Here is a 144,179-nt window from a genome sequence, read left to right as displayed (position 1 = left end):
GAGAGAGAAGGTGCAGGTGTCAGGATGGGCCCGAGACACCCAGCCGAGCAGACGGGGCACGGAAGAGCCTTGCTGATGGGCCACCTGCACTTAAAAAAAAAAGGGTCGCCGTTTTGTACCCAGGGAACCTACCAGAGAGAGGACAGACGGGTGCACGGGTGGGGGGAGCGAAGGTTCTCCTTGGGGTTTTGCTGATATTAATCATTTTAAGTCGGATACAATCTAGAGCCCTTCAAAACAGAAGTGGGCGCGTGGATAATAGATCCAGGACACAAACAGCTTTGCCACGACCAAAGACGATCCTGTAGAGAAAAGTGTCTAAGCTTGGAAGACGTTGACATAATAGATGAGATAAACAGGTTATAAACCAGTATGTAAAGTCTCCGTTTGGAGAATAAGTCTGCTACGTCCTACTGCAGTAGTTACCGCATCACCCGCAAGCGGCGCCAGAGCCGCGCCGTGGGAGTGCCATCGGCGGTCGGCTCTTCACTCGGGCTGTCGGGCTCTTACCTTTCCTCCGCCTTACCTGTCGTTCTCATTTCTTTAAACAGTAACAGTTTAGCCTGATATGAGAGGGAAGCCATTTGGAATAAAAAGTAAACTGGAAAGGAAAGCTGGACACTGAAAAAAAAATTAAATTTTTAAAAAAGAAAACTGGGGGCACCTGGGTGGCTCAGTGGATTAAGCCGCTGCCTTCGGCTCAGGTCGTGATCTCAGGGTCCTGGGATCGAGTCCCGCATCGGGCTCTCTGCTCAGCAGGGAGCCTGCTTCCCCCCTCTCTCTCTCTGCCGGCCTCTCTGCCTACTTGTGATCTCTGTCTGTCAAATAAATAAATAAAATCTTTAAAAAAAAATAAAAAGAAAAAGAAAAAGAAAAAAGAAAACTGGTTGCTAGTAGTGAAAGCTGAAAAACTAAGCAGCAGCAGCAGAAAAAGCCAAACCAGCCCCCCCGCCCCACGCAGCGGAGGAGGGAAGAGGCAGGCCCGGCGGGGCTCACTTGAGCGGGCTGTCCTCGTCAGCCTGTGACGGCCCCAGTCCACCCGTTTCCAGAGCCTCACAGCGAGCTCCATTCCTGAACCAAGCAGAAGAAAAGCCTGTCTGTCTGTCTGTCCATCAGCCGCTGGGGGACGGGAGAACGTGCCTGGCCTTGGGAAGCACATCACAAGGCTTTCAGAGTTCGTCGTCGGCTGGGGACAGAGCACACGTGATGCTCCACCCACGGGTTATCTTTTTCCTACCAGCTCGTCTAGGAGAATACTGTTACTCCGTCTACACTGGGAGGCGACACCCCCCGGACTGGAGTTACTCACTGGCCCAGCGGGCACTGGCTGCGGTGACGTGTCCTGAAATAACGGGGTGTGGGGGAGGGGTGTGAAGGCGGCCACACGTCTACAAGACGGCTGCTGGCCGACCGGGGGATGTCCTGGTACCGGAGGCCGGACAGCTCAGTGTCAGAGGGACACCGAGTCACTTCGGTGGCACAGGGCGACGGGGAGGCGCTCGTGATGGTGGCCTCTCCAAAGATGCAGGGTGCCCGTCTCCCGGGGAACCTGGTGGCATCTTGGGAGGAACAGCAGAGGCTCAGAGCCCGCCGGCCCAGGGACAGCAGCCACCCCAGGGACACCTTGTCTGCCGGCCAAGCTTCCTCTGGTCACTGTTGGACCTCATCAGTGTGAGGGCCATTTATTTCCATGACATTTCTCCCCACGAAAAGGGTTTCTTTCCTTGACCTCATTTCTCCATGAAGTCAAGTCCCCTGAGAGCCGGCAGGTGTGGCAGTGCTTTGGCTCACCGGATTCCTGCAAATGTCCACTTCTTTTTTTTTTTTTTTTCCAAATCACTTGCATGGTTTTGGTGTTGTTGCCAAGACAAACCTATAAAAGGGTCAATTTTCAAAAGAGAAAGGACTTGAATGGATGTAGCAGGGACTCAGCTGTGCTCCTGGGTGAGGTCCCCAGGAGCAGGCACCAGCTCTAACCACTGGGCTGGGTGTTGGCTCTTGCCTTATACACTGGTTGTGCCGATACACGTCCCTGTGTCACTCCGTACAACCTGCCTGTGTTCTCAGGCACGTTAGCCAACACCCTCAGCACCGCTGGAAGAATTAGCCTGGCTTCCTCCCGACCCTCACGCTAGGCAGTGTTCGGGCCACAAACATGGCACCAAAGCTTTTTCATGCAGAGAAACAAACACCAAGCAACTTAGAACATCATGTAACGGGCACATACCGTCCAATACAGAGAGCAGAAGGGTTGTATCCATTGCTTTACCTAAACTGCTTTACCCCTGACTTTTTTTTTTTTTAATTTATTTTCAGCGTAACAGTATTCATTGTTTTTGCACCACACCCAGTGCTCCATGCAATCTGTGGTGGGTATTGGAGAGGACCCTTGACTTTTTATTTATCTAGAGTGTGTATCGGTGAATGCCTCACAAGGAAGGACACACTATCTCAAAGGAATCGCAGACGTCATCCAACGGTTTCCGGACAACATCGCTTTCTATGGCGTGCCATCTTCCTCCCTGTGGAGGCACAGGGGAGAGCATATCTGTGGGTAGAGGGGGACCTGAGCGCTAACCGCAGGTGAACACGTGTCCGCTTCCGGGTGGGGGGTGCAGACAATGGGGCACTCCTCCCTCCTCCCTGAGTCTCACTGCCCTGGCTTCTGTAAGGCCCCGGACGCGGGCAGAGCCTCCCAGCCCATCCTGGAATCCCAGGGAAAATGGCATATGGGCATAGTGACATGCGTGGGCTGGAACCTGCAGGCAGGAGTGAACCAGCCTGGGCCAGGAGCAAGGTGCTTGTCCTCAAGGTGTTTGCCGTTGGGATCTTTTGCATTTCTCTTAACATTTGTTGCCTAAAAATCTGACTTCCATGTCTTTACAAAAGAACACAGAGCCCACGAGAGCCCAGTGTCACTGTGCACCACCCCCTGCACACCCCGGCTAAAGGACACCCTGCAGCTTCCTCCTTCGGGGACTCCCCTGCTCAGAAAGTGGCCCTTTGAGGAGTCAGCCTCGCGCGTCCCTCAGCCAGGTCCCCATCTCGTCCCATCCGTTACAGAATCTTGCCATATTTGCCTCCCGAACGCATGGCCACAGTGGCCGCCTCCCGCTCCTTCACGGTCTCCTCTTACGCTAACGTGTCTTGCCCCTCCCCCGTACTCAGGGCTCTGCTCCTTCCGACCCTCTCTCCACCCAGCAAGCAGCATGATGAGCTTTTGAAAAATGTCATGCAGATTATGTCATAATCTGCTGTTAAAAAAAGAAAAAACAGCATCAGTGTCTCGTGTTTTCACTTAGCGTGAAGACCAGCAGTCCTGGCCTTAACGACCACCAGCGCGTCCCACATTTCTGGCGTCTCCATGTCTGACTCTACCTCCCCGTTCTCTCCCTGCACACGCAGCCTTTCATTTCCCTCGCTCTGGAGTGCTCTTCCCGGGCCCGATGTACGCTTCCGGGCTCAGCTTCGACACGCCTTCAGGGAAGGGCTCCTCCTCCGCTGAATCAGGGGCCCCGTTTCGAAAGTGTGTTTGCAGAGGTGTTCCTGAAATACGTTTTGGGGGCGCCTGGCTGGCTCAGTGAGTAGAGCATGAGACTCTTGACCCTGGGGTGGTGGGTTCAACCCCCACGTTGGGTAGAGAGATTGCTTTAAAAAAATAAAATCGTTAAAAACAAACAAAAACATATTCTGTATGAACAAATATGTAACACGTGAAAAGGTCTCAGTCCTCCTAACGTCCAGCTCATACGGGCCAGATGCCTTCCTGCCGTCCCGATACATAATTCCTCGCCATTTTCCCTTGATTAACTTTTTTAAGTTTTCAAAGGGGGAAAAGCAGTTAGACTCACGATGCTTGTTTCAACAGTTTTATTTACTCATCAGCCATGTCCAGAATCCCGATCATACGGCAGCTCCGGCGGTGCGGTGGAGATACGGAAGGGCTGTGATGTCGTTCCTTGCGAACTGCCTCCTATCCCAGGGGCTCGCAGGCCATTTCTTTAATTACGTCTTCCAGAAGGCTACTCAAGTGTGTGCTCTGTGTGGATCTCCTTCCTCATTATTTTTGAAAACCTGGAGCAACATTAATCCATTTCCTGGTACTTCCTCAATTTTCCCAACCCCAATGTGATCACCGACAGTGCTCTGGTCAGCAAGGTGTTTCTGCATCTCCGGATGGAATCGATCTGGTGTAGGGCATGTAAGCACATTTCAAGTATCTTTGAGACACTACAATTTCATTTTCCCTCCTTCCCTTCCACCCCTCCCTACTCCTCCCATCCTTCACCAGAGAGCCCATCTGCTGTGGTATATCAGACACACACAGCCCTGCCCTCCAGAAGCTTTTCCCGACATACCAGCCCATGGTCCTATAACCTATAATTTATCCACAAATAATAAACAAGCTTATCGATGCCAGCCATTTTATATTACAATCACTTACCTATTTGCCTTGCAATTATTTCAGTAAAATCTTTCAGTGACAATATAAAATCATTGCAGTACAACAAGATACATTGTCCTTTGCTTTATTGCGCTTGACAGATAGTGTATTTTTCAACAAATTGAAGGTTTGCGGCCACCATGCACTGAGCAAGTCTACTGGCCCTCATCTTCTAAGAGCGCTTGCTCACTTCGTGTCTCTGTGTCAGTTTGGTAATTCTTGCAATATTTTGAATGTTTTCTTATTTATTTATTTATTTATTTATTTGACAGAGAGCGATCAGAAGTAGGCAGAGAGGCAGGCAGAGAGAGAGAGGAGGAAGCAGGCTCCCCGCAGAGCAGAGAGCCCGATGCGGGGCTCGATCCCAGGACCCTAAGATCATGACCTGAGCCGAAGGCAGAGGCTCAACCCACTGAGCCACCCAGGTGCCCCATTCATACCATTATATGTGTAATCAGTGGTATGACCCATGGAAAGCGAGGATGACGGTTAGTATTTTTTAGTAATAAAGTATTTTTAATTAAGGTATACATACTATTTTTTAGACATGATGCTATTGGACACTTCATAGACTAGTATACTGTAACAGTAACTTTTATAAGTACTGGGAAACCAGAAAGTTAATGGGACTCATTTTACTGCAATATTCACTTGTCTACAGCAGTCTGCAACAGTATCTCCCAGGTTCGCCTCTGGTTCCTGCAATGAGGTCATATGCCCCCTGCAATCTTACACTGTAACAGATGCTTCTGGGTCATTTCCTAAAGTAGTACATACTCTGAGAAAAGAATCTGGAAATCTCCAATGGCAACACACTGCCAAGAGACCATTTACAAATCACAGAACTGATTTAAGTGGCTTCTAAATGCATCCCTTTAACAGCACAGGTTTAAATGCTAAGTTTCCAGCAAACATTGCAGAAGGGGCTACTTACTTTGGTTCATTACAAGCTCACAGACATCCCGCCAAGGGCCTGACGTCCAGGCACTGCACGGAGGCGCAAAGGCAGTTGCGTGGAGGACAGTTCTACCACATCTGGGCTGCAGTAGGTGCACTCCACCTAAGGGCTTGGTCCCCACTGGCCAGCAGAATCTCACCTCACATCAATGCAGATGGGTCTCCTTGAAAGCACCAGGGCATCGTGGGAGTTAATGTTTGCCCGGGTCTCACTTCGGCAGGTAATGCTCCCCTCCCTGGCAGCTCTGTCAGAACCTGTTGCTGGCTGCATTCCTTCACTCCTGTAGGAGAATCGACACCTACTGATACTTTGACCACTTTTTTAATTTTTGTCTTTTTCCTTAGGGAAATTTTTCTTTTCACACATTTTCACACATTTTCCTGGCTTCAGCCACGAGTAGTCACACACAAATCTTTATTTTCAATATTACCTCCTCCCTAAATCTGAGTTCTAATGTTCCAGCTATTTTATTTTCTTTTAGGACACTCTTTTACATAGGAGGATGATGGCAGTGATGAGAATGATGGTGGTCATGGTGAGGATGGTGACAGTGGTGATGATGGCGATATGGTGATGGTGTTGTTGGTGATGATGGCAATGTTGGTGATGGTGGTGATGGTGGTGGTGGTATGGTGATGGTGGTAGATGTGATGATGATAATGGTGGTGGTGGTGATGATGGTGACGATAGTGATGATAATAGGGCAATGGTGATGATAGTGGTGATGGTAATGGTGATGATGATGATGATGGTGGTGATAGCAGTGATGGCAATGATGACAGTGATGTGACAGTGACAGTGATGGAGGTGGTGGTGATGGTGATGATGGTGGTGATGTTGGTGATGATGATGATGATGATGGGGCAATGGTCATGATGGTGATGACAGTGTGACAGTGACAGTGATAATGGTGATGGTGGTGATGGTGATAGTGGTGGTAATAGTGGTGTTGATGGTAGGGTCAGTGGTGATGGTGGTGATGATGATGGTGATGGCAGTGATGGCAATGATGATGGTGGTGGTGTTGATGATGAGGATGGTGGTGATGGCAGTAGTGGATATTGATGGTGGTAGGGGTGATAGTGGTGATAATGATGGTGAAGATAATGAGGACGGTGTTGACGGTGATGACGAGGATGGAGATGATGATGAGGGAGGTGCTGATGGTGGTGATGGTGGTGATGGTGGTGATGGTGATGATGGGGGTACCACCAGGACCTCTCTCTTGTGGGAGTGCTTCTGAAAGGGGCATCAGGCCAGGAGCTGACTGAAGTGAGGACACATGCTGAGAAAGATCTAAGGAAAGAAGTTTCTAGAAGCACAAATGTTTTGTCAAGGATAATGTTTTATCCACCACAAACAGGTAACGTACATCCCAGGGTATAGATGATGTTGCATGTTTACTGACTAGGATACGGAAAATAGAGGATTTGTGTTGGGTTACAGCAGGCTGCCCCGGCCAGGATCCTGGGTGTCGGCAAAGCCGAGTGCACAGAGCTGGTGGAGGGAGTGTCACGACCCTTGCCTGGTAAGAAGAGCCAACAGCGTGAGGCCCCAGCCCCCAGCCCCGAGCCCCCAGCCCCCAGCCCCCAGCCCCCAGCCCCGAGCCCCGAGCCCCCAGCCCCCAGCCCCCAGCCCCCAGCCCCCAGCCCCGAGCCCCCAGCCCCCAGCCCCCAGCCCCCAGCCCCCAGCCCCAGCCCCCAGCCCCCAGCCCCCAGCCCCAGCCCCCAGCCCCCAGGCCCCAGCCCCCAGCCTGGTGCCTGCTCCTCTTTGCGATCACTTGTCCTCCACGGTTGCTTCTCACCTTCCACCTTGAAGACAACTCATGAAGACAGGCGCGGCCCCTGCCACCTGTGTCAACTCTGCATTCGGTCAAAGGTGCCCTCATCTGGCCGCGCAGGTCCTCACATCCCCCTTCGTAAGGCACCGAGAGACTTTGGCAAAGCTGGTCCTCAGGAGGCCGCTCCAGGGAAGTGAGGGCCGCTGCTTCCGCCTCCCGCCATTTCCCCCGCACCGCCCCTGGGTCAAAAGGCCTCACCCTAACTGTGACTGTACTTGGGGCCTTTGCCTGCTTCCCCCACCAGTGGGACTGAGCTTCTCCACCCTCCTAAGCTCCGCACCCCAAGTGGCTGCCCCTCCAGCCCTTAGTCCTTCTCTCCCTCAGCCTTGACCCCCTTCACGGGGCCGTCTGATGTCTTCTCATGGATGTCATCCTCCCAGACTAGGGGAAACTGAGGCCCTGACAGCCCTCCTCTGTTCTCTTCCTCCCGACTCCTGGCCTTTCTCTGCTCGTTGCTGTCCTCTCCTTCTGGGGTATGCATGCCTTTGGCGACCGTGTATCCCCAGAAGAACGTAAAAGCCCTTAAGGGACGGGAGCTCAGCCTCTGATGTGCCCCGGCATCCCAGGAGCCTAGACCCAAGCGAGACACGCAGCAGGCGCTCATGTCAGACGAAGGCAGGAAGGAACACCATCCCTGCTCCCGGCCAAGGACCGTGCAGCCCGAGCCCCTTCACCCGCCTTTACATCGGAGCTGCCCGGCCGGCAGCCCGCCCGCGCTCCAGCACAGGGCGCTCAGTACACGTTTGCTGCAAACAACCATAAAGAAGGGATGACTCTGAAATCTGGATTATTTTACATTCATGCCTGACCACCATCCACCATCTAGTGGTGGGAGAGGGCAACTTCAGGGCGACTTGCTTCTGCAGAAGCACCAAGGAGAGGATGGAGACAGGGCTGTGGCCGCTGGGGAAGGGCTGGGGCGTTTCCAGCACTTGCTCTGTGACCACATCAATTCAGACTCCAGGGTTCGGCCCCAGAGCTGCATCCTGCCCGCAACTGGGGGAGAGCAAAGGATGGCCGAGCGGGATAAGAAACCCCCGCGAGCCACGTGGATGAGAGCTTCCGGGGCGGTCCGTGGGGAGGCTGCATGTTCGCGGGGACGTCTGGTACTTCAGAGTGACAGTCCGGGGACTTGCATGGGGCTTTGGACGTCATCAGAGATCAGATCCGCCCAGAAGCTTTAACTGGAGAACACAGGAACGCTGTGTTGCCAATGGCCTCAGGACACCCCGAGATCACTTGGGGGAAGTTAAAATAAACCGAGAAGAGTGAGGAATGCAAATCTGAGGGGAGAGGCAGGGTAAAAGGCAGTAGAAATGACAAAGACCCCCGAAGCACAAAGCCAGAAAGACCAACACAGCACTTACTGCCTAAGATCACAAAACCCAATAAAACGGCAGACCCCCACGGCTGGCGGTCTGCAACCCCTCCAGACCGATCTCCAGCAGGATAAACAAGAACTCTGGACAGCACAGGAACTAAGAGGTTTTTCAACCTTCAAGTTCTTTAAGAGTCTGATTTTAAATTAACTTAAGGCAACTCCCTAAGCCAAACCTTAATGTAGCCTCCTAACAGGGACTCAGCTTTTCACAACGTCCTTGAATAAATGTTTGCTTTCTTCCTATAGGGATCGTCCCCAATTGGAGGGTGGTGACGCGGATGAGGTGTGACATGGTTCAGGAACGTGCCAGCCTACACCGAGCTTCCATGAGGACCTAACAGAGCTTCAGCAAAGCTGAAAACACATGGGGATCTGGGGGGTGGGGGTCTGTGAGCAGGGCTGGCAGGCGATGGGCGCGAGCCTTCCTACGCAAAGGCGGGCCGGGCTGCGCAAGGTGGCCGCCACATTGCATCAGACAGACGCGGAGAAGCGCTTTCCGTGATGATCCACCCGCCTGGGCGTTCGTAAATCCCAGGAATCTACTGGACTTCAGGCTACAAAGACCACCGTGGGACAGGCACCAATTTTATTCTTTGGGAACTTAGCAGGAAGCACTGGGGGTTCTGAGCTGCCTGCCCTTCCCCCCGCATGCCCATGCCCACCCTCTCAAAGCTGGGTGATTGCTCACCTATGTCCTGGTGCTGGAGCCACGGAGCAGGGCCATCTCCTACAGGATCCCTGGACGGCCGGCACTCAAAGCCTCCGAGGGCATGAACACAGCCCCCAAGGTCGCTGGGGCACCCTTGGCCCCTCTGACAGCCCGTGTCAGCTTGTACGGCCCATCTCGCCCCACAGCCGCTGCTCTCTCCACAACCCACCCCCAAGCAGAAGCACATCCAGAAAACAGCCACACCTGACGCTCCACAACCATGTGCACAGAACCCCCCAGGAACTGCACCCAGTCTCCCCTGGGACGGCCCAGCCTTTCCTGTCCTTGATAACGAACAAAAAAGCCTTTTTCCAGAGTCTGCCACTGTTGCTGAATAACCAGGAACCATCCGAAGTGGTCTGGTTAACGTACAAGCCCTTGCAAGAGCTAGCTCACTTCCATATTAGTTAACCTTCTCCTTGAGCAGCCCTGTGAAGGGCCTGATGACGGACTGCCCCGCAGCAGCGGACCGGACGGCGGCCGGCGGCCCTAAAACACAGAAAAGCCCCGAGACGGTTCCCTGGGTGTTCGTGGAGTGGTTTCTGTCTACAGAGAGCATAATCAGCTCTTCCTTAATTATCGTTTACAAATACTACTAATACAATACATTGTTTCATTAAGAGTGTGATCAGCTCGCTTTTATTGGTGTTAACCTTTGTGGCTCCAAGGAATCCAGCTATCTTTCGCTGGTCAAAAAACTTTGTGAGCGCAGGAAAACGACCCACTTTTTTTTCTTTTTTTTTAAGTTTTATTTTTTAGAAACATAGATTTTTATCCCCAGGGGTACAGGTCTGAGAATCGCCAGGTTTACACACTTCACAGCACTCACCATAGCACATACCCTCCCCAATATCCATAACCCCACCCCCCCTCTCCCAACCCCCCTCCCCCCATCAACCCTCAGTTTGTTTTGTGAGATTAAGAGTCACTTATGGTTTGTCTCCCTCCCAATCCCATCTTGTTTCATTTACTCTTCTCCTACCCCCTTAAACCCCCATGTTGCATCTCCTCTCCCTCATATCAGGGAGATCATATGATAGTTGTCTTTCTCCGATTGACTTATTTCGCTAAGCATGATACCCTCTAGTTCCATCCACATCGTCGCAAATGGCAAGATTTCATTTCTTTTGATGGCTGCATAGTATTCCATTGTGTATATATACCACCTCTTCTTTATCCATTCGTCTGTAGATGGACATCTAGGTTCTTTCCATAGTTTGGCTATTGTAGACATTGCTGCTATAAACATTCGGGTGCACGTGCCCCTTTGGATCACTATGTTTGTATCTTTAGGGTAAACCCCAGCAGTGCAATTGCTGGGCCATAGGGTAGTTCTATTTTCAACATTTTGAGGAACCTCCATGCTGTTTTCCAGAGTGGTTGCACCAGCTTGCATTCCCACCAACAGTGTAGGAGGGTTCCCCTTTCTCCACATCCTCGCCAGCATCTGTCATTTCCTGACTTGTTAATTTTAGCCATTCTGACTGGTGTGAGGTGATATCTCATTGTGGTTTTGATTTGTATTTCCCTGATGCCGAGTGATATGGAGCACTTTTTCATGTGTCTGTTGGCCATCTGGATGTCTTCTTTGCAGAAATGTCTGTTCATGTCCTCTGCCCATTTCTTGATTGGACTATTTGTTCTTTGGGTGTTGAGTTTGCTAAGTTCTTTATAGATTTTGGACACTAGCCCTTTATCTGATATGTCGTTTGCAAATATCGTCTCCCATTCTGTCAGTTGTCCTTTGGTTTTGTTCACTGTTTCCTTTGCTGTGCAAAAGCTTTTGATCTTGATAAAATCCCAATAGTTCATTTTTGCCCTTGCTTCCCTTGCTTTTGGTGATGTTCCTAGGAAGATGTTGCTGTGGCTGAGGTCGAAGAGGTTGCTGCCTCTGTTCTCCTCAAGGATTTTGATGGATTCCTTTCTCACATTGAGGTCCTTCATCCATTTTGAGTCTATTTTCGTGTGTGGTATAAGGAAATGATCCAATTTCATTTTTCTGCATGTGGCTGTCCAATTTTCCCAACACCATTTATTGAAGAGGCTGTCTTTTTTCCATTGGACATTCTTTCCTGCTTTGTCAAAGATGAGTTGACCATAGAGTTGAGGGTCCATTTCTGGGCTCTCTATTCTGTTCCATTGATCTATGTGTCTGTTTTTCTGCCAGTACCATGCTGTCTTGATGATGACAGCTTTGTAATAGACCTTGAAGTCCAGAATTGTGATGCCACCAACTTTGGCTTTCTTTTTCAATATTCCTTTGGCTATTCGAGGTCTTTTCTGGTTCCATATAAATTTTAGGATTATTTGTTCCATTTATTTGAAAAAAGTGGATGGTACTTTGATAGGAATTGCATTAAATGTGTAGATTGCTTTAGGTAGCATAGACATTTTCACAATATTTATTCTTCCAATCCAGGAGCATGGAACATTTTTCCATTTCTTTGTGTTTTCCTCAATTTCTTTCATGAGTACTTTATAGTTTTCTGAGTATAGATGCTTAGTCTCTTTGGTTAGGTTTATTCCTAGGTATCTTATAGTTTTGGGTGCAATTGTAAATGGGATGGACTCCTTAATTTCTCTTTCTTCTGTCTTGTTGTTGGTGTAGAGAAATGCAACTGATTTCTGTGCATTGATTTTATATCCTGACACTTTACTGAATTCCTGTACAAGTTCTAGTTACAGTTTTGGAGTGGAGTTTTGGGTTTTCCACATATAGTATCATATCATCTGCAAAGAGTGATAGTTTGACTTCTTCTTTGCCCATTTGGATGCCTTTAATTTCCTTTTGTTGTCTGATTGCTGAGGCTAGGACTTCTAGTACTATGTTGAATAGCAGTGGTGATAACAGACATCCCTGCCGTGTTCCTGACCTTAGCGGAAAAGCTTTCAGTTTTTCTCCATTGAGAATGATATTTGCGGTGGGTTTTTCATAGATGGCTTTGATAATAATGAGGTATGTGCCCTCTATCCCTACACTTTGAAGAGTTTTGATCAGGAAGGGATGCTGTACTTTGTCAAATGCTTTTTCAGCATCTATGAGGAGTATCATATGGTTCTTGTTCTTTCTTTTATTAATGTGTTGTATCACATTGATTGATTTGCGGATGTTGAACCAACCTTGCAGCCCTGGAATAAATCCCACTTGGTCGTGTGAATAATCCTTTTAATGTACTGTTGAATCCTATTGGCTAGTATTTTGGTGAGAATTTTCACATCTGTGTTCATCAAGGATATTGGTCTGTAGTTCTCTTTTTTGATGGGATCCTTGTCTGGTTTTGGGATCAAGGTGATGCTGGCCTCATAAAATGAGTTTGGAAGTTTTCCTTCCATTTCTATTTTTTGGAACAGTTTCAGGAGAATAGGAATTAGTTCTTCTTTAAATGTTTGGTAGAATTCCCCCGGGAAGCCGTCTGGCCCTGGGCTTTTGTTTGTTTGGAGATTCTTGATGACTGTTTCAATCTCCTTACTGGTTATGGGTCTGTTCAGGCTTTCTATTTCTTCCTGGTTCAGTTGTGGTAGTTTATATGTCTCTAGGAATGCATCCATTTCTTCCAGATTGTCAAATTTGTTGGCATAGAGTTGCTCATAGTATGTTCTTATAATTGTCTGTATTTCTTTGGTGTTCGTTGTGATCTCTCCTCTTTCATTCATGATTTTATTTATTTGGGTCCTTTCTCTTCTCTTTTTGATAAGTCTGGCCAGGGGTTTATCAATCTTATTAATTCTTTCAAAGAACCAGCTCCTAGTTTCGTTGATTTGTTCTATTGTTTTTTTTGGTTTCTATTTCATTGATTTCTGCTCTGATCTTTATGATTTCTCTTCTCCTGCTGGGTTTAGGGTTTCTTTCTTGTTCTTTCTCCAGCTCCTTTAGGTGTAGGGTTAGGTTGTGTACCTGAGACCTTTCTTGTTTCTTGAGAAAGGCTTGTACCGCTATATATTTTCCTCTCAGGACTTCCTTTGTTGTGTCCCACAGATTCTGAACCGTTGTATTTTCATTATCATTTGTTTCCATAAATTTTTTCAATTCTTCTTTAATTTCCTGGTTGACCCATTCATTCTTTAGAAGGATGCTGTTTAGTCTCCATGTATTTGGGTTCTTCCCAAATTTCCTCTTATGATTGAGTTCTAGCTTCAGAGCATTGTGGTCTGAAAATATGCAGGGAATGATCCCAATCTTTTGATACTGGTTGAGACCTGATTTAGGACCCAGGATGTGATCTATTCTGGAGAATGTTCCATGTGCACTAGAGAAGAATGTGTATTCTGTTGCTTTGGGATGAAATGTTCTGAATATATCTGTGATGTCCATCTGGTCCAGTGTGTCATTTAAGGCCTTGATTTCCTTGTTGATCTTTTGCTTGGATGATCTGTCCATTTCAGTGAGGGGAGTGTTAAAGTCCCCTACTATTATTGTATTCTTGTCGATGTGTTTCTTTGATTTTGTTATTAATTGGTTTATATAGTTGGCTGCTCCCACGTTAGGGGCATAGATATTTAAAATTGTTAGATCTTCTTGTTGGACAGTTCCTTTGAATATGATATAGTGTCCTTCCTCATCTCTTATTATAGTCTTTGGCTTAAAATCTAATTGATCTGCTATAAGGATTGCCACTCCTGCTTTCTTCTGATGTCCATTAGCATGGTAAATTCTTTTCCACCCCCTCACTTTAAACCTGGAGGTGTCTTCGGGTTTAAGATGAGTTTCTTATAGGCAACATATAGTTGGGTTTTGTTTTTTTATCCATTCTGATACCCTGTGTCTTTTGATTGGGGCATTTAGCCCATTAACATTCAGGGTAACTATTGAGAGATATCAATTTAGTGCCATTGTATTGCCTGTAAGGAGACTGTTATTGTATATTGTCTCTGTTTCTTTCTGATCTACTACTTTTAGGGTCTCTCTTTGCTTAGAGGACTCCTTTCAATATTTCCTGTAGAGCTGGTTTGGTATTAGCAAATTCTTTCAGTTTTTGTTTGTCCTGGAAGCTTTTAATCTCTCCTTCTATTTTCAATGATAGCCTAGCTGGATATAATATTCTTGGCTGCATGTTTTTCTCATTTAGTGCTCTGAATATATCATGCCAGCTCTTTCTGGCCTGCCAGGTCTCTGTGGATAAGTCTGCTGCCAATCTAATATTTTTACCATTGTACGTTACAGACTTCTTTTCCCGGGCTGCTTTCAGGATTTTGTCTTTGTCACTAAGACTTGTAAATTTTACTATTAGGTGACAGGGTGTGGACCTATTCTTGTTGATTTTGAGGGGGAGTTCCCTGAACCTCCTGGATTTTGATGCTTGTTCCCTTTGCCATATTTGGGAAATTCTCTCCAATAATTCTCTCCAATATACCTTCTGCTCCCCTCTCCGTTTCCTCTTCTTCTGGAATCCCTATTATTCTAATGTTGTTTCGTCTTATGGTGTCACTTATCTCTCGAATTCTCCCCTCGTGGTCCAGTAGCTGTTTGTCCCTCTTTTGCTCAGCTTTATTCTCTGTCATTTGGTCTTCTATATCACTAATTCTTTCTTCTGCCTCATTTATCCTAGCAGTGAGAACCTCCATTTTTTATTGCACCTCATTAATAGCTTTTTTTATTTCAACTTGGTTAGATTTTAGTTCTTTTATTTCTCCAGAAAGGGCTTTTATATCTCCTGAGAGGGTTTCTCTAATATCTTCCATGCCTTTTTCGAGCCCGGCTAGAACCTTGAGCATCATCATTCTGAACTCTAGATCTGACATGTTAGCAATGTCTGTATTGATTAGGTCCCTAGCCTTTGTTACTGCCTCTTGTTCTTTGTTTTGTGGTGAATTTTTCTGCCTTGTCATTTTGTCCAGATAAGAGTATATTCAGGAGCAAGTAAAATACTAAAAGGGTGGCAACAACCCCAGGAAAATATGCTTTAACCAAATCAGAAGAGATCCCAAATTCCCAAATCGTGAGGGGGGAGAAAGGGGATAAAAAGAGGTCCAGAAAGAAAAAAAAGAAACAATTAAAAAAAGAAAACGGATAAAGAAAAAATATAAAACAGAAATGTGTGTGTATATATATATATATATATATATATATATATATATATTAGATAAACTAGTTAAAAAACGTTAAAAAAGAAAAGGGTAAAAGTTAAAAAAAATAGCAGAAGAAGAGAAAAAAATTGAAAAAGAAAAAAAAATTAAATTAACTGCAAGGCTAAAGAATCATGGGGAGAAAGCCATGAGTTCCGTGCTTTGCTTTCTCCTCCTCTGGAATTCCGCTGCTCTCCTTGGTATTGAACCTGCACTCCTTGGTAGGTGAACTTGGTCCTGGCTGGGTTTCTCGCTGATCTTCTGGGGGAGGGGCCTGTTGTAGTGATTCTCAAGCCTCTTTGCCCCAGGCGGAGTTGTACCGCCCTTACCCGGCCGGGCTGAGTAATCCGCTTGGGTTTGCTTTTGGGAGCTTTTGTTCCCTGAGCGCTTTCCGTAGAGTTCCGGAGGACGGGAGTGAAGATGGTGGCCTCCTGGTGTCCGGCCCGGAGGAGCCGAGAGCCGGGGCCCCACTCCTCAGTGCGCCCCCAGAGAACAGCGCCCAATGACTCCCGTCACCCTGGCCTCCGGCCGCGCTCCGAGCTGACCGAGCCTGCGTCCGGTTCAAGGCAACCCTGAGCTGAGAGTCACTCCTCGGCTCTGTCTCTGCAGCCGGCTTCCCCGTTCTAATACCGGCAAGCTCTGCGACACTCAGACACCCCCGATCCTTCTGCGACCCTGTGGGACCTGAGGCCGCGCTGACCCCGCCTGGGCTTCACCCCTGTTAAGCCTCTGGAGTGATGTCCCTCAGCGGAACAGACTTTTAAAAGTCCTGATTTTGTGCTCCGTTGCTCAGCAGCTCCCTGGGAGCCGGCCCCTCCCCCCGCGGTCTATCTTCCCATCGCTTTGGATTCACTTCTCTGCCAGTCCTACCTTTCAGAAAGTGGTTGATTTTCTGTTTCTAGAGTTGCTGTTCTTCTTCTCTTCAATCTCCCGTTGGATTTGTAGGTGTTTGCAATCTTTAGATAAGCTATCGAGCTGATCTCCCGCTACCCGAAGTCGTCTCAGCTGCTACTTCTCCGCCATCTGGACTCCTCCCCCCACGACCCACTTTTAAGTGTGTCAAATAAGCAGTGGAGATTTCCTGATTCACAAGGGCAATACCCGTTTTTTTAAAAAAGCTGGTACATAGAGACCATGTTACTTAATGATGATTTTATAGAACTGGAAAAACACTGCTATGTAAATTGCTTGGAAGTAATTCTAGTTCATGTTTATGAATCACATGAAAGGCTAGAGAATGCAGCCATCACGCCATTTGGCACGGTAAGAGTAGAAGGGAGACCGGGTCAATCTGCACAGCTGTGGGAACTGAGGCACGCCCTGTTGGTTACAGGCTGAAGAACCAAATACTGGGGCTCCACCAGGGGACCTGGCTTTAAGGCAGCCCTACCTCTCTGCCTGCCAGCAATTCAGCTCATGGGGAGAGGCGGAGGGGACCTACTGACTCCCAAACGTCACACTACCTGCGATGAGGGGATCCCAGCATGCTGCAGGGGACCTGGAGGAGAAGCAGGTGCCCCCCGGGGGATGGGACGGGAGGTACAGGAAGAGAGGGTGGGCCCAGCACAGGCTTCCTTGGGGTGGGAGGAGGTCTTGGAGGAAAGACCGCAAAGAATGTACCCAAGAGCTGGGCACCTTCAGGAAATGCTAGTCACTTGGTATTATAGGAGGCTTTGCATGATGGCACACAAAGGAATTCAGCCTCTTTCTCAAGGATATAGAAAATTACTGGTGGATTCAATCAGGAGAGTAGAAAGATCTAACACGCATTCCAGAAGATTCCTATGGTGGCCACAAAGGGAGTGTAAATTGGAGGGGAGGTGATCCAAGGCAGAAAGACCAAGGTCATTGTCCCCAGGGCTCAGAGAATAGTGCGGGGGAGACGGTTTCTGGATTCAACAGGTGTGTGACAGAGAGAGAGAAAAGTCAGGACAACCCACTTATTTTTGGCACGGTGACCAGCGGGCAGGTGGGTATGCCATTTACTGAGACGGATTTGTAGGAGGAAGGCCTGAGAGGAGAAAGGGAGCCTGTGAAGTCCCGGTATACCCAATTTCTGGCTGAGCCCAGGGTGACTGAGGCTCCCAGGGCACGACGCTCACCTTCACTGCCCAGGCAGGAGGCCTGTGTCCCAACCCTCGATGGGTCCAGGGTAAGAGATGCACGCAGGAGCAGGATGCTGGCCAGGAAGACCAGGGTCGCCAGGGCGGGAAACCAAGTGCGTGGGTGGAGGGGATCGATTGAAGAAGAAATCCCACGGAAGCATCACGGAGTGCAAGGAACACAACATTCCTGTTTTCGTTTTTTGAAAACACATCACTCAGAGATCAAGTATTTACAGCGCAAGTATCAGGATGCCTGGGAATGTCTTGAAATATTCCAAGAGAAAACAACCATAATAACAAAGTGAGCTATAGCAACAAACTTGGCAAAATGTTGTACGTTTTATGAAAAATGTACATGTGTGTTTTCCAAAGGACATTTGAATAACACGTAGAATAAAAGGGAAAAAAATCATGATTCTCAACCAGAAAGGTCCTTCATAATCCTAACAGGAGACAATGTAATGAAGTAGGTGATGGTCTTCAAAGCTAGAATGGGGAACGGTAGAGGGACCGTGAAGCACCTTTTTTGGAATACCGGCCTTAAAAGGCAGGACAGGACATATGGGAGGGAAAGGAAGCAGAGGACCAGAGGACCAAAGGTGGTGGGGTTTTTGGTAGCAGTGGTGGGGAATAGGATGTCTCGAGCATGAAGGAAAGAGCCAATAGAGAAGGAAAGACCAAATCTGGGAGAAACTGGCCAATGGATGCCTGTGTTCCACCTAGGACATACTGCAAGGCCTACCCAGGTTCTCAGAAATCCCAATCCATGTTTTCCTCCCTCCGCGTTAGTTCGTAACTTCCGGGAAGTCCACTGAGAGACTCTTCAACCTGGAAAGGAAGAGCTCAGGAGCCCAGAGCATCTGGTCACCTGCCCACCTGTTGAAAACGGGGGCTACTGTCTGCACCCCTTAGTTGCAGGATCGCCCCCATGGTCCACAGGGTAATGGGGGTCTCAGAGCTCCGGAAAGCAGGAACAGGTCTCACAGAGATCATCACTGCCACTCACCTGCAGGCGCCACGCCGAGGCAGAACAACAGTAGCGGGCAAGCCCACGGGCCCAGACCCCAGCGGTGTGTCCGCAAGCTACTGCTTGTGTCACTTGGAGCACGGTGCCCTTCCGGAACATTCTGTGTTTTTGCCCTTAAACTAGATTTAATGATGCCGGCTTTGAAGAGTGCAGGGAGACTTGCCATAAGGAATGGCCGTTCCCAGCCCAGAGCCTGTCCTTTCGAACGTCCGCTGTTCCTTGGTTCTGAATCTGCCTCTCCAGACCGAACCAGATCCCACTGAGACCAGTCACTGTGCCAAAGTGCTGACCCAGGTCCTTCTCAACCCTGTTCTGTCTTGGGCTAAGGCCTCCCTCAGTCAACCGCTGGCTTCTCCGGTTCCCCGCACCCACGCGGTGGCCCATCAGTGACTCGGCGCACACACGCACTGTTGCTGGCCTTTGTCACAGCATCTTGCCCACGGAGACCCCTGCTGCTCTGTCTGCCTGATGGCTCACTTGGAGTTAATGTCCCCCAGCAATACCTGGCAATGACATCGGTCCCTGTCCTCTATCCAATCTGACAATTCAAAGTATGCTCTGAAGGTACGATGGGTATTTCCCAGAATACTCCTCTTTGGATTGTCGCCCCTGAAGTTCCCATGTCACCCTTCTCTCCTGTACCGAATCTGCTTGGAGGCTACCCAAGTCCACTAAGGTTTGAGATCAGATGCCAATTTCAATTCTAAGTCATCACCCCCACCGTTTTATAAAATTGTTTCTAAAGTTTCAGGTCGGTGCCCCTGGGTCGTGATGACACAGAAGTGTTTGGCTGGTTTAGAAGATCCTTGTCCTCCCTCCCTCGCCCAGTGGGCTCCTGCCTCCTCCACCCACGCCTCCCAGCCCTGACGTGCCAAGCATCAGGTCAGCTCCAGATGTCCCCCCGTCCCCCTGTGGGACACAGCCAAGGGCAGGCTCGCGTCGCCCGGCACTCCCACCCAGCACCTGGGGCTGCGCTTTGCTGTGGCAGGAGCCCCGGACTTGGTGGATGGATTTATAAAGTCAGAAATGTCCCGTACCATTTCTACAATTTTAAAGCAGTCTGAAATCTTTGGATGAGACGGGCACGCTCTTCTGATTCCAATTTGCTTCGCTGTCACTCCCGCCGCTGAGAACGGCTCCGAGGTGCAAAGTACCCATAAGTCTTCACTTGCTCCTTCTCCTGGTACATCTCCAAGACCTCACAACCACTCACCTGAGCTGCATGAAGGTTTTCTTCTTTAAAAGACGCCCCCTCTGCTTTCGATTCCTTGTCCCCTGTCCTGCACATGTTCTAGTTCACTGCGCTTTAAAAAGTCATTTCCCGAGCCGAAATGAGCATATCAGGAGACACAGTGAAGCCCCAGGTCAGGTGGGGACAATGTTTCTCCCGCCCTGAACATGGATCCTCCCCTGACAAATCCGGGTCCAGAGAAAGGCGAGATTCCTCGTCCCCTCTGAAACTCAGGATGTTGGCCACGCACTCAGGGGTCAGTCTGAGACCCCCCCTGCAGAGACCCGGCCTCCCGTCAGGAGGTCTTGAGAAGAGACTCCCCATACTAGCTTCTTCTGTTGTTAAAAGGGAAAAAAGACAGCATTCTCATTACGATCTTCATTTCACTCTTTCCTCTTCCCTCAGAGGAACCCAGAGAGTGTGCCACCTAATGTCCCCTGTTGCCAGGTCCCCGTGGCCCTTCCCCAGCCACAAAGCCCTGCCATAGCCTCGTGTGTCCACGGGCAGGGACTCTCCAAGAACTTGTCACACGGGCCAAGACCCAAGCACATCCCATTTTCCTTCAGTTATTCTGCTAATCTCTTGAATGAGAACTCACCTTTTCAAAGTTCAGACCGGGAACACGAACAGCCCAGATGAGAGATGTTGTTTTCAAACAGCAAGAAATCAGATGTAGGGCAAGAAGGTGCTGTCACAGACGGCGGGATTTGTTTCTCAAGCATGTGTGTTCCATGTGGTGGTGGGGGGGTGTGCGTGCACGTGTGTGTTCCGTGTGGTGGGGGTGTGCGTGCACGCGTGTGTGTTCCGTGTGGTGGGGGTGTGCGTGCACGCGTGTGTGTTCCGTGTGGTGGGGGTGTGCGTGCACGCGCGTGTGTTCCGTGTGGTGGGGGTGTGCGTGCACGCGCGTGTGTTCCGTGTGGTGGGGGTGTGCGTGCACGCGCGTGTTCCGTGTGGTGGGGGTGTGCGTGCACGCGTGTGTTCCGTGTGGTGGGGGTGTGCGTGCACGCGCGTGTGTTCCGTGTGGTGGGGGGTGTGCGTGCACGCACGTGTGTTCCGTGTGGTGGGGGTGTGCGTGCACGCGTGTGTGTTCCGTGTGGTGGGGGGTGTGCGTGCACGCGTGTGTGCGAAGCATGGCCACGCCCAGTCCCTGCCTCCAAGGTGCTACGTGGCAGATTAGAGCACAGGAAACAGTCAGTGGCCATCTTCCGCCATCTTCTCCCAGTGGCCAAGGAGCCCCCAGCCCATGGCTGTCTGCTATCTGGTGACCAGCAGGGAGACAAAGGAAAGCACCTTCCTGGAGAAAGGACTGTGGCCACCTGGAGAAAGCCCAGGGCCGGGGGAGGTGTCTGTCCGGACATGAAGTTGGGAGCTCCCACGCCCGTGTCCTGTGGAAGGAAGTCCCTGCATCAGGGGGCACAAGGAGGTCTGGACCAGGATTTCTGCCGGGTACCAGCACGGACTGTCAGTTCCCACCTCTCTTTACTGCCAGTGGAGACACAGTTATACCTTCTCACTTCAGAACACTTCTCAGCTTTTTAAATTGAAGTTCCCTGAGTGCCTTGGAACCCCACGTTCTTGATCCCGTCATTTCATCTGACTCGGGCTCGCTCTGTGTCCGTCCCGTGCACGCTGCGTGGCTCAGGCGGTGAGAGTAGGAATGGTGTGTGCATTTGGTGTGGGAACAAAAAGATGCGCTGTGGGAGAAAACGAGAACTGTATGGTCACCTTCCAAAACAAAGAAACAGTATGTATGCCCTGGAGTCTGCAAAAAATTTAAAAAAACAAAAAAACAAAACACTCTGGCCATCCTGACATGGTTTTAGATGCGTTATCTTGTGAGTCACGCTAAAACCCTTCTGCTTATAGAAAGAACTCTATCTACACTTGGCTTTGTGTTCTGCCAACGAAAACAGAAAACCGCAGATCAAGACGAAGGTTAGGCACCTCCTGGGACCGGCGAAGAAGGTCTGAACGAGTCTCAGCAACTCCAAGATCTTTTTATTGATTTCAAAGTCCAATAGAATGAGTATGTTTTATCTAAATATTTTTTCACATAACTGAAACATTGAATTATTTTTTCAGAAATAGAGTTAAATACATCCATCTAGTTACAAATTCTAATATAAAGAGTACAAAATATAATGTTATAAACTGTATTTAAAAAAAAAAAAAGAAATACAAACTCTATGGTCTTTTGCATTTTACTGCCTCAGAGTGTAATTAGCGCAGTGGATGAAGAATGAACCCCCCTCGGTCCCGTCCCATGGGCGTGCGAGGGCCTGGCCTGCACTGAAACCACCTCTGGGAGCCCTGGCCATGGTTCCCTTTCACTTGTGGACAGAAGGCTCCGCACCCGGAACTCAGCGACAAGACAGACACAGCGCCCGCTCGGCGCCACTGACACCCCTCGGGGCTTGGGGGTGAGCATGTTGGCTTTAAAGCAGGGGCTGGTAAAGGGAATCTGGGCGCAAGAATCCTGGAGGCGCAGTGTCTTTGGGGCACAGACTGACACGCGTCGTCGCTTCGGGATCCAGGCGACACCCGTCCCGCGGGCTCCGAGCGCTCTGGCTGTCGCGCTCTCAGCCAGCGAGCGGCTCCCATCCGTGCCGCGCTCGAGGCCACACCCGTCCAAAAGCAGGGCTCGCTTACCAACTGTTGTGCGCGGGCCCCTGTTCCGGATGTTTCCGGAACATTACGTGACCTGAGACAGAGCAGCAATGTCTGAACGTGGCTCCAGACACAGAGGGCAAGAGCCACATCCCTCACCCGGCACCACAGCCGCGCATCAGGACTACCACGAATAGCTCCCTGGGTGCACTTCTCGGGAAACCAGTATCTTTCTTGATTTCGAAAAAAAATGAGTATCAGAGGAACCGCTCCGAGTATTTCATACTCTTCGAAACTAGAAAGGCAAAATCCCCGAGCCCTGCAGGTCTGTGCTGCATTCGGACCGGCGGGAGACGGAGCCGTCAGAGAGGCTGAGGGACCCTCCCGGAGCAGGCGGCGGAGTGGCCGAGGTGGGCTGCGTCCTGGAAGGGGCCAGCGGCGGACACTGTGGAGAACGGATGCTGCGTTCTTCGAGTTAAGGAGTATGAGTGAGTGACCTCGGCTCATCGTCATTCTGTGTGACTGGACTGGGACAATGAGGAAAGACGTGAGTGGGGAGGAAGGGGGTGAGGACAGCCAGACCGACAGCCGCCCCGGAGCAGCGAGGGCACCGGCAGGGTGGGGAGACACACGGAGAAGCTGCGGTGTAGACAACCAAACCCTTTATTGTCTAAGTTACATCAGACGCCAACACTGTAAAAATCCTGTTAGGAAACAAGGAAACAGCAGGTCGGTAGAGGTAGTAGAAAGAGTCTGTAACAGTCAGAAGACGACGTACAGGAGAGATCACGTGGAAATTATCGTTCGAAAAAAAGCAAATCAAAACATATTGGCTAAATAAATAAGAAAACACAAATCATATTAAATACTATGGTCAAACAGACAACAACGTATGAACAGACCCAACCATACTGATGACCAGTGGGAGAAGGAAACCACAGTCCGGCCCCAGATGGTGTGGCTTGGAGGGCGGCGTCCTCCCCTGCTCCGTTCCGCAGACGCCGCCTTCTGCGCTGGGCCGGGCACGCACTCCCACAAGCGGACTCGGGCTGCGCGCTCAGCCTGCGAGACCTGGTGCGCACCCCTCTCGCCAGCAGGCCATTCCGGCCGCCAGCAGGGCTCCGGGGTCGGGGGTGCTTCCGAAACAGGAAGAATGGACAGTACAGTTCCGTGTCACTTTGGGGACAGAACTGCTTTTAATCGCTAGAACACAGAGAAAGACAGGACCGGGTCAGGAGCCCCTGTGCGCCCTGACCTGTCACTGTTCACTTTCAGCAGAGAAAATGAAAGCCGGAACTTATCACTGTGGGGAAACTATTGAAATGATCAGACAGAAGTCAACAGAAAGGCATTCTGATTTCTAACAGAGGAATGTGTCTCTGCAACTTTGCTCAAAATACAGAAACAGTCGATCACAGCTGCTCGATACAATCGGCGTGAACGTTCCTAATTACACCAACACAACAGATCGTTCTGGTACAAACCTGGTGTAAGAGGATCAGGAAAAAGTGAGTGAAAACATCGCGTGCACACGCATACGCATGTGTACATCCACACGTAAAGAGGAGCTACCCAGTTACATCCCACTGTTTCCAAGTGTTGCAAAGTAACCGGAACCTCAAGTAATTTAAATTCAGTAACAAGTCGAATCCAGAACAAACATTAGCTAATAACAACATCAACAATAATAATAATATAATAATAATTCAACAAATCATTAGAACAGGAAAACCACACTGCAGGGTTTGTGTCTGTGCGTGCGCACGAGTTTAAACAGATCTTGTATCAGAAGCCCATTTTCTACAGAAAACCGCGCTGACCCATTACTGGACTAAGTAAACTGTTGCTCTCACCAGTATTCAAGGTTAGGATAATTTCTGTACATGTAAAATTATTGCTTTTTTGAAAAATATATTTAGCATGCTCGTTTTTAATCCATTTCCTGCCTTTACAAAATGTCACGATTAAAAAAAACCTAGTAAAGCTTTTGCAAAAAATTTCACAGAACATTGTCATTCAAGGCAGCAGTAACTTTTGATAATGCATAAAATCATATGTGCAAAAATCTGAAACTCTCAGAAATATTACCATCGCACACAGTGCCACGGTAACAGGAAAAGAAAATATTTATATCTGTGGAATACAATTTTAGCTGCGTACACTGCACGGTTTAAGATCCTTTGTTACGGGCCTTAACCCCCCACCACAAAACTTGCATTTGTGGGACTGAGGAAGAGGTATATGAAGCTGTCCCCACCCAGGGGCCAGGGGACCTCCACGCTCCGGGAATGAAGGGACTCATCCCATGGAGGTCCCCGGGCCCGAGAAGAAAAGACACCTACTAGCTGGGCTGGTGGGAGGGACAGATGCCGGGGGCGGGGAGCACAAGTTTCCAGAGCACCAGGGCCCCCGGATCTGCTCAGGGGTGCTCCCGCCATCACTGAAACAGGTCTAGACCAGGGCAGGGAGTTTCAGTGGCTAGAGAATTTACGGGCAGTCTTCCTTGGGGAGCAGTCCGCAGAGTGTAGCCCTGTTAAAAAAGGTCCTGAGAATAAACAAAGAAGCCTGCTTGTCTTAGTGTTCAACTAGCTCTTTTCCGAAGCAAATATACGCACTCCCATGGGTGTGTGTCCCCTGCAGGCTCGCTGAGCACAAAGGACGGAAAGAGCAAACGGGAAACACACATGGCCTCCAAAGGCCACCAGCTAGGACCACGCCGTGGCCCTGCCCCACCAAGCCTGCTTTCCGCAGTGCCCAGCGCTCCCTCCTTCCTCTCTCTTGTGGACGACTTTAAACACCCCCTACGACACAGATGGGCTGTGGCACTAACACTCCGCCAGCCGCCACCACCCCACCACGTGTCCTGACATTACCCGACCGTCCTCTGAGCATGGGCAGCTCCCGCCGGCGCCCGGCTCTTCAGTCTCTCCGACGCACATAAGAATCTCTCTCCAGTGTCTCAAACGTGTCTCCAGCAACACAGAGGCCTGTGCTCTGAGCATACCTGCCAACAGCACTGTTTATGGTAAGAAAATAGGGGACGGCGGTCGGTGAGCCCAGAGCTGCACAGAGTATGTACACGCGATCCCGGAGGAGACCATCTTCGTGTGCTCCGAACCGTTTCCCAAGGCGCAGAAGTGTCTCCCTCCGGCCTGCGCTCCAGCACGGCTGCGCCAGGGTCGGGCCGTCCGGTCGAGGCTCCTGCAGCTTCTCCTCCACAGGGGTCAGGGTCAGTGCCGGGCCGTCCAAGGGGGGCTGCGAACAGCTGTCACGGGGCACCAGGGTACGCCGGCAATGAGTCTCTAGGTTCCCTTTCTGAGAGGCACTGTCTGGACGGGATTGGGGTTAGAACGGTCTCTCCCCTAGATGAGAAAAAGCAGACAACAGAGAAGCTCATTTCTGCCTTTTGGTGTCTAAGTGCGTCTCCCTATTAACTTCCGTATCAACACCCACGAGCACACGACCTTCGCAACCCCGTCAGGTGGGCAGAGAACCCTGACTGCTGTGGGAACTCACTCTGCTCGAGCAGGAGAGATTTTAAATGGGCCTTCCTGGTCTACAGGGGCAGCTTTAGACAATCATTTGCAAGGATTCAGAGAGGATGGTTTGCCTTCTCTGTTTCACATACAAGAAGGCAAACAAGTGTCCAGACCAGCCCTGGAGGTTAAAAGGTGGCAAGATGGAACTGGGGGAGGATTCCCCAAAAAAGGAGAATTTTGTAGCACAATGCGGATTTACAGGTGAGTGATGGCTCCACAGGAAGGCTGAATTTGGGGGCCATACAGACAGTCAAAAAAGGACGGCTCTCACATCGGTCCGTCGGAACCAAGTGCTTCCACTGATTTCCATAAATAATCACCACGTCGGGAAAACAGAAGGGGTTCGCTAGTCAAGTGCACTGCGAGATAAAAATGGGAATACATGTGAGGCTGCAGCTTGCAGAGAAGGCTCTCCAGTGACACTCGAAGCGTCGCTGTTTCAACAATGGAGTGTACCATCTGAGGACAGAAACAACGGGGCGAGATTAATCTTACTTAACTGCATTAACCTTCAGCTCAAGTCCCGACGAGGAGAGACCCATCACTGGAAATTAAGCCGCACACGTACGCCACAGCACGCGCACAATTCTCACCCGTTTCCAGCTGTGCCTCCGGGAACCCCAGAAACCGGCGGGGAGGGGCTGGCTGACACCATGCATTAAGTGCTACTCTTTCGTCAAGTTTCTGAAAGCTCCTACTTAAAACCAGCCCCACATTCATGACGTCCATCAGTCAACACTGAAGGAGGCCCAGGAAGATACTGGACAAAAGTTCTGTGGGGGCTGGGGCGGGCACAGTGGCACGGGCAGGAGTTTATCCGACGCGTAACAGTAACTCCACATCCTCGGCTAGACAGCGCATTCCCCGCAGCGAGCAGAGAGCGAGGTTTTACATTTTTGCAGAGCGACCTCAAGCCACGGAGATTCATCAACAGGGCACTTTCCAAACTGCTTCTAGATATATTCAAGAAAGGAAAATGGCCTTTGTGTTTGCCAAGAGAAAAATGAGTTATTGTCAGTGGTTAGGTGAATGGCCTGGAAGTCTCCCCAGAGTGACTCTATGTAGCAGGCGAACTCGCTGGCGATTCTGAGCAGTGTCCACTCTGTACACGCGACAGCGACGGCGCCCCTGACCCTGCCCGCACCTCGCTTCCTTGGGGCCAGAATACACAAACTTGCACAGGGCAGATTAGAGAGATAACAGGAGGATGCACCTCCCTCCATGAAGGACAGAAGTTTTGAATTGCAAAGCTCAGGAAGTTTCAAAAATGATTCAGAAGGACTGCAAAATCTGGTGACCCTAACCACCAGGTTAAGTTTAGTCCATAAATCTAGACACAGAAATGCCTATTTTTGCTTTGAAATTGAAGCAATATGTTCAAACAGCATCTCATTCTTTAAGGGAGTCATCAACATTTTATTCCTCAATACAGCGACCTACAGGCTTTTTAGGAAATGAAAGAAATTCATCTGAGAAATCGGCACATGGGAAATGCAGCCTCGGAAGAAAGGAGTCACAGAAATACGCACGTGCACACCTAGGACTTTGAGTGCACACAGGCTGCTTTCTCCCCACTATGAGACAGAATATTCAGACGATGAGAAACATGTTTTTAGAAAATTTGTGGGTTTTCTGCTGCTCTGTGAATTGTGGGTTTCTCAGTAACAGTAACGCCAAAGAAAATAATTATCTTCCTTAATGCACTTCAATGTTCTAGGGATGGATACTGACTTCTGGAACTTGATGAGGTCTACTTTTTCTCCCTTTTGTCTTTATAAGGTAAGGGGATGTACGTGTACTCCTGTGGGGGAGGGGGGTGATGACATAAACACCCTCCCAGGACACACGCGAACCTGTCGGCCTTCAGAGGGAGGGGGACGCGACCAGTGTCTGACACACGTGGTGTGGTGCTCTAGGCCTAATGAGGTCAGACGCAGCACCTTCCTGACCCCGACCTCCATTCACCACGCTGCGGGGGAGGGGCGGCTCTCAGGACCGCGTGTCACTTTAGACAAACCATGCGTCGTGTTCACAACTTTTCATAGTACGTTCGACTTAAGAGAAAGGTGGATAACGTGTTTTGAGATGTCTGTTTGGTTTTACCAATATGGAAGCTGCTTCAAGACCTGAGCAGGACTTTGAAATCCGACGTGTGATGCTGAGACTGTAACAGTGACCGGAAACCGGACGGGGCCGGCTCTGCGAGTCTCCATTACCTGCATCATAATACCACAGCTAATACCGGAGATAGATTAGGCCCCCATTTATTTTTTTCATTTCCCCTTATTTTGATTAATGGAATTATTTCTCTGGCTTAACTACTTTAAAATAACATTTAGAATAATAAGAAATAAACTATTAATCATAGTCTTTAAATTTTGGCAAGGAATCCAAACACACTGGGAACACCAGATTTCCTATTTCAGCAAAAGTCAGTCTGGTCTTTTAAATCCAAAAACCAGGGGGCTGCAGGGAGAGAGGGTCCATTTTTCTTGGTTCTAAATATCATTTCAATTTCTAAAATTTAACCACATAACAGAAAAAACAATTTCTTCACAACACACACACAAAGCCACCTAGAATTTCCCCCCTAAGACCCCTAGGACAACGATACCCATACTTCAGCCTATTATTTTTAAAAATCTTCTTCCTGATGATGAATACTGGTGATTACTAGAAACTAAACATTTACTCAGTCATGCTAAATCTATGACAAAGCATTTTGGAAATGACAACATGCATGAAGCTCTCCTTTCATTTAGAATTTCGCTTCGAGCATCAGGTACCCTCACGACTGGACTTGGGTGCGCATACGAGAAGGACAAACAGCGGGGCCTTCATTCCTGAGGGTGGGGACAATTTGCCCAGAGCCGTGGCCATGCCTCACACGTGACGACACTCCTCCCCTCCAGCACCCATGTCCTGCGAGAGTAGACACTGCAGAACAGACACCGTGACCACAAGTCTCCTTCTAGAAGCTCGACCACTGAATCCACGCCTGTGACTCGTAAGGGTTCAGCAACCCTGTCCGCTCCAGCTGTGGGAGGAATGCCTGCTGACCAGCGCACGCACGGAGGAGAGAGTGCTGCCACAACTCATAACCGAAGAGAATCACTTCACTTCTTGAAGTTTCTTTCATTCCGACCTAACAGAAGCAGATCCATTTTGGCTCTGGGCCTGGACCCCTGATGGACTGTCTCACTCGGAGACCCGGGACATCATGATCTGTCCGAATTAGCTAACGCACAGACTCTGGATGCTAATCCAGCAAGTCAGGGGGCTGCTGTGTGGTCGCCTGTGTGACACGGCAGAGGACCGGGGCCCCGGGTCTCGGTGACAAAAGGCACAGCGCCGGGCTCTGGCACAGCCAGGGGATGCCCAGGAAAGAGAACGGCCATTGGGGCTGGTTGGCTCATTCAGTCTGCAAGCAGCGTCCTGCCTCCACGTGTGCGCACGCCTGGACCCCCAGTGGCTATGGCAGACAGTGGCAGCTTCATCCCAGAACGCAGATGCGGCCCATGGTGTCTTCACGGCGAGGGTACCACACAGATGCGGGCACTGGCACAAAGTGCCACGTCCCGGGCGGGGGAGGGCAGCTTCCTACTCAGGACCCCAAGGTCTCAACAGTTCAAAAGCGGACCTTGCTCGCTCTCTCAAATAAATAAAACTTAAAAAAAAAAAAAAAAAAGGCTACTTTAAATGTAACAAAGGACAAGAAGTTGGACCAGGGGCCATGACCTCCACCTAGGAATTAAGCAAACCAGCAGCTCCAGTGGGAGGGGCAGGTAATCCAGCACAACGTCAGGATCGGAAGCCTGAGCGAGTGTGTCCCACGGCTGGACCAAAGGACAGCTGACCCACGGAGGGCCCGGCTCTGAGAGGGAACGGCAGCTTAGAGCACGTAACGTGCATCCCTGCGGACAGGAAGCCCACAGGTCAGTCGGTTAAGTACAAAACTGCAGAACTTGAGTCCACAGGCCCAGAGAAACATAAACGCATCCTTTCTCGGTCATAGTCCAGCATGGGTACCAACTGTTACGAAACCCCAACGTAAGTACCGTAACAAAGACATAGCGGAAGACACAGCCTGTGACGAGGCTCGCTGACCTGCTTGTCCCTGCGACAGGGACACCCTGTGACAGGAGGTGGAGCGGAAGGAGCGCGGCACCAACACCGGACGCGCGACCCCAAAGAACCTCGCCGAGCTCCTGGTGGGTCCGCCGGGCGTCGCGCATCACCCAACACTCTCGGCGGAAAGCCACGCCCTAGGGAGATGCAACGGGTCGCCTGTGGGCCACGGACACTCTGCCCTGACGCCAGCTGTAACCTCCAGCGCACTCTCCAGCCCCAGCGCAACCGCGTTACCACGTCCCGCAAACCCGCTGCGGCGAGTCCGCCACAAGGGCGTCTAAGCCCGTAGGACCCGCGAACCCCAGCTGAGGCCACGTCTGGGCAGAGATCTGTTAACTCCGCATCTGGAGAGACATTACTTACGTCCGAAAAGGTCACAGCACCACCAAGTAACTTCTTTCTACGCTAAAACAGCCGGTTTCATGGACAGACAGAAACCACTGACTGGAAAACGCTACCACACAACCGACAACCGGGCGTTCAGTCGGTGACATGAAGAACAGGCTTTTTAGCAACCGGCAGACGTTCTAAAATCGCAGTAAGACACAAGCAGCTAGTGCAGGACAGGCCGCTCCGGGCGAAGTCCGCCCTGTGTGGCAGTGGCCGCTCCCCTGACAGCTTCGCAGCGAAGCTTCCCTTCTCGAGAGACACAGCGGGAGGCCGCCGTCACCGTCCCCACCCTCGGCAGCCAAGAATCCCGCGGACGGTTACGCTGGTTGGATGGGACCCATGAGCGTGCGCTGACCCGCGATGGGGCCTGGACAGTTGCCCTGGCCGCAGAGACACCGCTCCCTTTACAAAGGGCACAGCGAGCAGCTACAGAATCCCGTCAGGAAGCGAGAATGTCAGCGGAAAGTGCCCGTGGGAGGAGAGGGCACAGGGATGTTCTGTGAGGGGACAGGAGCGGGGAGAGCCCTTAGCCCAGGACGACCTGCTAGGCCACTGAGGACGGTGCGTGTCCCGCGACAGGAGCTCGCACTGAACCCCTCCAATGGCGCGGCACACCACGGGGACACCGAGCGGTGAACACACGCAGGCCACACGCACCAGGCCACACACATCAGGCGTGCGTGCCCACGGTGCCCGTGCACGGTGGCTGTGCCAGCGAGTGTGTCAGGCAGGGAACCAGATCCTGGCGCAGACACAGCCGTTTGCGCCACAGCCCGCCTGGTGCGTCTCACGGAGGAGGACCAACGCGCCAGGACAAAGAAGAGGGCAGAACTCGTCCCGAACAAACCTGTGCGAAAACAGCCCGGGTGGGGGGGCAGGAGCGTCTGGCAGGGGAGGCACGGCCATGCGCGGACCTCCAGCAGGACCAAGAGCGCTGCGCACACCTGCCCGCCACATCCTTGTCGCTCAGGGCCACGACGGCCATGGGCTTTGTCGACTGCCCCAGACTGACCTGAGGGGCCAGCTCCCCACCAAAGCAATGCAGTTCTGTACGCTTCTGGGGAAAGGAAAACCGCCAGGGGCTGTCGTGCTGAGCGCCACGGCACGCCTCTTCCCAGCAGCCACATTAAAGCCCGACGTCCGGTTAACCGGAAGACCTGCTTGTTCAGGGGCGTGGGTTCGTTCAGCACCTGGGGGTCATGACTCCAGCACCACTGTGGGAACACGGGGTGCGCCAGTGCAGGCGCAAGCCAGCCCCAACACAACACCGTGCCAAGCAAGGCCATTACAGACAAAGCACTTGCACAAAAAAGATGCCAGCACCTAGCCCGTGGCCGGAAAATACCAATTTCCACCCACACTTACTGTAAGGGATGGGGTGGGGGGAGCTGCCCAGGACCACGGCTCTTTCTACTTCAGACCCCGCTGCTGAAGAAAACCGTCGCTGGCGGCATTAATTACCGCGTCTGTATGCTGGGACCCTCCTCCTGCGTTACTCACCGTGTGGCCTCTGTCGCTCTGCCCGTGCCACCCAGCTCCCCATGCAGGACTCTCGGCCTGCACCATCGCGGGCAAGCTCGGCACACACAGGCCAAGAGCTTCTGCCACTGGCACAGACCAGTGTGGGGGGCCCTGGGGACACCGTGCCACGGCCAGTCAGCGTCCACGAGAACAGCCCCCGCAGCACATGTCACGCAGATGGAGCATGGTGACTGGGGCACGCTCTGGGGGCTGCAGGGCTCATTAGCATATCTGCTGCTGAGGACTTGACCCTAATTAAAATGGGGCATTTGCAAACAGGCTTATCTCAAATTGAAGCACACGCCCCTCGGATGCGCAGGGAAGACCACTCTGGGGGCTGGAGGAGTCTGGGGTGCAGTGCCTCTTGGGGACTCACAAGCCCGTGGCTGGGGATGCAGCCCAGGCAGAGGCGGCTCAGCTCCCCAGCACCCCCCTGGTCCGCGGCTGGCCCAGGCTCAGCGGTGGGCGGGGTACCTGTGTGGGCACGCGTGCACATGTGGGCTGGTGCAAGTGCTTCCCACGCACCACACACAAGGTGTCTCCTAGGCGGGCCTGCGTCCAGGGCGGCCCTGGGCGGTAGTGGCCGTGGGTGGTGTGCAGGTGGGGAGCGTCAGGGGCGAAAGGAAAACGTCACGACTCTGTCTAGTGGGGTGATGGGAGCACCTGCAGGCCTGGGGGGCGACCAGGACCCTTCCCCCAGGCTCTGCCAACAGCCGGCACACATGAGACGGCGAGGGAGTGTCAATCATAGTGACCTGAAACCCATGCCATGGCCCGGGGTGGGGGGACAACAGGAAGCCCCCCCGTCATCCATCACTGGGCAGTCGGGGTGGCTCTGTGGGGATGGCCAGGTGCAGGGGCAGGGAGGCTACGGCCTGGCCACCAGTCCCCAACACACCCCCAACACCGCCCAGGCACCTGGCTCCTTACCTGTGTGCCCGCGCACCCTCTGGGGCACAGACGGGAGACCAGGGAGTCGGGCCAGGTTGAAGGCCCTGGCCCCGTGTTCCCTTTGGTGAGAATGGTGGAGCAGATGGCCCTCACCTACCTGCACCTGGCCTGCTCTGGGGCGTCCTTCTGAAGAAAGGCTAAGGCTCACGTAAGGGGAGCAGCTCCAGAGGCCTCCCCCGAGCTGCACTCTCACTGCTGGGCGCAACCGTAACTCAGCGGAAACACAGCCCAGAAACGACAACCAGAGCAAGTTCTGCCTGGAGCCACGCACTTAAGTGAGGCTCACGGAGCTGAGTGTGTCCCTAACATTGGATCCTGGACCATAAACGGCAAATAGGATGACAAAGTCTCTGTCAAAGTAGCTAAAACCGAATTCTTGTCCGAATTCAGCGTACGTCCACAGACCGAAAGAATGTAAAGAATGTAAAACTGCTTCTACGCTGCAGACAGTGTATGGACACAATCACCCAGAACACGCACGTGATGTGCGGCAGAACGTGTGCGAATCCTCACGGGGTAAGCCTCGAACGTGCGTCTTAGAGAAACGGCAGAACTTGCCCACAAGACCCTCCATTTCCCACTGCCTCATTCAGGAGCACCAAGGACTAGTAAGACCTGTTCTAACCCACACCTGTGCCACTGTCCCTGATGAGACCGCGGGACTGAGGCGGGCAGGGTGCCCAGGCACTGAACGGGGAAAGCACACTCAGCCAGTGTCCTTGGGCGTGGGCCTCTCACCGCCGCCATGTGTGTCCCTGAGCACTGTGGGGACAGGAGGCCTAGCAGCCTGCCCACGACAGCTGTGCACATCTGGGCCCCACACCACCTGGCTCTGAGCACACATTCCCAGTGTGGCAGCTTCTGCCGACAGCTACCTAATCACGTCTTTAAGGAATATCTTTCCTTCCTCTGAGTCTGACCCCAGAAGATCTCAGCTTCTAAAGCGTTTCTGTTGCCTGTTGAAGCGCGACCCAGGCTCATCCTACGAGAACCTCCCTGGCAATCACCTGGGCCATGCGGGTTCTCCCGGGGGTACGGGACGGCTCACCCATGTGGATTCTAGAGGTGCCCATGCGGGATTCCTGCTAAGAACCCTGAGAAAACACGGCACGTGCGTCTTCACAGACCACGTCGTTTTGGTAGTTCCGCAGGGAACTCCTCAGGCTGCCTGTTTCCCATCCAAAGCGGCAGCAGAAAAATGCAGCACTTCCGTCCAGCCGACCGCACTGCCTTGAATTAAGTATGTGCCAGCACGTGCACGCACACGCACGGACACACAGACACACGCTGTTCTCCTGTGCATTTTGCCGCATCGTTTTCTCTTTACTCTTCGAGAAAAGACAGTTGCCCTTCATGCTCAATAATATCGCGCCCAAGCTACCCCGGAATTCCGAGCTCATCATGAAGGTTATAAACTTCATTTGAGCCGAAGACAGCCTGTGGAGCAAAGCGCTCCAACACTCTGACCTGAACACTAGAGTTGTGCGGCAAGGAGGCCTGGTGAAGGGCGGGGGCCTCCCCGAGGCAGGCGCAGATGCTCCCCAGCCCCGCACGCTAACGCGACCCGATCACGCCGCAACACACGTGCCCGTCCGCAAGGGGAAGAGGAGCCTGGACACCTGCAGGGACGCCACACGGAGCCCAGCAAAGGAAGCACACACCTCGCATCACCGTCACATCAAGTGTCTGTGTGGCAGCAGCGTGGCTAGACGGGACGCTCCCCTGCACGGCCCGGGACAAGTCTTGGACTTGTTCTCAGACAAGGGACTCTGTCAAGTCCCAACAACAGAGACCTTATATCTCATTCTATCTAAAATCATCTCGTCCTGTTACCTTCAAGTTTTATTCTAAAGTCCATATTCTCACCTAACATAGGCTGACCACGAAGCATGAAAACCCAGGTAATGTATTATTTTTCTATTCCATCAACTCTATGGATGGAAGTTTCCAGACTCGCCAGCCACACAGAGCAGACCGTGTGTTTCAGGCTTCAAGGGTGATGGTCGGAGTCCCTCCAGGAAGTGACAGTCGTCATGCCACGGAACATCCTTCCTCCCTTGGCAGGGCGTCCCCACAAACATCATTCCGTCGCAATACGTGGGGAGACGGCCTCGGAGAACTCTCTGCCCCGAAGTCTGGAAGGACCCGATGTCTCCGAGGCACCGCCAGATGGCAGGGCCTCTGTGAGCAGAACACGAGCCCTGACAGAGTCACACTGGCCCCCACAAACATCGCATGTGGCACAGACGGCTGCTCTTCTCAGAAGGTTCCCTTCGGCAGCCTCTGCCTCCCCCGCAACAGCGCGAGGCCGGGAGGCACGTTCCCGCGGCCCGTGTGGAGGAGTTGAGACCTTTACAGGGACAGCCCCGAAAGGAGGCTCGCATCCGATCCGAGAGCAGGTGCATCCGACCACGGAATGGGAGCCCATCAGCACGGGCAGTCCCATCCAGCGGCGCAGGCCAGAAAGATGACTTGGAACCGAAAGGAACTTAATTTTCTAGATTCATGATGTGAAATTCAACTGCGTATCACACCAAAGCCACGGACGCCTGGCCAGCAGAAGACAAAAACTTCAGGAATCTGCATCAGTGGCACCTTCAGAAATGCGTCAGGGCTGTGATCTGGAGGCCACTCGCACCTGCTGGCGGCACAATGGCAGAGGGCCTCCCTACAGGAACCATCAGCCCCCCACTCACCTCTCAGCCAGGCCACGCCTGCCACGTCTCCTTCCTATGCAACCCCTCAAGGGCCATCCAGAAACATCCCAAGAAGGAGAAAGGAAGCAGCAAAGGCCCTGGAGGGGCGGCCACAGACAGGACACGTGGGCAGGGCACAGACAAGCCGAGGCGTTGGAGGAGTCCACAGGCGTTCCCATGGTACAGCCCAGGCCCAGCCCCAAAGTCGAGCCCAGAGCCCAAGGTGGACCACGGAGGGGAGGGCCATGCAGGGGGCATCCCGTCTAAGCACAGAGCCACCACACGGACACCAGCCAAGTGTCTGAGAGAAACCGATCTCTGCTCTTCCCTAAACCTGGGAAACCATGGTTCTAGAAATACACTTAGTGTATTACAGCCGAAAAGTTTAAGATCTGCCCTTAAGGAACCCAAGTCAGCGTGAATTTAAATGCCCTGAACGCCTTTAATCCACGGAGCTGTATGTCCGTGTGTACACGGGCAGAGGACCCAAGAAAAGTACACGCATGTGAGGCACAATTCAGCGTTTCTCACATGTAAAAGGTAAGTGTGGAACCTCTCTTAAAACACACACACACGCACACACGCACACTAAACCCTGAGAACCATTTACAGATTTTAAGGAAAAGGAGAACATTTCCGGCCACTGCATACTTACAAATGTCATCTGAAATTCTCAAAACCTGAACTTGAAACTGACTTCTACTTTTTGGGGGGAAAAGCAACGACAGCACCGTCAGATGGGCAGCGCGACGGGCCGTCACAGAGGAGGGTCGCTCTGTGACGTTCCAGGTCGGGGCGCTAAGCAGAAGCCACTGACACAGTGACAGGCGTCCCGGGTCTGGGCGCCCGAGGCCACGGTCACCGGAAGGAGTGGACAGCAGGTCACGGCTGCTGGGCACGCAGGTACCCATGGAAACTTGCCCACCGTTGGCTGCCTATGACGTCTCGGCTTTGAGACCCACGGAAACCAAACCTAGAGCGACATGGCTGCCCCCAGGTCTAAAGGGCACCCACACACTGTGACTCGTCTCCCAGCAAATAATCTGCCTGCCTGGAAACATCCCTGGGACGTGCAAAACTCCCTGAACTAACTGAAACCTGAACATGTGAACACACCAGGCCACGTGCCGGCTGCCTTCTACCACCCGCCACAGCCTGGCCCTGCGCCCCCCACCCGAGGGGAGGCGTCGCAGACACGGGGCCTTCCAGCCTTGCCTCCCAGCACCTTGGCGATGGCGTGTCTCAGCGGCCTCTGGGCTTCCGTGCCTTTAGCTTCATTCTAGAAAGTTCCCAGGAAGCGCGGGCTCTGAGCAAAAAGGAACAGACACCATCAAAGACCCCGCTGGCAAAACCTCCGAGACTGAGGCACCCCGAGTGTTTCCCACCGTAGTGTTTCCCAGGAGCCAAAGGCACCGCTCGCCATGCCAGGACGGCTCCGGCGTGCCCAAGGAGCCAGCAGCTTCCAAAGTCCCTGCGAACATAGGGAGAGACCCGCCTTCTCGGCGAGGCACCCGCGGCCACACCATGGGTGTGGGGCGCCTCACTGTTCACCCAACTGCCTCCAAACTGTGAACCACGTTCCCCAAAAGTGCCTCCAACTTGCTGGAATTTGAGGGGGCCCATCTCAAAGGTCACTTTTGACGGTGACCTGCTGTAACAACAGGCGCATGAACACTTCAGTTCAGAGAAGGGCAATGAACAGAGAGAGAGCACCGCAGGGTCTCCACCTGCTTGATCTTTGGTTTTTAACAGCAAATCCTTCGCTCTCCCGTGCTCTGTTAAGGGAGAGCCCCCCACAATTCACGCCCAAGGAGGAGGGCGTCCTATCCGGCGTGTGCCTTCCCTCGCGGGTCCTCGCAACAAGGTGTCAATACCCAGACACCCGCAGAAAAGGCAAATGGCCACTAAAGGTGTGTCTTTTCTCAAATTGCGGCACAAGCCAGTCCCCCAGACTTCCTATGGTACATCCATACTCCGCAGGGTTTGCTCACAAACACCACTGAACTATGCGCTTTTAAATTACAAACATACAGAAACAAAACAGTTGCTTCTTCAAATGAACGTTCCTGCCTATTGAGAGAAAAGGGACCACGAACATCACTGATTCTATGTTTAAAATGACAAAGGAAAGACACCCAGCTGGGTCCGTCAGGAGAGCCTGTGACTCCTGATCTTGAGGCATGAGTTCGACTCCTATGCTGGGCAAAGAGCTTACCTAAAAAATAAAAAATAAAAATAAAAAACAAAGGACGTGAGGGGCGTCAAGGCTGCCCGCTTCTATGAAATGTCAGCATTCCTGAATTAATAGCCCCAGGAGGGAAGGCCTGGAACCCGAGGGAAGGCTCCCGCCCCAGCCCTGGGCACCTGAACCCTGGCGGGCAGAGCTGGGGGACAGGAGGGGTACACGGGCCCCGCGCTCTCTGCTTGGTGCTCAGATGCACAGGCAGCCGGCAGGCAGGTGCCCGACCTCCTGGGGAGAGGCTGCTCGTGGGGCCTGCAGAGGACCGTCGTGCCAGCACTCGCGGGGCAGGGTGGTGGGGCCGCCCGTCTTACCTCTGTGCTCAAGTGCAGGGCCACTGGCACCCCAGCTCTGGTAGAGAGAAGCGAAGTCCTTTGGAATGTACGTCTTAAAGACACTGAGGATGTCCAGGCGTTTCTCGCGGCCGTCCGATGCAGGCTCCGGCTTGCCGGCCTGCACGGCCGCGCTCCCCCTGGGGCCCGCTCCGCAGCTGGTGGGCGGCCGCAGCTCCAGGCCAGCCTTGGAGGGGGGCTCACGGGGAGGTAGAGGGGGGCCCCCGTCGCCTTTCCCGTGCGGCGGACCCTGAGGCTGAGGGCTGAATTTGGCTTTCGGAAGGTCCGGGGCACTGTGCTTCTGTGGGGGGCCGAGGCTGGACCCCGTGGGAGGGATGACATACGTGTCCCCCGGCCTGCCACCTGTGGGGGGCTGGGCTCCTGCTCGGGCGATGACGGAGGGCGTGGGGGTGGCACATCGGCTGAAGCCACCGCCGCCTGCCACGGGCCCCGCTCTCGGGCCGGCCTCCTGCCTGGGCTTCGGCAGGGACGGCTGCGCTGGGGCGCCGTGTGGCTCAGGGGCGTGGCCGGCTTTGGCCTGTCGGGGCCCATCGGGGCTGGCCACCCAAAGCGCACAAGGGCCCCCAGAGTGGCTGTCCTTGCTCTTAGGCAGGCTGGCAGCTTTCGTGGCCATGCCCAGGGGCGAGGGGCTGCCTTTGGGCCCCGGCGCCCCACCTGGCACCTGAGTGCGTGTGAACCGGGCAATGGGCAGTGGCTGGCACTCTTTGCCCCCGAGGGCAGGCGGGGGGCCCGTGCGTCCACTCCGGGCAAGGAAAACCAAGTTGTTCCTGATGCTCCTGTAGCCGTTGGGCTGGATCCACTGGGGGGCCACGGAGCTGCAGCTGACCCTGTGCCAGACACGCTCGTGCATCCACAGGACCTCTGGGTAGTAGGTCTTGTGGTTGCAGTAAGGACACGGGTGAACGGCCAGCGCAGCCTGCAGGGACGAGGCCAGCTCCTTGTGGCTGGGGTCGTCCCGGCTAGACCTCTCGCTGAGGTCCAGGGGGGCCAGGTCTGGGGCGGGCACCCTCCGGCCCCCTGCAGTGTGCTCCTTCATGTGCAAATCAGACGGCTTCTCCTTCAGGGGCTGAGCCGGGCTCGCGGACAGGAGCGGCAGGTCGGCTCCTTCGGGGAAAGTCTGATCTGAACGTGAAGGGAAGTCGGCGGCGTCCCTGGAGACCACAACCTCCTGCTTCGGGTGAAACGCCGGCATTTTGACGCCCACGGAAAACCGGGGCTGCTCTGCTCTCTTGGAAGCGTCTCGGCTCCTGTTTCCGAGTGCGGACGCAGAGGCTGCGCTCCCCACTCCGGGCTCCCCGGTGTCCGTGTGTGATGTGGCAGTCCCGGGCGCGCAACCCTGGTCTCCGCTGGCGAGCGCGGTCGAGGCTGCCTCTTCAGAAAAGCGGAAGTGGAGAGGCTTTCCCCCTGGAGGGTCAGAACGTAAAACGTGAAGTTACCACTTCTCATCAGAACAGAAGAGGCACAGCAGCACACCCCAAGGCACTGTGGCCCTCGCGCACAGAGGGTGCACGGGTCCTCGGGAAACAACAGGGTCTCACCACAACACCCTCAAAAGCAGGCCAGCTGTAAGGGCAAAAGGATGGCATTTGGGGTGGGGTTTCTTTCTTCGGTTGATTAACTCAACAGACTGTAAGGAGAAATAAAATCTAGCTGCCTGCAACCCCGCGGTTACTTGTTAACAGACGGTAACTAGTTGTATCAGACACCAAGAACCACCTGCTCCGTACTAGCACAAGCTTCCCATGCCTTTCCAAGAACTCTCTAAATGCAGTCACAGTAAGGGACCCCAGGGTCTTAAGCTAATAGGGCCCCAGGACCTTGAGATGCAGCCCGTGGTCACACAGAGGCTGGGCCCGAAAATGGCTCACTTTGCCCAGGGGATGCCATGGCTGCCGCAGAAATGTCTGGGCTACAGGTCAGCTTCAGACTGATCCAGAAGGGGTCCCTAATGACACTCTGTCTCAAGGCCCACTCCTCTGGTCCAAAGCCTTGACACCGGAAGTTTCCCTTCAGAGGCATGGGAGGAAGGTAAGTGAGGCCACGCATCCCCGCCTTTCCCCAGAGGTATGTCTGGGACGGGGACCCTGAACTCTGCCCCTGCGGTTCCGGCCTGCAGTGCTCCTGCAAGAGACACCCGGGTGTGCCCGGAGGCCCTGCCCCAGGGAGGCCCGCCTCTGCCCAAGCCACGCTGCAGGGAAGGCTCAGCGGCCAGTGGGAGCGGGGCTCCCTGCCCTTCAGGCCCGACCGGTGAAAGCCTTTCGCAGCCAGGCCAGACCACACCCGAGTGGACGGGCACAGCCTGGGAGAAAGTGCACTTCACACTCGCACTGATGAGCTCGGCTGCCGCGAGCCCAACAGCGGGAAGGTGTGCGATCCTTTCTGGATGTCTCAGAACTTTCCAAACTACAGTACACAGGTTCTTCATTGTGGACACCCGCCGGACGCCCCCTGCGACCACTGCAGGGTCAAAATGTCGGGTGCCCACTGACGGCAAGGCCCAATACTCCTGGTCTTCAAGGATACTCATACACTTAAATATCTGCAGTGCAACGTAGGTATCTATTATAAAAAATGTTCTTTAAAATTTTCTAAGTATATTTTTTGGAGTTAAGTCTCAGGAATCCCATCAAATGGGTTTTTTTTTTTTTTTAATGTATTCCAAAGGGATCTCCATGAAGGCAGGAGGGCATCCTTCAGAGAACGGGTTTTGACAGAGATCAGAAGGAGCACAGTAACAAATGTGCAGTTTCCATTAGTAGGTAGTGAGCCACTCCCATGCAATTTTAAGGGCTTATGACTCACATAAAACGTGACCAGCATGTAGTGATGGGCAGGATGGGTGAGGAGATAAGAAGACGCAGAAAGGATAAATATTCCTGTCTGCACCAAAATGCTAACATGTGAGCCACTCTGGGGTATCTGTCTGTCCTAAGTACCATGTCCTGTTTCCCAGAAGGCACACTGAGCAACCCTGGGAACCTCTGCTGACAAGAGGGTACCTGACCTGGGACTAAACATGTAGAAACCTCGTGGCCTTTGTTCAATTCCCACTGATGCTCAGAATGTCAAAGTCACTTTTAAAATATCCAGAGAGAGAAACACCGGGGGTTGGGGGCCTCGTCTTTCCTGTATTAAAGGAATACGGATTTATGAAAACACATGCCAGAGACTAGGAGTCGAATTCCGAAACTGAAAGAGAACCGCGTAACCGGACACTGCACATCTGTGGGGGTTTCAAAGCACATCTGTCCAAGGCCCCACATTTTATGCTCTCAGAAAGGATTTTAAAACGTCACAGCAGGACTCCCAATACCCCTGACCACGACACTAAATCACAAGATGAGACATGACACGGGGTCATCAGAGCCATCGATGGGGGCCGGCAGAGCTGGTGTCGTGGGAAGCTGGTTGTGAGAAAAAGGAGGGACTCCTTCCCAACGGCCATCTAACTCCTGGAGGACAGTTTAGGAGGGGACGCCGACAATCGCCATCAGAGGGGACAGGGCTGCTGCTGAGGAACCGGGTGCTTCTTCAAACCCGGAGCCCACAGCTCTCATGCCCTGGAGCCCTTTCCTTTGAGAGCTTCCTTACTATGGGTCTGAGGAACCCCAGCTCACCGCAGAGAAGCACCTCCAGCCTGTCCCACGAAGCCAGTGGGCTCGCTCAAGGCTGCCAAGCTTCAGGGCATGCAGGCCAAAGCCGGTGTGGAGGGGCCGCCCATGGGCCCCATGCTCCTGGGTTCTTGAGTGCCATTTCCAACTTTGCCGACAAGGGCAAGTCACCCACGGGGTGGACTTCCGGGGCGCCCACACTTCCCCCAGCCACCTGCTCCGTGACCACACGGGGAGCTCATTCCAAGCAACTGACGAGGCCTCAACAAAGGGGTTGCTGAAACTCAACACTGAGTCTGGGGCCTGAGTTACTCTCCAGCAACAAATGTGGGTGACCCTGGCACACGGCTAAGTGTCTGCAGATGAGACACGGGCTCTGAGAGGCACAGCAAGTCAGCGTCCCTGCGGGAAGCGGCAGCCGCGCCATCCAGCCACAGCCCCCGTCCCGAAGCACATGCCTGGTGCAGAGCAGCCAGATCCGCACGGCCCCGGGAACCACACCTCAGTCACCACCCGACATCTGCACATCCAACAGTGTGATCACCGCTGCACACACGTGTGTGTGTGCACATGGGTGTGTGCACGGGAACACCCATGTATGCACACGAAAATGTGCACGTGTGTGCATGAACACGTGCACATGCACTGGAACATACATGTGGACACATGCACACATGTGTGTGCACAAACACGTGTGTGCACTGGAAACGTGTGTACACACATCAACACCTGTGTGCATTGAAACGTGTGCACACATGGACACGTGTGCATGTGAAACATGCATGTGTGCACAGTGCATGCATGTGAGGTGTGTGTGCATGTGAAAACGTACCTGCACATATACATGTGTGTGAGCACATGAACGTGTGTGTGCATATGAAACCATGCACGTGAGTGCACACATATGTGGGCGCACACACATTTTCCATGGCCTGCCTCTCCTTGACTCAAAGGATAAGGTGTGTAAGCTACACATGCCTGAAATTTCTGTTTCTCTCTCTGTTTTCTGCCAGGACCATCCTGGCAGTGCTTTGAGAAGTGCAGCACTGATTAGGTTTCTGCAGCTGTGACACGCACCCCACGTCTGGAATTGCCCAGTTCACTGAGCATGCACACATGCCGCCCATACACACGCATGCACACACATCTCCCCTGCAGACCGCCAGCCGCCCCAGAAGGCAGGTGGAGGCGGCGACGTCTCCGTTTGAAATCCCCGCAGCAACCCCGTTTACGTGCGTGCACACGCATACGCACACACACATGAACACACGTGTGCGCACACACATGCACACACACAACTACCCCGAAACAAGACACAGTGGAAGGGCATTCGGTAAGAAAAATTACTCCCCTTTGACTTTTTCTTTCTTAATTTTTTTACCGCGATAAGACATCCGTAACAACAAATTCACCGTTTTCACCATCCTTAGTGTCCCCTTTCACCCTGATGACTGATCTGGTTTTCACCACACATCCCTGTTTTCATTTTTATACCCATTTTAAGGCACTTAATTCTCTGTGCCTATTACTGCCTCTTTCCCCCTCCCTGCTCCATTAAAAACCCACAACTGAAAAACTGTGTGCTGTTATGTCTCGGAGAAGAGCAGGCCTTGGACACGGCCCCGTGGAGCCTCGGACTGGGGTGCTGTCCTTGCCCCGACGCAGGGGTGCTCGCCCGGGCCGTGGCGCACCCCCACTCCTGCACACGGGCTCTCCAGCTCACACCCCAATGCACTGTTGCTCACATTCTCTCCACGAGCTGCTTGTCTGACTGGGTGCCCGGCCCACGGGCCTCAGGGCAGGGTGCTTCCACCCCCGCCCCCCCGCACTGGCTTCATCACCGTCAATACCGATCCTGGGAGTAACGTCGATAATGCGTGCACCTGCCCACGTCAGGGGTTCCCTTGCCTCCCAGCCTCCCCAGGACTCAGGGAGTCCCCGCAGGTCCAGCCCGGTGACGCACAAGGCAGGGCTGCCGGGACCCAGCGACCTGTGCGTGCGCCGGAGCCGTGGACCCACGTGCAGCCACGTTCGCCACCTCTCAGGCTGGGCTCCCCCCACAGCGAGTGCACAACAGACTACAAACCGGTGTTCCGCGTCAGCCTGTGATAGCCGTGGTTGACGGGAGAACAAGGGGGCCTCTCTCAAAGGTTAAGAAAGGGTAAAACTTCCAGCTATGCAAATTACACGACGAAGAAAATCTGAGGTCCCCTGCAAGGATTCTCTAAAAAAAAAGTCAGTGGCGCAGCCCTAATTCCAGGGCGTCTTGGAAACAGACAAGTCCTCGGCCCGGCCCGGGACGGCTTCACCGGAAGCGCCACCAAGAGCTCACTCAGCGACTGCACTGCAGTCTCTTGCAAGGACTTTATCTAGTTTTTTCCGACCCGTTAGCGCTGTAGTTTCCTTCTTAACAGATAAATCTGAAGTTTAATCTCTTCCTATTTTCCATTGTCAGTCCCTGCAAACCGTCACCCTCGCCCCCGCGTGACACTGTACCGACACGAACACCTTTCTACCTCTCCCGTCCTTCCAGCAGCCGGAACTCGCAGCTGCCCTGCCCAGGCGTCAATGCCCTTCTCTCCCCACGACGGAGGAGGACTGGGCGCCCAGGACGGCTGGGCCATGGGATTCTCATCCAGCTTCCCACCCAGGCTGTGAGCTAGAGGGGACCTGCCTTCTGCCGCCCGCACAGCCCAGCTTCTGGGAGGGAAGGGGGTCTCCGGGGCGGCTCTGCTCCGGGTGGCGTGTGCGGGGCACCTGCGGGGCCAGAGGAGATGCGGCAGGACCCACACTGTGCCGCACACTCAGCTCGGCCACATCTGTAAAGAAACGTGTCCTCCTCCACGCCCTCCATGATGACCAAAGACAGATGCAGTAAATTCTGTGTGCCTTGGTGTTTTGGATTATAAAATAGGATGCATTTCAAAATATTTTATCCCAGGTTTGACGGGGGGGAAAAAAAAACACCCAGCACCGTAACAGCCCATGGATGGTCCGGCACAATTCCCTCTGCGACAAGGCTTTCAACACTGGTCACTCAAGGGACAGAGTGGCACATGGGCCTGACTCACTGACAGTCCAGGGACCAGATGGAATGAGGCTGCATAGAGGACTCGGAGAGGCACTGTGGGCTGAAACAGCACTCCTGCCCAGGACCAACAGGAAGGAAGGCCTCTGAAGCGTGCTCAGTGTCTGTGCTCCCACCATCGTTTCTACCAGGGCCCTCGATGAAGAAATGGGACTAGACAAGTTTATCAGATCCAAGACTGACACTCAGCTAGGAGAGACAGCCAAAACCTTCAGTAACGAAACAAAGACTCAAGAGTTTTCAACAAGATGTAACAAAGGCTGAAAAATAACGGGAAATCCCACGAGGAAAAACAGAAAGCACAGGAAGTGAAAGGTCTGGCTTAAGAGCTGTGGTGTGAAAAAGACTCCAGGGTCCTAGGGGACCGCAAGCCCAGTATGTTAGATCAAGAAAGCATCCTCAGGCAGACATCTAGCTGGAAGAGGCCAGCCCCGGCTCTGATCCACACACCAAGAGCAAAGAAGATGAATGGGAGCATGTCCAGAACAGGCCTACTGGGGAGAAGCTTCTGGAAACCAAGCCATATGAAAAAGACTTGTAGGATCTTGGACTCTTCTACCTAGACAAGGGGACTGGCAGCTGTATACCTGAGACATTCACTCAGTATGGGATGAACAAGGGGATGACTTCTTTATCAAGGGCAGTGTTCTGTCTGCACACTAGAATCACCCAGAAACACACGAACCATCACGGGTGAGAAATTCCCAAGCCCAGACCAAGAGCCAGGGGAGGGGCCTGTACCCTCAGCCTTTTCTCCAAAAACCTTGGGGTGATTCAAACTGTGGCCAAGACCAGGGAGCAGAGGAGTCAACACAGGATGAACACCTGGGAGTCACAGAGGACCTGGCTGCCAGGGAGGCCAAGGAGGGCATATGGCCGCTCCTCCTGGGGACAGGCACGCGGAAGCCCGAATCGGCTCCCAGGAACCAAGTGACCGAGTGTCTGCACAAGGCCAGGTGACCTGCACCGAGTGACCTGCACCCAACCCCGAGACTCTGTGGGACCCAGTGACAGGGGACCACAAGCTACTGGTGTCACGTGCTGCTCCGGCACCCCCGTTCCTCCGAGTGAGCCCCTTTTCCACACACTACGTGTGAGCGAGGCTCAGGACAGAGCCCCACCTTTAAAAAAAACGCTTTGTCGCTGTGTGAGCTGCAACCTAAACCCCGGCGCGTGACGATTTCTCCCAGAGTAGCTCAGCAGCATGCACTCGGGGACAGCCGGTGCCAGGGGGACGCGGCATCTGTGTGGGTTGGGCGCCTTGACAGCCCCGACTTCTAGCCCCCAAGTTCTCCTAGCGGCTGACTCGTGAGCTCGGGCCACCGCACACTCCTCTATCTAACTACGGGACTCTGGCTCTTTGCCTCTTTCCAGGTTCTTCATAATTTCTTTCTCTTTCTTTCTTTCTTTCTTTCTATCTATCTATCTATCTATCTATCTATTTATTTATTTGCAGCGTAACAGAATTCATTGTTTATACACCCAGTGCTCCATGCAATCCGTGCCCTCCTTAATACCCACCACCTGGCTCCCCCCACCTCCCACCCCCGCCCCTTCAAAACCCTCAGATTGTTTCTCAGAGTCCATAGTCTCTCATGGTTCACCTCCCCTTCCAATTTCCCCCAACTCACCTCTCCTAACTCCCCTTGTCCTCCATGCTATTTGTTATGCTCCACAAATAAGTGAAACCATATGATAATTGACTCTCTCTGCTTGACTTATTTCACTCAGCATCATCTCTTCCAGTCCCGTCCATGTTGCTACAAAAGTTGGGGATTCATCCTTTCTGATGGAGGCATCATACTCCATAGTGTATATGGACCACATCTTCCTTATCCATTCGTCCGTTGAAGGGCATCTTGGTTCTTTTCACAGTTTGGCAACCGTGGCCATTGCTGCTATAAACATTGGGGTACAGATGGCCCTTCTTTTCACTACATCTGTATCTTTGGGGTAAATACCCAGTAGTGCAATGGCAGGGTCATAGGGAAGCTCTATTTTTAATTTCTTGAGGAATCTCCACACGGTTCTCCAAAGAGGCTGCACCAACTTGCATTCCCACAAACAGTGTAAGAGGGTTCCCCTTTCTCCACATCCCCTCCAACACATGTTGTTTCCTGTCTTGCTAATTGTGGCCATTCTAACTGGTGTAAGGTGGTATCTCAATGTGGTTTTCATTTGAATCTCCCTGATGGCTAGTGATGATGAACATTTTTTCATGTGTCTGATAGCCATTTGTATGTCTTCATTGGAGAAGTGTCTGTTCATGTCTTCTGCCCATTTTTTGATATGATTATCTGTTTTGTGTGTGTTGAGTTTGAGGAGTTCTTTATAGATCCTGGATATCAACCTTTTGTCTGTACTGTCATTTTCAAATTTCTTCTCCCATTCCGTGGGTTGCCTCTTTGTTTTGTTGACTGTTTCCTTTGCTGTGCAGAAGCTTTTGATCTTGATGAAGTCCCAAAAGTTCATCTTCACTTTTGTTTCCTTTGCCTTTGGAGACATATCTTGAAAGAAATTGCTGTGGCCGATGTTGAAGAGGTTACTGCCTATGTTCTCCTCTAGGATTCTGATGGATTCCTGTCTCACGTTGAGGTCTTTTATCCATTTCGAGTTTATCCTTGTGTACGGTGTAAGAGAACGGTCGAGTTTCATTCTTCTACATACAGCTGCCCAGTTTTCCCAGCACCATTTATTGAAGAGACTGTCTTTTTTCCACTGTATATTTTTTCCTGCTTTGTCAAAGGTTATTTGACCTTAGAGTTGAGGGTCCATATCTGGGCTCTCTACTCTGTTCCACTTGTCTATGTGTCTGTTTCTATGCCAGTACCATGCTGTCTTGGAGATCACAGCTTTGTAGTATAGCTTGAAATCAGGTAACGTGATGCCCCCAGTTTTGTTTTCTTCATAATTTCTTACGTTCCCACTCTTCTGGTTCAAACAAAATAGAAACTTCTCGCTGAGCACAAACCCAGGAAAACTCTCCCTGATGGTGGGCCTCCCTCAGCACAAAACAGCCCTGACGGACCCTTCCCGGTGATGCTCTGGCTCCCGCAAGCAGCTGTGCGCTGAGGGCCTCGGCAGATCTCCTGCACACTGACCGGCCCCCATGATCCACAGTCCCCCCCTGTGCCTCACCCCGGGGAGCTCGGCCATGAACCTGGAGGACTGGCTCAGAGCCCAACACCAGTGGATCTCACTGGACATTACCAGCTACCACCATCTGTAACAGAAGCCTGAGTGGCAGTGTGGCTGGTCTGTCCACGTACCACATCACTGCCCTACATCAGCAGCCTTTCCACGAAGCCACATCACCCGTGTCGGGGAACCACCAGCAGCCAGGCCAGCTCCTCACGGCCCCCCAGCCACGCTGCCCTCGGGAACAGGACTAACGGCGCAGGAAGTGGGCGGCTCCATGACAGGGACACTCTAACTCATGGTAGACCGTGTGTGATCCTTTGCTCTTTGTCCCCAGGAACGAGGAGCAGGACAGAGAAGCAGAGGGTGAGGAACTCCGGGGTCGAGAGGAGACAAAACTGCAGACCCTGGGGAAAAGGTTTCGAATCTCTTGGTCAGCAAGACTCTGGGGGAACCCAGGACTCTTCATGCAGAAGCCAGCATTCAACAGGTTCAAAGTGGGCTCTGGGGAAAGCAAGCTCCCCTGGGGGCCGTGGAGCACAGGGAGATCCTACAGCTCTGAGCAGAGAGCTGGTGGTGCCCCGAGGGAGTGCGGATCCACACCTGACCACAGTCCAACCACCATGCTTTCCCCCAACAGAGTTACAGGCCATTTGGGGGAACTGAGACTCTATTCCAGGTTTGTGTGTCTGAAAGCCTCCCTCCCTTTCTTTAACACGTTTCTGCCCTAAAAAAACATGTGAACAAACGCCCGGTCACCTAAGGCATGGCAGGAATATTTTAGAAAGTACGTAACAAAGTCACTGATATGGTCTGCAGAACACCTCCTTGGGCCATAACAGAACAAATGTTTGACCGTGGGAGTGGAGTTCTGCCTCATCCGGCATGTCCACCACCCGGTGGCGTGGGCTTCCAACACGCCCACAGCCACTGCCCCCCCAGGCCCAGGCCCCACTCCCTCCCCGAGGAGCCCCTCCCAGACCACCCTCCATAAAATAACACCCCCCACATGTCCGCTCCCACCTCTTGCTCTGTCTCCCTGGATCTGTCTGCCTCCGTGCTGTGTGTGGGGATGTGTCCTCTCTGCCTCTCCCCAAAGCATCTGAGCTCCAAAAACACAAACCACACAGTAACCAGACACTGTTCTCGCCAGCATCTGCCACATCTGGCACGAGGCAGACGTTCCACGAACACATACCGAATTAACAAACGAATAAGACAAGTCATTTAACATCCACGGGTCATGTGTACAGAAACAGAGCACAGGAAAGCACCCTGAAAAGTGTGAGGTGAATTATGAACCAGTCAGTTCAGCAAATGCTTCTCATGGGCTTGGAGAGATGAAAAGTGAAGGCTGTGTGGGCAGTTGCGAGGCCTTGCGGTCCCTGCACCATGCAGAACAGCCAACCCAGTTACCAACCTAGTTACCAACCCAGTTACCAACCCAGTTACCAACCCAGTTACCCAGCACAGGTCCTGGAACTGTGGCAACCGCAGTGAGTGCCCAGTGACGGGAGCGGGGGCAGGCACGGCGCTGTTCACGGCTCACGGCGACAGGGTCCCCTCACTGCTCAGACCTGGGAGTTCCGAGGGGACCCGCGCTCTGGACTCCTCGGCCCACAAGTGAAATCAGACGCCTGCTCGGACGCTGGGAGGACAGGCCTGGCTGGGGCAACACCCTCCGTCTCACTCTCGCTAATGCGTAAGAACTTCCTATTATTACAGCCGTCCTCCCGCCGCCCGGTTCCCACAGACCCGAGAACGGAACCTTCGCTTGTACCACGGGCCGTCACCCGCCTCGGGCCGGGTTCCGCCGCGAACTCCATCGGCATCCTCCACGGGCCACGAGAGGGCACGGGCCGCCCCGACTGCCCTCCAGCTCCGAGGGCCAACTGCTGGGCAAGCCAATGCCTCCAGCTCTGCTGGTCCCCAAGACTGCCTCTTTGGAAAAATAAACACCATTTCTGCAACAAACGTGAGCTGAATGCAGAAGACAGAGCAAGAACGGTTCTGTTTCCTGGTTCCGACAGCGGCCGAGAGCGGACGCACAGCCCGCAGAGCGGCGCGCGGGACCGGGCCGCGCTCGGAGGACGGGGCAGGGCGTCCCCGCCGCCTGCTCGCTGTGGCCCGTGCAGCTGCTGGAGGAGCAGCAGACAGACGCCACGCGGGGACAGCTCGGCGTGGCTCCTCCTGGGAAGGAACCCCATCCAGGTGGGTGCACTTAGGGCGAAGCACGGGCCTCACACGAGTGGCAAACGTCCACCGCTGTCTACACGGAACCCAGATGCTCTCAAGCCACGTGATTCTAGGAGAGGAACTTTATCTCCAAGACAGGCAGCCCGAGCACAGGGCGGTCAAGGAGAACTAACAGTGATCGCACGGTAACGCAGGTCAGCCGCGACGGCCCCAGCCTGGGCGGGGGCGGCCCAGCATGCCTCCTAGGGTCGGCGGGCTACAGGACAAGGCCCCACGACAGCCAGCACCTCCCCGGGTCTGCTCCAGGCAGCACAGAAAGCAGGAAGAGGCGGCTTCTCCAGGGCCCTCTTCCCACCTGCAGGGAGCCCCGTGCCACCCGAGCATGGGATCCGATCAGCAGCCCCACGCCCTTCATTAAAATCCAGACGTACCATCTGCAGGGACGACCCCCACCGGTGGCCGCACTCGGGCTGACGGCAAGCCGCACACGCAGGTACCCAGCTGGCCCATCCCAGCAGCTGTGACTTGGGAGGTCTTCACACCTCTCCTCTTTGCTCCTCTTTACTGAAAAGATCTGCAAACTAATTCCACATATGGAGGAATTAGGGGGCATATGGGGGAAGGGTGGTCACTTGAGACAGAAGATAGCTTCGATCCTAAACCGTACTGTGATCTGAGCTTTCTACAGCACACGGCCCTCCTCCAAAGACGTCCCAAGCGCTATGAGCCTGAAGCAGTCTACTGAGAACTACTGGATGAGAAGCAAGTCTAGGGGCGCCTGGGCTCAGTCAGTGAAGCGTCTGCCTTCGGCTCCCAAGGGATCGAGCCCCAAATCTGGCTCCCCGCTCAGGGGAAGCCTGCTTCTCCCTTGGCGCAGCCCCCTCCACCTGTGGGCTCCTGTGTGTGTAACAAATAAAACCTCTTTTAAAAAAAGGAAAAAAAGAAAAATAAATTTAACATATTAGCAGTTAATTTTAGTATTTATGAGTTTCTAGTAACTTTTATAATAAACATCACCAGTTATAAAAACCTTGATGTGACAGCGAGAATGCTACAGTTTGTAAATAACGTTTCTCGGCAGATTCTTCTCTTCTCTCCTTTTTACGTGTCTTACAACGGGACAGCTGGTCGCCAAAACCAGGCCAGAGTGAAGGTAACAGGTCTGGGGACCACCAGACATGGGGGCCTCGCCGAAGCCTGGGACTTCCTCGACAACTGACACGCAAACATTAACAAAGAGAAAACGGCATGGTGTCTGCAAAAAAAAAAAAAAAAAAAAAAAAAAAGTGCCCTGGAAAGATGTTTCCGTGAGAAAAAGCTCCGACACAGACCACTGATGCTCCGCAACACGTGATGATGTAATGACAATCTGGCACTGGGCCTGAAGGAGATGTAAGAGCTTTACGGCCGTCGAAGGTTTTGGGTCGGAGCTACAAGACGCGCAAGATGACTTTCAGCTCCATTCACCATGGGACTTTACAGTTAAAACACACAACTCCGGCATCCTGTGCCAGCGAAGCCGAGAGAAGGCAGGAAAACACTGCCACGGGCTGGTTTAACCTGGAAGCTGACCTTCCAGAAAACGGGAAAACACCCGGAGCCAGAGACAGAGCCGGAATGTGCAGTCGGCAGAGGGACGCTGGAGGGAGGGGAGCGGCGGGGCTGCCGGAGACGGTGCAGGACCGAACACGGACGCTGTGAGCCCGTCCAGGACCCTGAACCCAACCCTGAGCCCGGAACTGAGCACAGAGCACCAGTGGGGGGCCACGGAGCACCAGCAGGGATCCCTCCACTCGCCCTGAGACCTCAGTCTGCCGTCTATCGGGTTCGGTCCTGGGGCCAGAAAACTTCTCCTAAGTGTTCTAAACTCTCTCATGAAGGTCATTACACTCACCACATAAACTACAAAAAGAAGAAGAAAGCCTAAAAGATAAGGAAAGTGCCAGTAGCTAAAATAATGGGTAACAGCTAATCATATTTTCCAAATTTTACAAATGAACATGTCAAGTTGCTCAGCTACTTTTTCTGTGTGAGTACAATATACAAGTTTTCATTTTTTTTTTTTTTAAAGATTTTATCTGAGAGAGTGAGTGAGAGAGAGTACACAGCCGAGGGGATGGGCAGAGGAAGAGGGAGAAGCAGACTCCCCACGGAGGAGGGAGCCCAATGTGGGGCTCGATCCCAGGACCCTGGGATCATGACCTGAGCCAAAGGCAGACGCTTAATCAACTGAGCCACCTGGGTGCCCCCAAGTTTTCATTTTAAACAACTGATCTATTATCATAAACAAATTGCAAAACTAACTAATTTGCATTAATAGAAAAACAGTTAAGAACCTTCGCACTTTGGAAGCCGTAATTTGATTTCTGAAGAAAAAGGGTTACAAGTTAAATACTGGATTTCCGACTGAACAAATTAACCAGCTCATACGAGAAAACCTAAAGCTTAATATCTGGGAAAGAACTTTTTCAAAAGTTTTCTACTCCTCAACTACAAAACCCGGTTTCCGAGGTTAATCAGACACCTTGAGCCTCCACGGAGCTTCAGCCCCTCACCCACAGTCTGTCCCGCCGTGAACACAGCCGCGTCCTCGAAATCTCAAACTCACAAACTGCTTCCTAACTCAACCATGAAAACACAACTCCCTGGTGGCTGCTGTGTTTTTAAAAAATCCCATTGCTGCTGAAGTGAACAGAATCCAGGTCTGTTTTCATAGCTGCATCCATTTAACACACCCCCCTTCACTCCCAAAACCTAACTGCAAAGGACAACTCATCCATTTGAAAAAACACAAACAAATGCAAAAAGAAATCATGAAACAAAGATTTGCAAACCATGCTCTGAGCAGCAACAAACATTCCCACCGGACACAAGGAGCGGGAACGTAAATCAAATCTTCCACAAACGGTCAAAGGAACTTCTGGAAAGAAGGTCCAAGAAGGTCCTTCTACCACGTCTGGGTTTGGGAATGTCACCACGGGAGGAGAGAGGACGGAAAGGCACAGGACAGCTCAGCACCGGGAGCCCCTTCCCCGTCCCCCTCGGGCGGTCCTGACCTTACTCACGGGACTGCAGCCTAGAGTCGCTGTCAGGGGCGACCAAGGAAATGCTCCTGAGTTCACCTGCTCTGTCTCACGCCAAGTGTTTCAGGACCTGGGAAGGGCGGAGACCTGAGAAGACGGTGGCGCCGCACAGTTCCCGCACGAGAAGGGGACGACACGCACAAGCTCGCAGGCACACGGCTTAGAAGCTTCCCGCTGCTTCCTTACCCAAAATATGTAAAACCCAAATGCTGGGTATTTCCAAAGAAATTATAATGATCTTGTTTTTAAAAAATCAGATTCTCTACTGGCATCGTCTTCGGACCTACACACAGACCTAGGGAAGGCAGGCGCTATGTGGGCCGCCCGCCGCTAGATGGCGGCTGCTCACAACCGATAAGCCCAGGCTCCTGCCTGCTCCCTGTGTGGTCCCCGGAGCCCAGAAATGGGACCTAGAGATAGAGGCCTCTGAACAACACAATTTATTAGCAACAGATGCACACCAGGAGCGTGCTTTCAAGTCTGGTCAACATAATCGTGCCTGTTTCTTCTGAAAGGGCTTCATCAGCATTTGGAAGTAGTTCATCAAAAGGTCTTCAAGCATCTTACATCTGTGTGTGTGTTTGCTCATCAGGACGTGTGGCGGTTAGAACGCGGAGGGCTTTAACCTACTGATGCACTCGAACGATTTGGCAAACACAAAGTCAGACCAAGTAACGTTTCTCTCTGCCTTAGACTCTGGGGGACCGGACCTGCAAAGGTCCAACTTGCTGGAACTTAATGATCTAGCGGCTGATTTGAACGACTAGGGTCCTTCAGCAAATGACTTGAAAATCATCAGCAGGTACTTTCACCCTGACTTTGAAGCAGTTCCCTTCAAAGTTAAAACAGAAGCAGTTTCTAGGGGCGCAAGAGCTGGATCATCTAAGGGTGGGGGGGCCTGAGTCCATGACCCTCTAGACTCAAATCTGAAGGCCGAGCTCTAGTCGCAGGATAGCGGTGTCTCCGACAGAAAAAATTCCCTCGTGCAGTGGGAGCCCACTCGGGCAACTGCCCTCATTCAGCAGGTAAGGTCTGCACATCTGTCCGTGTCCCACAGTCTGCTCTGTGCTGGACACAAGCTACCGGGGCTGTGAGCTGGAGAAGCAGGAATCATCATTTAACACTGTGTGTAGAAGGGAGGTGATGAACTGGAAGCATTTCTACAGCTGCTTTGTCTTAGTCGGGTCCCCCGATGGGGCCATCCTGCACCTGCTCAGGTGACCACCACGGAGCACCCCAGGAGAATCATGACTGCACCCCATGCATGCCACATGGGACCGGTGCCAAGCCGCCATGTTTCTGGCCTTTCTCCACCCACACTCACTTCCCAACAGCAGGAGGGCCATGTGGGCAGCCGCATGCAAGGCCGAGTTCGGGGGACTGGCCTGGGGCGGGGGTGGGGGGCACCTGCCACAGGCACCTGGTAAGACGGGAACACTTCAAAGGAGGGCATGGTCCCCAGGATGCGTGGCGTGGCGGGATCTCCTGTGTCCTTCCACAAACAGAATCTCATGTCTAAATTAAAATCACTCCCTTCTTTGAGTGACGTCCTACGTATCTTCTGACAAGATGCGCTGATGAGACCTGGGCACGGCTTCTTCCGAGCACTTGCCAGGATTCGCCCTCGAAATGCCCACCAAGTTCAAATGTCTCTGTTCGTGAAGGTAAATATATAAACTAAGTATCAAGCATTCCTTCTCTCACGGCTGTAGTGGGTTCCAGACACGGACGGCCACTGCCGAGGATGAAGCAGGACCACAAGCCAGGAGCAGGGAGGGGGCCACCGGGAAAGCTAACAAACCGGCCAGAGCCCGTGTGGCCAGCGGTCTCGTCCACGCGGGGACGCTCAGCCGTGACTGACAGCCTTTCACGGTTACAAATGCATACCTGAGAGCGAAACACAGAGAGACGTTCTAGCTCACGCCGAGAGCTCCAACCATTACATAAATACTGAATCTCAACAGTCTCGCTTCACCAAAGACACTTCGTGGCCAGAACTGTTTTTCGTGTTTCACTTCATAATTTAAGCCATTCTTCCCCAAGTCCGTCACTGAAGTTTTCTGGGGTCTCAGGCGGGCCGCCGAAGCCCCGTTACGAGTCGTGACCATGGGGCCGTAAGGAGAATGTTCTTCGTTAAAATGCAAAAAGGAACAAAAGAACTCACGCACATTCCTCCTTCGTGAACTTCTCCATCCCCGACTTTTCGTTTTTTCTCGTTTCTGGTGACAGGCGGGAACTACGCCCCCTCCCATGGTTCTTCACAGTTTCGCTCTCGCGAAGATGGCACTCGCCAACCTGCCCAGTTTGCGAAAGTCAAGACGGAGTCCCAAGCTCGAGGGAACAACGCCGCTCAGAGGATCTCGGAAAAGCCCCGATTACTCCATGTATTTTCCTCTACCATTTCAGTCCTACTGCTATTTTGAGAAGAAGCTGCAAAATAGGATTTCTGAGATTGTTTACTAGGAGCTGGGTGACTAAGCCAGAGGCCCGAATCTATGAATTAAAACTTTCTTAAAGCTAAGGAAACCGTTGCCATCAAATTCTGCTAGCTGAACCCAAAAGGACAGGCCCTGAACTCTGCCTGTCCCCCACCCTGCCCGGCGTCCCCCCGCAGAGAAGGCCCCGCAGCGGCAGGCTCACATGGGGGCCCACCGTGGACGCCGGCTATGGGGGCCAAGGGGAGAGGCAAGCGGGCCAAGACGCAGAAGAGGCTCCGGCTTCTCGCCCAGCCGGCAGCACGCCGCCACCGAGCCGCTCCCACATTCAGGAACGTGGCCAGCTCTACACGGGCACCCAGAAAAGCAGTATTTTGGAGCCCTGCCTCTGTGCAGGCAACTTCCAGACATCGACGACGGCACGCGTGCAGGTGCACGTGCACGTGTGTGTGCGTTGTGTGCACACGTGGGAGCAGAAGAGCTACGGTGGCTTCTCCGGGGATATCCATTGTGTGCACGGGTCACACCTCAGCCGCGTGCTCCTATTTGCTAGAGACACCATGGACGTCAATACTAAGTAACTAATTTATCTGCTCTTTAAATAAGCAGCTCAGGACTCGCCAGAGACCCCCCCCCCCCCCCCCACCGACTCAGGAGTGAGCCAAGCACACACGGCTGTCCCTACACTGGCGACGGGAGCTGATCGGATCAAACGGGAACAAATGGGAACTAGTGGCGTAGTCGCTGCCCCGATCCACTGTGATCTCTCTGAGTGGTGCTCCAGAGCCTGGAAGGTTCTGCCAGCTCCCTGCACTTCACCTGTCCCACAACGTCTATGACCTGTGCTCGAGGTCCCGAGTGACCCCCGATACCCCCATGGGGCCACAAATGCAGCAGAACCAGACCCTCCCCAGGGCACGGAGCTGCCAGCTGCAAATGCGAATGGACGAGAGCGTCTCCATCCGCTGCAGGTCCCCTGAGAACAGTGAGCCCCCACCAGCTCCCCGTCGGCCGCTGCGTCTCCCTGGCCTGGAAAACACCTTTCTCTGGCTACCATGTCCCCCTCCATGTACAACCTCCTTCTCTTTCAAAATGCTGGCGGCTCATAGTTTCATGCAGGACCGAAAAAGATCCACTGGTCGTGGTGGGAGAGTTGAAGCCATAGGGTTGAGAGCCATAAGCCACATCTAAAAATAGACTGTGTTCACGAACGTTAATTATCCGCAGGCCTGCTGAGTCATCCCTTCGCTACCCTGGAGATCTCCAGGCTCCACGAGGCCGGGTCAGAGCCATCCTCTCCCCACGATGTCTGCGTCTACCTGTCTGTCCTCACCCTGAGCTCCCTGCACACATGGTCACAGGGCAACTCTCACACTGCGCGCGCGCACACACACACACACACACACACACACACACGACTTCCCATGACAGAACCACAGTGTGCCCGGGTCGGGAGGACCGCAGGGGTCAGCAACTATCCAACCTGATAATCACACCTGCGACCCTGAGTCCTGCGAACGCGGTCATGTCCCCACAATTACAAAGTCCAAAACTGAAAACCCCATGAACACACCATTCTTTAAAAGGAGAAAATGTGTGTTGAGGCCATTTTTTTAAAAACTGAGAGCATCAATCCAGCCCCTTAAGGCCATCAGGAGACTGACTGACCTTCAGCGCCACCAGGACCTAAGGACCCGAAATACAAGGTCGCTTCTTCCCACCTCCGTTCACAGACTTCTGTCCACTTCATGGTTTACAGAACACACCACACCACAACTAAAACATGCAACTGCAAAAAATGAAATGCTTATTTTTAGCATCTGCCTAAAACTCTACTAGTCACATGCAATTGTCCTGTTGCTTTAAAACTACAGCTCCAACCGGCCGGCATCCAGACAGGTCCTGAGCGGCCCTCTGCGCCCTCCCTGGACGGCTTCCACTCTGTGGGGCTGACTGGCCACCGGCTCGCAAGTTCCCACACAGGAGCTCACCAGTCCTGGGACAGAAATCACAACATTTCCACTCTGTGGTCACAAGAACGAGGGCCTTGGCCTTCCACGCACCGCCCCCAGGGGCTTCTGCAAAGCACCCAGGGGCCAGATACCAATTTTTGGTGCGGAAGATAAGTTACTGAAAAGCAGCTGAGCAGATGCAGGGAGCGAGGTAAGGACGACTGAGGCAAGCCACCCTCCTCCGTCACCACAGAGCCAGGAACGAGGAAGACAGTTTGGGGGGGCCCCGGGCCCACCATCCTGACTCACCTCCCTCCAACCACCACCAAGCCCGTGTCTTTGATCACTGCAGAGTGAGTGTGTGTGCGTGTGCACGTGTGTGTGTGCATGGGGTGGGGGGTCTGTGCATGGGCATGACGGTGTCCAGCAGAGCGCAGTCTGGTGAGCCGTGGGGAGCGCTGCATCCACCCGCCCAGTCCCCGGGCAGCCAATCCCGTGTGTCCGCGAGGCAAGGAGAACACACCCGGCATGCTTCTAGCAACGGCTCTGCGCCCACGGCTTAGGCATTCAGGGCAGGAAACAGGATCAACGATCCTAACTTTCCTTGAAAGCACCTCGTGAAGTGGCTTCCCCGCGCCACGGCACGACACAAGCCAGCAGCTCCCAGGGGACACGGGTCCCACAAAACAGGGTCTGCAGAGGCACCACAGGTCAAAGGACACCTCAAGGCCTGACCTCTGCTTGCCGGACACCCTTTCGGCACATGCCAACAGAGTCTCGGCGCTGCTGAAACGTGAGCAGGGACCAAAAGGCTCACTTCACCGTTGAAGGAGTGTGCGCGCACGGGCGCTGCCTAATCACGGGACACTCTGGGGTTTGGGTAAAACTACGAGGTGCTCAAGGAATCTACAAAGCGGCAAATGAGGTACCTTCCAAGGGAAGAAAGAGCACAGCACAGCATCCCTTTACTCCATCCCCCCGCCGTGCTATCTGTCCTAAGCTATTATACCCACATGGTGGGTCTCGACGATGACCCAGCCCCCAGGAGCCGTCTGGCAATGTCTGGAGACAGTCTGGGTTGTCTCTGGGGTTGAGGGCTGCTGGCGTCTAGGGCTGGAGACCAGAGACACTGCAGAATACCCCTCAGAGCCCAGCAGAGCCACCAGCTCAGAAATCAACAGCATGAGGCTGAGAAGCCCTCGGCTGGAGCCCAGATCCCCCGGCTGGCGCCTGGGGCAGTCCCAGCGCTCCCTGCGGAGCAGGAGCCCCAGCAAAGGCTCAAGCGGTCCCAGGCAGGCTGGCCTGCTGATGGGGTACAGTGGGCCCCTGAGACCTCTAAGAGTAGTGAGACGCTCTCAAAGCATCCAAGAGGGTGGGCCAACAGCAGACCAGAAGGGGACAGTCCCCAGAGGCGTACAGACTGGGAGGGGAGGCATGAGGACCGAGGAGGCCGGCACCCGCACTGAGAGCAGGGCACTCGAGGTGTCCCAACGAGAGGGGCAGGGTCGGCAGAGGAGGCCGGGACAGCCTGATGTCCACGGGCTCCCGGTCCCCTTTTATCTTCCAGACACTCAAGCATGTTGTGATGATCCAACAGCAGGTCTGCACAAAGTTGATTTAAAAACCACGGTGAAGGGTTCCTCAGTTACACGGACAAGCAGAGGCATAAACCCCTTTGTGTTTTCACAGCAATCCCGTGTTAGTGTGTGACACACGCATGTCTGACTTCAGTGCCTCATCCTCACCCGGGTGGGGACGATGGCGGGCCCTCTACCCTCTCAGCTGGGCTCATAGGACAACAGCCCACGGTTTGGATGCCCAGCTGTAATCCCAGCGGGGGACGAGCAGCGGAGGGCCGTGTCCATCTGACGGGCTTGGGACCCATCTCGATGAGTGGCGTCCACTCGAGCTGGACAGCATTGCCCACCGAAATCGCTTAGCAGCCCACTCGTGTGAGAAGCCAGTGGGAGGTCACCTCCAGTGCAAGCCTACCTGATGCAGGACACTCCTGTCCCTCTGTGCCGGCCCCTCCATCAGGGCAGGCGTCACCCGCACACGTGCAGGAATGGTGACAAGCGTCCGTGCCCGCTGTTGCCGCCGCCGCCGCCACCTAACTCGAAGCTGTTGTGTCCTCCGAAGCCTCCAACACATGCCAGAAGCCTGTGCAGACAGCTCTCCCGGCTCGGCAGGCCTTTCCCTTCCGACATAACCCTTCTCGGCTTTGCAAACCCGTCTGCATCCGTCAGGGCTTCTCAGCATCCGCCAGCAGCTTTCCGTACACCCACGAGATGTGCTAATTCCCAGGAGTCAGTCCCAGTCCCCTTCACGGCGCGTCCCAACAGTCTCACTGATGATCCAGGAACAAACGGGGTCTCCCTCTCTTAGAGACGGAGGCACAGCGCACACCTGGGAGCGTGCAGAAGGCTGTCGGCACCTCCCCCCACCCCGGTCTCGCACCTGCCTGGCCCAGGCTCCGGGGCAGAAGCCAGCGGTGGGGTCTCCCGGCTGCAGACCCACCGCCAGAACCCTGGTGCTCTCGCTGGCAAGCGAAGTGGGCGGGTTAGTGAACCCTGAGCCCCTCCAGAGAGCAGGTTACAGCCCGCTCTGCCGCGTCAAGAGTAAAACGCAACAGAGCGCCGGACCGCCAGCCCCGCACACAGCCCGGCCCCGTGAACGCCGCCGTCGGGTGGGAAAGGGCACCCCAGGCCGTGCGGCCGTGCCCCCTCCACACTCGTGGCCTCTGGACGGTGAAACAAAGCGCGGGCGGGCGCGAAAATGAAACCAAAGCAGAGTCGGACAAAGTCCTCTGAGGGGGCACTCCTGAGACCCGGCTCGGTCGGGCGGGGCCAGCCGCCGAGTCAGGGGCAAAGCAGCGCGTCCCCCCACCCTGGTCCCACACCAAGGCACGTCCTGGGACCATCGTTCTGGTGCCACCCGCCGCCGGGGACAACCGAGAGTCCGAGCGCAGCCTAGCTCCGCGCGGCCACGAAGACCCGCAGCAAGGAGCCGACCCGCAGGACCCCACGGCGGGATGCGCACCCGTTCCTGGGCACGAGCAGGAAACGGCGGCACGCTCTCCCCCGGTGTGCCCACTGGTGCCCCCGTGACTCCGGGAGAGCGAGACAGCGGGATCGGGACACACGGGACGTGAAAGCGGGGCCTTTCGAGACTGGTACGTGCACGTGCGTCCCTGGGGACTGCTCTGTTCTCTCGCTCCCAGGAACCACCACACGTTGGGACTGGATCTCCCGTGAGGCACCAGCGCGGCGCACAAACGTTCCTGGCAAGCTATAGGGCCGACATCTAGAACGCGCTGAAGTGAAGTCAGCCTAAGCTCTGGGCCTCACGGGGCACCAGGCTGGCTCAGCCGGTGGCACGTGAGACTCTCCATCTCGGCGTTGTGAGTTCAAGCCCCAGGCTGGGCGTGAAGCCTGCTTACAAAACCCAACAAAACCGTGGGCCCGGAGACACCAGACAGAGCCTGCTCAGAGAGGCCTCACCTCCTGGTCACCGGCCAAAGCCAAACCCACGAGCTCAACACACCTGGCCCACCTCGCTTCAGACGGGAGAAAGAGCTGTGCGATGTGAAGTTGATGGAAAGTATCATTTGCGAGACGCACACAGCCAGTGGACGTGTGTACACGTACACGCTCCCAACACACACACACGCGCACACACGCACACACACAGCCAGGAGACAGAAGCCCAGAGAAACGAGTCCACGAAAATAACGCCATCCTTACCATGTTCGTTCCCTGCGGGAGTATGTACTGTAAATTCATGAAAACCCTATTTTTGGGGGCGCCTGGGTGGCTCAGAGGGTTAAAGCCTCTGCCTTCGGCTCAGGTCATGGTCCCGGGGTCCTGGGATCGAGCCCCGCATCGGGGGGGAGCCTGCTTCCTCCTCTCTCTCTCTGCCTGCCTCTCTGCCTACTTATGATCTCTCACTGTCCAATAAATAAATAAAATATTAAAAAAAAAAAAGAAAAGAAAACCCTATTTTTGTAAGATCAGAAATCCCAGAATAAAACCCTTGGAAGACCAACATTCCACTGTCAAATTTAATTAATGATGAATATTTCATTATCAAAATTAATAAAATCCTCCGACCTTCAACTTGTGCCCAAAAGACTGCAGGAAATCGTACCGCCCACACGACACTTCTACCAAATGAAATTTAAAAGAAAAAAATGAAGAAGACTATTTTGAAGCAAACAGTCAAAACTAATTCTGAGAAACAAAACATGAGGCGCTTGAATTTCACCTCAGGCAAGATGACTGTGCCAGTAGGAATACTGCCATTCAAGCACCAGAATTCATGACAGGGACAGGAGGACACAGCTGCTCCCAGCACAGCAGAGACACCTGCTGCTGGCTGTGCGGGGAGCAGGGGTCGGCCTCCGTCCACTCCAGGGAGCACCCAGGCAGCCCAGGGGTGGGGCCGGTGTGAGGCCCCCGTCCTCCAGTCAGGGGCCCCGCCTGGGTCTGGAGAGATGGCATGTGGCCAGCGCCATGGGCAGGCCAGCAGGCGAGGATGTGGCGCGTGGGCCCCCCCCCAGCCGGCCCCATGGGCCCCCACAGCCGGCCCCCTGGCTGTCTCAGGAGTGGCCACAGTGGCAGAGTCCCCCGCTCTCAGATCCAGGCATCCATTCTCCTGCATCCAGGGTTTCAAAAGCAGTTTTAAGACTGGGGACGCTGGCTTCTTTCTACAGGGAGACAATTCTGGAATATTCCGAGGGCCACCCCAGGAAGCCCGGCCCGTGCCACCCAAGGATTCTATAAGCCCTGTACGACGTGGGCTCCTGCCTGAGACGGGGCGGCAGTCCCGGGGCCTGAAGCCTGGCAGGTAAAACTACCTCGCTCCGCAGGGAGGAAAAGCCCGAGGCCTCGGAAAGCTCCAGCTTGCTCGGAGAGACGGGAAGCTCTCCCACTGCCAGCCGCTGCAGTCGCTCACTCCCTGGGTGCCGGGTGAGTCAGGACGGGCAGCGAGGAGGGGTTCTCCCCCCCGGGGCTCCTGGACAGGCTCGCTCAGCGCCTGGAGCCCACCCGAAAGCGACCGTGCGGGGCTCATACCCACGCAGCAGGCCAGCACCCAGACGCCCCATGCCAGCTCCCACCCGCCTGCCCGGCCGCGCTGGGACACTGTCCGGCTACGCTCCCGGCCCTCCCGGCGGATCAGCCAGCAGAGCGCGTGTGGCTTCTGGCGAACACGAGCTTTCAGGAGCCAAAACCAGAAGAGCAGCTAGAACCCTAAAACAGCCCCCGTGACATGCTGCGGTCTTCAGACGCCATGTTCCTGGGACAGCAGAGAAGCAGGCTGACCCGCTGGTCAGCACCATCCAATAAACTCTCTCCAGGGACAGAAATACCCTGTCATCTCCCCGCCCACACCGCAGCCTCAAGTGGCGAAGGGCCCGCACGGGGACAGCGCGGCCATGCCTGTCACATGTGTCGTCCTGGATAATCTCACGTGTCCTGCTGCCTTCCTGAGGCCCCCGAAATAAATGTCACCAGCTCGTCAGCTGGGGACAGCACTCTCTTCCTCCTGATTCCTGAGGACTAGCTCCCAAAATACGAGATTAGCGGACTTCCCCCAACACCCGTATTTCCGACAGAAAACTCCCGAGGGGTGAAGCCAGCAGGGCTTTGCTTTCACCAAATGTAGTAATTCTAAGCTCGAGCTCTTCACGGGGATCCTGAGTACCCGCGTCCACAGACGAGACAATGTTTCCGGACGCTGGAAAGTAGGGGGAAGAGGAAGGAGATAAAGCAAAATCACAAACATTATCACAGGCTGTTGATCTATGGAGAGGATGGAGTGAGAGAAGATCTAGGACCCCAAACAAGACACGAAATACAAAAGCAGAAGCACCAAACCCCTCACGTTCTCGGACCGCATCTTACTCTGGCCTCAGGAGCCCAAACACCCAGCCCTTCACGTCGCTGTCCACCTGTCGAACGAGGGGTCTGCTCTGAGCGCCAGGACACCTGTCCGCCGCACGAGGGGCACCACGTCCATCTCCTAGGATACCCGGGTGTCCCCGCCCTTAGGCAAAGTGCAAAACCGCACCTGCCTGTCCTTTTAGCAGAAAATGCTTAAGAAAACGTCGTAGACACTTTTCAATTATCAGACACTGAGATAAGGAAAATGGCAAAGCCCGTAGACCTACCTGATCTCCGAATAACCGGAGAATGGAAACATCTGAACCCGAGGTCATCGAGTCCTGGACTTTCAGACAGGACAGAAAGTGCCGGCAGATGGGAGGCCACCACAAAGAGGGGTAAACAGAGGCATGGCAGCAGCCAGATGTCACCAAGAGATGATCCTTGGAAGAAGCAACTCCAGGGACCAATTGCCCAACTGGGTCCCGTTCCTGAGTGTGGGCTCACGGCAGCAAACGTCATCCCGCCCACTGCTCCTGCAGCTTCCCGGGCAGGGGCCGAGCTCTGTGCTGGGGACGGGGCTACGGAGAGCCCATAGCACATCCCCCCGTAGGACAGGAAGTGGCCGCCCAACCCAGCCTCCGCCTGCGCTCCTGCACCGCACCTCCAACATGCCCCGCACGCCCCCTCCCCCGATGCGCAGGGGAACAGAACGAGTCCGCACACACTCAACAAACCGACCTGCTGACCGCGGGTCAGCCCCGGCGAAACAGTGGCTACAGATGACCCCCCGTCCTGCTCTGAGGGCCTGCAGGACGCCGGAGGGCAGACTGGGACAGGAGGCGTGTGGACGGAAAAGGCGGGGAGGTCAGCCGGCCGCCCTGTGCGGCTCCAGTGACACAGGTGACCAGGCCTGGGTGGTGTTCAGTTCACAGGTGTTCCTAAGAACTCTGGGCCTCTTTCCCGGTCTTCTCTGTCGTGCTGAAAAGCCCCAGCTGAGTCCGACGTCCCCCTTCTCTGCACGCAGCCCCGTCTCTGGGCTCCCGTCAGCACACAGTGGTCAAGCGGACGGAGACTGCTCTATTCTCTGACTGCATCTGGGAAGACGAGCACGTGGAAACCCAGGTCCTCCGAGGAGGACGGAGAAAGTGCAATGCTGTCGAAATAGGGCCGAAGATCCAGGTCACGAGATTTCCTCCTGAGGAGGGCTCCCTGCTGACCTCGCCCGCCTCCCCAAATCAAAAAGTTGATTCTCAAATCCCCGAAGTAGAATTTAGTAACCGATCTCGCTACTACATGACTTTGAAGCCCTGCGTACACTGGCACAGGGAACACAAGGCACCCAGAACATAATCGTGTGTTTACGTCTGTGAGTGAGAGGCGGCAATCTGGGGGCAAATGCTAGCACGTTCCTCAGTTCTGGCCAAAAGCCCCTTAACCGTGCGCGCTGGACCCCATTCGCCTAAGGCACCAAGGCCAGCGAGGGGTCGTTGCATCAATCCGTCCGTAGACCGAGAGGCAGACACCAGGACCAGAGTAAGAGAAAAATCCCCTTTCTACGCCACCACACAGGCACCGGTGAGCTAAGCTCACTTTTCAGGGTTGTGGGAACAAGACAAAGGGCAAGTTTCTAAAAAGGCGAACTGTAGGATGACGGGAATTTCTAACTGCCTCGAGGTTTCCTGTATTTCCTACCATTTTGGAGGCATTCCCAAGTTATTTATCCTTCCGTGTGACGCGGATGTGATTTATCCTCTCAAATACTCCACCCACCCACGTCCCCCATCCCCACCCTGCCGCCCCCAGACCGGTTTTACGCCCAGAGAGAAAATGCTCCCCTAACCAGACCCACTTCTGGCATGAGGTCCATATGACCGGATAAAGCTAGAACCGAAATGGTCTTTAAAGAAGGACCCAAGCACACAGTACCAGTGAGCAAGCAAAAGGCGTCCGGGAACCCCGGGAACAAAAATGTCCCAACACAATCTTGATGTACTGGGAACCACGGGAATCGGGCTGTTCACGAGGCTTCGCTACTCGGTTTCTCAGACTGGTAAAATATTGAAGTTTACAGAACTACCAAATCGCTTAAAGGAGTTCACATCAACTTTTATTTGCGAAAAAATGAAACACTGAAACAGGAAGGTTTTTTTGAGAAACTCCCAAAGCCATCAAAACCGTATTACCCTTTGCCTTTTCTCCGAACAAATTTGCTTTAAAATCATTTCTCACAGGGCTGTAAAGACTCACATGCACATCGACACATATTGCTAAATATTTAAATTCAAGAAGGGTGATCTTTCCTTACTGTTCAGCTGCCAGCACTACTGATCGGCGCTTCCAACCTGCTGTGCAAAGTCCTACTTGTTCTGAAACCAGCCATCGTGCCTCTTTCTGGGATAAGTGAGATTTCACTGAAAAATCACCTGATTTGACTACTAGCACACTACAGTGATTTTCCTGACTTGGGGAATTTTTTTGAAAGTTTAAGAAAGGTTTTAAAAGTTGGCTGATCCCAGAGCCCATCCTCTCCCGCCCTGTCTACCTGCGGACGGCAGAGGCCCGGGGAAGTGCGCCATCAGCCTTTGTGATCTGGTGACCTCGAGAGGGCACAGGGCTTGAGCCGCGACCGACAGCCCAGACTGACCGAGTCCCACCGACACAGCCATCCCTGGGGCTTCTCTGACTTGTCTCACCTGAGAAAGGTCACCTACTTCACAGCACAGGAGCTTTTGAAGGACTTTCCTCTTGCCGAACTGGCTTACTTACAGTACTTACGGGAAAGGTCAAAGGAGGGAGTGAAGTCTACGTCTGCTCTTAAATCACAACGTTAATTTCTTTTCACCGACATGTGATGAGCAGGACGCTGGGAACCACGGGACTCCTCACGCTCCCAGCAAACATTCTGTGCTGAACCACACCACGGGTCAGGCCCTCGATTCAGTTTTCAAGTGAAATGACAGGTACACGCACACACATGTATACATATATGTACAGATACATGTACACGTATATGTACAGATACGTGTATGCATATGTACAGATATGTGTGCACAGATATATGTACAAACACATGTACACACATATGTACAAATAATTACGATCATCCCTACATGCTGCACACACACACACACACACACAGGCTCTCACACACACAGGCTCTCACATACACAGAGGCTCACACACACACACACACACACAGGCTCTGAAACGCTTCACCACCATGGACCACGTTGGTGACCAAGGACCACACGAGCTTGAGCTAGCTAAGTGGGACTTTGACACAGCAAAACTGGCCGAGAATCGTGAAGGCAGGAGTCTGAGATGCGAGGACGGGTCCGGCGCATGCCCATGCTCACTGCCTCCCTGATGACAGCAAACCCCCCTGGCTGGGACCCCGGCTAACATCACTCAGCATCCGCATCCCCAGCGCTGCCCACGGCAAGGAAGGACAGAGTTCAGCACGGAGGGAATGCAGACAGGGAGACCGGGCGGGGCTTGTGTCTGTGGAGGGTCCCATGCAGCCCAGGCCGCAGCTCCTGAGGTCTCAAATTCGGAGGAAGGTTTCCGTGGCAGGAGTCAGGCCGGTCAGGAAAAGTCCCTGGGAAAGGAAGAAAGTCTTCTGGACCCTTGGAGCCAGGGACCGCCACCTGCCCGGGAAGGAACGCCTCAGTAGGGCATATCGGGAAGCGTACTTCTCTCGTTCCAATTGCACAGAGAACCTGGCCGAAAGGGCCATGGGAACATCCGTTCCTTGTCCCAAACACCAAGTTTACTTCAGAGTCGCTGACTCGGCCCAGACGCTCCTGGTTCGGCCTCCACGCCTGAAGCGGAACCTGGATCCTTGAGCAAAAGTGCTTCCGGGAAAGCCAGCATCCTTCCGACCGAGAAGGTATGCTTTTAGCAGCCGTTTTAGGACCAACCACCAACCGGGTCAGCTTGCAAACGAGTCAATAACATACTGGAAGCAACCTTCTTCCATAACTGTAAATTAAATTCACTGATTTATACGAACAGAACAGACTCCTTTCCACGCGACAGCCTTCCCCAGTAAATGTGGGACGATTCTGAATAAAGGTCACCTTCTAGCGCTGCACACTGAACGGCTACTCCTTCGCGAAAGGGAAGAAGAGACTCTGGAAAAAGACAAACGTCAACGCAGGAGTGAAAGGCAGCTCTGCAGGACGACCTTCCACAAGAGCAGCAAAAACGTCACACCAGGAAGCCGCACCCGAGTCACGCAGAGGCGGCCGGTTTCCCAGGAATAACATGTTCTCGCGGATCACACCTTAGAAAAGAACCATGCCGCTGCTTCTCTCTTTAGGCAAAGCTGGTGAAGCTGCCCAGATCCACGGTCACGGGTCGGTGCGTCCGTCCCTGGGCACGGCCGTCACGGAGGGCTGCATGTGCTTTACGCGACGTCAGGAGCCATAAACTTCCCGCTCGAAGACCACGGACCAGAACTGCCCATTATCCAAACTTCCTGCTTGCAGGCTTTGGGGTTTTAGTCCAATATTTAATCCTGTTTCAAATCCTGAAACATAATCCAAGCCCAAATGCCAGGTGAGAACTACAATTTAGTTCTCCTGTAGACCTCAAGAAGGAGAAACCAAGCGTTCCCGAATGTGGACCACACAGGTGAACTACCTGAGCGGTAAACAGGAAGCTGCCTTTAATAAGTCATAACCACACACCTGAACCTCTGCTGTAACCGAGAAGAAGGGTTAAAGTCTCATATGAACTACAACTTTATCGCTGGGGGGGGGGGAACCTTGGAAAACACACATTTCCCTCCTTTTCTTAAATACTGCCTCCTTCCTGGGTTGCCTGCAAACACCTGTATTGGGATCTCCAGACGTCACCCTTCATTCCTCCACTCTGCCTCCTCCGGAGTGAAGCGGGGTGGGCTGTCCTCTCAGTTACGGCTGCCAGGGACTCTCCAGCTGTTCTCATGCTTAGCAAACAGCCCGAAAGGCCCCCATAAATAACTCAGAGAATACAGGCTCAGCACGGTCTGTGATACAGAGAAACACACAGATTTTCACAACGCTGCTCAGCCTGAAACCATTTGGCGGGACTTGGCACGTGCTCTCTGCGAGGCGCCTTTGAACTCAGGATGCGTCCCCTGTAGAACAAGTACCGTGTGGTTCGTCTGGTCCCGGTTCCCAATGTCAAAGAGCAGGCTCTCCCTTGTCCCCAAAGGGCACCAGTCCAGAGTCACAAAGTTAGCCCAAAACCTTTTACTTGATGCTTCCAGCCCTTTCAACATCTCATTAACCCGTGAAAACACGGAGACCGGAGCCATAAAGGGTGACTCCAGGCACCTCAAAAAACTTTCAAACTCTGAAAACTGTCTTCACAAAAATCTGAAAATATTCATGACTTTTTGTTGTCGCCAAGCATATCTGCTAGCAAAATGCATCAATTTCTCCACCATGTTCTTTGTCGAAATAGTTAAATAGGTGCACAATATGATGATAATTTCATTATCTTCAGCAATCACCTGAGGTAAGCTGCATTCTGTTACCTCAAGGTTTATCACTGGTATTTTTTTGATGCTTTCAGCCAAGAAGTAATAAAACTTGAAATGATTGTTTTCTCCTTTTTTTTGATATAACTAATTCTATTAACTTGACAGCCTTCAATTAGAGAGATGACTGCACAATTTATTAGCCCTAAAAAAAGTTTACAGTTTCTTTTATGGAATTACTGATGTCACTGATTTTCTGCAGAAGTATCAGAAACTCTTTGGCCAGAATGTGCACCAGCTCAACCTCTGAGAAGCAGTGACATATAAATACACAAGACAAAAGCGTGGTCACCTATTAAATGTGAAATCCTACAGTTTTGCTAGCTACCAAGATGCAAATCAGCCTAACAGTCAAATATGACTGTGAATTCTTAAAATCAAATTATATACAGTTTCTTGGTAAAATAAATGTATCAGTAAAATATAGTATTTTAAAATTTCTCTTCTTAGTGCTTTTGGGAGAGGTTTGTCCCCACTATTTCAACACAGGGCATGTGGTCTTTCACTAACAATAATTCACCCTGATCACGGATTAAAATAAACTAAATTAAGATACGAAAAGAAAAGTAGAAAAAAGATTATGTTTCCCGGATTCACCTTGTATGTGGAAAAAAACCAAGATGGAAACAAAAATCCTTGAGCAACCGCTTCATCTGAAATGTAATTTGTCTCCAATTTCCCCTTGGAAACCTACAGTATGGGCTGAGCAAGAGACAAGGACACTTCACAACATACAAAGACCTCAGCTGGGGAGCCCAAAGTGACCAAGCAATGGCAGACCCAGTTTGCTGGTGAGCGAGGACAGAAGTGCCTTCCTCCCGGCGACGGACACTGTAAGCACGTGAGCGCGGCAGAGGATGGTGGGGACCCGGACACCCTGCTTCCCCTAGCCTCCAACCAAGCGCCTCTCTCAGGGCCTCACGAAGAAAGCCCATCCATCCTCTGGGAGAAGTCGCCGCTCAGTCACAGGCATCCTGCCCCACAAACTCGGCTGTCACTCTGTCACTCTGACAAGTGATGTCTCGGCTTCCGGAGACCCTGGGGGTCCAGCATCCCGCGCTGTGCTCTGGGCTGTGGACAGAAGCTCAAGACACAGCAAGTTTGAGAAAGGTCTGTAAAACCGTCCTTCCACAGATGCACGCAGGTGCGAGTGCAGACACAAGCCACATGACAGACGGACAAGAAAGACCACGGACACGCCTGGGAAGGAACAGCCAGACCAGAACAGCGAAGCCCGATCATCTCTGAGCTGCGGGAGCCTTTCTCCTTCCTCATCCGCATCTCCCACGCGACTACAGTACACGTGACGTCCATGGGGCAATCATGGTAAAACCACCCGTCCTCTCATACACCCTGACCCATCCACCTTCGTTCCTGACCGCAATGCCATGGCGTCACTGCTGGGCACCAGGCCCGGTGCACCAGTGAGCTGTCAGTGAAGGTCCGCCTGACCAGGGACCTGGGGATGCGACCCGGCTCCAGGGGCTGCTACGGTCTCGTCCGTCCTGTTCGACCCCTGAATTGGTGCAGCCCCCGCTTCTCCGTGGTCGGTCTTCCCCACCCACGTCCTGACACCTGGGTGGGCTAGAGCTTCAGCACAGGTGTTGGGGACGCGTGTCAGCAGCGGCACCCCTCGGTGGCCATGGAGCTCCTGCCCGAGTCCCCCACCACGGCCCGCCCGCTGCTGCGTGGCACAGACCACACACCTGAGCTCCAGAAAGGTGGCCGCTGAGCCTCGGATGCCGGGAAAGTGCCTGACACGTGCGGAAGCAACTCACCCCGTCACAGCCATGCGCGGTTCTCAGTTTACGTGCGGACGCACCCCTGCGGAGACTGGATTGGGGGGGCACGAGCGTTCCATCACATCCTGGAGATCCACGGATACCTGCAACAGTGTCCTGCACCTGACAGAGGACGGCGAGAACCTGGCCCCGAAGTCAGCTCCGGTGCCTTTAAAGTCTCTGCTTCCGCGGCCTTTACGGCATCTCAGAAGGTGCGTGTAGTCGCGCCTCTCGAACGTGTTACGTTCTTTTCTCAAGAAAGCGTTTACAAGCTAGTTACGCAAAATAAAAATGCATTTTTTAATCAGAAAATTTTATACCCTGCCGTTAAGTTCCCAGACAAGTCCGCAGACAGGTACGTGACCACCCAAAAGTAAACCGCGCTCCACAGATGGCAATCTTGTGAAAACCCGGTAATGGTCACGACACGGGTTCGTTTTACAAGTTGTGCACGCCAGTGACCCCAAATGCCGTACGCAGACAAGAACCAAGAGGCAAGATTCCACGAGCGACCCGTCGCTGGCCGGAGCAGCAGGACACGGACGGTGTCTGACCGTCCCCAGTGTCCCTTCCCCAGACCCGCACGCGTAGGCCCCGCTCTTCTCACAGGCCCCACCCACATTCAGGGCCGACCTCAGATGCAGAAATGCTCCAGAAGGGAGGGGAGTCAGAAGCAGTTCAGGAAGGGGAGCCCAGGGGACTCGGTCAGGGGAGCGTCCAGCGCTCGGCTTTGGCTCCGGTCAGGGTCTCGGGGTGGTGGGATCAGCCAGCACTGGGCTCCGCGCTTGGCAAGGAGTCTGCTTGAGATTCTCTCCCTCCCCCTCCGAACCTACTCTCACTTTAAGATAAATAAATAACATCTTTAAAAAAAACAGAACTCAGGAAAGGGAGCTGCAGTTATAGTCTGGGGTGACATTCAGGTCACCCCCAAATGACAGAGGTGGGCCACAGACGTGCCAACAAGACGGCTCTGGCCAGTCGCGGCCCTCCCAGCCACCCTGTGCAGATGACCTGTCCCCACACCCGAGCAGAAAGTCGGGGGCCCCTGCGGGCAGTGGAGACAAAGCTGGCCCGTCCTGGGTCAGAGCTTTGGGGGTGATAAGAAGCAGGTCACGTGTCCCTGGGCTCTGTCCTGGGCTGGCAGGCTGCAGCCTGAGCCCCAGCTAAGGTCTCCCTGAGCAAACCTCTGCCCCAAGAAGAACCTGCCGGATGGGCCAAGAGCTGGCCAGATGGGTGTGCTGGGCACACAGGGCCCGCCCTCCATGCCGCCGCCGTGGCCACAGCGCCGGCCGGCCAGCGCGGGACGGGGGGCGAACAACAGCGTCCCTGGAGCTGCCGGGACCCCCAGCGCACCTTCTCACGGGCAGAGGAGCGACAAGAAGCTGCAGGTAACACTGTTCACGTTGGGGCAACACTTCCCGTTTCTCCTATTTCACTGCCCGTCAGAACGCACACGGACTACCACACTTTCAGAGCAAAAAGGAGTTTCCGTGGAGAAGACGTGCCCACTGATCTCAGTTACACGAGAGTTCCACAGCTTTTCCGTGTCCTGCACGGGTCAAACTGTAGCACTCGGGCCATCTGAAGGCCTTTGGAATCATGACAATTCATTAATACAGCAGACCGTCAACGAGTACTGGTGTCATTTAAGTAAGCTAAGACTACGTGAGCAATTTAAAGTAAATCCAGCAAAATTCAGCCAAAATACTAAAATGCAAGCAAAACACAGCCATACTGTACATACAGATAAAGCCACATGGGTCTTCAGTGGTGTCGCTGAGAACCAGTGGCACAAACGCGGTGACTTACTGGAGACGCACAGTGCATGCCCGAGAGGAGGCTCAGACGGGGCTGCTACTCAGGGTACACAAGGACAGAGCACAGGACACAGCTTCAGCCCAGCTGCGCTAAGAGCGCTCTTCTGCCTGCAGGGCTGTGTCCTAGCTCTTCCCCAGGAGGCAGGGGTGAAGCCACGTGCTCCCTGGCCGGCCCAGCTCGTGGGGCCCCGACCGTCCGCCCACGCCTTCAGACAGTGGGGAGGACACAGAAGCAGGGCCCTACCGGAGAATGCATGGCCGGGGAGCCGCTTTTCTTGAAGACCTAGGATCCAGACGTGTAGGACACTGCAAGGTTAAAGCACGCACGATCTTGGATTAAAGTAACGACTGGGGGGGACAGGCCAAGGCTGCAGGAGCACGGAGCTCCGGGCGTCCAGGGCGTGCGGGACGGGAATACCCAGTGGACAGGCCAGACACACGGAGGGCGCGGGGCCGAGGGCCGAGAAGGATGAGCGGGCCAGCCTCGCGGGGCGCAGAGAGGAGACGTGGTCCCAGCTCCGCCGAGGAAGGGACGAGCCTTGGTTTCAGCCGCAGTCAGGGAAGGCGAGAAAGAAAGCTCGCCATGTGATACATGCCAAGTGACGAACTGAAAGACATCAGAAAACCAACTAAAGCGATTCTCCTCTCTGCGGATCCTTTTAAGAAAGGAAAGATAATTCATTCCTGTGATTGGTTCATGGAGTCTTACCTACTGACAGGAGACAAGACGTCCTCTCACAATCCTACTGACCCTACAACTAATGCCGCACGACTCGGCCGTCTGGAGCCTGCTTTCCACCACGAGCACGGGGCTCTCCGGGGAATCGTGGGTGGCAAGGGGAAAGCAGCACCAACGGGGCTGGGATCAGTCCACAACACGACGCCCGCGACCGCATTTCCACATGTCTTTCCAAGGAGGAGATGCCTATGAGTCCCCAGAAGGAAAACAACTATGGGATTTTTTTTTTTTATAAGGTCCAAAAGGGAAAAGTTGCCCAGACCAAACACCGGGACTGCACACACGCCCCCACTAGTCCCTACCGGGTGCAAAGTGCAAGGACTTAGCCTCAGACACCCCGTGAGTGACAAGGTGGGACAGGACACACAGCAGCAGGCAAGAAGGCTCACCTGAAGGGCCTTCAGGTGGTGGGGGACCAGCCGCCGGCTCACACAGGCCTTATCTCAAAGGAACACCAGGTTCCAGCACCTTCTATTTCAATGACAGACCAATCTTGTAAAATAAACTCCAGATCTCTCTGCATATCCTGAGAGGCTGGAGGCGTGCGAGGAGCCCTGGTTTTCGCCAAGTTGTCCTCTGTGCCGTGGAACCCACGGCTCGTGCCAGTCACTCATCACAGTTCAACCGGACAAGGAATTCCCACAGGAACGATGATTCGCCATAGATTTTTTTCCCATACATATTACATAGTATTTGATTAACCAAAACTAAGAAAGGACAGATCATACACAGAATAAAATCAACTGAGAACCAGAAGAAATAAGTGCTCTAAAAACGCCACAGTGCGCGGACGTCCTCCGACGACACCAGCGGGACAGCGAGTCGATCCAGGACCGTCATTCCCTACTGTGAAGATCACAGCCCAGAGCGTGGGGACCGCTGTGACCACAGAGCAGCCTTCCATGAGTCAAGCACAATCTAAGGAACGGGTTCTTGGGTCTCTTTTTATTTTGAATTAATGTGAGAAGCCCATCCACGTGACTTCAGGTTCAGCGTTTAGGGGCTCGGGTCTTCCAGGAACACCTGCACCCCACACGGGGTTCGCTGACGCCCCCCTAGAGTCAGGACAGGCTGCAGCTGCCCCAGGGACCCCGACATCCCCACAACACGACACGAGGTGCCGACACGAGGTATGCCCATGGGGCCCCGGTCCCGAAATGTCACCTACAAAGTCCCCAACAGGTCAGAACCTCCCAGCTAAGGACGGACGTCCGTGCGGGAGGTTGAGGTGGCAGCACTGGGTCCTGCAGGGCAGCCCCCCGCACCCCGGCACACCGCACGCCGAACTCGGAAGTGGAGGCCTGTCCCGATTCGAGAAACTTGACAACCGTGCCTGGCAGAGACCATGCAGTTCATCGAGCCGACAGACAAAGGTAGTTCCATTTGCTCCCGAATCCCGTTGTCGGCAAGCACTGTGCGACCCTCAAGAGCGTGAACACACGAGAAGTCACCGGCGAGCGGGAACTGTTGAGAGCGCACACCCCACCGCGGGGGCCTCCCCTCTCCTCCGCAGGGCACGAATCCTGGGCGCGCACGGGTGGGGGCGAGCAGTGGCCGGGCCTCTCGGGCAGCGGCCGGGGTGCTGCCCAATGGCCTGACCCGCTGGCCGGGAGCCGGGACTTCTCCCTCGTGCTGAGGGCGGCATCCGCCCCAGGAGACTTAGCCCAGAGCCGCTCTGCAGGAGAAACGCGGCGCATCGGGTAACCCCGACTTCAGACACACGACAAGTCATTCTTAGCACAAGGGAGTCTCCAACACTACACGGGACACACGGAGACCGAAAATGTACCATTCATGGCTTCTCGCAAATGCACATCGAACAGGTGACCTCTATTTTTACTCACCGAGTCTGGCGACTCGACTTGTTCTCTTATGCGAAACACATGATCTCTGTGAATTACCTCAAAAGCAGCACAGGGCAAGTGAGACCCCCGGCCTGCAACAGGTAAATGATGCGAGAACACGTGAACATCACGCATGGAGAGAAAAATTATTTTTCATTTATAGGCAGTGTCATTAATTCACTGCCAAGAGGAGACTCTCCACAGCCAATGGAGGAGAAGCCCGTAATGGCAGGCGGTAACGGGACGGGGCCTCTGGGACCCTGTGCGACTCTGAAGGTCCCATGCACGCGAGCAACGGTCCACCTGCGGGACCCGGCTGGGCTCCCTTCATCCTCCCTGGGCAGGCCTCCCTCGAGGCCCTCCTGAGGCGGGTGAGGGGTGGGGGGTAGCTCTGGAGCACAGCGCGGGTATGAAGGGAAAGGTCAGGACTTCTCAGGACTGCCAGGGAGCCAAAGAGAGCCCAGCCGCCGCTCGAGGGTGCACAGGGCACGCCCCATCCTCTCCTCCTTTCCACGTCCCCGTCCTCTCCTCCTTTCCACGTCCCCGTCCTCTCCTCCTTTCCACGTCCCCGTCCTCTCCTCCTCTCCTCTTCCCACTTTCTGCCCCGCCTGAACACTGCGACGGAACGAGCACTGACCCAGGACTCGCGGGTTGGCTTCGACACGACTGTGGGCACGAAAGTCTCCTGAACCTCAGAACCTGGGAACCTCGTCTGGATGTGAAAAGGAGCATCTGCAGCCTTCCGGCGCCCGGGGAAAGACGCCGGCCACGGTCTGTACGTGGTAAGGCTGCTGTTTCAAATCAGCAGGAAAAAAACGCTGAAATAAAATGATGCTGGAAAAACGGGATAGCAATAGTGGAAAAAATTAAAAACACCTCACAGGATCCGCCAAAAGTGCCACGTGGATTCATGCAACGTCAATTAAGCACACGGAATAAAGCAAACTCACTTCATTCAGTGAGAACATCCGAACAGCAGGGCCGGGAATGCCTAAGTCCTGGGTAAAAACCATGACAGAAAAATGAACAGTTCTCCCTTTTTAGAGCTCGTATGCTAGAAGACGTCACACAGCCCGACACAAAGTGAGAAGAAAGTAAAGTGAACAACAAGATTCATTCCCAAGATGTACCAAGTTCCTGTTAATTAATAAGAAAAGGACAAACACCATGTTATAAAAATGGACCAAGGGCATGAACAGGTCAATCCTCGAGAAACGCAAACGGCCAGCGATCCTGCAAACACGCTCACTCTTACAGGAGCCGGGAAGATGGAAAGTACGGCAGAAAGAACATGAAGAACATTCTCTTCCTTCCAGTAGGCGAGTGCAGGACATTGATGATCCCTGACACCCTTGAAGGCGTGGGCCGACGGCCACACTCACGAGCTGCTGGTGGACACGGGGACAATCACGGCCCGCCTGGCGGTTCCCACAGAAATGGAACACATGCAAACCCCAAAGCAGCCGTCTCACGTAAGAAACGGGTCTCGGCAAACTCCCAAGCGCTCTCAACGGTCCCTGTTACCGGCAGCTACAGGCCACGCTATTTGTAACAAAGCAACTTGAAGGTCCATCGACAGGCAAATGAATTATGATCGTACTTCACTTTCACACGGCTCAAGAGAAGCAGATTCCTTTATCGACATGGATGATTTCCAAGACATTATACAGAAAAAGCAACTTTCAGAACAGATCAAACAGGATAATCTCATCAGGTGTCCAAACAAGAAAAACGTACAGATGCGTATCTACTAACACATGTAAACACACCTGAAAGGACTGAAGAGGACAAAAACCCAAGTCTCTCTAGCACACGAGGGAGGACGGTCGAGGAGGACGGTCGAGGAGGACGGCTTCTTACATGCACGTTCAGACAACGTGGATCAGTTGCGCTTGGCATGCGTTCGTGACAGACCTGCTGACTTTCAGGAGGAGGAGGGGCCGAATTTTAAACTCAGCAGCACGGGCCTGGCACGGTCTGGCCCAGGCCATGTCCTTGAGGGACACGGGGCCAGGGAGGCAGCCTCGGGAGGAGGGAGAGCCTGGGGAGTGTGGGGTGAGTGGTCCTAAGGCAAGAAAACCAGGTCCAGGGTCTCTGACCTTGTCCCAAAGACCTTCCTCCCCACCAAGGGCACCAGGAAGAGCAGAGACGTGAGGAGTTCCTCCTGCATCCAGGGCAGAGGGACGGGCTCTCCCAGGAGGAGGCTCAAAGGGCGCTACATTCCTGGAGTTTCTACGGCCAGTGGCTGCAATCTAGGATTCTGTCTCAGCCCTGGGACAGAAGAAAGAAGGCAAGCACAGGTGTCCTCCGCGATCAGACCCACAGCCCCAGGGTCCACTGATCCCCAACACCATGACTTACCGTGTGGGGTACGAATTTGGTGTTATGTGATGCCCTGTTCCCACACTACCCTTCACCCGCCTGACTGGAAGGGGAGGGAAGGAAGGAGCAAAGAGCTCGAAAGGAAGGGGAAGACGAGCAGCAGCGGGCCGGTGGGTGACAGGAAGTCCCCCCCCCCAGTGCCCCATCCCCACCCAGATGTGCTCTGCCCCTCACAGGTGTGCCACAGGTCTGAAAACTGCTGCAAGCAGCCACAGCAAACCCCCCGCCCCCCCCCAAATTTGGATCTCAAATTCGAAGGAAAAAATCTTTAATTCAAGATTGGGGGAAAAGGAAGGAAACAAGGAAGGCAGGCAGGTAGGTAGGTTGGTTATTTAATCCTGACCTAGAGTGAAAAAGAAATGTTCAGTGCACAGGCTATTGAGAAGGTACGAGCCTCTAAGGTCGGCCAAGGGTGGCCGCTCACAAGGCAGCTCTGCAAAAGCGATTTTATCTATTCGTAACTAACTTGCAAGCATGATGCCCTTTTATAACTGGGTTTCGAAACAGTATCAAGAATTTGTTTCTATGCCGTGTGTGTAGGCTTATCACCATGGAAACTGCAGACACTCTGCAGAGAACCTACCCAGAACCTTCCTGTTCAGAGTTCCCAAAATCTGCTGTCAGAACTTCGCAATTCCTTTAACACCTAAACTTCAGGAAAAACTTCACCTCAACTGCGAGTCATCTCTTGGTGACACCTGAACGGCCCCGAGGCCCTCACCGATAACTTCACCACCCATGGAGGAGGTTCACGATAAAAACGGCTCCTAAGCGTTTATGCCTTGCTTCCAAGTGCCGAGCCCTCCTACCACACTTCGTCATTTTTGAAAACACGGTACCTGACGTTTCCTTAAAGTGGAAATGTTCAAGCCACCCCACTATTATCATTTCTAATCTGAGGCCAAAACTGTCTGCAGAAGTCCTATGCCATGAACTGTGTTGTCATCAATGTTTCAAAAAACCAGCAATATCATAAACGAGCTTTCTATCAAAGCAACTACGGTAACTAGAAGGGGCGACTGGAAATGACCATCGTTTTCGTATCACAACGCTCTGCAGGTGTCCAATCCAATTAACGAACTATGCCCACGCCGCTCCCGCGCGGAACAGCCACATCTCGGGACCCGGGAGGAAGTTGACGGCCCTGGGCCCGTGTCGAGAGCTAGATTTGGGCACGTGCCAGCTCCTGGGAGGAGGGCCGACCCCCCAGAGGGGACAACTCAGTGAGCCCTTTAGATGGGGGATCTGAGGAACCGGTGAGGTCACAGACGGTGCTGGAAGTAAGTATCCTGCAGTCAGAAGAAAGAACACGAGTGAGACTCGGATGGGGCACACTTTTACAAGACCAGAAGCCCAAATGCCTTACTAATCTCGGAAAATACTCGTCTCAAATCAACATCAATGTCTCCCTTTTTAAGTAGAACAGGAGGGGAGGCATCCAGCAATGGAAAGGACTGCCCTCGCCTCCGCAGAACCAGGCAGGACACCAGGAAGGAAACTGTGACCTTTTGACCTTCATCCGGAGAAGACCATGCCTCACTTTTTAATTCTAGTAAAATACAGATCTTAAAAAAAAACAAAAAACAAAAAACAAAAAAAACCCACACAGATCTAAAACGGCAGTCTGTCTGAAGACCCAAAGGCTATGCAAATCGGGTCTGCAAATCCTGATGCTATCAGCAGCCACAAAGTCTCACCAAGAACTGGCCTCAGATTAGGTCCAGCACATGGGATATTAAGGAGCATCAAAAGAAGAGAAAAACTAAACTTATAATGAAACATTATGATTCTGTGCCAGAGACGGGCACACAAAGCAGTTACCAAATGAAGGCTAAGTGCTTGGAGAAGGAGAGGCTAACTCACTGAATAATCCAGTGTGCCCACCGCGCTCAGACCACCGAGGAGAAGGCTGAATGGGAGAACCCAGGGCCCACGGGCAGGCTCCCTGCTGCGGGCTCTGGGCCGTCCTCTTCCCGGGCCTTCCAGACAACCGTGGCTCCCTGGTGGAACCGTGGGGGAACGGGAGGGCCCTCCCTGTCCCGGGCCACACGGGTGCACAGTGTTTTGACGAGTCGCCACTTGCACGCACAGGAGGGCCCCGGGAAGGGCCGGGCCGAGGGCACCGTGCCCACCAACTGTGCTGACTAGCAACTGCTGGGGACACAAGGCAGGGAGGTGGGAACCACATGGTGACCTCAGTCCCTGCTTCCTGAGATGGGCTGTGTGTCCTCCGGCACTGGGGATGGGACAGGCCCAGCCCGCTTCTGCTCCCCTGCACACGAGCGACTCCCGGGAGTCCTGAGAGACACAAAGTCCCAAGTCCTGATCCCAAGTCTGGCACTGGCCGGGAAGTAGCCCCAGAAGCAGCCAACTCCTGCTGTGCCAAGAGGCCACTGTGCTGGGCCGTGTGCACAGGATTCCATACCTCAAGCCACAGGACAGTATGAGTACCCACTATCGTCTGAGCCTCCACTGTCCGTCCAGACCACCATAATGGGTCACGGGCCTCTTGAAGCCGGCAAGCACACGCTCCCCCATGGGGGATGGATCTCAGTGAGGCTCGCTGCAACCCCGAGGTGCCCCAGCTCCGTCCCAGGGCAGCTGCCAGCCACGGCTGGAGTCGTGCAGGCCATGGAGCAGGCGGGCTGAATGAGGCAAAACCTTACCCTCAATGAGATCACAACAGCGGCAGGCGCGGGAGGTACAGAGGACAAGCAGTACGGGAAGGTCCCGGTACGGAGCGGGAGTGACGCACGCGGGCTCCAGGCTGACCCAGCAGGGAGTACAGGACTGGCCACGGGGGCAGAGGGGGGTTTCCCAGGTCCAGGGCACACTCAGGCCACCCAGAGGGCACGTGGGGGTTCTGGACGAGGCATGTGGGGTGCAGTGAAGGTGCAACAGCGAACCGTGGTCCAAGAAGGCCCGCACGAGGAGCCGCGTGCCCCCACTCCTACCTGACAGGTGCCCCGTCTCCAACAAATACCTGGAAACCCTGTGGAGAAGGGGACGCAGTGACAGGTGCCACATCACCGCCTCAGAGGATAAGCAACTGGCAGGTGTGCAGACGCAGCAGGGATGCCTGGCACGTGTCTAGGACGGCCCTGAGACAGGCAACATCTTCAGGGCGATGCCACCCCAGCAGGTGCTGCCCCCACTGACTGGGTGAGCCCCTCCTACACAGCTGACCTGGAACTACCTTACCCCAGTTAGCAAATGCTGATAGTCCAGAAGCAAAACCAGTTCAGCCTGCTCTGCAGACACTCCCAGACTGGACACCATCCAGGCCTCCCATGGACCCCCTGCGCACACTCCCAGACCGGGCACGACCCACGGGAACTCCCGTGGACGCTCCCAGGCCGGGCACAACCCATGCCTCCCTGCAGAGCCCCTGCGGATGCTCCCAGACCTGGTGAGACCCAGGCCTCCCCGTGGACCACCACCCACAGGGCCTAGGTGGAAGAACCGGACGGACATCCTGTCGATGCACAGAATCCACAAAGAGGGCCCCTTCCACTTCACATCAGGAGGAACAAGCTCAAGTCGGAAGCTGAGAAGACCAAGAGCCCTTCTTCGTGACAAGATGGCAAAGAGGACACTGAAACCCAGGACGGTGCCAGAAGCCATGGCCAGCATCATCCCTACAGAAAAACTGCATCTAGCAGGACAAGGACTGAAACAACAGAATTCAGGACGTGAACCAAAGGCAGAGGAGGTGGAAAAGTGGTTACACGTCAGCTAAGACTCGACAGACCCAGCGCATCCATGTTTATTAGACTGCGGGGACGCAGCTCATTCTGCCGGGAGAGGACGCCCCCTGAGTGCCCGCCCCAAGCAGGCTCCCGCGTGACAGACGCCCGGCCTCCACACCACCCCACCCTCGGAGCCGGCCTCCAGGCAGAACCGGGGATCCAGAACCCCGCACAGGGTCCAGGCCACCTTGTGCATCGAGTGACAGGGCAGCACAGGGACCCGCTCCAAGGCTGGAAACCGGACGCTGAGGCCCCGGCTCAGGTCAAGAGCCGACAAGAGCTGTGCCCACAGGACGCAGACCACAGGCCAGGCACCCGAGGAGCGTGGCAAGGACAGCCCGAGCGAGGACATCGCAGCCCCCCATGGCCACTGGGGGACTGGACGCTTGTGGAGCTCCAGAGTGAACAGCACGCTGCCCCTCAGTGCAAAGGTGACTCGCGACCTGGCATCCGCCCACCGGGCTGCCCTCTGCAGCACACGCTGACTGCTTCTGGCAAACCAGAATAATTCCTATGACCCCGTCCCTGCCCCGATGAAACTGGGACAGACTCCCTTCCGACTCTAAAATCCCGCGATCCCGTCTCGTGCCAGAAAGTAAAAGGAGAGAGATCGAACCGAGCGCATGAACGAGGCCGGCAAACCCAAACGTTTGCTGGGGCCTGGCGCACGGTTCCGGGTACGCAGCCCATATGTGTGTCTCGGTGAAAGGAAGAAAACCCCAGCATCTCATCTCCAGAGTCTGACGCCATTCACGCTGCAGTAAATTCGCTCTGGAGGTCAGGGGACGCGTCATTCTGCTCAAGCGGACATCAGCCTGCAGGCCACGCACAGACGTCAGAAAAATCAAAATACCAGCAAACGTACTCTCGTCGTAACTCAGCGTCCTCTAGTAATTTGGAGCACGTAATGGGGTGCTGGATGCCGCGGGGGCAGGCTGCCTTGCAGGTGGACGTGTCACCAGCGCCAATGCATGCGGGTTCCGGCCGCTAAGACGCAGGCTGAGACCACAGGGCGCTCTGCTTCCGACGGCCAAGTACACCTGAGCCGCTTTTCCGAAGACCTGCCCTGCGTGTTCCCACCAGACAGGACTTGACAAGGAGGGTTTCCAGCTCCACCTCGGTTCTCTGACACCAACGACGAGAGCTGCCTCTGCTCCACGGAGCTGGAATGGCCGGGCGCTCCAGGACGCTCTTCCGGAACCCACAACAGCCCGGCTCTGCCATCATCTCCAGCTCCAAGGAGAAGGGACGACCCTGGCACTGCTGGGAACAGGGCCCGGCACCCACCACGCGACAGAGCGCATCCCACGTTTCCGGCCTGGCATCTGACACCCCCCGCGGGGCGTGCCCCCAGGCCCTCCCAACTGGGCATCGGCCCCGTGTGGACATTTATTTGGTTCTGCTGATGGCGACCCCCAGGTCGCCGGAGTGGAAGAGAACCTGGACAAGGCAAGCCGGAGTGACCTGCCCGCAGCTCAGGAGCCAGACCAGAGGAGTCCTGTCACCAGTTCCACAGGCTCACCCAGGACAGAGGGCGCCGACCAGCCAGGCCCCCGACCAGCCAGGCCCCCGCTCAGAAGGATCACCTGCTGTAGCCCCGTCCGGCAAAGCTGTGGTGCTAGGATGGAAGCGTCCCCAGACGTACTGGCTGTCCCTTCCCCCTGAGGCAAATCATACCTGTCGCCCGTCTGCACCTGGGGCTCCCATCCACCCTCCTTTCTCCCTTTTCTTATCCACACCCCCACGCCGGACACGCCGGCTCACGCTCAGCCCCTGGTTGGGGCCAATGCCACAGTCCCTCCGGCTCACTCTGTCCACGCGGTGGCCAGAAAACGCGGGGTCTGCAGCGCGGGTGCCAGCTCCGCCGCTCAGGACACGCATCTCGAGCGGATCTGGTCAGAAGCGCAGTGAGCTCCTTCCGCTCCGACCCGAGGCAAACCCTGAAACAAGTGACCATCAGAGCTCCCCGTCTCGGCAGGCCCGGCTGCCCCGGAGCAGCTCTGGTCAGCTAGGTTCCCCGGGACCCCGGGACCCCGGGACAACGGGCGGACGGCTGAGAACGTGTCCTCTCTGAGCTGTCCTGATGACCGTCTGAGAAGCAGAAAGTACGGCTGCTGGACCTCCGCGCCCCTGCCCCAGCACGGCGGCCCTCCTCCCTCGCCCCTGCCCCAGCACGGCGGCCCTCCTCCCTCGCCCCTGCCCCAGCACGGCGGCCCTCCTCCCTCGCCCCTGCCCCAGCACGGCGGCCCTCCTCCCTCGCCCCTGCCCCAGCACGGCGCCCTCCTCCCTCGCCCCTGCCCAGCACGGCAGGCCCTCCTCCCTCGCCCCTGACCCCAGCACGGCAGGCCCTCCTCCCTCGCCCCTGCCCCAGCACGGCAGGCCCTCCTCCCTCGCCCCTGCCCCAGCACGGCAGGCCCTCCTCCCTCGCCCCTGCCCCAGCACGGCAGGCCCTCCTCCCTCGCCCCTGCCCCAGCACGGCAGGCCCTCCTCCTCGCCCCTGCCCCAGCAACGGCAGGCCCTCCTCCCTCGCCCCTGCCCCAGCACGGCAGGCCCTCCTCCCTCGCCCCTGCCCCAGCACGGCAGGCCCTCCTCCCTCGCCCCTGCCCCAGCACGGCAGGCCCTCCTCCCTCGCCCCTGCCCCAGCACGGCAGGCCCTCCTCCCTCGCCCCTGCCCCAGCACGGCAGGCCCTCCTCCCTCGCCCCTGCCCCAGCACGGCAGGCCCTCCTCCCTCGCCCCTGCCCCAGCACGGCAGGCCCTCCTCCCTCGCCCCTGCCCCAGCACGGCAGGCCCTCCTCCCTCGCCCCTGCCCCAGCACGGCAGGCCCTCCTCCCTCGCCCTGCCCCAGCACGGCAGGCCCTCCTCCCTCGCCCCTGCCCCAGCACGGCAGGCCCTCCTCCCTCGCCCCTGCCCCAGCACGGCAGGCCCTCCTCCCTCGCCCCTGCCCCAGCACGGCAGGCCCTCCTCCCTCGCCCTGCCCAGCACGGCAGGCCCTCCTCCCTCGCCCCTGCCCCAGCACGGCAGGCCCTCCTCCCTCGCCCCTGCCCCAGCACGGCAGGCCCTCCTCCCTCGCCCCTGCCCCAGCACGGCAGGCCCTCCTCCCTCGCCCCTGCCCCCAGCCCGGCAGGCCCTCCTCCCTCGCCCCTGCCCCAGCACGGCAGGCCCTCCTCCCTCGCCCCTGCCCCAGCACGGCAGGCCCTCCTCCCTCGCCCCTGCCCCAGCACGGCAGGCCCTCCCCTCCTCCCTCGCCCCTGCCCCAGCACGGCGGCCCTCCTCCCTCGCCCCTGCCCCAGCACGGCAGGCCCTCCTCCCTCGCCCCTGCCCCAGCACCGCGGGCCTCCTCCCTCGCCCCTGCCCCAGCACCGCGGGCCTCCTCCCTCGCCCCTGCCCCAGCACGGCAGGCCCTCCTCCCTTGCCCCTGCCCCAGCACCGCGGGCCTCCTCCCACACCCCAGCAGCACCGCGGCCTCCCCCCGCACAGTCTCGGGGCGTGCGTGCAGGAGAGACGGGGCATCCTCCTTCCGTAAGATGGAAAGGAGAGCCCAATGCACAAGGCTGTTGGCCTGCGGGGTCGGGGAGCGATAAGCAGAGCAAGCCAGGCAACCGGGGCTTCCGGAAGAAAATCCTGTTCTTTTAATTGTCTTTCCATTCCCTGATGATACTGTTCAGTTCTGGAAACGCGCTCCTTAATTCTCCAAACTGTGTATCATACTGGTGGTGGCCCTTGTTCTAAGACCCCGCTCCTCTCTCCGTGCAGCAGGGTCTGACACTTTAGAGGGCCGGAAGCAAGGATCTGCGATCTCACAGGACTTCATCTAGAACTCGTGGTTTTGCCATCCGGCCAGCTGCACTGAGTATGTGAAGATGTACAGAGAGGCAGGCTCACCAGAACGTGGGCTGGGTGTGACAGTAGTGCGGAGAACACCAAGTGGTCCAAACCGAGGCAGTCACATAAGTCTTTGCAGAAAGTATACGCAAATGGTGGGAATGGGGGTCCTTGGCATTTTGCCCGAAGGCAGGAAGACACACAGTGATGGCCCCAGATAAGAGAGGCCACCCAAAGGTGCTCCTCACGATGGCTCGGGTTGTGAACCAGCCTGTCCAAGACACACTCAGCAGCGGTCCCTCATTCTGGAACTGCCCACGAGCTCTCTGGGCAGAACCCACTTGGGTTTACTGTTCTGCACGCCTTCGTCCCCATAGTGACCTCAGAGTGCCAGACTCTGCTTTGTGTTTGGAAACGCTCATTTTATAAACCTGAACTGCATCCCCTCTCAACACTTCTCTCTTCCCTAACTGAAAGGTTTCCTTTTTTCGTGAGCTCCAAAAGTTGCCCCTTCTCTGCCAGGGCTACGTCACTGTCTCAGTAGAGGGCTGAGATCCAGCTCAGGAAAACATTTGATACTTGATTTTTATTCACAGGTTGCTCTTCTACCGTTTTTGGTCAGTAAGGAGGGCTGCCGGGACTCAGTTTTCTGTGGAAATAAAGGGAATGTAACAAAGCTTTTCAAACAAGCACATGGCTTTCATGGGGCGGGGGGGAGGGGTTCTTTTAATTAATCTGATAATGTAAAGTTTCTACAGGGCCAAAAGCAGCATTCAAATCCATTCCTGGTTGTCAAAAAAATCTCTGGGTAAAATTATGGCACAATGGGGACTTGCTGCGAAGGGTCACAAAGACAGAATTGTAATGTCAACTTTGCTTCCACCAGAAGGCTCATTCATGTTGTGTGACCTACTGTGTGCGGCTCTGATCTCACGCTCCACATATTTCCTCTAACAATTTTGGCCGGCCACCCCACCAAAGTTCTGTAAGAACGTTAAATTGCCTGTATGTGTAAGACGTAGTTCCTCTTTTAGGAGTAGTAAAGGCACACTGCAGATCGAGAAATGGGATTCAAAATACTCGTTTGCTTTTCCAAAGTCTTTAGCCAAACCCCGAGAATGGGAGTGTCTGTGGGGATTACATGGACTGTAACGCATGTCTCACTCCTCAAAGAACACCCATGAAGCTGTGGTTTACTGCCCACACTGGACCACTGAGGGCCTGCTGTGCTTGCCAAGTCTGTAGTCTTTGGAGGAAAGAGTCTGCTCCTCAGAGCCACAAAAGGTACTCATGCAGACCCACAATGTTCTTCAACACTTTATGCCACTGTCATGACCTAAATTTCCGTTTCTGGTCTCTGAAGGAGCTACGACATTCTGTTGATTCCACTGTCAACTTGTTGAACTAGGACATGAACACATGAACTTGCTACAGAAACATCAGATACATCAGGTTTCTCAAAATAAAAAAAGATCACATATAGAAAATACATATAATGTCATTAGGAGGGAAACAATAATCTCAAAGTTAATGAATCTGAGATGAAAAAAGTGAATTCCAATGTATAGTGAAAATCACTCAATCTTTCCAACATTTTCAAAGTACTACTGAATTAGATTATTAATCATTTGACCAACATCACCACCGATGAGGGAAAGGCTCAAGAGGTTTTTTAAATATTAAAAATATCTATCTTCAAAAAAAAAAAGACTTAGTTCTAACCTAGTATTATCCAACGCACTCCAAAAAACAGTCATAGTGCTATTGGAATATCATCAGTAAAATCCATAATTTTCAAAACTTTTAAAGAGAAAAACCAAGAATTAATCTTCAAAAACGCCAACCAAAGGTCACAGCTGGGTGGCCCAGGTTTTATGAGGACTCGGAGAAGGAGCGGTGGTTTGTTTTCAGAGAGGAGCGTGTTCTGCTCCTCCCCACAGGTTAGTAGTAAGAAATGAAACGGGAATGAGGGTCAGTGTGCACTGTCTCACTGCTCGTCTTGGACAGATCCTTACGAGGTATATTTAGGGGTCAGCACAGGCTTCTCTACAGGACTCGAGAAACAACTCTCTTCCACACTTTCACTGACTCAGTACCTCTGAGCAGAACACACTCTCATATGACACACAAACCTATAATAAACCCTGTGCCAGAGAATGGGCTAGCCCCCCTCAGAAGGAAAAAAGGACACAGATTTTGCTCTGGAGGAATGCACGCATGTCGTTTTCTTCACTACCAATCGTAAAGACCCCTCCTGAAGCTCCTGGGTTTCTACACCACAGGCTTTCAGGTAAAAGCACCATCCACGAGCCAGTTTCCAGGGAGAAGAGAAAAACACTCCTATTGATGCAGAGAAAGTTACAAGTTCTGTCACTGGAACAACCCTTTCTACTAAAAAGAATTACCCACAATAAAAAATAATAATTAAAATATCAAAACGTTTAAGATGTCTAAAAAGTAGGAAAATGACAAAAACAAAGTCAGCAAAGCATCTTTAAATATTTACATAGCTGCTGTTTGGAAAGTCATCTGTTCCAATGAGCCGTCTCTAACCCCACAGGGCTACTTGAACCCGAGGAGATTAATTAGAAGTGCACACCGACTGGAAGTTACTCCTTTACTCGGCTGCCTGGTGCAAAGGAGAAGAGCAGAGGCAGGGTTGTGTGTGTGTGTGTGTGTGTGTGTGTGTGTGCGTGCGCGCGCGCCGCCTGGGGAAGGAACAGGCTCTGGGACTGCGGAGAAAAAGAAGGGCACGCCTTGGACGTGTCCCATCACCCGTTCTTTGCTCAGAAATGACTGATGTCCCAGAGAAACCATGAATTCAACAGACCAAAGTTGTTAATTAATGCAAACACATCGGGGCAAATTAGCGAGAAAGGAGCCTGAAGTGGAGCTGACAGGCACCTGTGCTGCACCCACCAGCCTGGGCTCGAAGTATGTACTGGCTGCCTGACGCCTGCGGCTGAGGCCACCTGGCTGCAGGGTCTACCTGGGTCTGGAAAATCAGACCCCCAGGATGCAGGGCTGAGCCTGGGCCTGGGTTATGTGGGTACTACCCAGACAAAAGGCCACCCCCCTGCCAGTCTGCTGGGCCTGGGCCGCCCGGGCTGAGGGCTACCAGGTCAGAGGGCCACCAGGGCCTCTGTAGGCACGGGTTCCCTGGGCACTGTTCAGGGATACTTTGGGAAGGGCTAAGGGCGCACAGAGCTACCTGGACCTGTGTTCCCTGGATGTGGGGCTCCCGGGGCTGGGATCCCCGGGCTCTGGGACATCTGGACATGACCGCCTGGGCGAGGGGCTCCCGAGCCGGGCTACCTGGGCTCCGGTCACCCAGGTATGGAGCTCCCCGGGCCCTCACTCTCTCACCTGCCGCAGGGTCCGCCGCCCCGTCCTCTCCGCTCTCGTCCGCAGCCTCGTCAGCCAGGCCGGAGCCCGGGGAGTCAGCGGCGGCCCCGCAAGCTGAGCCCGGGCTGCTGGGCTGCGAGGCCGAGTCGCCCTCGCTGAGCGAGCCGCAGCGCGCACGGGGCGCGCGCTCCCCGGGGCCGTGGCGGTCTCGGCGCGCGCGGCGGTGCACCCGCGAGTGCAGGACCATCTGGTGGTACGTGCGGAAGATCTTGCCGCACTCGAAGCACTCGGACGACTTGCCGTGGCCCGCGGGCGCGGCGGCGCGGCGACTGGGGCGGGCGGCCGGCCTGGGGTCCAGGGGCCCGGGCAGGGGGTCCCCGGGCACACCCGCGCGCTTGCGCGGGGGCCCCTGTGCGCCCGGCTCCGGCTCGCGCTTGCGCTTCTCCTGGCTCACCAGGATGTACTCGCGCCGCTCCTTGTCGAAGGCCACGTCCCCGGCCAGCACCTCGTCCCACGCCCCGTACTTGAGGTACTCGGCCGGCTCGGCCACCTTGCCCCGCGTGGCCAGCTGCCAGGCCTGGTAGCTGTTGACCGGGTCCAGCTCGGCCACGCGCCGCCCCGCCTGCCCGCGGGCGGGCGCCCCGGCCAGCGCAGGCCGCAGGTTGAGGCACCGAAGGAAGAGCTGCTGGGAGTCCGGGGCGCCGCCCTGCACCGAGCCCTCCCCGGCCAGGGCCCGCAAGCGTCCGGCTTCCACCCTGCGGTGGATGGCGTTGTGCGCGTTCAAGCTGTCCAGGTTAGTGAACAGGTTCCCGCACTTGGTGCAGACTTCGTAGAGGGACAGGCCAGCCACGATCATCTCCTCCTGCACCACGTTGTTGATGGTGGCGATGGGGTCCGGCTCGCTCCTGGGTTTGTTCTTGCTCCCGGTCTTGGGCCCGTGCGCCTTCATGTGGTTCTTGAGGAACCACGGCTCCTTGAATCTCCGGCCACAGATGTGGCAGCCGTGGTCAAAGGAGCCCCTGTGCTTCTTCATGTGAGCCTTCAGGAACCAGGTCTGGCTGAAGGCCTGGCCGCACACCTCGCAGGGGAACTCCCCGGGGGGCAGCTCAGGCTTGCCGTTCTCCACGTAGGCCTCGGCCCCACTGGGCACCTGCGCGGTGATGTGGTCCTTCTCAATGTGGCTCAGCAGGGACTCCTCCCGCAGCGTCATGTAGCTGCACAGCCGGCACCGGAAGGGCTTGTGGGCCTGGTGCACGTGCTGCTCCAGGTCCTTCTTGCGCTCAAACTTGCACTTGCAGAAGGAGCACTGGGTGGCCGCCTTGCCCTCGACCGGGGCGCAGCGGCCCCCTCGCCTCCTTCTTGCTGCTGCGCAGCAGGATCTTGCTGTCGTCCACCGGGGCGGCCCCATTGAGGATCTTGTTGCAGGCGGAGGTGCTCTTGGTGGGCTGGTGCAAGCCGTCCAGGGCCCTCGGACACGCGCAGCTCCCCAGCCTCGGCTCGCGGCCCTGGATCAGGGAGCCCGTGCGGTGGCTGCGGATATGGATCTTGAGGTTGCCCTTCTGGGAAGCCCTGTGGTCACAGTAGGGACACTTGTAGGGCTTCTCCCCCGTGTGCTTGCGCATGTGCTGGGACAGGGAGCTCTGGAAGGGGAAGCTCTTGCCACAGATGCAGCAGCTATGGCTCAGGGCCTGTCTCCATCCATCTCGGGGCCTCTGCTGGCCCGTGGGGCTCGGGCCCCCTTCTCAGCTCCACCTCGGCCTCACGAGTGCGATCCATCTCCGGGACTAGGGCTCCCCGGCCAGAGCAGGCACAGCGTTCTGTCACACAGGCCGGACCTCGTCTTATCTTTCCATTTTCAGATGAGGCTTCTGCTTCCCAGCTGCACAGACGCACCTGCCAGGACAACCTGCATGTCCTACCTGGAAGCCGTGGCAGGCAGCGGAGAGCACCTAGAACAGAAAAGACATGAGAGATCTTAGGAACGAGGTTGCCCGTGCCCATGGGGACCCGGCAACATACACAGAGAGTGACGGGCCCGCTCCTGAAAAGGAGCCAGCCAGTCCCAGTCAAAGGAGACACCAACAAAAATCCAAGTACGTGTACCAGCAGCTGCTTTCCTCTGAAAGAACGATAATTAAACAATTATTGATAACTGTATGCTAAATCATTAAAATAAATCACCTTATGTGATCATATGCTAGAGTCACTCTTCTCAGAAAGGTACCACATCTGTAGGGAGACCCTGAGGAGATGAGGTTGTGGCAGCGTGAGCAGCACAGACCACAGAGGGCGGGTGCGAATGAGGAGCAGAGGGAAAGGACCAGAGAGAGGGAGGCAAGGGACACAGAGACACAGCCCGTGCCCAGGACATGTGAGCCCCAAAGGCAGTTGGCAAACGTACTGCCGTGTGTAGGTGTTGGGGAAACAAGGCTTCAGGAAAGAGGCAGATGCACCCCGAGCTCGTGCAAGGTCTGTGGCTGGAACCCGCTGCTCAGGACCGGATGCCCAGCACAGGGGCCCCTACTGACACCGCCTGCCGGCGCCCAGGGCCACAGAACCACCACCTCTTAGAGGAGCCCCGACTCTCCCGCCACCACCCATCCCTGTCCCATCCTTTTGCTCCTGCAACACCACCCGAGCCCAACCCCCAAAGGGCACCGAGGCTCCGGCTGGAGGGTCCCAGGGCAGAACAGCCTCTAGACCCCGGGTGTCATGCAGTCACCCCCAACCCTTCGGCACAGGTCACACACCCATGGTGCCTTCCCAGGGAGGCTGGCTACGCCTCTCCCTGGCGACAGCAGGTGTCACAATGCACCGTCACTGTCACGTTCATGCCCATCCCACCTTCCAGAGAATGAGGGGCGTGCCCTGTCAGAGCCACTCCTCCAGGCAGCTGGCTGCTTCCGACACCCTGTGCACAGGCAAAGGCAAACCAGACAAGGAGGTGCCCAGCGCCGAGCCTGGCGCAGGCAATCACCCACGCATAGGGAAAGCCAACGACAATGCCTGGAAGCCGCCACAGAGGCCCAAAACGCCACACACCGAAAAGCAATTATCAGCCGTAAAAACAGGAATTTCCATCTGACTTGTGATAAGCAGAATAAGCAAAACAGTGAGCCAATGAGAAAGCATGGGAGAGAGGGCATCTTCCAGAACAGCATTCTGATGGGTCAGAAAGGGAGGCAATGCGGCACCATAGCTCCCCTAGGACACGGTCTACTGAGCCTTCTTACCTCTGAGCGTTAGTAACTGAGACAGGATTGTGAGGGTCTTCCGGGGGTCGGGGGGAGGGAGGGGAGGACTTTAGACTTGCACCGAGAGGCACCCAGATAGGCAGATTTTCTTTAAAAATAGCCCTGACATATATAAAGGAAGCCATGTTTTTTACAAACTCCAACCTCACACACATTAAGAACCTGTACTATAAAATTTATAAAACATGAAAAAGCTATAGATTTCTGGGTTTGAAGCAGTGTACTAATACACATTTTCTGCTCCCAAATGAAAGGTTCTCTCCCAGGGCGCCTGGGTGGCTCAGTGGGTTAAAGCCTCTGCCTTCGGCTCAGGTCATGGTCCCAGAGTCCTGGGATTGAGGCCCACATCGGGCTCTCTGCTCAGCAGGGAGCCTGCTTCCTCCTCTCTCTCTGCCTGCCTCTCTGCCTACTTGTGATCTATCTCTCTGTCAAATAAATAAATAAAATCTTTAAAAAAAAAAAAAAAAAAGAAAGGTTCTCTCCCAAAAGACCCTGGCGGCAACTCCTGGTCTGCCCTGGGTTGTGCAGCCCGACACGCCTTCGCCAGAGGAGACACAGAGAAGAGCGCAGACAACAGGACAGGGAAGCGAACAACGCAGGAGAACCTGCCCTCCAGGAGGGGTTCGGAGGCAGGGGTGCAGAAGCCATCTGTGACAGACGCCCTCTGGACAGACAACACACCTGCTTCCTCCAAACGCCTCCTCCCGCAGACCTATAGAAGAAATCTTGTTTAGTAGAAACCTTATTTAAAATTACAAATTTTGGGGGCGCCTGAGTGGCTCAGTGGGTTAAAGCCTCTGCCTTCGACTCAGGTCATGATCTCAGGGTCCTGGGATCGAGCCCCACATCGGGCTCTCTGCTCAGTGGGGAGCCTGCTTCCTCCTCTCTCTGCCTGCCTCTCTGCCTACTTGTGATTTCTCTCTGTCAAATAAATAAATAAATTCTTTATTTAAAAAAAAAATTACAAATTTTGGAACACCTTTTGATAAAGCCCCATGGTAGCGGGGTTACGGGGCACCGGAAGAAACCAATACGATCAGAGCAGCTGAGTCTGGAAACAGGCCGAAAGCAGAGCCGCGCAGGTAATCCTTCCTCTAGAGGCTAACAGGTGCACAGGGTATCTCCTGCCAAGACAGAGCCCCCCAAAACCAACGACTCCAATAAAGTGCATAAATAAAAACTGCCTGTAAAATTGGACAAATGAGGTTAACAAGAATACCTCCTGATGACTGAAGCGAATTAAATCATCTTTTAAGTTGTTTTGGTTGTGGCACAACCTCTGGAAGACTGTATGTGCTGCTGCTCACGGGTGACACGGCAAGTGATCTGCGCGCATCCCCTCTACCCTGGGATGTACGTCATCCCCTCAAGACGCTGAATGTGAAACACTGTACAGAGGTCGGAACGAAATCTGGTATTCCTATTTCGCTCAAGGATCTAATCTGGGTATAAAGATCTTAGAGTTCAAAGAATCATAAATAATTTTACGAAGAAAAAAACCATTGGAAATAGGAGGCTCCGGAGTAACCGGAGCGTCCGCTGGCCCTCCCGGTGGTCGGCAAAGCCCGCCGGAGTCAGCAGCTCTGCAGCCCGAGGGGATCAGACAGCCGCGAAGCCGCCACACAGACAAGGGCCCACGGAGCGCCGGTGCTCAACCAGGTAGGGGCGGCAGGTGGCAGCTCACAGTCACCTGCAAACGAAGGCAGCCCCTCCAGGGAAGACTCGTTCAGACCCCCCAGTGCCCACTCCACGGCCGCTGCACCCCTCGTGCTCTGGCACCGAGGGCGGGGTGTGGCAGGTCAGGGGTCTGCGCCCCAGCACAAGCCCGGGGTGACACCCCATTAGGAGCCCTGGTCCCTCGTCAGCCAGTCAGGTGGCTCTCAGGGGGCGACCCTCCCAGCCCAGGTTCCTCTCCTCATCCCCCAGGAGCCCAGGGTCAGGGAAGCGGCCCCCAGACCCGTGCGGCCGTCCGCATACCGCAAACCACTGCCCCGTTCAGGCCTCGCGTGTGACACCAGCCAGCGCCCTCCCTGCGGCCCATGGACCCCAGCCAGCTGCCCGCAGAGGAGCAGGTTTGTGCACCGCCGTGGCCACCAGTGCAGGCGGGAGGAAGGGGCTTGGGGGGTCCCAGGTGCCCAGAACATCCGGCCGCGAGGCTGCCGGTCCACAGGGAGGGGCCACGCTCCCCTTTCTCTCCAGGGGCTGCTCCGGCCTCTGCACACTGAGCTCGGACGCCCTCCAAGCAGGCCGAGCAGGCCACGCTCCTCCTCACAGCCCGGACTCCTGGGGGCCCCGGTTCCCGCACTCCCCCGGCCTGGGCGTAGGCCTGGGCGCCTTCCCTCAAGAACCCAAAAACCAGACCACACAGGTCTCCGCCTCAGGCTCCTTCCAAAACCAGCCGAAAGCCTTCACCCAAGCCGGCAGGGCCCTGCCGTGCCCGGGCAGTTCTCAGGCGAGGACGCGAACAGCTCAGAACAGGCTCCGCTTTCTCTTTTGTTTTCCACTGCTCGGCCCAGCCCCATCCTTCAAAACTCAGCCCTGCTCCAGGTCCCGGGGAGAGCCGCACAGCCATCACCAAGGAGAAAACACATCAACACAGAAACGGGGAAAATGCCCTAACAGTAGTAACTATTTAAACCCTTAACGCCGCTATCGTAAGGAATCCTAATGTCAACGAAACTGTCTCCACTTGAGAAAGTTCCACGAAGCGGCCCCTTCTGGGCACCCACGGTCCACTAACAGGGTTTCCTGTGAACCTCTAAAGCCACGGTCGGAGAGCGAGTCCCAGCCACTGGCCCTCCTTCATCTGTGGCCCCATAACAGATCTCTATGATCTTCTTAGCTGCAGGCAAAAACTGCTATTTAAGACAGGGTCATTGCTTCTCTTCCAAAAAAGAACAAGAATGCAGTCATCGCCGCTCTCAACTTAAAAAGGCACCCCACGCGGCCGCCCCAGTTGGAGGCTGGCAGAGCCGCCGTCAGCCCCCCAGCACCCCTGGCTCGGCGATCGCCTTGAAAAACCACCACCCACCCATGTCCCTGAGCCTGGAGGGTCTCAGCCGGTCTCCCCACGCTCCTCTCGGTCCCCAGCGGGGAGCGGGTCACACACGGACACCACTGTGGGACAAGGCGACAGACTGTTCTGCTCCAGGCAGATGCACTTTTGTCCTGAGCTGCCTTTGACTCTCCCAGACAGACAAGCACATACCACATGGGATTCACTGTTCCAACTTTCCCTACAATAACACGTCAACCTAAAGATAACTAGTGTTGTAAAATGTGTGAATAAATGTCAGCTCCTCGTGCTGACCAGAGCGCGTCGGGTCCCAGCAGCAGGAGTACGAAGCGGGCAGCGCGTGGGGGGACAGCAAACACACGTCTGTGCTTTCGCTGACCCAGCACAACACGCCACCCCCACGGACATCCGTACACCATGGCCCCATCTGAACGCAGTTTGCCCATAATGAACCCGTTTTGTTGTCACCGTATCACAAACTTTGTCCAAGGCTGTAACTGAGAACTTGCCAGACAAGATTATAATTTAATTGTTCATGCATAAAAATGGCTTGCTGATGAGGGTTTAAAACAGATTTCCAATGGAACGCTCATTATGTGTGCGTGTTTCTCTAGAGAGAATAGTTTGAAGCTACTCTTTAAAAATGCCTTCTACATTTTTTGAGATGTGATTTTGTAAAAGGTAACTTGTTCATATCGATAAAAAAGTGGTGAAAGTAAAATGTTTTTAAGAAAAATAAAATCGTATATTCATAATGTACAAAATGCATTATAGGGGATATGGGAAAGGGTTTAAGAGGCAATATAAAAGCTGTGAAAATATAATATGAAGCTAAACTTTAAAAAGCAATTGTGGGAACACAGAAATAAATGACCCACAAGCTGTAAACACAGAGGTGCGGGGTTGCTGCCACACCTCTCACATATGCTCTCTGTGCCTGCATGCCACAACTTACCGGATCTGTGACAAATTTACTCTGTGGGTCAATGCTCCAACTCACAAATCCCTTCTCTAAGTGAGGATCCTGGGGACTGCATCTGCGACCGCATACAAAGCAGGACTTCCAGAAGCGTGCCCTGCTACAGCAGCTCCCTGCGAGGACTGGGGGTGTCAAGTCTTCTGCCCTAAGTGAGTCCCGTAGGGGCAAGACCTGGACACCTAACACCCAGGATGGAGAGCCAGACTGCCGACAGCCAGAAAGCAGGACAGCCAGACAGCTAGACAGCCGGACAACTGGACAGCCAAGTAACCGGAAGGGATAGCACAGCCAAGGGATCTAGAAGAACCCACGTGCACCCCTGCATCTCTGCCGGGGAGAGCACCACACAGTCAGCCCCACAGGCCAGCAGAGTCCCACTGAATACGGGTTTCATCCCAATTCCTGAGAGCTTATGGGGCACCAGGCCACTTACTAGATCCTAATGACTCAAAGAAAAGCAGGCTTAGGCTAGAGAAAAACAGAAGTCACGACGGGAAACATGGCCACACACAGAAAACAATGTCCTGGCAGTGGACCAGCAGGGCAGGAGGATGCTTCCAGAAGCACAAGGAGGCACGTGGTGACCTTCATTGACAAGAGCAGGCTCGGTGTTCCAGGGAGCTCGAGGCTCTGTCGGGAACGTGGGGATGTGGCAAAACCCTTGGTCAGTGCGATTCCCCCGGGGCGGAGACCCAGCCACAAATCCCACTGGTCTCACCCTCCGCTCTCCCCTCCTCCTCATCAACACCCAGCCCCCTCCCCCCACACCCTCAATACACTCCTGAATCCACGCACCCTCTATCCTGAGCCGAAGTGGGCATTCCACACAGAGACTTGGGCCAGCCTGAGACTTCCACACTTCACAGCCTCCATGCCCTGCAGATGAGGCCCAAACTCCCCGGGGGCGCTTACAAGGGCCTGAGCCCCCGAGACTCTCCCGGGACCCCTAGGACCACGAGCTCTGCTCCATGCCCAGGCAGACACACACTCACTCTTATCTCTGGGCCTCACACGTGCAGTTCCCACCCCACCCACACACAGGAGGTCTCACCTGACATCTCACCTGACCCCTAGGAGCTGTGCGACATGGTCAGGGCCTCCCCCGCCAGCTCTCCGCATGGCCCTGGCCCTACCCTAGCCCACATCTGCACGGCTTCTTCACCTGCCCCTCCTGTGTTGGAGAACAAGCCCTCTCCCCACTGAGTCTCCACAGTAGCACAGAGCCGAGCACATTTTGGGCATCACGGTGCTGTGAGAGGTGGTCTGGCCCATAAGCTTCCAGGCAGACTCCCCAAGATCAAACCCCAGTTCTGCCACTTGCTCAGATCAGCTGTGTGACCCCTGTCTTCACCTCTCTGGTCCCCAGCCCATTTCACTTTTTAAATGTAAACGACAGTTATGATAACTACAGTAGAGTAATTCTGTGAGGTTTAATTAACACATTCTAGGTACAATGTTTAACACACAGTAAATGTTGAAGACGTTATACATTATTATTAATAACTGCGTGTAGGACCCAAAGATACCTTACTCACTGAGAGTGACAGTAATTTGGTTAAATAAATCCAAATTAAAAAGGACAAAATAATACAAGTTTAGGAAACTAAATGAGAAATCACTAGGGACCCTGTATGCTCAGTGGGCCCTCACAGGTCCACTACAAAAGGTCATTTAATACAACTATTAAGAATTCGACCAGCTACAACCCTCCACAGCACACGTGCGCAAACATATTCTAGCTCCCAAACTCTTCACAAAAACTAAACTTTAACACAGGCTAAATATTAACTAATATTTGAGAACTGCTATTTTGTTAGGTTGGCAATACAGGAGAATGGTCTTAGTTTTTGAAAATGTTGATGAAATATTTTAGAGGTGGTTTAAAAAAAAAAAAAAAAAAAGAAAGGCAAAGATATCAAAATGTCCACGACTGCTAGATGTAGACAGCAGATGCAGGTGTGCTGATACCAAAACCAGACAAGGACGTCACAAAGAAAAGAAAATTATAAGCCAATATCCTGGATGAGCAGCGATCCAAAAATCTTCATCAAAATATTAGCAAACTGCATTCAATGATACAATGAAAGGTTCCTACACCATGACCAGGTGGGATTTATCCCAGGAATGCCAGGATGGTTCAACATCCACAGGCAGTCAGGGTGCTACACTACGTAGACATAATGAAGGATAAAAATCACATGCTCATCTCAACAGACGCAAAAAGAAGGTCTGACAAAATTCAACATCCATTTATGAAAACACAACAGAGAGGCCGTATTTCAACATATTAAAGGTCACATATGACAAACCCACAACCAACATCACACTCAATGGGAAAAAAGCAAAGAGCTTTTCTCCTAAGATCAAGAACAAGACAAAGACATCCAGCCTCAACACCTTTATTCGACCTACTACTAGAAGGCCTCGCTAGAGCAGTAACGGGGAAAAAAAAAAAAAAAAAAAAAACCAGAAAATAAACCACTATTTGTAGATGACATGATATTATATACAGAAAACCCTAAACACTCATCAAAAAACTATAAGAATAAAAAAATTCAGGAGGAGTCAAAGGATACAAAACCAACATACAGAGATGTGTGGCATCTCTACACCTTAGTAACAAACTACCAGAATTTAAATTGAGAAAGCAATCCCAGGGGCTCCCGGGTGGCCAACTCTTGGTTTTGGCTCAGGTCACGCTCTCCCTGGTCATGAGATCGAGCCCCACGTCAGGCTCCACACTCAGCACAGAGTCTGCTTGAGATTCTCTCCCTCTGCACCCCCATCTGTGCATGCGCACGCATGTGCTGCAATAAATAAATGAATCTTTAAAAAAAAGAAAAAGAAACCAACACCATTTATAATTGCATCAAAAAGAATAAAATAGCTAGGAATAAACTGAACCAAGAAGATGAAAGACCTGTACACTGAAAATTACAAATGTTTAGACACAAATAAATTAAACGATATCCTGTGGTCACGCATTATAAGAATTAGTATTGCTAAAACATCCATATTACCGAAAGCGACCTACAGATTCAATGCAATCCCTACCCAACATCCAGTGGCATTTTCCACAGAACTAGAACAAACAACTCTAAAATCTCTACAGCATCCAGAAGAACCCAAAGAGCCAAAGCAGCCAAAGGAAAAACAAGAAGGCTGGAGGCATCAGGCTCTCTGATTTCGGGCTGTACCACAAAGCTACAGTCATCAAAACAGTATGCTGTTGGCATAAAAACAGACACACTGATCAAAGGAACAGAACTGAGAGCCTAGTAATAAACCCACATGTATACGGACCATTAATTTACAACAAAGGGGCCAAGAACACACAATGGTGAAAGCAGTGTCTTCAATAAATGATGTGGGGAAAACCAGGCAGCCACATGCAAGAGAATGGAACTAGCCTCCTATCTTACGATACACAAAACTAACTCAAAATGGATGAAAGACTTGAGTGTGAGACATGAAACCATAAAACTCTTGGAAGAAAACGTAGGTAGAAAGCCTGTGAGTCACTGGTTTTAGCAGTGTGTTTGAACCCAACTCAAAAGGCAAAGGAAACAACGGCAAAAATAAACCAATGGGACTACATCCAACTAAGAAGCTTCTGCACAGTCAAGGAAACCACCATCAAAACAAAAAAGGTAACCTAGTAGGAGAAGATATTTGCAAATCCTATGTCCACTAAGGGGTTAATATCCAAAATACATAGAAGCTCCTACAGCTTGGTAATTAAAAAAACAAGCCACCCAACTAAAAAAATGGGAAAAGGATCTGAAGAGGCATTTTTCCAAAGACATACATGTGGACAACAAGTGCAGGAAGCAGTGCCCAACATCACAAATTACTAATAATTATAAATCAAAGCACAATAAGAGATCATCTCACATCAGTCAGAACAGCAATGATCAAAAAGACAAGAAATAACAAGCGTTGATGGGAATGTGAAACACTATAGCGATTCCTCGAAAAACTAAGAACAGAATCACAATATGATCCCCCTGGTTCCACTTCTGGGTATCTACCTGAAGAAAACAAAAACACTGTAACACTATTTCCAAATGAGACCCGCACCCCCCCTCCATGTTCACGCAGCATTCCTGAGAGTAATCAAGATACGGAAGCAAACTAAGTGTCCACCAGAGGATGAATGGGTAAAGAGGACAAGGTGTGTAGACACACACACACACGATGGAGTACTACACAGCCACGAAGAAGAACGGAATCTTGCCATACGCGACGGCACAGATGGGCCCTGACAGCGTCAGGCCAAGTGAAGTCAGTCAGACAGACGAAGACAGACACTGTACGATTCCACTCATCTGTGGAATCTGGAAAAAAAAAAATAGCAGTATTAAAACAAAGTCATAGATACAAATCAGTGGTCGTTCCATGGGGAGAGGGTGAGCGAAATGGGGGTCACTGTGCACGGACAGACGGTGACTGGTCTTTGGGTGGCGATCACGGAGTAGCGCAAACAGATGTCATATTACACTGTTGTACACCTGACGCCTGCAGAATGTTATGTACCAAGTGCACCTCGTTAAAAAAAACCGAATGTTGGAATGTTATTCATCAAAAGGAAGTGAATAAAAATAAGTTAATATAAATAAAACACCTCAACATTTTTTAATCTTTGTTGCTGAATCTAGATGGTTGAGTGTATGTATGTCTATCATTTTTCCAATTTTTATGGGTTTTGGAAGTCTTTTTACAAAACAAACGACAACAACAAAAAAACCTCCCACATGCAGTCCCAGGAAGGAACACAATTCAAAGCAGGGCTCTGGGGAGGCCTGGGGGGCTCCTCCCCGCGACCTCCCTCTCCCCATCCCCTCCCCCCTCCCAGGCCTGGAGGAAGCTCCGGAGGCTCCAAGGAATGCGGTTCAAGAACGTCATCTTTTGTTAATTCCAGTCTTCAAAATTCAAAAAGAAAAGAAAAAAGAAAAATCATCTGAATAATAAACTGTTCACATGAAAAGCAGTATTTACGAGACTGCTCACTGCAGAAAAACCCCGGAATCCACCCAGAGTTGGTCACAGCCTTCCTGCGGGCAGCAGCGGCCTTCTCCAGCCAGAGGAGCCCGCCCCGGCTCGCTCCTGGGGCTCACGCGGACCCCGCCCGCGGCTTTCCAAGGGGAAAAAAACACAGTCATGCAGTTGAGGTCTCTTTCCCACACTGCAAACAAGCATTTTCTAATCAGTTAAATACGGCATCGCCAAGGGGAAAAGGTAAAACGTCCTGCATTTTTGAACCGTCAGCTACCTCTGCATCCGCAGGCAATCCCGCCGTTTTCTGCCTGTGAGGTAAACCAACGCGGAGCAGAAGCCCGACTGACTTCGTGCTCCTTTCCCCAAAACAGTCAAAGATCATTCTACCGACATCTTCTCCTGCACAAGGAATCCGGAGTAACCTCTAATATTTTGAGCAATTTGCCTAACAAAACAAGTGTTCAGTTTCTTCCAACCGACCGGACCGGAGCGGGAGAGCCGAGGCCTCCAGGCTCCCGGGGGCCGCGGGAGCGCGCGGGGGCACTTCCTGCTCCGAGCCCAGTTTTCGGTTTTAGGGAAGCAGAAGCGAAGCCTGTCCTGTTTGTCAAACAACTCTCTCCTGGGGTACTTTTTCAGTTCTGGCTCATTCATTAACCATCTCACGCTACCGAGAAGTAGGTCTGCTTTCCTCAGCAGCTGGGGTCCCTCCTCCTGTGTCCCCTGGCCACCTCCTGGGGAGCCCCGGGATTTAGGGAGGAGGCGGGAGCCACAGGGGCTCCCCCCCCCACCGGTGTGTGCGGCTCTGGCAATGGGAGATCTGTGGAATCTGGAGTCCGGCGGGCCAGGAGGATCCCGTAGGAGAAAGCAGCTCTCCGCGGACGGGAGGCTCGGGCATTTACAGGAGGGGCAGGCCTCCAACCGGCAAGTCACAGAACAAAAACACTGAGTCTCCAGCGGGGCCTGGCGGGATACTTCCGAAGGCTTGTGCCCAGAGCAAAGGGGACTGCCCACCCCCAATGACAGGGCATGCCCAGGACCACAGGCCCTGTGGGTGCTGGGCCCGGGGGCGCAGCCACTGTCCGGCTGTCCGCCTGGAGACAATGAAATGGGCTTTGCTCGTTACACTGTAGTATTATGGGCCTGAATTAAAATACATCATTAAGATCCTGCACAGGCTTATCTACTGCGGAGACAAAAAGACTATTCTTTTAACAAATGGGGAGAAATTCCATAACAACAATGAGGAGTTCCTCTCTGCACACAGCAATCTGCCCCAGATTAACAATTCCAGGCTTATAGTCCTCCGCCGCGGAGCCGCTCCGTGAACTGATGCTTTCACTGCTGGGCGGTTACGGACCGAAGCTGACAAGGCCTCGAGGCTGCCTCGCTTGGGCCAATCAATAATCCATTATGAGCAAACTACATTTCCACTCTAATAAGAAGACATGAATAAACGGCCACCAGAATCAGCAGCATTCACAAGAAACCCCACCCCACCGCCCCACTGCGGGGAGAAAGGACAGAAACCCACTATCCCAGGGAGGGAGGCGCACACAAGTGCCCACAGGCGAGGCAGGCCCTATTTCCAAGCGGGAACACTGTGCTCGGACTGCAGTGCGAAGGCACCCGCCTTAAAGGTAAGTCTCGAAAATGCGTTGTTCAGAGCACAAAGTAGAAGAAAAAAACAGCAATGCAACAGCGACAAAATCCCACTTTCTCCAGCAAAGGTTTCCCTTAAATTCTTCAGCACCCCACGCCCAAAACGTCCAGCGAGGGCCACCACATTCGTGGACCCCAAATGTAACCGACTGTCCCTAATAGGGTTTCACTACGCGAACGGCACGGTCTCTGGGCAGGGCTGGCGCAGACCCGGCTGCCGTCACGCCTCCACCGACGGCCGAGGGCCCGCGGGAGCAGGCGCCGCTGCAGGAGGGGCAGACCAGGCTCTGCCACACACGCGCCCGAGCTCCTGGTCCCCGAAAGGACAGCCTCCATTTTCACCTCCAGAGAGACGGCGGAAACAGAACAGCAGCAACTGTGTGCCGATGTATTTCCAAGAGAAAATATGAATTAACATCAGTATCCACGCCGCCTGCACGTCCTTGGACTAAAACAGAACGACCGGGAAGTCAAACCTGACCATCCGGGGGGATGAGGAAAGCGGACGAGCGCGCCACCTCATTACTGATCACATCCAGGAACGACCAGGAGTAGGTGAGGGAGGATGTGGGAATTTTCCCTCCCCAGTCACTAATAACAGATCCAGAAAAATCCTAAGTAGGCGTGGAGACGTTCACCCAGAAGCCTCCACGTGAACACAAGCAGGGCCGGGTGTTTTCCATCCACAGCAAAGCAGCGTCCTTCCACTAGTTTTTCCTTCTTTGCTCTCCAAAATCAGTGCCTCACTCCTGCTGGCCATTTACCGTTTCCAAGCCTTATACTACAAAGTGACGTTATCGATCTATTTGTCCCTAAAAAAGTGAACTTCTCTAAACTGGGGGAAAAAAGAAGACGACGACGACGACAGTAAGAGGGTTAAGAAGAAAAGTGAACAGGAGTCAGAGGCTGCTCTGGAATGTTCTGCGGCTAGATTTCCTGCTGGGGCCCCCCCCGCCGGTCACAAAGAGCGGGGGCCTGGGGGTCCACCCAGCGCCCCTGGAACCGCCAGCACAGTTCATGACCTAGTCAACATCTCCATTAAGAGCCCACGTCCCCCCAGCCAGGCCGCTGGGTGACGTCTGCAGCCCCCAGAGGCCGCCCAGCGTTTTACAAAGAGAGAGCAAATCACATGAGCCACAAAAGCAGTCCGGTTGCACTCTGACGGTCTTCCCATGCTGCATCCAGAGGAGGAAAGCCTAAGTTTCAAATAATTCAGAAATACTGAAAACCCGGAGAACCCCAAAGAAAATCAAGACTCATAAACTTCTAGTTTTAAAACTGACATGGGAGATCCGAAGGCTCTAAATAAAGTGCAGGTAAAATCCCATTTACGAGTGGCTGGTAAGTTTTTATCCAGCCTGACCTCCAGAGTGTGCAAATTATCACCAATTCAGAGCCTAATATCAGTGTTTTTAAAGAAACTGTCAACAGTGAAAACAAAATAACCCCGTGTAGAAACTCGCCACATTTTCTCGCTGTGTCACACTCCCTGGTCTACTGGATGTACCTTGTTGAAATTTTATTAGTTGATCGTAAAACATATTTCAACAGAAATTCGTTTCTACAAATAAGCTCTCTTGCTCCAAGTAAACCAAGAACAAAGGATAGTATTTGCCCCCCAAACCAGTAACAGTGACCTCTTTTCCAGACTTTTACCTAAAACCAACATTTTTCTCCCCAGGTAAGGACACAGACGGCCGTAAATATCTAGATCTGACATTATCACTTTCCTCTGTGCTTTTCGTGAACAGCCAGGAAGTCCCCACCATCAAATAAAGAACTGTGCCCAAGAATACAGAGAGAGATGACTCTGTGCGGCAAGCCATGAAACATTCTGTGAAACGTCGCCTTCCGAGGTAGGACTGTTGAGCACAGAAGTCAGCCCCCCAAAAATCCCTTCACTAAGAGCGCACGGAAAAAATAAACACTTCGGTGATCAATTTTACTGAATTCTAAGTAACTGCACACAAAACGGTTTCTGTAAAGATACCCTGAATGGAGTTTATTTTGGCAGGACAGCTGAAAAGCATATCATGCAAGAAATCATCGAAGACTTTCTTGGCCCCCGTACAAACAGCAATCAATACTCTGAGCAGGTCGAAATTAGAAAAGGACAGATCTTCCCCAAATGCTTTTGTACCTAAAGCACATACAGGATAAGCAGTGTAAATGCTCCAGACCCGTTACCGCCAGTAACTGCTGCAACGTGACCTCGTTTCTCACCGGCACAGGCAGCCCCTCTGAGACCAGCTGTGCGCCGCAGCCTCTCACGGAGGGACCCATCAGAGAATGTTTACAAAGAGCAATTCCTGACAACGTGGTGTCACATCGCCCCAGGATTTATCCCGCATTGCTTGTCTAAAAATATATTTTCAACCACACCAATGACAACCTAACTTCTGCAGATGAAAGACCACATCTACTTTCCTTGCGAAGAACAAGGATAAACACGCAAAATTCCACTCTCTTTCCCCGGAAGAATGTTAGTGTGGTATCCGGCTGCGAAAGTTAGGGAAACGCGGCATGTGAAGCGACCGTAAGTGATCTCACAGAAACGGGGACGGGATGTTTTCTAAGCCAAAACGTCTCACCCGGCAACAGCTTTGGGGGAAAGTGACCACAAAATACAACACAGCAGATTTTGGGGTTTCAGAGCTCGCAGGCCCCACGCCCGCCCCCCAGGCCCTGGGAGGGGGATCGGGGGCTGCGCATGCAAAAGCGCCCTCCTACTTTGTTGGAGGAGCGCGGCGCTGCCCATGGCACCCAGAGACACGGCGGTCACAGTGGTTGCTGCAAATAGTGTCCAAGAACCAGAAGACGCAGACGCGGAGTTGGGGCCCACCTCTGAACCTCCTGCAAAGCCACGGCGAAACCAGAGTCAAACTGGCAGCGGGTTGGTGCGATCGGATGTGTGTTAATTCCGTCAGCACTGTCCCTCCCGCCACCCGGCACACAGCAACGCAGAAAGCTCTAGAGGCCTCCTCCATGCGTTCAGCACAAGGTCCATGAGCGGTTGGGCCGGCATTGCCAGGCAACAGACCAAGGTTCCAAAGGGCTGCATGGGCCCAGGTGGGAGTCCAGGGCATAGCTCCGAGCAGGTGGAGCAAGGGCGCTGAGGGCCTGGGGGGCTGCTCTTGTGTTCTGGGGACTGTGACATCCAAGCTGGGGCCACTGGTTCCCCAACATCACTTGAGAGTCCAAGTTTACAGAGACAAACTCTAGAAACGCCTCTTCGGTGAAAGGAACAATTACTCGTAACCATACTGTCCAACACCCACGAGACACCCATGGTAACAGGAGTCTGTCACCGAGATGCCAGATGACAGTGCACAAGCTGGGTCTCTCGTGAGCACAGACCTCCATGGGAGAGAGAAAGCGTCGGAACCCACCCACCCACCCAAGTCCTGCAAAAACAAAACACAGCTGGTCTGAAGTAGGTTTCCAGCTCAGCTACTGGAAGGAGCTCCTATCCCGGCACTGGATGGCCACTGTTAATGGCCAGAGGCCCCCTTTACCTCCGCATCCCCCTGACATCCCCCATGAAGGGCCGCGTCCTGCCTGCGCCCACCGTCCCCTGCGGGAGGAGGAAGGGCGGGGCCCGTCCATCTGTGATGCCGTGACACGCACGTACTCGGAAAAGCCCACGCTCTGTCCCCGCAGATAAGGACAGAGGGCTCTCCTCTCCCCTCACGGGAAACAGCAGATGCTCACTCTAGCTCCGCTGCCTACCAGACTCCCTGGGCAGCTGACGCTGGGCAGGCACAACCCTCTGTGCCTTTCCGAACCCAGGGGGGTACGCACCCGCCCACGTGGGGGGAACCTGGATTACCGCTGGAGAAAGCAGGCCAAGGAGTGGCACACGGCGAGCCCTTCCTCGACTAAAGCCCCCCAAAGCGCGCCTCTCTGGACCCACAGATACTAAGAACATTCTGGTCATGCACAAAATCAAACAAGCTCCCAGTGCGAGTCCCATCACCTGGCGCCTCTGGGGCAGCACCGCCCCCAGCAGGGGGGAAACCGACCCGAAGCTTCTAGACACTCAGCAGACGTCATAATTTCAGGGGACGGCCCACGGCCCCGAAAGTGCACACAGCACATTCTCGGCCGGAAGCGCGGACCAAACCCTAACCAGCACGGGTGCCCATGTGCTGCAACCGGAAGGCCCCATTCACTGATTCCCCGTGGGGGTTTGCGACTCCATCTTCAGGACCAATGCGGGTGTCTCTTCCGCTCTGCACTTAGAGTCAGACCGAGCCACTCACACACACATATGCTGCAAACTACTTTTGATTTCCTTATATTCCACCTGAGTTTGTTTTTTACATTTTTTCTAAAATCGGTCTGTTGTGCCCAGAAGGTGCCCAGTCACAGTGCGCGGGGAGGCTGGGTGGGTCGCGCTGTGGTGCTGGCTGCGGACTGCAGCGGCACGAGCCACCGGAAGGGAAAACAGCCACCCCGGGGCTCCTATCGCCTCCGTCACGGGCACTAAGTGAAGCTGGCGGGGCTTGCGGGAAGGGGGGCAGAGGCCCTGCCAGGAAGACCGCACACAACGGCAAACAAAATGATGCTCTCTGTCGAAGCCCATGTAGGCAAGCGCGCATCCCACCATGTGCGCGTGGCAGAGAACGAAGATCAGCCTGAGTTCCTTGCGTGTTAACCTCCTGCCCGAGAAAGTCCTCGAAAAGGGAGACTGGTCCAGGCGATCTTAGTCCTTTTTTCTCCTTAACCTGAACCTACCTGCATTTCAGATAAGCACACCGGGGACCGGCTTTCTCAGGGAATGACAGCTTCCTCCAGCCAGTTTTAAAATCTCCTAAGGGAGACCTTTCCAAACGAGGACCAAGAGCCAAGTGTTGCTTTCCAGAGAGACACACACACACACAGGCTTGACTCGGGGCCTAGAGTAGAGACCCTGTGGATCAAGTCTCGCCATCTAACAGGGTAATTCCCACCCGTGTACACACTCTGAAAACACAGCTCCAGGAGGAAACCCACAGAAACACCACTGTCCTTCGAGACAGTAAGCTCCTCACCCACATGGGGGGCTAGCCTGGGCCCAGCGCACACCGCAGCCTCCCGCGGGCACACGTGACAGTCACACGTTCAGCCAAGCTCTGCTTGCAGTCCCAGCCGTGCCGTGACCGAGCTCTTCCAGAAAAGCCCTCTCGGGAGGAAAAACTGGCAGGACGAGCCCCTGAGTCACGTTCTTCTAGAAGTTCATGGTTTTCTCACCAGCGCACAGACAGGCGACATACTCCAGCTTCCAGGCACAGAGCCTCGGCCCACACAGGCCAGCGCCCTGAGGAGCCTCTTCTCACAGAGGGGCTCCCTGTGGAGACCCCAGCCCCGAGGACCCTCTGGAGGCAGAGGTGGCCACGGCCCGTGCGCGGGTCACCCGGACACTCGGGCTGGAGGCCGGGGCTTCGTGCACAGCAGGACGGCAAGGGGAACCAGACACCTCCGCCTGAGGCTGGTTCCCTGTCTCTATTTTTCGGGAAGGTCAGGAACTGATTTTCATAGCCCCCTGAACCATCAGTGATGGCTCACCGCAAGCACAGAGCCAGGGAGACGCAGCTTTCCCAGCGGGACAACAGTCCCCACTCCAGCAGGCCCCTTCTCTCTACGCAACAGGCGAACCCTGACAGCGTCCTTGGGGGTCTGCCTTCGCGTCCCAGCTCTCCGCACCCCAGCAAACCACTAGCAGGACATCCGCAGGAGCGAGCAGACGAGACCACCCGCAGCCTCCTCACCACCAAGGGGGCCAAGGGCACCTGTGGACCACACTGATTGAGGGGCCCTGGACTACCCCATGTTCTTGCGGCCATGGAAGGAAATTTAGGGGGAGTCATTGGCCACACACAGTCTCTACAGTTGTCAGAAACGCATTCAGAGAATGCTTCCCCTTCTTGCATTCCAAACGTAGAGTAAGAAAATGTACATAAAGTCCTCAGGCCTGTGCTGGTCTCTGGTGGGCACTCAGCAAGGGGAGGGTCCCTTCCCCATGTGGCCCCCAATTCCAAGAATTTGGTAGTCGTGTCAGTGACCACGAGGAACCCCACTGTGGGAGTCCCGAGGCCCACATCTGAGGTCTGGTCACTCACACGGTCAGCAGATGTCCACCAAGCGCCCTCCTCAGGCCGGGCGGCCCCACATGCTGCTCACACCTGGGCAAGTCTCTGGCTTACCTGGGCACCGGCGCCTGCAAGGGAGGACCTGGCCTCACCCTGCTGGGTGGAGGTGCTGAGGAAAGTCCCTCCTCCCACGCTCTGGCCAAAGGATTTTCCCCAAATCCAGAGATAAAAACCTATGGAGCTCTTTTTCCACCCTATGTAGCATCAAAACACCTTAAAATCAAATTTCCTACTTTTATTTGGGCTTTTAAAGTGATTTTCAAAGTGTTTTTGTCCCAAAAGAGCTTTCGGCATTTCCGTGGTGGGCCTGGGGTCCCCACAGGGGCGGACCTCACAGGCTTCAGTTGTCCAAACCTGGAGGCACCTTCCAGCAAATTGAAATCAAACCATTTCACAACGGGAACCAAAGGACGACCCACACGATCACCGGAGAAAAGTCTGTGCTGCGATGCGTCTCCTTAGAAGGCAGGCGAGCCCAACACTCTCCAGCTTCCAGAACGTCCCCGTAGGTAAAACACAGACACCGCGGGGGCCCGAGTCCACGCACGTCCCACATACGGCCGGCAGACAAGGACGGGGACGGCTCGTGGCAGACCCGCCCAGGGAAAAGGAAACGTCGCCTCCCGCGGACACCGACGGCCGCTTCCTCCGCAAGGGGTGGAGGAAAGGAACGTCCGAGCGCAGAGTCCTCCGACGCCCACAGCGCTTCGCTGTCCATGGCGGCGCCTCCCGGAAGGGACCCCGCAGTCACCCGCCGGCCCCAGCACGCGGCCCCGACCACCCGCAGCGGACACGGTGCTGGCGCGGGCGGTGGTCTGTCCCGCTCCCGTCACATGGCGTCCCGCGAGCATCAGGGCCCCAGACGGCACAACGGAGTATCCTCCCCACGAGCCCCGCGCAGCCCAGGCGCCAGGAAATTCCTGCGAGCTCGCGCTCCGCCTCACCCTGACCCTGTCTCCTGACCAACAAGGGCTCTTGTTCACTTACTTTCCGATTTGCCGTCAAACGCCTGTTACCATCTCCCTGCTGTGCAGGAAGAGGGACCCAACGCCGAGGTCAGAGGGAAACTATTGTTTTCTTAAACACTTTCAACCCCAGGTCTGCAAAACACAAGTCCCGAGCATGGAACAGGAAGGTATCCTCGTCGACCCAAATCTGGCTTCCCTGAGACGGAGTCAGAGAAGCAACCAGACCCGCCCAACGCACCCCGTGCACCAAAGCCCCCCAGGAAAGGAGCTCGAACCGCCCCCCTGCAGCCCCTCCCAGAGCCCGAACTCCTCCCAAGCCCTAGTTTCAACGGATCACACGTTTCCCTTTGAGATGTTATTTTTTATTCTTCCTCAGTTTACTTATTGTTGGTTTTTCACTAAGTTTTTTTTTTCAAGTGACACTTTTTAAAAAGTTTGCTATTGCTTTTAGAAGAAAATTAACTGCTGCAAATGCACAGACACAGATGTTTTCATGAGACCCAACGGCACCCGGGGGCAGCTCGCGGTAGATGCCAGCACGCGGACGGGAGGCTTCTCGCCCTCTCACAGCGGCCGTCTAACCGCGGGCCTGGGCACCCGGGCGGGTCAGCCACATCGCCGAAGACCAGCCGTGGGGCTCTCCTGCCGGTGCTCTGCTCTGTAACAGCTCGCGCTGCTGGCCACCGAGCGCCGGGCCCCATGGGTGGCTTTGTCTTCTGCCTGGACCATGGATCTGAGGGGCAGGACCTCTACCTCCGCCTGAATTCACGAAGCAGACCCTTGGATCAGGGCTGACTGGGACCAGCAGACTGACTGGTCCCAGGAGCAGCTGTGCCCAGCGCTGGAAGCCCATCATCTAAATCTCAGCTTCCTCGGTTCTCGAGTGCTCAGCGCAAGTGCCGCGGTTATCACCCAAGCGGAAAGGTATCCGTATATAGGTGACAGTGAGACTTAAAATGACACTTGAAACATCTCTCTAAGCCTAAAATATAATGCATCTGCTGCACGAGCCACACACAGTGCATGGACGTCCTTCCTCTCCACCCTAGCGACATGCACTTTTCTAAGAACGGGAAGACATGGGCCGGGCTGCCCCCAAGTCAGAGCTTGGGCTGGCTTTCTCCACGGGGTCACACGACGTGTCTTCACGTCCAGACTCGGGACCTAGAGCTCCTGACAGTGTTACGGCATATTCGTGGAGCCCCTGGCCGTGTCTCACGCTGGTAGCTGGAGGCTCTAGAGGAAGGCTAGGAGGTGCCAGGTCACTGGGACCAGGAGTGCAGAGCCCAGGAGGGGGCCAGGGCACGCAAGGCCTCTTCTGCACCCCACACCCGGTCACTTCACTTACAGAAAGGTTCACAGATTTCCTTTTCTCTTTCCCATTTTTAAAAAACTATTTAGCAATGTGTCGTTTAAGGCCTGAGCTGCATCGTGGATCCCTCAGGACACTGGGGCAGGGGCCGGGGGTGGACGGGTGGCCGGGCGTCAGGTGACCCCAGCACAGGCCCGGCCCCAGAGCTCTCCAGGCACGAGGCTCCCGGCGGACACCACAGCCCCACGCACAACCTGGGCAACCTCGTGCAAACTGCTGCTGACCGCGGGTCTCCCGCGTTAGGGTTTGTTCAGTGAAGCACTAATTTTTTTCTGACTTAGTTTTTCCTTGCCTGAAACGACATTTCAGAGTGAGGACGCTGAGAGGCCATTTCCTGCCTCTGGACACCTCGGGCAGAACGAGGAAGAAGAAACAGAAAAGATTTTATTCTTTGGCACCAGTTCCTCAGTGCAGGAAACTCACAGGAGAAAGAAGCCTTTGAAAAACCCTATTTACCATCCCTCGTGGGCCAAGGAGCCCGCGTCTGTCGGAGAAACGCTCTGATAGGACCCCTTTCCAGACGGCCCACAGGAGAAAAGTTCCAGAACAAACCGTGACATGTGGGAGGAGGAGACGGAACCCAAGGGCGGCGCCTTGGAGAGAGCCACCCCCACCTCCTCCTCAAGACTCACTAAAGCCATGAAAGACGAAGGAAGCGGACCTGGAATGACCAAGACGCACATGTCAGCCCAAGAACTGCAGGGCGGACCCGGCAAGCAGAGCCACTCACATCCGTGTCTTCCTCCCGCAGACACACGCACCACAGCACGCCCAACCAGGCCTCTGCCACGCGTCCAGGGCAAGGACAACAAGGGACGTCTGTGGGGACCGCCCAGCCAGAGGGGGCCTGGGTCCTGGGACAGCAGGAAACGTGGAGGGACACAGGCAAGGCCTGGGGCGCAGAGACGTTGCCGCACACACGTCCACCTTCCAGATTAGACAAATGCTCAGCTCGCACAGGGGACACTGCGCCGAGGGGCTGTGGGAACTCGGTCCACCCAGACTTCCTGCAAAACTACAGTGAAAGGACACTGCCCTGCATCATCCAAACAATACAACGTCGGTAGTCTGCTTTCGTAAGAGCTCGCTGCCTTCTTTAAATAAAACAGTGTTTGCCTGTTAAGAATAAGTAAACGAGGGGCACCTGGGTGGCTCAGTCGGTTGAGCATCTGCCTTTGGCTCTGGTCATGATCTCAGGGTCCTGGGATCGAGCCCCGCATCCGGCTCCCTGCTCATCAGGGAGCCTGCTTCCCCCTCTCCCTTTGCCCCCAACTTGTGCTCGCCCTCTCTCATTCATAAATAACTAAATAAATAAATAAATAAATAAAATCTCTAAAAAAGAAAAGAATAAGTAAATGAAATACAATTACAGAGACAAGGCCAGCATGTGAGGAGCAGAAAGCAGTCCCCAAACAAAGGTATGTGACGCCGTGGAGCCGTCCAGACAAAGAGATGGAGGTGCCCCTGGTCTACGGACACGCGGACCCTGGTGGCCTCCCTCCAAAATCTCCCTGCAGTCCCTGGCGCCCCTCCAGGCGGCTGTGGCTCAGACACACAGGGAAGGGTGCCCCCCGCGTGCCAGGTGCTTTCCCAAACATATCTGTGAGCCACACGTTTAACGTGCCCCAGTCCCCGGTGCAGTAACCACACCCACCCTCTCCTCCTAACAAGGAAACGGGCACAGAGAGGGCGGGCGCACTGCTGAATGTCACACAGCACACTGGTGGCCGGGCAGCGGGGTTTAGGGCTCAGCCCCTCTGACCGATGATGGGGAGTCTGGGTGGACTTTTGCATGGCTCCTTGTCCAGGGAGGACGCAGGGTGGCGCACCCCATGTGGGTGTTTCAGATGCCACCCTGCAGAGGGGATGGAGCAGAGTGGGGAAACCCAGTGGCAGGCACAGGCCCGTGGATGACGAGCCGTGCCAGAAGCACAGGGTCCTCAAGAAGGAAGAAGAGATGCAAAGCCCCTCCCTCGGCCCACGCTCTCCTCTGCTCGCCGCACCACCCAACTCCCACCTGAGAAGGGCACGGGCAGGAACTCTGAGGTCAAGGCCCTGCGCCCCAGCCAGTGTCCCCAGGGGACCGACTCCCCTTCTGGCTCTCCACAGCCCCACTGACCAAGCCCTGCCGGAAACTCCCAAGGTCCCGCGGGCAAATATTAACTCCAGCTCCTAAAATCCATCTCCCCGAGGACGTCTATCCTTTATTCCTCGTTGAGCTATCAGGGCCCTGCGGACACGCCAGCTCAGTCCCAAGGGCTCAGGAGAGGTCGCAGGTGTCGCCGCCCTCCCCCCGCCCGGATGCTGCTGGGTCACTTCGGGAGGCCATCAAAGCACGCGTTAGCTCAGGCCCTTCGTCCCCTCGGGGTTCGGGTGACCTGCTCCCATGGAAGTCGCCCGTCGTGCAACCCGGCTGCCCCATGTGACCGCGTCCACTGTAGAGGCCTCTCTTCTGCCCGGGATCTGTTCCAGTGTGGGAGGGCAGACACCAGACACGAACACGGTTCAGGACGCCAATCGCAGCCACACACCAGCACACACAGAGGACCACACAGGATCACACGCACCCACGCCGGGTTCCAGGGAAAGGCAGAGGACAATCCATTTGGAGCTGGGTTCCAGGACATCCAGGGACAGGGAGGGGGCCAGGCTAGAGGCAGAGCACAGGGAAGGCAGAGGGGACTCTGAATCGGGGGAACAGGGCTGGCGAAGATGTCCTTGCAGGGACATGCACCACCCCCCCAAGCACACAGGGAGGATGGAAGTCACGAACAGTCAGGGAGACAGGATAGGGGACAGTCAAACCAGGTGAGCGTGAGGAAGGCCATCACTGCCAAGACCACCTTCCATCAGACTCAAAACGACACGGGAAGCCCCCAAAGTCCAGGCATGAGGAGGTGACAAAGAACCAGAAAGCCTGTCCGAGAGCCCCAGAGCAAAGACAGGGACAGGGAGACATGAGGCAGGGGCCACGGACCTCAGGCCCTTCCAAGGGAAGCATTACGTACAGAGGCTAAGTTCAGGGCCCATGGGACACCTGACACCAGGGGGGTTGGGCAGAGACCTGGAGCCGGGGCCGGGGATGTGTGGTCAGCCAGCAGCAGCTCTGGGTCTGGGGATGACCATCTCCTCGAAGCTTGGGCCGGGACGAACCTAAGGACAGCTGACCCCATTCCTCCCGCCTCAGAGCACCAGCAAGGTGGCAAAAACAGAGAGGTCGTGGCCCAGTCAGATGCCTGCCTCCCTGGCCCCTCCGAGACGGTCAGCACCACAGGGGCAGGAACAGCCGGGTCTTCCCCCCGGCGGCCGCAGGTGACCCCACGGCTCAGAATACACAGGCCGGGAACTGGAGCCCAGGGTGCTGGCCCAAGGCTCGAGCACCGCTCGCCATGCTCTGGAGAAAGACACAGCTCGTCACATCAATTTAGAGTCTGAGCCCCAAAGCCCTTCTGCACCAGCCTCGGTTTTGAAGCAGAAGTTTGGCAACTTCCTGCGTTTGCAGACGTGCTCCAACTGTAAGTACATTCAATTCCGGATTCTTCTGTTACCAGATAATTGCATTTCCAAGCAGGAAGGAACCACATGCCTCCCGGTCTCCCAAGGCGGCCAGCAGGGGCAGATCTCGAACTCGCCCCACGGCGCCGGACGGCCATCCCAAGAGGACAGGCAGGCGGCGCACCCCAAACTCTGGCCCGGAGGCAGCAACAGCAGGCCTGATGCAGACTGCCAGGGGGGCCCATGCGGACACACCTGCGTCCCCCACAGGGCAGCCACCACATCCTCGGACCACTGGGACGCTGCAGCCATGAGACTGGCTGGAGAACGCTCTGGTGGGCCGAAAGCAGAAAGGTCCAGAAACTTTCACAGAGACAAGTTTGTCTGAAGTAAGAGACGGCAGGATGAAGACTGGCAGTGGCCTTCAGCGTCTGGGACGTGGGGCAGGCCCGCGGTCCCTGAGCAAGAAACACTGTCCTGGGAGCCCCCACTGCAGTGAGACCCTCACTCGAGGGGAGGAAGGAACGCATGGACCCCCCGCCCCAGCCAGTTCTCCGGGGTGCTCTTCAATGAGCAGCCCTGGCTGAACGGATCGGGTCGTCCCCCCACCCCAATCACGCATCCCGGTGTCTCCCCCGCCACGGGGGTCCTGCAGCCACAGGGAAACGCCGACCAGAGGCGCAGAGGGAGAACTTCGCACAACGTGCACCAAGGCACTGAAGCTCCCTCCTGAACTTGGGGTTCTTGCTAATGAGGTCCGAGAGCTCCCACAGGTTCAGCCCTAGATGCCCGAGTATAAATCCCGGACATGGTCTACGTCGGCTGTGCTGTGCTTCCAGGCTGTGCCTGAAGAAAGTCTCCGCCTTCTCCCAGCAAAACGTAAAATTAGGAAACTGTGCAGAGCAGCTAAGTCACTCGCCCAGAGCTACACCCACACTTACTATTATTACGGATCTGCCATCCTGCTTTTCGTATGACCGAGAGCGCCACACTCGTTCTATTTACAGGGTCCTTTAAAACTAAGTTTCAGGAAAGATCTATGAATGTGTGTATTGTACCCGGTGGACAGTTACAAGAGAGTACTCATGACGTTTGGTTACATATTTCCCTTCTACACTGAAATAACCAAAAACCTAGTAATAGTTTCCACGACTGCATTTAGGGTAAAAGTGTGTTCTTTCAGTGTAACAAGAAATTAAATAAAATTACCGGGTTGGGCCTAGGGAGGGCATTCACTCTTCAGATAAAAGGAATGGTGGTGATGGGAGTCCTCTGACCAGAAACCATAATATTTTTAAAAACATAATTTAATGTTCGGATGACACAGAGACTTCACGGCCTATTTTTATCTTCCACTTGAAAGCTCTGGAGTCTGACAGGTTAAGTCACGCTGTCCTCAGAAAACCAGACACGGTCAACTTAGGTTTCTCTCAACTGATATTCATTAATTATAAAAAAAACAATGTAGGCACTGAAGTGTACACTCAATCATCACTCAAATGCCAATTTTTACATTGTATCTACTTGGCCACAATCAAAAGTGAAAAATAAAAACACAGAGATCATATAAGCCTGAAGTCAGTTACAATGCCTTCATGTTCTATTCCCAGAAAATAAACCACAACACAGAACAAAAGACTATTTACAAGCATCTTAACTACGGTTATACATACATGAACTATATTAATCTTGAAACAGCATTATCCCGAATGATTAGATCTGTAGACATCTGAGGTCATCACCAGTATCCTGAAAAGAGATTTTTTTTCCCCTATACGAGGTCAATTCTCGTGCGCCAGACGTGGAACGGGCAGTCTGGGGGGCACCGCGTCACCCTCCACGTGCTCGGCCAGCTCTCCGTGCCAGCAAGCTCACAGAAACCCTTTTTTTTTTGTTTCTCAACTTGCAGCTGAGCTCTAGAACACGCCAGGAGTCTCACGACACAGTTCTAGGGCGCACATACAGAACATAAAGGAGAGGGCACATCTCCACCCCACGTCAACGCATGTTCCCAGAGCCACACCCGCTGTCACCGCTTGAGAAATTCCAAGTTAGTTCAGAGTCTAAGCAGCTCCACGGCCTCCGGACCCGAGGACCCCTGTTCTAGAGCAGCTTCGGAACGTCCGCTTCTTCCTGCGGGAAATTCCACGCGGATCCTATCCTGTGCTTTCCAGCTGCTTCGGAGAATTTTAATCCATTTCATTTTCTGCTACAAATATTTCACAGCCAACCGTGGCCAGAAGCGCTCCCGTTCTGACTGAGTTGACATGAAGAACGTCTTACCGATGATTTCCCATCAGTCCTGCGTACTGCCAGGCCGATTCTGCCCGGAAAGTGTTTCCACAAAGCTCAAGAAACCTGATTTCAGAAGTTCCCTCTATTTCTCTTACTTTTCCGAGCAGTGTCCTTCTTTAAAAGTATTTCTGTAAGCTGGTGAATGAAAAGACAGCTTTCCAAAGCTGTATCCCACCCATGACAAAGATAACGATTTACATTATTCCTAATCAATCTATTGGCCAGAAGAAATAAGAAAGAGGAAAAAGAACACTATTAAAAATTCTCATTAAAGAAAAAGTTAGCAGAACACAGGACATATTGTCCGTCCAGACACTATCACATTCACCAAATCCTCAACCCTCAGGACTGGGAAGGAAGGAGCCCCCGGCCACCAGCCCCGGCCGCAACGAGCTGAGCTACGTCCCTCCCATCACGACTGGCAGGAGCGCTCCCCAGCCCCTACTCTCATGCCCCAGGACTGGACATATGGCCTCGGACGTGTCCTCTGAATCCGTGGCCCGTACTGCTCCCGCGGGGACGTGAGCGCCTGGCAAAAAGAGGCCTGCAAGGGCTTCCCTGGCTGGACAGCCTGTTCCGTGGGGGTGCACGCCAGGCCTCTTCCTGGCACGGCTCCGTGGCCTCACTTCTGTCATTGGACAGACGTTCAAAGCAGAGCCCCAAGTCCATCAGGGCTTCCCCGAGTCCTGGTCCATCAGCCAGCACCCCTGCCAGGTATTAGAAGCTGGACCGTAACCCCCATCCAGGCGCGGCCTCCACCAGGGCCAACCGAGAATGCCAGGCCCACGTCACCCAGCTCCACACTCGCCACACCTACAGAGCCCACATCTCAGCCCGTGGCCTCCTTCAACAGGGCCACCTACCTGGTGAGGGGATCACTGTCCCTACAGATGCACATGGGGACCCGGAGTCCACCCGGGCCTCCCCCAGCCTCACAGTATCTGGCACACGGCCAGCTCCCCAGAACCTCACCTTCCAATGGGAACCACTCGTTTTCAGCCACTCTTCCCCCCACCTCTCAGCCTCTGGACTAGCCCCAAGCACCAGCCTCCTTGGATCGGTCCTGAACACGCCCCTCCTCCAGTCTCCGCACTGGGGAACCCCCTGCAGCAGGCCACCAAGGGGTCATGCAGAACACATTCCACCCACCAGTGACAGTGCCTCTAACATCCACTGCCTTTTGTTTGGTTTTGTTTTTAATCATTTTTTTATTTATTTTCAGCATAACAGTATTCATTGTTTTTGTACCACACCCAGTGCTCCATGCAATCCGTGCCCTCTCTAATACCCACCCCCCCACCTCTTCAAACCCTTCAGATTGTTTTTTAGAGTCCATAGTCTCTCATGGTTCACCTCCCCTTCCAATTTCCCTCAACTCCCTTCTCCTCTCCATCTCCCCTTGTCCTCCATGCTATTTGTTATGCTCCACAAATAAGTGAAACCATATGACAATTGACTCTCTCTGCTTGACTCATTTCACTCAGCATCATCTCCTCCAGTCCCGTCCATGTTGCTACAAAAGTTGGGGATTCATCCTTTCTGATGGAGGCATCATACTCCATAGTGTATATGGACCACATCTTCCTTATCCATTCGTCCGTTGAAGGGCGTCTTGGTTCTTTCCACAGTTTGGCGACCGTGGCCATTGCTGCTATAAACATTGGGGTACAGATGGCCCTTCTTTTCACTACATCTGTATCTTTGGGGTTAATACCCAGTAGTGCAATTGCAGGGTCATAGGGAAGCTCTATTTTTAATTTCTTGAGGAATCTCCACACTGTTCTCCAAAGTGGCTGCACCAACTTGCATTCCCACCAACAGTGTAAGAGGGTTCCCCTTTCTCCACATCCTCTCCAGCACATGTTGTTTCCTGTCTTACTAATTTTGGCCATTCTAACTGGTGTAAGGTGGTATCTCAGTGTGGTTTTGATTTGAATCTCCCTGATGGCTAGTGATGATGAACATTTTTTCATGTGTCTGTTAGCCATTTGTATGTCTTCATTGGAGAAGTGTCTGTTCATATCTTCTGCCCATTTTTTGATATGATTATCTGTTTTGTGTGTGTTGAGTTTGAGGAGTAATGTGGTAGTATACAAAGTCAATGTACAGAAATCAGTGGCTTTCTTATACACTAACAATGAAAATACAGAAAGGGAAATTAGAGAATCGATTCCATTTACTATAGCACCAAGAACCATAAGATACCTGGGAATAAACCTAACCAAAGAGGTAAAGGCTCTGTACCCGAGGAACTACAGAACACTCATGAAAGAAATTGAAGAAGACACAAAAAGATGGAAGACCATTCCATGCTCTTAGATTGGAAGAATAAACATTGTTAAAATGTCTATACTGCCTAGAGCAATCTATACTTTTAATGCCATTCCAATCAAAATTCCACTGGTATTCTTCAAAGAGCTGGAGCAAATACTCCAAGAATTTGTATGGAACCAGAAGAGACCCCGAATCGCTAAGGAAATGTTGAAAAACAAAAATAAAACTGGGGGCATCACGTTACCTAATTTCAAGCTTTACTACAAAGCTGTGATCACCAAGACAGCATCGTACTGGCATAAAAACAGACACATAGACCAGTGGAACAGAGTAGAGAGCCCAGATATGGACCCTCAACTCTATGGTCAGTTAATCTTCGACAAAACAGGAAAAAATATACAGTGGCAAAAAGAGAGTCTCTTCAATAAATGGTGCTGGGAAAACTGGGCAGCTATATGTAGAAGAATGAAACTCGACCATTCTCTTACACCGTACACAAAGACAAACTCAAAATGGATAAAAGACCTCAACATGAGACAGGAATCCATCAGAATCCTAGAGGAGAACATAGGCAGTAACCTCTTCGATATCAGCCACAGCAACTTCTTTCAAGATATGTCTCCAAAGGCAAAGGAAACAAAAGCCAAAATAAACTTTTGGGACTTCATCAAGATGAAAAGCTTCTGCACAGCAAAGGAAACAGTCAACAAAACAAAGAGGCAACCCACGGAATGGGAGAAGATATTTGCAAATGACAGTACAGACAAAAGATTGGTATCCAGGATCTATAAAGAACTCCTCAAACTCATCCACTGCCTTTTGCACTGAGCCCAAAGTCTTCCAGATGATCCAGAGTCATGACTAACTGCCTACCACGACCTTGGAAACGGCTACCTGCCGCCCGTCACACATGCTTGCACACGCATGCACACTCGTGCACCATGCTCACACACACGTGCACCCATGCTTACACACATGCTTGCACACACATGCACCATGCTCACACACCTGTGTGCACTATGCTTACACACATGCTTGCACACACATGCACCACGCTTACACACACGCATGCACCAATGCTTGCACACACGCATGCACACACACGCACACCTCTAGGCTTCAGCAATACCAAACTTCTCCCAGGTGTGCTTCCTGTCCAGCGCCCTTCCCTGCGCCGGGATGCAGCACCCTCACCGGCAGGTCCTTTACCATCTCCTCGGAAAGGCAACCAAGCCAAGTAAAAGATGAGTCCAAGAACTCAGAAAAAACAAGAACAAAAAAGTCTGACAATTATCACTACACCCAGAAAGCACAGAAGTATAAATATAATCACCCGCGATCTACACAGAAAATAAACATGCAATGCTTGTGTTTCCTGCAGTAAAATATAATGTAAAAATCATAAACGTACGCTAGACTAAAACAACATCCCAAAAGGGAATTGCAAGAGAGCCACAGGGAAAGGGGAGGAGATGAAGACAGAGAGGAAGGTAATAGAAGTAACTCATTTCCTCATCGTCCCCAAAGAGGAAGTCAAATTATATGGTTACTGAACCCGATAAATTGAGAAACACGGGTTTAAGCAAAAGCTATAAATATAACCACCAGCATAACTAAAAACACTGGACTTTCTGCAGGCTACCTTCTGACTTCAAGAATTAAAGGAATCATAATCCGTAGATCAATAAACAGAAAATAAAGGGAAAAAGGAAGAAAGCGTAAAGAAGATAAAACTTATTTTTAATTAGGAAAGAGGACATCTGTTTCAGCAAAATTACAAATGGAACAAATTTACCCAGGAAGACTCCATGATGGGGGAAAACAGAAGTCTAGCTGTGGGTTCCCTACAAGAGACCCCGAAAGCTAAGGGACACATGAAGTCGGGCACGGAGACAAACTACACCAGGAAAATGCAAACGAGAGCAACAGGGAAAAGGAAAAGATCATTAAAAGTTTAATTCACTGTTTAAAAAGCGCTACATGGCACAAAAGTCATATTTATTAAGGGTAAAAAAAAAAAATCACAAAGAAAACAGTGGTCCTTAAAGCTGTATGTCCAACCACACAGAACAAAACATCTAGAACACCCATCCCAGTGAGTGGACGGGAAGACCCGCAGGAGAAAATAGATGCAGGAGAGATGATGAAACGCTCTAAAACCTGGATCAAAAACGGAAAAATAACAGAGAGCTAGAAGGAGCTCCGAGCTCATGAGCGCCATGATGACACGGTACCACGACAGCAAACGCTAGCAAGAAAGAACAAAACCAAAACTCACAAAAGTTCAGCCACTTGGAAAATGTTAAATTCTCCGTATCAACGCCCGTGGCAGGCTCAATCAAAGCTCAAACCCAAAACCTCTCCTGAAACTGATCTGTGTCAAAATCTTCAGGACACAAAGAGAGCTGGAAGATTAGCTCCAACAATTAAAAATAACGAAAACATATAAATGAAACACTCAATTCAAAAAGTAACAAAGAAACCTCTTAAATCTGTGTTTTAAAAAGTGGCAATAAATAAGAAAAAAAAAACAGTAAAACTGATAAATAAAATCACTAACTATCCCTTTGAAAGCCCCAGTGAAGGAGTTAAAAGACTAGCCAGCCTAATTTAAACATTTTTTAAAAGGCAGGATTTGGGGGAATTAGGTGTAATGACCAAAAAAAGAATGAAAACTAAATTACTGCAATGTTTTTCCAAACTCTGGTTGAATACACTTGATAAGAAATGATGAAAGAAATGACGGGTTTTCTAATAAAATATAAATGGTTCAACATTTACTCCAGAATCGACAGAAAAAGTAACCAGACTAATAATCCCGTAAGAAATCAAAAGACCTGTTGTATTCCTCTAGCGACGGACTCCAATGTGAAAAAGCCACCAAACTCACGCATCTTTTGAGAAACGACTCATGCAGCCATTTCAACGCTGCTGGAGCCGAAGGAATTCACAGAAATTTTAAGCTGTAAACGAGATAAACAAAAAGATACTTGCAGCACCAAACACAAGGCCACGGTCCTAAGAGAGCAACAAAGTATGGATAACTGGGTGGAAAACTGACCAAGAAATTAAGCAGGCAAGTCACAGGAGAAATGAAATGATCAGCAAACATGAAGAAATGCTTAAATTTTTTAACACAAAGTATTTTCCTAATTCGCTGGCCAAGACTTAAAGGACCAATGAGACTGACCAAGCGCCGACGGAGAGAGCCGTCTCTCCCGCCGACGGAAAACGGCATTCCAACACCGCGGTTGAGAAATCTGGCCGTATCCATCAGTTAAGATGCCCCTTCCTGGGGTGCCTGGCTGGTTCATTCAGTAGAACAAGTGACTCTCGGTCTTGGGGTCACGAGTTCAAGCCCCAAGGTGATCAGAGAGCTTACTTTAAAAAAAAAGAAAAAAATGAAATGCCCCTTCTTGACCAAAATTCCACCCCAGGGAACTTATCCCAAAGAAATATTCCCCCAAGTACACAAAACTGTGTGTCAGAGAGGTTTGCCACACCCTAGGAAAGAGTGGGAGGGACATAAACGTCCAGCAAGAAGGGAGAGGATGGAGGAGGGCACCCTGCTTGGGCAGACGTCCAGCCGGTGGGTGCTGGCCGCCCCTACTGACTGCTCAAGCCACAGCCCACTCAGACAGGTCAGAGCTGGGCCACACCGGGTGCTGGGCATTGGGAAATCATCATAGCGTGTGCAAGGAACTGCACCTTACACGTCCTTTGAAAAGAATAAGTTGTGACTTTACACACACACACACACAAAATGAGTTGAAGGGGCGCCTGGGTGACTCAGTCGGGTAATGTTGGAATCTTGCTTTCGGCTCAGGTCATGATCTCAGGGTCATGGGACAGAGTCCCACATCGGGCCCTGGGCTGAGCAGGGAGTCTGCACGAGGACTCCCTCTCCGTCTCCATCTGCCCCTCCCCCAGCTTGTGCACACAAGGGCTCTCACTCTCTCTCTCAAATAAGTAAATGCATCTCCAAAAAAATGAGTTGCAGAAAAACTCACATATGGCCCCATTTTAATGTTTTAAATTAAAGTTTACGTATTAAAAATCTTAATACATTTATTAAGCTCATGGATTTCAATGCCTAAGACAGGGATGGGCACAGAGAAGGCACTCAACAAACAGTAACAGCATACACTATAAAATTAATGTGTGTTGTGAAACGTCTAACATATCCTTTTTTCTCAAATTGCAATTTCCTCTTTAAGTTGTAAATATCCTGAAGGCAAAAATGAGGAAAAATCTGTAGTCTCCAAACTATGCATTTTGGGTAATTATCTTCAAAGACATAGTTTAATTTGGGCAAGAACACTAACCCTACGTTTTTGGCTCTAACTAAATTGCTCAAACACGTTGTGAGAAATCAAGTAATGTGTTACCTGCTGTGAATTCCACACCGCCCACCCCACGCCCCCTTCACAGCACTAAAGAGAAAGTATGCATTTTCATGCCATTTTGTGGACTTCTCTGTAACTTATTTAAATCTCTGTGCATCTCTTAAAAGCAAAGCACTTTTGTCTCTCTTCACCCCCTAATGCAAGAGACATCGGCAGTGTAAGGTACTGGGTACCAGCTGTCAACATTTCTGTGTGATTAAATAATTAACCTGTGTAGCTTCGTATTAATTCCCTGGAACAGTGACAGTTAGATCAAGGCATGGCCAGCAAAGGGACTTCTGCAGTAGAAACTTATCACCATCCCAGGGTTCGAGAAAGGAACCGCACCTGTTCCCAGCTGCTATGGTGCCCAGTAACTGGAAGAAGGACGCAGTCCCGTATCCTTAGCTCTAACCCCAGACTTCTTAAAGTGAATTAAACAAAGTGACTTTCAAATAAATATGAAAGAAACGCTGCCCTCTGTGACTCCGTGTAAGCCTACAGTCCCGGCCTCCGAAAGCAGCCACGGCTCACCCATGAAAGGGTGTTTCAATCTGAAGGCTTTACCGCAACACTGAGGTCCCATCCAACCAGCAGATCCTAAGAAGTGTGAAGCCCCGGAAATTCCACGTGGCTAAGTTCCTGAGACCGCCGCCCCGCCCGCCCCGGACGCGTGGCCAAGAGGGGGCGACCATCGATGGAGGCTTTAATCCTTTTCCAGATACGGCCCACTTATACAGTGGAACTCAGTGAGACGCAGGTGGGCTCACGAACGCTACGGAGAGTCTCCGGCGCCCACAAGCATGCGGTGACCCCGATGGCGACGGCCCACACTTCCCTGGCCGTCGGAGACGCCCCCTGGCCTGCACCTGCACCCGCCCACAGGGCCCTGCTGCGGGGCCTCGGGAAGCGGACCCAGGGCGCAGGCAGAGTGCGCCGCTAGCGCAGCAGGACGGCACGGCCTCAGACTGTCACCCCGCTGACCGCAGGCGTCCTCTACCCTGAAGCACTGAGTTTTCTTAACTCAGACGCTGCTACTGGTGCGCAGGACGGCCAACAGAATCCCAGTGTGTCAGCAACACTCAGCCGTCAGAAGAGGCGTTTCTGTGACTGACGGGACAAGAAATGGAACTTGACCCTCGGTCCAAGTAATGAACTTGCTGACCTGCATGTCTGGATTTCCAGGCAGGACAGCAGGTAAGCCACAAAGAACAGCACCAGCCCCAGAAGGACAAAGCCGTCTAGCCAGGCATCCCCTTGAAAATGCGACAACACTGGAGACGCAGATCGAACAGCCATCTTGGGACACCTGGGGATGAACACCAGCTTGGCTCTGTCTCCTCAAAACAAGGCTGGCTTCTGTCCCTAAGTGTGGCACCTGACGAGCAGGCCCACCGCCCCCGGCCACTGTACGCTTGTCAGCCCCACCGCTTCTGCCCTCCCCCCAAAACACCCCTGCCAGCCCCCACACAACGCCCCAGGGTGCAGTCCCTGAGGGCTGGGACGTTACAGGCCTCTCGGCACTCGCCCGCACACACCCACCAGCGCAGGGACAACCCAGCAACCAGACTCCAGACTCCCCGTGGGGAGGACGGGCCAGAAATTCCCCATGCAGCGTCTCACCCGCATCCTCTGATGCGAGGTTCCTTTGCTTTGAGAGACCGACTCCGAGCTTCCTTCTGAGGAACAGCTCTGCGGAGCCACCATTGTTACCCATCTCAGGGGGAAACACTCATCTTTATTATTAATTCATTCATTACATTACTATATTTAAATGACCAATTTAAAAAGGACTAATCAGATATACTTGTCCCAGATCCATTCCAAAGAAAAAGGCTGCTGTGTCTCCACGAGGCGCCCGACCTCACTTTCCAAGCTCCAGTGCAAGGCCCCCAGGGCTCAGACCCCTACCCCATCAGGGCCTGGGAGAAGGAAGGGGACATCAGGCTGAAATGCCACCACCACAGCAATGAAGGACAACACGACACATGGGCTCTGCCCGGGGTCTCACTCCCGACACCCTGCAGGCCCAAGGAACAAGTCCATGTCACACACTGTCCATCTGCTTTTTAAACTGCGGGGCCAACGAGACTAAAATGTGGCAAAGTGCGGTAAAACAGGCTTAACTCTTGAAAGGCAATATAAATAATATCTACCTAGCTGGAAAAAAACAATTCTTATCTCTTTCCTAGAAAAAAAAAAAAGAAAGCAAGGAAAAACAACGGATGATGTTTTTTAATGCACAAAAAGTAGGAAGAACCAAGTCGCTCACACAGCTTCTATGTCGGATGTCAAATTATCACTCGATGAGACCAAAAAGGAACTCAAACCGCCATGATCCTCCTCCGGTCACCGGGAAGTCTCCAGGTCAGTGGGGCTCAGCCCCAGTCAGTCCCTCTGTGACTGGTCAGAGCCAGCGGGAGCTGGGCCTGCGCCCCGCTGGCCCTCAGAAAGGCCGGCATCTTGTCCCACTTCCCAGACGACGAAGTGAAAGCACACCGAGGCTCCGTCACCGGCCCCAAGTCACCGCTGGATCCTGGATTCGAAGCCTCATTGCCTCACACTCAAATTCCTTTCGCCACAACGGTGATGCCACACTGGCCCGCAGGAGGAGAGGCCAGGTCCCGGGAGCGGGGGGGGGGGGGGGGGGGGGGGGGGGGGGGGGAGGGGGGTCCTAACTACAGGAACACGGGATGATCCCCACACACAGCACATCGTCCCCCCAGAGCACGCTCGATGACACACTGGGAACGACAGAGGCACACACAGCGGGGCCGGGCTCCAGCCTCCTGGCCTTCCTCGCTGCCTCCCCAGGGACGTACCCCTCAGTCCCCAGCACCCCCACAGCGCCAGCACTGGTTCCTGGCCCAGGTCTCGCAAGTGCTGACAAACCACCTTTCCTCCTCCCGTTAAACTGCTAAGGTTCCACAGAGACATTCCCAGAGCATCGTCCCTCAGCGTCCTTGCGGGCAAACAGCTGAGCTCTCCCAAGGAAGATCTCTGACTCACCTCGGTGATGGCCTTGGTTTAGGGCGTGTCACCTCAACCCCCTACAGCTGCCCCAGCCCAGGTGGTGGTCTAACAGGGACCAGCTGCAAGGGTTAGATCCACACCCGATTTCCAAGACGTGGTGCAGAAGCAGAACAAAAACAAAACCTCAGTAATAACGTTTATGTCATTCACATGTTTGAGTAACAATTTGGACAGACTGGGTTACATAAGAAATTAACAGGATTTTAACCATTTCTCTAGCCCTTCTCGCATGGTCACTGGGAACACTCAAGCGACAGATGCGCTCACATTCCGTGGGGCAGTGCTGGCTGAGCCGTGGCGGCCTGGGGGCCGAACCCTGCCCACCACCTGTCTCTGGACGCCTCGGGAGCTAGGAATGTGTTTTACATTCTTAAGTGGTTGGAAAAAAATAACAGGAAAAGAATAACATTTTGTGACACATAAAATCCCATGAATTTCCAGTTTCGGTGCCCATAAATGTAGCTGCCTTATTTGCTGACGTGCTGTCTCTGGAGGCTTCTGTGCTATCAGGCAGAGCAGCTGCAACAGAAAGGGCTGGCCCGCGGAGCCCGAAATAGTTAATATCTGGCCCTTCACAGAAAAAGCCCGCTGACCCTAAAGACCCCTCATTTCCAAAGTTCGGGAGGGTGGGCTCCATCGCCCTCGGGCTCCAGTGGCACCTCCCTTTCCAAAACCTTCCTGGGGAAGGCCAGGAGCCCAGGGTGGGGCGAGCCCCCCCTGCTGGCTAGGACCGCTAGGGGCTGATGTAGGGCCCCCCCCCCGCTTCGGATCCTTGGACCACCCTCTACATTTCCCCTTCCTGATGGATGACTCAAAATCCTTGTCCTCAGAGGAGATATGACTACTGACTATCTGCCACGTTCCAGCCCCCAAAGGCTCGGGCAACGGGTTCCCTCTCAGGGGACCTCGCACTGGCTCCCAGCTTCTCTGCAGTGGCTCCTGGGTAACCCCAGCCATCACGAAGGCAGAGGAGCTTGGAGAATGGGAGGACAGGTCCTCCACAGTATGATCTCTGCACGATGATACAACTCTAGGTGGCTGAGACCAACCCTCCCATTAACTCCACTTTCTAACAACCGTGAGGAAGGTCATAAACTCAAGGTGACTGCCCAGAAGAGGTCTATGGAGAGCCCAGCTACGGGGCCGTGTGGGTCTCAGCATGCTCCCGGGGGCACGGGGGCTAGAAAGGCCTCCCGAGCTCCTAACAGTTAGAAATACCAAATGGTACCCATAAGGAACGTGGGCACTGCCCTGCTCACCACGGGCGTGTGATCAATGTCTGTGGAAAGGAAACGAGGCTTGACAGAGCACTTACAAGCTACTTATCTGGGGGCTCATCCAGGCCTTCACCAACGGGGACTTGAGTCTATAACAAGACATTAGTAACAAAAGTTAAACTTCTAATACAATGGGAAACCGTAATGCAGTAACTTGGTTCACGTTTTTAGGGTGATTCAAAAACCAGCTCTCGGTGCTTTGGACTTTGGTATCACTCATTCCGCTGGTTCTCTGAAACACTCACCACGAGAACCCCCTTCCAAGAGTCACTATGCACCGGCCGTAAGACTATAACACTGTTCACGTTACAAAATAGTAGTAACACCCTGTACAAAAACAGCCCATATCAGAATCAACGTAAAAACGTCCCCTCTAGTGTCTGTGCTGGAGACTTTCCTTCCGCAGGAGAACTGATGACTTCTGCCCTCGTCATCAACTCAAACACGAACGGCAGGTTTCACTCCGTGTTTCAGTCGCCAGGAAGCTCAGACTGAATTCTGGTTCGAGTGCGGCCCCCGGAACGAGTGCTGTGATCCGGATCGATCACCCTATTTTCCCCTCGTCACAGTCTATTACTTCATTTCCTCGTCCTTGGTCTTTCTTCATGTCCCGCCTAACACGTGACCCAGGCACTCCGCGCCTGCAGATGGCACGGGATGCGCATAGACCAGCAAACTCACTGCCAACACACAAATAACAAGATTTCAATTACCAGATACTCAAGCCTGCAAACACGCGCTCAGGATGAGTCCGTAAGAAAGACACCGACAGAGCAGATCTACGCAATCCCGAGTTCATGCTGGACGTAGTATGTCATGGAAACTTCTAGAAAGGCAGCAAACTACCTAGGACAGAGTCCTTGGCAAATCATGAAAACGTATTCGGTACCATCTTCTCCAGAGAAGGAAAAAGAGATTCTAAATCGGGGTCTCGACATACTGATTTTTCCTCTGACGTGGAAACCTAGACCGTGGGCCCTGTCTGCGCGCCCGGAGCAGCGAGCCGGCTCGGCTTTCTAAGCGGCTCTTGCGCAATGAAGCAAAACGCACGCCACCCGGCCCAGCTCCCGAGGGAGCCCAGGCGGGCGGAGAGGGCAGAGACCTCCCCACAGACCGGTAACGAGCCACAGGCGTCCACACAGCAACCCGGAGCCCAGCAACAGCAGCCAGCCAGGGCCACGGGCTGCCGTGTGTGGCCGCTCGACTGCACGCCGACGGACACGCAGGGAAATGCAGGTCTCCCGTGTCTGGCTCGCTCCCCGGCGCACCTTCCTTTCTCTCGGTGGCCTTGTGGCCCACGTGCGCCAAGGACATGTGGATGGAGAGGAGTGCCACTCCCTAGCCCGTCCCAGCCAGCAGCTCCCCTCCTGCATGTCTGTGGTCCCCCACCCCCTCTCTCGGAGCACCCACCACACAGAAGCCCGCTCTCCACCGACACCCCTGCGACCCCATCAACCGCTGCGGCTTAGCCCGAACGCCCAGGAGAAACCGCTGCTCTACCAACAACTCTCGTCTGTCTTCTCGACCCTCTCCCTGAAATTTTTCGTGGTGTCTTTTTTTTCTCTTAGGGCTTTCTATCCCATGCTGGTCATTTACTTCCTATGGTTACCGGCTCATAAGAAGGGTTATTATTGGTGCTACCACTGGGTTTCCCAAGAAAATCAATTTCCCGGCCCATGCTGAGCTGGGAATCTGTGCAAACAGCTGCTAGGTCTTCGGTGATCTGGGCTTCCCTCGTGTCTCTGGCCGGCAGTGCCGCAGGAACCTTGGATGGCATGGCTCATCTGGTTCCCACACTGACACGATGCCCCACTGAGAGGCAAACATGGAGCCCACATTTTTTCTTCTCTCTGGGGCTAGAGCTGAGCACCAGAGGGTCAAACTGACGTGGGCAGTATACTATCCACGTCTTCAATACCCCATCACTTGCAGGGTCTGCACTCTGCAGCACACAACAAACTCTCAATCAAGGTCACCTTGACAGTGGGCTTTCTCCCACCTCCCCTTGCTGTGGCACCCAGCATGCGCTGGGAACTGGAAACCCAGAAACCTGTCTGAGCTCTGCTCTGTGGCCGTGGCCGAACCACTGAGTCCATCTGCCTTTCAGCTCCCAAAACATGTCAGGATTCTCCCCCAAACCACCTCCAAGACTTCTACCTGTTATAATAAAATTGTAAGCCTCAATCTAAAAGCCCAGACAGAAATAAAATAAATTTACAAAGAAAGGTAAATATAGTCAAAGAGTACACGTTTTCCTTCACGGTCATTGTAGGGACGTGACTGGATGCTACCTACAGAGTGAGGACCCACATTAACTCTGCCCCAGCCAAAAAGGTGCGGCTTCAGCGGCCACCAGCCCATAAGCTTCTACAAGCCGCTTTCGTGGCCCAGCAGCTCTACCATGCTTTCCAGGACAGCCTACTCCGTCCACAGTCGGCAGACCTCACACGAGGACAGCCGGAAACACACGCGGATGACAGCCCCTCTACGCTCCGTAGCCGAACAGCGAACGCAGACTGTACCTCATCTCCAATCACAGCCCCAATCCGAGCTGCAGGAACCTCCTTTTTTAACCAATTCCTCCAGATGCTGAGAACCGGGTAGCTGTTAGAAAAATTAACCTTCCTTTGAAGATTTCAGAGTCTAAGCAGCCTGTGCTCTGTCGTCAATCTAGAACCAGTGGAGGAGCCGATCTTCCCGTAAAACCATTAATAGATTCTGCTTTTCTGTCACCAGGGTAATTTACTGAGGCCAATTTTAATCCTGCTGCTAAACCACTAATCCCACGACTCTACAGAATTGTCCCCAAGTTTACGTTGCTATGGCGAGGACTTTTATGTGAGGAATTCACGTATTTACTCCCAGTCATGTTTTCTAAGTTGGCTTTAGGAATAAGATCCTCTTCCTTGCCCCTTCCGTTAAGAAGTAAAAAGCCATTTTTGGACTCAGGACGGCCCCTGAACACCTGGGCTGTGCCGTACTCACCACAATAACGCTAATGTAAATTACACATGGTGTTACTCAAAGGGACAAATTATCGTCATTATGCTAATGGTCACGCTAAAGACATGAAAAGCTTTGGTATGATGAATCTAATCTGGTGGGAATATGATTATCAATGTGAATGATGATATTTTCTCAAAGTGGCATAAAAATGTTCTCTCCGTGTCACTGATAATGTCAATATAAATTATGCATCACCAAAAGCGGCATTCGAGCACGTCGCTGCGATGCTATGAGACACCCAGGCCCGCCTTCCCGCCCACAGATGCCCTGCACATACGCGCATGCACGCACACGCGGAGTATAAATGTGTTTACTTCTTCGTTAAAACAGGAGAACCCGTAGGATGAAGCCACTGAGGCAGATCAACGAGAGGGTACGGGGAGACGCCCTGCCTCCCGCCGCTAACAATGGGAGCACGAGCTTCGTGCTGGTCCCTGCTTGTAAATTCCCAGGATGTCGCCTAAGAAGCCACTCTGGTGAATTACACACAAGACCGTCCAAAAATTCGAAAGCAGTATGTGTAAACAAGTCACTGAGTGAGGACATCACTGTTCTGCTGCTACGTAACTCCAGAACAGCACCACAGAAGCTTAAACTGGGAAGCGGGATCATCTGTCTGCTCAGGGATTCAACCACTCATTTAAAAAAAACAGCCAAGTCTTTAAGGAGGGAAAAAAACACATTTTTCAGGTCTAGCTTAAGATCACTAAAATAATCAGGAGCTAAACGGGGCCTATCAGCCTATCCGCAACCCACAGAAGTTTTAACTACTCGCACTGGGCTCTGTAGTTCCCTGAATTAACACAATCACTCAACCTTGAATATCAAACTATTTCCCACCAAAATTACTGCAGGAGAGACAAGTGATGCTTGCTCACTAGGCTGAAGTGTCCGTGGAACAGGAAGCGGCTCGAGCCGCGGGCAGCCCCACCCCCACTCTGGATGCATTCTTCCCGGTACTAAATTTCAAAGAACATTCTGGAACGCTGAAATCAATCAATGACTAACACCATGCCAAGTCAGCTTGAGCAATATAGGTTAAATAGTGCCATATGGCAAAGGCAGACACATGTTGCCCTTTTCTGAAACAAAGGGAAAAATTCCTAAACAAATATCCTTTACTTCAACACGAGAAGAGCTGAAGACAGGGGTTTCCAAGTGTTACTAAATAATGCTGCAAATTCTATTTTAATCCTTAACCATCTGGGGAAAACTACAGAGTTTTAACAGAGAACCTTGATTTTTGAGAGTCTCTCTTTAACAATGTCCTGAAAGCTAACACCACATGTTAGCCTAAGCTCACCATCCCCTAAATGAGCAAGAAAATAACAGGACAGCTGTATCCAAAAGCCAAGGGGCCATCGGCAACTCCCCGGGGGAGCCAGATCCTCGGGAGACCAGTCTACCTGCTTCTGAAGAAATAACACGCCAGATTAATTTGGCCTTGAAATAAAATATATTAAAAATCTCCGCCTGCGTTCAGCACTCCGCTGAAGAAGTGTCTGAACTTTACAATCGTATGTAATACCCATCCCTGAAATTTTGATTAAACAACTTGATTAAATTCTTGACCAAATACACATACACGGCCAGAAAGAAAAAAATCTACCAGAATGAACTCACATTTGAAATAAACAGCAAAATGTATCTAAGCCCAATATAGTCTCTAAATGATTTATCTTTTCTATTCCCCTGTGCAGTGTTTTATTTATTACTTTACATATATTTACATGTTTACGTTTTCAAAGTAGTTGCATCTCTAATACTCCTGCTCTGTGAGCTCCATACCAGTGGAATCGAAGAATAAAGGCCAGAGCTTTTTGGAGAACGACTTTTAAGGAATGTTGAGAGCCACAGAATTACACTCCTTCACACTGTGCATGTCTGCCGCCAGGACACGTCTCCTTCTGGACGTAAATAATGACAGCCAGCTCCAGCTTTGCAAAGAAAGGCTTCAGCTGTTCAAATCACGTGTTGCCAGAAGCAAGGGATAAGGGATACCCAAAACGGACAGTTGCAACTGCTCATTTTTACCAGTCCGTCGAAAATATACTTGACATACCCCAGTGGGGGGCACAGATTCCAAATTTAAGTGATGCATTTATAGGGCCTGGAGATGTATCTTCCCATAGGTGTTAAAGTCACACCCCGAAAACAGTCCTCTGTCGGAGAAAATTAATTTCAAAATAAACATGCATTTTCAAGAACTGGATGAGACATTTTTAATTCGTAGTGAATGTCTTTCTTTATTCTTCTTCTAAAGTTAAAGTTACTTTTACTAGTAAATTCTTCACAAACATTTGATGTGATTCTTTCCTTAAAGTGGGTTTGTGACAAGTCACCAATATCCCCGAGAACTCTAAGACAGTCCCAGCTAAAGCTCGATGACGAAGAGGATGTCCCGTACCCCCCACCCACCCCCTAACCCACCCTAAAAGGTGGGGAGGGGAGGTCTCAACCCACTCCAGGCAGAGGTCGCCCCTCTATCAAAGAGAAATGTCCCACATGTCCCACCCCAAACTCCCTTGTTTCTGGGACCAGTGAGAACTGAGGCCAAGGCTTGAATCTGAAAAATGCTGTCACTCACATGGCCCCGAGACCCATTCAGACCTGTAACAGGCTGCGGCCAACACACTGTTGGCCGCTGGCCATTGGGTGGAAAGGTTGGCGGTGACAGCCCCAGAGGGAGGAGAGGACAGGACAGGAGGGAGAAGAGGGTCTCTATCACACCGGGTGGCCCAGGCCACCAGTTAGCCCTAAGGCAAACACAGAGCAAGAGTCAAAAAATTGGCGGTACCCCAAGTCCTGGGCAAACTGAATGGCGGGCAGCCCACAAAGACCCACCTGCAGCCAACATCGCCCCGCCCCGCCTTCTAGACGCCCCAGCCTGCCACCCAAGCCCGTAACATTCATGGAGAGGCAGGCCGTCTGCTCAGGCCCCAGAACCACCCGTGTCCCGACTCTGCACTTCACCTGAAAAACTCAGACCCAGAGGCATGTCCTTCCCGACCCACAGACTCACGGTCCGGGAGCCGAAGCCGGCGGCACAGTCACTGTGCATGTTTCCACATCACTAGTTCTGGAAGCACGGGTCAAAGCGGCCAAGCGGTAAGCAACCCATGGAAGGTCTGAGTACTGGCTGCCGGTTCGGCTGTAAGTACAGAGCAGGAGTCCGCCAAGGGTCAGGGCAAGGCATGGATGCTCGGCTCGGCGAGCGGGGGGCACGGCCCCTGGCTTTCTCTGGACTTGGGTCAGGAAGAGGAGAGCTAATTCAACTTTTGTCACAGCCTCTAGAACTTTTGAGGGGGAGGGGTGAGGGCAGCGAAGAGACACACTTCGGAGAGAAGAGCTCGCGGGAGCGCTGAGACGCAAACACTGCCAGCACCGAAGATGGCTTTCGAGGAAGGAACGTGACTTCCATATTCAAATATTTATGATGCGGATGTGTAATCAAACGAATGGAACTTTCTTTTGCTTCCTTCCATCATGTCCCTGACTTCTGCTTCAATCCATGCCCTTGAGAAAGTCTCCATGTCTCCGGCTAAATTTGGCTTTCAAACACCAGCGAAAAAGCTCTGTTTCCTGCACCTTTAATACAGATGCTTTATTCAGTTAGAAATCGAGTTGCAAACAAAAATACCACTTTTAATTATATAATTAACACCTGCCCTGTTCTTCAAGGTTGAAAATGGAATAAAACCCAAAATAGCGTCCTGTCTTGAACACTGAAAACAAGCGCATTATAAAAGGAAAGCGCAGGCCTTCGGACAAGCTCCTCCGTTCTCAGTGTAACCAGCCTCCACTCCAGTGTCCTATTCCTGGGACATTAAGGTATAATGCACTTGAAACTCTACACACACTGCCCTGCCGGACCTACAGCCACTCCCACAAAATGCCTGTTTAAAAGATTCCTTCTGGTACATTACAAACAAGACCAATAGCTATCCTGGAAAATGAATACATAAAAATCCACAACAACCCATTTAACTGAGGGCTGGTTTTTCAAGAACAGTGTCCATGATGAAACGCTACTCAACGTCCTCGGTCACATTACCACTTTTCCCTATTTGGTCAGACTGAAAACACTGTCTGGGAGACAGAGCATACCTCATTCTCCAATATTCTCTAAAGAAGTCTCTCTTCTTTTCCATGTGAGTGTTGGGACACAACATCCACATCAAATTCATCAACCTATAAAACTCAAACACCTCCATGTAGGAGAAACTAAGGTCCACGAAGGTAAAGTGCAGTTTATGGACATGAGAACAACATGCTTTCCCCACTGACCCGCTTTCAAAAACCGCTCTTTCCTCCTTGAAAGTCTCTGGGTCGACATCCTCCAGAGTCAGACACACAGGACCTCAACGGCCCAGAACCCTGAATCCCGCAACTGTCCAGCCCCTTCAAAGGCCGTGTACCAGTCACAACGGGACACACAGCGACGCACTCAGCTCTTCTCACCGAGGATGAACAGCCACGCACAGGGGCAAGTTCCCGCTCTAGAATGTTTCAGGAACCGGGCCATTTGGAAAGAGGACTCGGGTAAAGACTTCCAGAAATAAAAATAAGCAAAACTCTTCTCTCTCTGCCCTGCTGAGCACTGTGCCTCCTGAAGCATTGTTTCCTTCCAGGGAGGCATTCCCACTCCTCCTGGTCATTTTTATTACACATCCCTGGGGACCGCGAATATTTTTTAGGATGTTAATGTGCTCTGAATGTTTCAGTATATTCAAATACGCTAATTTAAGAAAACAAAGTCTTCCTAAGGAACTAAGAAAAACACTAGACTAGACCCACAGGCTTGGGCCTCAGCCTGGCAACATTCTAATTGGAGGACTCAAGTCTCTGAGGCTTGGCTGCTTCTGGCGGGGCCCACGAGATGGCCCGGGAGCCCAGTGAAACTGAAGATGTCCTCCTCGGGTCAGCAGCGCCCAGACCCAGGCTCCAGGCCAGCTCGCACCACTCGCTCCCCAATTTCACCGAGAGGGGAAGCTCCGAGTCTTGCGAGGCAGAGGCCTGCGGTGTGTTTAGTTCTAGCGGGTCTGCGTCAACATAAATAGCACAGCTATTTTGACGCCACAATCGAAGAATGTAAGGGAAAAGGAGGAGGAAACAAATGATAAAACGATAAGACCAGCCTTTCCACGCGGCAGCACAGAGGAGCCTATCGAATAGCACACATGCCTCGTTCCTTAAAGTAGCACTTACATTCCTAAACCAAAATACTCCCATCATATTAATAGGGCGGCTTAAAGCATCATCTGGAGAGGATCCCGCTGGGGGGTCGCCAGTCCTGCTCCCACTCCGGTCCCTACTTTAGTGCATTTTGTCACAGGGCCACAGGACAGGGCCCCCCTTTTCTGAATCATCTTGAATCAGGATCACAGACTTAACTGCAGGTTCACGGGGGCGTGGGGGGGGGGGAGACGCCTTCGGGGCATGTTTAATGAAGACCACCACCGTCTAAAGTTCCTTTTGTGACTTGCTGTTGGGTCCCCCAGCCCCTGCCCTTTGTTACGCAGTGGACCCCGCCGGCAGGCCGGGCCCCACGCCCTCGGGCACATCTGGGCTTCCAGGAACTGCCCCCCACGTCCACGCGGGCCGCTGCCGGCGGCGGGACGGAGAGGCCACGCAGGCAGGACGCCACACCCACGCGCGGCAGCCCCTCGCGGGGCCCGCGGTCTCCCCCGCGCCGCCCACCCCGCGCGCCGGCCGGCCCGGATCAGGTGTGAATACTTATGTAATCGTCCTCGGGGCCACGCCTTTGCCCGCGCCCCACCTCCGCCAGAACAAAGTGAAGTTTAAAATAGAAACCAATTACCTGGCCGCGGCCGCGCCTTGGCCCCCGGAGCGCGGCCCGCGCCGCCGCGCAGACCCCCGCCCCCCGGCTGCGCGGAGACACGCGCCCCCCGGCCCCCCCGCCGGGGCCAGGCCTCCCCCATCCCCGCCCCCGGCCCGCGCAGATCCCCCCCGACCCAGGACCCCACGCGCCGCGGAGACCCACCCCCCCACACACACACCCCCAGGCCAGACCCCCACTCCCCGCCCCCACCCGCCAAGACCCCGGCCGTCGGGCCCAGCGGAGACCCCCCCCACCCCGGGCCAGGCCCCCCCACTCCCCGCCCGGTGCAGACCTCCGCCCCGGCCAGGCCCCCCCCCACCCCAACCCCTTCCTCCCAGCCCGCTCCCGCCCCAGCTAGGCCCCCTCCGGCCCGCACGGACCCCCGCCTTTGTTACGGTGCGAAGTTGGGCCGTGGGTCCCCGTCTCTTTCACTTCTTGGGTTACAGTGCAGGCGAGTGACGTCCGCTCCACATGACGGGGGCGGGGGGCGGGCGCCGGGGGGCGGGGGCGCGGGCCGGGCCCTCCCCCACCTCGCTGCCCTGCCCGCCCCGCCCACAGCCCGCCCCCTGGCAACCCAGCAACAAGCGGCCACCGCCCCCGCCTCCGGGGCGGGCAGGTAAATCCCCCCGCCCCCGCCCCGCCCCCGCCCCGCCCCCCCAGCGGCGCCCCGGGCCCGGCGCCGCTCGCTCGGATACATAAATAGGAATGATTTAATCCCGCTACACCTCCCCCCTGCTGCCCATTCCTCACTCGGCGAGTTCATCGAGGTGGGGGCGGGGTTGGGGAGCAGAGTCGGGTCGAACTCGGGCCCGAAAATGGCCGGAGCGGGAGGATGGGGTCAGACACTACCTCGTAACTGAGTTGGGTTCTCGCAGGGGGGGGGACGACGGAGGTCGCCTGGGGCCGCCCGAGGGCCCCCGGGGTAACCCCGGTGAGGCAGGGCAGACGGGTACCCCGCGCGTGGACGAGGGCGGGGCGCGGGATCCCTCCCCGGGGCCTCCCTCAAGGGGTCTCGGGGGCAGGAAGGGCCCCACGTGGGTCCGTGACCCGCGCGCGACGGCAGCAGCATCCAGCCCGGAACGACGCAGCGCGGCACCCGGAGCCCCGAGACAGAGATGCTGCGTGATCGCGTCCGGCCCGCACGCGTCCACACAGCGCGACCGACGTTCCCGGGGAAGCTGGCGCCAGGTCAGGCCGGCACGAAGCGTGGGGCGGCCCGTGACGCGCGCCGCCCGTGATGTGCCCATTGTGCGGGGGGACCCGGCGGGGCGCTCGGCGCTCCCGAGTCGGGTGGGCAGCAACAGCCTCTCCCCACCGCGCGCGGGGTCGCGCTCCAGAACCTGCCAGTGGCCTCGGGTGAACTTTCAGCGCCACCGCGGAACGTGAAGTTGTGAGGTGCCCGCGTCCGCACTTCGCCACGGATTCACACCCCTTTCCCCAGCGCCCGTTCTGTGTGCGCTCTACTCCTGGCGGGCGGGCTCCGTCCCCGGACCCCGAGCGCGCGAGGCCGCGCCCGCCGCGTGGGAACGGGACGGAAGGAACCGCACGGTGCGGTCCCCCGCCGCTGGCAGCGGAATCCCATCACTCCCGTCTTCCTCCCCCTCTGCAGGTTCCGACTGGAATCCGAAAGCGGCTCTCGAACGCCCATTCTTTGCAGGAGGACCTCGGAGGAGCGAGGTCCCCACTGCAACTGCTGCGTGCCCATCTAGCTGCCCAGACTCAGGTAGAAGCGTGTCCACGTCTACAGCACGGGCTGTGCACATCAGGAGCTAAGGGACGCGCGAGGCTCGCAGCACTGCACGGTGTGCGTACACAGGGGCGCATGCACGCGCGCGCGCCACACGCACACTCCAAATTACCTCCGGGATGGAGAAAGCCGCTGCGGATTGGCCGACAGAGCCGTCACTCACAGCCAGGGGGCAGGGAGACTTCGCAAGGCTGTTTCCTTTTTTTTTTTTTTTTTTCCTCCCCTTCCCTCCCTACCGTTTCATTAATGGTAAAACAACAGCGAGCCCTGAAGTTAGCCATCTTGCGCGGAGAGTTGGCTTCTTTCTTTAACGACGGGGGCGTCAGGACCAATATCCATTTAAATATATTTTGTTCTTCCACAATGGCTGAAAAAGGGAAATTAGCGATCCGGGTGGGGCGGAGAGGAGCTAGGAGGGAGGGGGAGGGGGTCGTCCGTAGGGGTGGACGCGGAGTGAAGAGTTGTTCTCAACGCCCAAAAAAGACTTTGACCTTATTGATCTCGAAATTAAAAAATGTTTTTCACAGATCAGATTGTAACAAACGACGCGGTCCTAATTCATGCACTCATTAATTTTTAATTTTAGTATTTAAGCTTGCGCCAGCAATCGTGTTTCCTTAAGAAAGAACTGACGGCTTATTGTTGGCTGGAGATAAACGATCAGGTTACAGATGTTAATCTTGTAATCTGTTTTTCCTGTAAGCACTTTACATACCCGGTTTTCAGACCTTAAAATAAACTCTTTTCCCAAAAGACCTGACGGTCACCATTCACGCTCCGGAAAAATCACACCCCCTCCAGTTTGTTTTTCCTCTGGCAATGATTTCAAAGACATTAAATCTTTTTCACTTTATAAATGCTGATTTGTTCTGCCTCAACTCCCACAGGCTTCTATTTGCATTTCAAATTCCACAGGTTACACCAGTCGCCTTTTCAAAAAATGTAAACCAACAATGAAGCAGCAAATGGCTTTTTGTGCATTCTGGATTAAATCAGGCAGCAGAATGAATATATTTAAAAAGAGGGCTGAGCAGTTGATCTTTGCACACCCGGAGATCAAGTAATTCTTTATCAGTAGCCAGCAGAATGAGTAGATGCGACTCACAAACCCCCGAGGTCCTGGTCTGATCCCGGTCCTGCTGCGGGGGAGCTTATTAACGCGGATATAAATGGGGCTGACTTACAGACCCACATTGTTCGGGTAAAAGGCTGGGGTCTCTCTGGTCCCTAATTGCAAGGCTCCACCCGGCTTCCCTGCCTACTACCACTGATTGTCAGCCCCACCCAACCTCCTCCATACAACCGCTGTTTTCAATATCCAACTCGACTGGCTTTTAACAAACTTATTCATACAAAGGTTTCTTTAAACTTGACGAGGCGGTTTATTCTAAACACCGATCGCACTATTCGGTGTGTTAGTTCTCCCTGGAAATGGCAGACGTAGGCGCTTTTCCAAACAACCCCCCCCCCCCCCCTAGCATTTTCCTTTTCTCGTATATCCCCGGGTACATGGTCGCGATCCCTACCTCCCCAACCACCACTCCGACCCCCGCCAGCTCGGTGCTCTGCGAGGAGCCCCTGCCACCATGAGCCCTCTCCACCCAATCGCCACTGAGAGAACCATCGCCCCCCACCCCCACCCGGCCCTAACTTCCTTCCGGAGCACTCACTTCTTTAACGTTAGGGTCACTTATACGCTCCCAGCTATGGCATGCAGCCAGGGGAGGGGGAGGCAAAACACCCCCCCGACCACACACACGCCACACGTACCCGAGGCAGCAGCGCTCGGTGCCCACAGGCATCGATCCCATCAGCCAACCCTTAATAATTGAAGCGGCTCCTCGGGCCCCGCAAGCCCCATCACCCACCTTCACTAGCCGGAGCGTTTTACTTTAAGTAAGGCAATTTGCTCTTTGTCTCCTAATGGATGGAGAGCGCATTCCGAGCTCCCCTCCCCCCAGCGTGCCTTTGACGAAGTATACAAGCCAGAGCCTCTTCCGCGCTCCCACCCGCCCCCACCCCGCCCCTCCACTGCGGTAAAACCACCTCCCAGCGCTCGCCCTCGCCGCCCGAAGTTGCATCTTCCCTCTCCTGGAATTGCCGAGCGGAGCAACTACCCACAGGGAAGCCAAGCCGCCCTCCCCGCGGCCCCGGAGCCCCTCCCCGCCCCCCACCACCCGCGGCGCCACCGGGGGTCCGGGCACCGCCAGGCCCCGGGCCCCGCGCCCCCCGCCCTTGCGGGCCCCGCGGCGCCCCCCACCCCCACTCGGCCCCTACCTTGGCGGTAGGCGGCGGGCCCGGGGAAGAGGACGCGCACGCCCCGCGCCTCTGAGTGTGAAGCCGAGCGCCGAGGCGCGGAGCCGAGCGCTGCACTAGATCGACCCGCGCCGCTGCGCCCGGGCGCGGGGGACGCGCGAGGGCGCGCGGGGCCGCCACGCGCCCGGCCCCCTCCCCGCTCCACCCTCGCTCGCCCGGGACGGCCGCCCGCCCCCGCGGGGACCACCGGCGGCCGGCCGGGCTCGGGGGGCTGCGCGGCTGGGGGAGTGGGCCGGGACCCCGCGCCGGGCGGCAGGCCCGAGGCTTCCCCCAGCCACGGAATGGTCTGCCCTGTAGGAACGCACACGCTCCACTATTGTCTCATCAGCACAAAGTTCTACCACACTGCGGGCAAAGTCTGGAGGCTCGCGATGACTCAGACGCAGATAATTCTTCCCCTAATAGCACTGAATCACGATCCCAGCGGCTAGTTGTCGCCCCTTCTCCTCAAGGACCGACGCTGCCGCAGATCCAGTTACGGGAAGCTGTTTACCGCGCGCACACACGTAACACACGCACGCGTCCATACGTGCAGACGTGTCGGGACGCGTTTTCCGCCGACTGGGCACCTGAGCACCCAGCCTGGAGTCCAGACCTCTACGTGGGTATCCCTCCGGTGGTCCCAGATGCGTGTGCATTCCACCCGGCTCGGGGTGTGCGTTTCACTGAACTTCCTGGTCAGTGTGTTGGGGATACTCGATAGATGAAGTCCTGGGTCCAGACCAAAGTCGGGAGAGACTTCAGAACGAGGACTTTGCTGTATGGCAATTTAGAAACGACCGTGGGCTTTTATTTTTATTTTTATCCTTGGAAAGTTCAACTCTAATTTTTTTTCTGTTTTCAAACCATTTCTTCACCCCAGCTGCTCTCCGCGGGCCGTAGTTAGTGGCAGCAAGTTGAGTCTGGGAATAGAAATCCCAATTTGACTCCAAGAAGCAATCATAGTACACGGGGCGGGGGGAGGGGGAGGCGCAGACGGGTAAGGGGCGGAGGAACGCGGAGAGGGGAAGAGGAGAAAGAGGAGAAAGAGAAGGGGCGCGCCCCTGAACCAGCGATGACGCAGAGCGAGGGAGTTGGCCTGCGGAGGGGAGCACTGTCTTCTCCCACCAGGCTCCTGGCCATATTGTTCTGCTCTCCTCGTGATAACTCCGCAGTGGAGATGGATTCCGTCCAAGACACCGACGTAGCTGGGCTTCGCCATCAGCGCTGCAGTCCGCCGTCACCTTCCGCCGTGGCGATTTCTCTCTCGGCGCCCAACGCTCGCTCACACTCGACTGCTGATGCAGCTCGGGCCCTCTCCAACTTAGGGCATTTACAACAGAAACTACTAAGGACGAGCTCGAAAGGGAGGAGCTTGTGCCTGCAAAGCTGGACTCTCAGACACAGGGGCCATTCTGCACGTGTGTGCGTGTGTGTGTGTGTGTGTGTGTCCGTGGAGGAAGAAGGCAGCAAGAGGGGGTGGACCTTTGCGAGAAGGATCTTCGAATCCTAAAATGTAAGCTCCTTGTGATTAATGGTCTCCATTAATTAGGATAGCAGGCACAGAGGTAAAGGTCTTTGGCAATTGTTGCAGGTTTGGGGATGAGTGCTTAAATGGACTGTATTCTTAATCAAATTTAAGTCTGGTTCACAGAAAAGTATTGAACGAGCACAACTCATTACAGTACCCTGTGATAATGCACAAATGAAAGTACCCCCCAGTTGAACTAATTCCACGGATATAAATGGCGTATACAGACTTAGAGAAATTCTCACGTGTTATACGTGTTATACAAAGATTATAATATGCACACTTGGAATTTTAATAGTTGTGTTTGTCCTATTTGGGAACGGATTTGAGTCAACGGTAAAAATCCACTTTGTTAATCTGCATTCTTGGGTCTATTTAAGACTACAGTATTGCTCTAATAACTTCCATGTGTTCAAAATTGACAAGTTAGATCAAGGGACGGTTGGTCAGCAAAACTTCCAAATTCCTCCACGTATAATTGTGAGTTTCGTGACTTGCCTCCTTTCTGTAGCCTGCTTATCACCCACATGTGATTTCACTCAGGGCGGAGCCAGTTCTACAATAATACCGTGCTTTTAAAAGATTTCCCTTCTCCCTTTCTCTACAATGCATGCAGAATCTGAGAATGTAATTCGAGAGACAAGCCAGGGTTACATTCTGGAAAAACAGCAGCTTGCCAGCCAGCAGGTCTTGATGCTGCTGAGGGTGCCACAGTGCCCGGCGAGATAGTGTTTACATTATTTGTGCACCAAGCCACTGGCGGAGGTCCGTTTGTCAGTGCACTCTTAGCTTGTTCTGGGACGGGGGTGGGGGGCCACGGGGAGATATAAAAATAAAATATTTAGCAAGGCTTCCCATACTACTCCTACAACATGTTTAGCATTGCTAAAATTTCAAGTGTTTAATAATATCTGCAAAGACTTCAAGTAGCTATGAAAGATTAAGGACACTGTTTCCGCACAAAATACAAAGCCCTGAAATCCCTCAAAAGAGGTTCACCTCGTTTGAAATGTTTAATTACAATACTTGGGTGGAGAGCCATGATATTACTGGATTACTGGTTGCATACATATTTGGCTATTTACAACTTTATCACAGGCAATAATTCTGCTGAATGAGATAGATGGAGAAGAAAACACACATTCTCTTGTGATTGTCTAATGATTTGTTCAGCATTTGGGACTCTGCTCCTTCAAGCTAAGGAAAATGGCATTTTAATGCAACAGCGCTCAGTGGCTTGTCTGCAGAGCTTAGGTGGGAACATGACTGGTGAACATTTGGATCAGAAAGGTTCTGGAAGGATTCCATTAAAGAAGAGCTAAGAGTAAGAGACAAACAAAAAGAAGCCCAGGAAAGGCCTTGTCTGTCTGAAAGCTGGAACTGAAACTCTTTAAAGTATGAAATCCAAGACAAACTAAAAAATATTTATTAAATATGCATGCTTTAAAATTTAAGTGCACTGCCTGTTAGTAAATATTTAATGTTAATTCTATCTCTGTGCAAATTTGTATCCTATATCCCAAATTACATCTGAGGAAGGAGAATGACAGTGGAACCTAAGTCTAAGGGTAATTAGCTCTTTGAACTAACTTAAATTTACAGATTTAAGAGTGGACAAGGGGGAAATTTTAGTTAAATTGTCAACAACTACTCCAAGGTATGGACTGTTTTAGGAACAGAATACCTGTTGACCACCTTCATATCATGTGGAGTAGGTAACAATTTCATGTGTAAATGGAAATTGGCTATTTCTTTAATCATTGATGGTTTCATAAATATTGCCCCAATCCTAACCTGATGGGTTTTTTTTTCCTAAAGTCTTAATTTTTTTCACAGAACTTGGAAACTAAGAGAATACACTGCATTTAGAATATGGAGGAAGAGGAGTTTAATACAGGGTGGTCCCCTGTGGAGAAGGAGGGCAAAGTTGTAACGATATTTTAAATAGTCTTCTATAGAATGGTTTCAGAGGGTTGAATTTGGAGGTAACCAGCAGAAAGAAGGTCTTTAATCTTGGTGTAGGAAACTATCTTAGTTCTGGT

At 53.6% G+C, this 144,179-nt stretch overlaps 1 protein-coding gene across 1 annotated transcript; it reads right to left on the bottom strand.

Moving 5' to 3' along the window:
• Positions 1–29,512: 29,512 nt before the first annotated feature.
• ZNF516 (zinc finger protein 516) lies at positions 29,513–140,366 on the bottom strand. The gene is given in 7 exon segments (XM_047698047.1): positions 29,513–32,578; positions 38,147–39,589; positions 88,602–89,929; positions 89,931–90,270; positions 90,273–90,305; positions 90,308–90,529; positions 140,180–140,366. Coding segments are annotated over 6 exon segments (3,411 nt in total). The 5' UTR covers positions 90,357–90,529; positions 140,180–140,366; the 3' UTR covers positions 29,513–32,360.
• Positions 140,367–144,179: the final 3,813 nt, after the last annotated feature.

The sequence above is a fragment of the Lutra lutra genome, chromosome 12, assembly GCF_902655055.1.
Source record: "Lutra lutra chromosome 12, mLutLut1.2, whole genome shotgun sequence".
NCBI lineage: Eukaryota > Metazoa > Chordata > Mammalia > Carnivora > Mustelidae > Lutra > Lutra lutra.
This window is presented reverse-complemented; position numbering and strand designations above follow the sequence as displayed.